The sequence below is a fragment of the Cinclus cinclus genome, chromosome 7 (assembly GCF_963662255.1).
Source record: "Cinclus cinclus chromosome 7, bCinCin1.1, whole genome shotgun sequence".
Taxonomy (NCBI): domain Eukaryota; kingdom Metazoa; phylum Chordata; class Aves; order Passeriformes; family Cinclidae; genus Cinclus; species Cinclus cinclus.
In genome coordinates, this window is record NC_085052.1 from 29551276 (window position 1) to 29695454 (window position 144179).

Below are 144179 nucleotides of genomic sequence, written 5' to 3' on the forward strand. Positions count from 1 at the left end.
ACCATTGGTTTGTAGGAGCTTCATGCCCACACTGGACACGCACTCTGCAGAGCACACCCAGGCTCCTGGTGCCCAGGCACACCTACTGGGTGTTGTCTTTAGCCATGGGACCACTTCCTGCTGAGCACATAGGAATGACCTTTCTGGCTGCACACTCAGCGCTGCACCCACCAGGAGCACTCCCTGAAAGTCAGGCAGCATCAAATCAGACCTATTAGGAGAACCACTACAAGCTATCTTCTTATTTTGACTGGCTGAGTTAGGCTTGCAAATCTTTTTCATTTACCACCATCCAAAAATGAGGATGAAATTAAACAAAATCTAACTTTTTACTTAGTGGTAAGTAAATATGAAAATGTAATGAATAAAATACTTTCTCATGTACTCCACCAAACATGCAATCCAGTCCAGCTAATGCTTCAAAGCATGACTTGTATTTCACATGCTTTCTAGGACACAGAGTTCTGTGACACAATAAATACAGGCTGCAAGTTTGAAACACAGACGTTCAGTTGGTTCTTCTGAGGTCATTTATTTGGTTGGATTCCTTTTGGGCATGAAACATTTCTATAATGTCTGACAAAATACGGAAACAGATGAAAGGACACATGCATTCCAGAAAAAACTGCATTGAAATAGAAAGGAATACTTCTTGGGAATAGTGAAGTGCAAACTCTTCAGTTATGCAATTTTAATATGGTGGAAAGAAAGAAGTGTAAGCTAATAAATTTGTTTTAGAGCATTGGAAGCAAATTAAAATAAAAGAACATACATATTATTAATGAATAGCTACAGTGCAAGGTGGGTAATTACATGTTAATTAAATTCTCTTCTTATTATATCTACAGTGCCTCAAAATTATGTTTTTCTCTCTATGAATTTTCCTTGTAGCAACATTTCCTGAAAAAAAACATAGGTGTAAAGCAGAAACTGTTAAGTATTTCACAACTGGGAGAATGCAACTGCAGCTTTTTTTTAAAGTTAGAATTTGTATTCAGAAATAAACTGAACTTCAACATGTTTTAATTATGTGTCCTTCCGTTTATAATCTTCACCTTCTGTTTATAATCTTCAACTTTAGTCCAAACTAAGCAACAACACTGGCAGAACACTGTAAACAATACTTCCAGGTAAATGTTAACAGAACCATTTTCCTCTGTAGAGAAATAATTTGTTTCAGGTAGCGAGCCAGCCTGTGTGTGCCGTCCCCTACTGCCCAATTCCTGCAAAACCCAGCATCACCTTTCTCATCTGGCTGTTTAGGACTTTTCAATTTTTTCTGTTCTCCAAGTCTAAGCTTCTTCCTGCATTTGCAGCTTTTCATTTAAGTATGCCTGTAAAGAAAATCAGAAGAAATAAGTGGTTTATGATGGAGCTATCTTAGGCTGCACATTGTCTTTGTGGTTTTCACACAGTGTACTGCAGCAAGGCAGACATTATCCTCTACACCTCCCTGTTTAGCAGACAGAGTGGTGTTTCAGCCTGTCCTTATGCGATAACACATTATCATATTGCTGTGCACAATTCCAAGGATGGCATGGCTGCCATGAGCAGGAAGTGATCTGGGACAGCCATTCCTCACGTAACCTTGTCTTGGGAGATAGGCTAATTTTCCTATATTCTCAGACAGCCTTTACCAATAGACACCAAATCAGAAAAATTGCTTTGGGACCTGGTTGTTGCTACTGTTTTCCATCGCTGCAGATGTTTGTTCTCTAGTGTCACGTGTTTTATTGAAACAGTGCTGGAATTAAAAAGCATTACTGAGAATGAACAATAAAAAAGCTTATTTCTGTGATGCTGCTTGTCTGTCTTAATTACAAACTCAATTATGAATATGTATCTCATTCTGGAAATCCAAACTGCTGTAGACATTGAGTGCTTAATTTGCAATGTAACATTTGTGGGGAAGGTACAGGGGTTCTGATGTATTCGAATGAAATCTTTGGCAGTCATAATGCATAGCAATCTCTGATTGTATGGCATTTGGAAATGTGGGATCACTGGAAAAAGGGCCACAAACACTGGTGTTTTATGGGTAATTTATGCATATTTTTCAGTGTGAGCACTGATTACTGCAAAAATACAAAAGAAATGGAAAGAGTGTAATGACAGTATTTCCAAGAATCATAAAGTTTTGTTCAAACAACTGGGACAGGCTCACAGGTCTTTTATAGATTCTATGTAAACTGTTCCAAAACTCAAGAGTTACACTCTAAATGGAATTCAGGTAATTTTGATAAAGTAAATGGATTTGTACTGTGCTTGCAGTAACTCGACATTTTAGGAACTCTGTGGCTTGCAGTTCTAGAAATTCCTATTAGTGCTGTTCTGCAATATATCAATGGATAACCACATCTAAAATGTTTGCAAAGTTCTCAGTAGCTCAGATTAGAACCAAAAGGCTGGAGTTTCTCTCTCAACTTCGTATCTTTGGAGATGGCCTTCACCATATTCAATCCGAGTACCAACAAGTGTGTCTTCATCCCTTTAAATGATATGTGTACTTGGTTTCTGGAACAGTGGTCCTCCAAGCTAATCAATTCCCAGTCACTCCAAATGCCTTCTCCAGTTTTTACATACCTCTGTCACTGGTCCTACCTCCACTGAAAATGGTCTGCCACCACACTTTGCTGTGGCTGCTGCTGAGACCACTGAGTGTCAGCACTGTGATATCAGACTAGAAGTTAATTTCTAGACTCAGTTAGAGCAACAGCTGCCTTGTTAATGCATATGTTAAGACATAATGCAGATTGTGGAACCATATTTCACACATAATAAAAAACGGTATGAGTTTGATCATGAATCAGGTAAAAATCTAATTATAAGATTACTTCAGAGGTCAAGAAATGGATAAAACAGGTGAAAATGATATACTGGTGGAAGAATTAAAACCTGAGGGGAAATTATTTTCTTAGTATACAACCAGAGTTGCAAAAAGAAGAAGCAAATAAAGCATTTTTCTTATCTGTGCGGTCTTGAAAAGAAAAGAAAACCTCTTAGCACTGATGTTAATAGCATCAAGGTCAAGTGAAAACCAGGCATTTAGTCTTTCCTACTGGTAGGGACAGGAATAAGGTAACACAGGCCAGAGATTCCCTCCCATTTTTAAAGACATATTGAAATGGAACATGAACTCAAATAGGTAGATCTAATGATCAAATCTATTCTAATTCATATATTAATTCATATAATTATTGTAATTCACATTCCCCACTGATGCATAGTCCAAGTAAAGCAGTTTGCCAACAGCAGAGTATTTTCAGATAATATTAGGTATTTATTAAACTGCTGCTTAGTCAATAGTGTCTAATATGCTGTATCTGAAGTTCACAGTGCCTAATGCCACCTGGTTGTTGCCATTAAGAGTAAATTCCAGCAGTTCCTTGGTGCAAATCTGTTCAAGTGGGTTGGCTTTCAATCATTTCTGTTTAATTCCAGTGACAGTAGCTTCCTTCTCTTCCATGAACCTCACAGAATGAAATCATGGACCCCTCAGAGTCTGTAGACCACATACTGACAGCTGATCTGCTTCATTAAGGCAGCTCTTGTGTAGTCACACACCTACCAGACAAAGCCTAAAATTGGCATAAGTGAGTAATTTCTCACACAAATTGAAGGATGTGTGATATAGATACATCTAACAATTTATATTAAGCACACATTGCATATACTCCAGCACAGCAGCTGGTCCTGAACCCATAAGAAGGAATTTTATCACTGACATCACTAAAAACAGGATTTAGCCTGTATTTTTGACACATGGTAAGGCTAAAAATATATGTTGTCATATTACTGAGTATTTTTTATTTTATCATATATAAGCTGACTAAACTAGGAGTTATTTATAGAGGCTAATTCACATTTTTACAGCATATGGATGTGCTTTTTGCCAGCTTTAGCACAAACACAGTTTATATTCATTAAGACTGAGCTAGCTAATTAACCATAGACAGAATTAGTGAATAGCTTTCTAGTAATAGTACCTCAAGGTTGCCAATAATTTCATTTGGAGTTTCCCACACTGCAGACTTCTCATCTTTAGCAGTGACTCCACCTCCAGCATCCACGTCAGAAGACACTGTCTCTGGACAGGGCTCTTGCAGGTAATCCCCCTGGTCAGACCCCTGGCAGCAATCAGCCACAGGAAACACTAAGTTAGAGCATTCTCCTACCCTCTATGAGGCCCAACAGCACCTGCACAGACAGGCAACAACACATAGAGCTGCTTTTGGGAAGCACTGCCTTGACAGAGACCACAGTGGCTGTCTCACACTGCCCAGGCCAGGCAGACACATCTGCACACAGAGTGAGAGCCCAGAAGGGCTCACCCAAATAAATGTTCTCTGCTGATTGATTAATGCATTAAAAGTGATTTCATTCAATTTTAGAAGAGAATGCATGCTATGCTCTAGAGAATAAATGTCATCATTGACCAGGATCCAATAGAAACTCATAGAAAAATAGCTTAAAAAAAACCCAACAAACCAAACCTAAAAGGAGCAAAATTATACCTGAGATTCTGCTGTTGAAGCTGAGGGAGGAACTGCAGGTTGGTCAAGTTCAATCTCATTCTGGTAGTATTAAACAGAAAAAAAAAAGAAAAAATAAGAAAGTAATTTATGTTTAATTATTGCTCAGAGGTTTCTTGCAGTTTTTTTAAAATGGAAATGGAATGGCTGGCAAACAACAATGAACAATACCTTTTCTGTTACTATCCAGGTGCTCAGAATTGGAAAGCATTCTGAAAATGATTATAGATCACCTTTAATTTCTAGTTGCATCTCAAGGGGCCCTCTTTACAATGCTTGGAAAGAACAATTTTCATAATTTCATAACACTACGGCTTCTTACTCATGTGGATAATTAAGTTTAGAAACACAGCGCTTAGGTAACATTCTGTCTTCCCAGTGAAAATTTGTCACTTCTGAACAGGGATATTGCAGTTTGGAATTGCAAGGGAGTATCAAACGAGTCAGTTGTAGTGAAGTTGCAATGACACTAAATCAAATAAGGCCCTAAGGAAAATATTTTAATATACAACTACAATTTAGGAGCTGCTAAGTTCAAGTTTTGCTGCTTCATCTTGTTCTTTTGCTGTGACCATGGGAACCTCACTTGTGTTCTGCTGGTGTGGGACCTGCAGCTCCAGGAATGCTCTGACAAGGGTATGGCTTTTCTCCCTTGGAGCAGCTGGATGAAGCACCAAGTCCATGCTCAGGTTCCCAGCAGTGGTGCAGAATGCAGCCCTGTGTCCTCTAAAGGGAAAAGGTTTTGCATCCTGTTTTTAAAAAGTGGACAACAGAGAACATATGTGCCAAATAGGGTGAAAAAAAGGCTTTTGTGACCAAGCCAGGAGCAGGGTACAGCACTGAAATGGTGTGTTTGGGGCCTGTACAGGGGAAGTGCCCATCGAGAATATGAGGCACATGTTGCAGTTGAGAATCAAATCCTGATTACAAACAGGATTTTGCTTGGATGGTGTAAGTAAACAACATTAATTCACATCAGGGGAATTGCAGCTCCCATAAATTAATTTCCTCATACTTTTGAAATTGTAGCTAGGTTGATATTTGGGTAATTTAGTTACTTGATAAAGTTAACGTGCTGAAAATATTAAAACTTCTATACATCTGCAGAAGTGATAGCAACAAATGAAAATAAAAAGTTAAACCTGGCCACTTCATTACAATAAAAATCTCTTTTGCAGTCCTAAAAGCTTTTTGGAACTTCTGTTTGGACTCTGTCACTACCTCCAAGGTTCCCTGTTATGTGTGAACTCAGAAAGTAGGTAGATAGCATTAGCCCATATTTAAAAGAACCTAAAAGGCTGACAGAAAGATTTGCAGACTATAACTGAGGAGAAAAACAGAGTTACAGAAGTAGGCAGAAAGTTTGTGTTTTCTATCAGAATGAGAAAACTGACCCAAATTTTATTTTTTTCAAAAATAAGGGCACTTTATTTTCAAATCCTACTTAAAAAAAAAAAAAAACTAGAGCTTTTTTAATTTAGCAACTCTTTCAATGTTCTCTGATTTCTTACCTTATATTTTCTTATTAAAAGTATTAGCTCAAGTGGATGAGAATTCAAAATTACTTTCTAATTCCTTAAAACATTATTTTTTTCTTGGGTATAGGTAATAGGTAATATTTGGTAATAATTTGGAATAGGTAACTACCTATTCACTCAAAATATATTTCAAAATTTAATTTATTATTCCATTGATTCTCTTCAGTCCAAATAATAATAATAATAAAAAAGTAAAACTATATTAAAAAATAGACCAGGTTTTTAGAATCAATTCCAAGGCATTCAAATACTTTTTGTTGCATGGATAAGATTTTCAGAGATTCTGTTTTTCTGAATAATATTTTTACTTCACTGTGTCTTTTTACAGAGAGGCATTTTCTACTCATCTGTTCCATGTGTAATAATAACCCTTGGATCATTAAGAAAGAACTAAATTACAGCAGAACTAGTCTCTTTAATGAGCCATAATAGTCCCAACATTCAGCCAAAAGTTTTTTTTAAAGACTGTGAAACTTCAGTGTAGAATATGAAGCATTTTGTTTAGTAATAACAAGTTTATGAGCAGGACTACAGTTTACAGCCAAAATATAGTGACCTAAAAATGCCATTCTGCATTGCTCCTTCCTATACATTGTGTCCTTAACAAGTCCAGGGGAAAATTAGAATGAATGAATTGTGAGAGCCTGAAGCCAACAAACGTATTTAAATTAATCCTTCTGATGCAATACTTTCCTTTAAAAATACAATTAAGTCTTTGAGTTTCCTTGAACAAAACCTCATGCTTAATAGCACCAATGGCTCTGTAGTAAAATTTATTTAAAAACAGAGAAGGAGACACAGAAAATTTTATACAGTTACAGAGGCTTTAAAAAAACCTTGCTAGTTTCTGAATCTGAGAAAATTTATGGTGAATTACTTCCACTGACCTACATTAAAAACTTCACCCTCCTTTTTTTAATTCCTGAAGATTTGTCATTATGTGAGCATTATTCACTATGACAAAGATGTATTACTCCAAGTGTCCTCTTGAATCAATATAACTATCAAAATGTGAGAAACAGTTTGGCAAGATGATAATGCCTTAAAAATTAATTGGCAATATTCTCCTGCACACTGCAGTCCAGCGGGTCCACAGGAATTCAAACATAAAGACATTGTGAGCCAGTTGCACAAATGTAGCTGGCATATCAGTGTCAGCTACTGTGAAAGAGACTGAAGGGACAACCAGGTGCACTATTCCTACCAATTCCAAGGTGAGCTGGGGTGCCAGGACGTGACTTGGCCAAGAAAAGTTAGCACAGCTTGATATGGGACTGATGGGTCAGCACCACTTCCCCAGCCCAGTGGCACCAGTCCAGCTGAGAACTGCAGCTGGTGCTGCTCTCAGAGCACAGCCCTGTGCCACAATCCTGCTCTGGAATTCTTTCTGGTACAAGTGTGCATAAAGACACATTTGTATTAAAAGTGCTGTGTTGTTCTGTACATAAACTCACACACTCTTCTTCTTGTTGACAGGTAGCAAATTGCCTTTTTACAAACATAGGCAGAGAAAAGACAGTAAAATTGTACACAGGGAAATTTCTGAAACAGAACAATGGCAGGAAAGAATATTGGTAAAGCATTCTAATAGATGAGTTCAACAGATGTGGTAGTTACTATAAAATTAACTTTGCATAACTTACCAACATACCATTACATTTTCTCCCAGATGTTATCTGTTACTGAAATTAATTTTGCTTAAGTTACCATTATTGCAGATTTTATCCATGCTGTATTTTATTATTTAAAGTTTCTGTGGCATATAACAAGCCCTGGCTGATAGCATTACTTTTAATAATATATATAAGAGGTTTTAGTATTAAAGAAATGTCTGCTGGGTATATCTTAATAGTCATAGCACAGAATGTCTGCTCACAAAATATTATGTAGATTAAAACTAGCTATTTACCAACACTAATTCAAGGCATTGGAAAGGTTTGCAGTATTTATGTATGTGGTATGAAGGGGAACAATCTACTCCAAGAATATATATCAGAGCTTGGAAATTAACAATGCTAAGGTCAAGGTCAGTTTGGCTTTACCAACTTGTTGAAAATGAGAATTCAGAGTTTATGTTTACTTATTTCATAAACAAGAAAAAAGACTGACGGGGTGACGTATTTGCCTCTTTGATAGGAGGCTTTTGTATCACAGAAATATGTTAAAACCACCTTCTCTGTTTGATATTACCTGAAATTCTGTACTCCTTTCCACACAGTCTTAACATAAATTCTCTGCAGCTAATCTTACCGAATACAGGAAAATAATTATTTATAAGGATTGCAAGAGATCCCACGTTTAACATGGACCATTTCTAAAGACTTGTAACATCTTTCCAAGCCTTTCAATGGATATGGGTTTGATTTATACAAATGTCAGATGAGTTCCAAAAAGGGAGTTCTTTGCGCATTATTCTCTATATTCAAATCACCTGTGTAGTTTGTACTTGTATGCCTTGTCCTACCAGAAGCCTGCATAGAAGAAGAAGAAATAGAAGGCATAGAAGAAATAGAGGCATAGAAGCCTCTCATATATTTATGAGATTTGCTATTATACAACCTCTGTAATACAGGATTTACATTAGTTTGCCATTCATGCTAAGCATGGCTGACCACACACCTACAAATCTGCTGAATTTCAGCATTCATAAGGCATTCATAAAAGGTGGTTTGTTGGATGCCTGTGATTCATGTGGTTGAATTTGAATGAATACCTAATGGACAGAGATGCACTTACTCAAACCAGCCTGCTTTTTTTAATCCCTCCCCTTTAACCTGCCAGCATATGCAAATACAACAAATCCACCCCACCTGCTTGCAGAGGCATTGCCCACGAGCGTTCCCAGAGGAGGTTCCTGGGAGGCTTCTTAGAGCTCTACAAATACATCTGCCACCTTCTTTTGCAGCAACTTAATGCACGAGGTCCAAAGGACCAGAGGATTTTACGAAGCACTCAAGAACTTCATCCAGATGTAAGATCTCTGTGATGTGACTGAGGTGGCAGAGCTTCCCCCTGCACATCCTTGCTACACGCATTTGTATTAATATTAGAAGTAGAATTAAGATCTATGAGGGACTAAAACTCTGCCTCTGAAGGATGCTCCCTGGTTGCTAATGATGTACATGGAAATTCTGTGTGCGTGTTCCTTGGCAGGAGTTTTTAAACCACTATTCCTAAAAGAGACAGAAGTTCAGTGAGTCAAAGGTAGGCTTTATACTCTTTTTCCTGCATTTCAAAATCCAAGTCAATACGTTCTAAAAGAGTTTTCCATGTTTCTGATCTGTGATGTGAATTGACTTTGTTGACAATACATTTGTAAAGAGTCTAGTCGAAAATAGCTATTTGAAGCAATTTGGTGACTACACTGATAAAACAGGACCTCCTCCTCCCCCCGGAAAGCTGTAAATCAGTCAGTGACATCTGGCCTCAAGGATATCAGAGTCATCTGAAATGTGGCCATTTATATTAATGAACATCAATATTAATTTTTAAATAAAAAGAATTTGCTACTGCCATTATGTTTACATAAGAAATATTATTTATAGCTTGTGTTCCTCCTTTCCTACAATTTGTCCATAAATTACTGTAAGGAAACACAATGTCACAGTTATAAATATTTTTCCTTGGAGTTAAAGCTTTTACATATCCTCTTACTGTTTTCAGTAACTATATGAGGACAACAATCAGGATTTTCTTGCTACTCCAGGAACTGCTGCCAATTTTAATGCTTGACTGAGTAGAAAAGGGTGTTTCTACAAAAACAACCAAAGCCTTCCTCTCTAGAGATATCTTAATGCAGAGTGCCCTTAATACCTAGATTCTGTAAGAATCTATCTTAGCATACCAGGAAAAATAAGCCAAAACCAACAAAACCACCTGATTTTACCAGGCTGCAGTTGTCTTCTACTGCTTTTACCAAGCTTCCAATTTGCAGATTATTTAGAAAGACAAAATGAAAGACATAAAAACAAAATTCCCAGTTGGCTTTAATGCTAAGGACACATCATTAAATGATTCACCTTGGAATGATCACTCTAAATTCACACTGTACTTAGCATTATCAAATCTCCTAGTTATGGGATTACAGGAGAATCTCTGCTTTCATTTAAAAATAAAGTTAGCTCTTATGGTTGCAGAGGAAAGACTGAAAACCTAAATCCTGGAAACTCAAAAAACGAGACTACAAGGAAAAGAAACCAAACAATTATTTTTAGGCAACTCATGATTTTTTTAATATGTCTCATTATTTTAAATGCTCAAGGCTAATGTAACCCTTTAAAAAACACATACAGATTCTCAGGAGGGGTGAAGGGTTTTTTTTTTAGTTCTGGAAAGTGCAACTCTTGCATGTGTGGACTCTTCAGAGTACCAACCCTGCCCTTGCACTTCGAGGACACCCACTGAACAACCAAAGAACATCCAGCTCCTATTCTGCTATTCTGGATGTAGAGTCATAATCAACAGGGATCTGAAGTAATTTAAAAACAAACAAACAAAAAACCAACAAAACAAAACAAATAAAACAAACAAACAAACAAACCCAAAAAACACCAAAAAAACCCACCCCACAACAAAACAAACTGCAAAAGCAGCTTTCCCACAGGAACCACCTATCTACAGCTACAAATGTTTTTAAAAAATGAAGACATTTTTTATTATTCATGTGATCACATCAGAAAACCATAAAAGTAAATTCTGTTGAACCCAATGAACAACAGGCAGTGGCATCCAGTGGCATTCAATCCATTTATCAGGTTGGAGCTTTACATTTACCTGTTGTGCATCTCTTCTCCCACATTATTTAATCAGTAAAGAACCAACATGAATCCTGAAAACATTCTGATAAAGATGTGAAACAAAACTTGGCCAGGTGCATCTTGGTACTTCCTTTCTGGGACCAGGCTTCAAACCTTTTATAAATTTTGCTTGCAATTTTTACTTGCTGCAATTCCCTACTCTCAGAAAACCAATTTGCATGAGAGCATGTGCCTTTGGCAACAAAATGGCCTGTAAGAATCCAATTGCTTAGGGGGCTGGTACTCATCACACCTGCTTTAGGGGCTCTGTCAGCACCCTAAACCCCTCCTTGAAGGAAGTGCAAAGACAACTGCCTCTCCTGAGAGACATTGAACTAAGATGAATTAAGAACCTAAAAATTCCTTAATAATACATGCCCTGGACCACAGCAAGCACAGACTGCTCTCTCACCTTTTCCCAAGGGGAACCTAGGAAAGCTGGCTTCCTCACTCAAGGTCCCTCATTTGCCTGGTGCTGAGAAGTATGAGATATTCCCTTTTTTATTCAAATGGTCACTGAAGGAACTCCCAGATGATTAGCAGCACCATGTGTTCCTCCTGCATCCCCGAGTGTGTAAGGGAAAGAGTCAGACAGCTGCTGGCACTATCCTGGTCTGTTTTTTCCAGGTGTTATATCCAAGATGCAGCAATATTTCACCAACTTTTACTGTTCTGCAGGGCTTTAGGTCAGTCCTAAAACTTCCAAAAAAACTCTGCTAATGTAGACATGCCTGTTTCCAGCATGTGTGTCTCATGCTGTGTCTCATGCTCTGCACACATCAGTTCAGAGCAGCCTGTGTGCCATTGGAGCTCAGCCCCACCAGATTTCTCTTAGTTTAGCAAGCACAGACTTCAGGTTTTACCTAAACAGGAGTGCCATGTACAGGGAAAAAAGGCACCAAAATTCCAAAAACCTAGGAAAACTTAACCCCCCCCCACCTTTTAGAACAAAAGGGGCTCGACAAGAGCCTGGGGGCTCCTGCAGAGAAAGTCTGACAGCAGAAAAATAGCATTTTGCTGTTGATATAGTAAAGTGTAGTCACTGCCTGCTGGAAAGAGGTCTCCTGCCTTTGTCTGCCACTGCTCTTGGACAGCCTTCCCTTCCTACCCCCTTCTTCTGAAATCAGCATTTTCTCCACACAAGACTGGTCATGGACAAGCCCCTCACACAAGTGCCCTGTGCTCTGCACATTCTGTCAGCACCAAATGCAAATGAACAAGCTCTCTCCAAACTCTTCTCAGTCATTAGGTGCATTAGATGTGGATAGGCTTGTCTGTATTGATTCACCCCCAGCTGATGCTACAGAAAATAGCTGCACTAAAATTTAAAAGGTTGCTTTAAAAAAAACCCCAAACCAACACAACCTAAGGAATATTGATCCAGAACTAAGAGGGGGGAAAAACCTGCTCACATAATTGAAAAAATACAATACAGATTTTTTTGAAGAAAAAATGCCACATTAGAAAATTTTGCATAATATATGGCCATATAAAAACAGGAAGCTTGTGTTCTTTGTTATTAGACCTAAAACATAAGGTCTTTGCCTGAGTATGTAAGTTTCTGTTAAAACAACAATTTGTCCCATGGACTGTAAATTCAATTACTGTTTTTATTGGAATCACATTTTGCTTTGGAAACAATCATGCAGAAAAACAACCAGTAACTTAGACATCTTAAAAACATCTCAGAACAGGCATGGCTCTGAGAACAGATCAGTTATGGTAATTTTTCCACTGTGAACCGCAAGGTTTTTAAAATCAATTTCCATATTTTTAATTAACACCTAGTTTAAAAAAAAATCTTACTGTAGGTCATTTTAATCACAAATGGGAAAACAAATTTGTTTTATCAGAAAATTGATTCAACGCTATTTTAGAGACTTATTTTTCATGTTTTTATCATAAAAATTAAGCTATTACCATAATTTCCCAATTTGGGAATGCAGAAGCAAGCCAGTTCTCTAAAATTTTAGTTATAGTTTTCAGTCACCTCGCTATGGGAAACTAGTCTATTTTAACACTAGAACATTTGATCAGCAAACACAATCCCCCCACATAAATCTAAGGTACCTGTACTTCTTTACAACTCCATTTCTGTATAACTCAAATCTGCAGAGTTCTAACCATAGCCTGTTAGTCAAAAGAAACCACCCCTTCCTTACGTGACACTCGGATTTCGTGCCCCATTGTAAAGAGGTTCTTCTCATTACGTACATGTTCATAAATCTGTTTATGCTGCATCTCAGTGTGAGTGCCTGTGTTTGTTTTAACTCTCCCTTATAATCCTGTCATTCATGTTAGATAAAAAAGCAGCTGTGGGTAGGGGCAGGGTTGGTCTGGTGAATGCAGGAGTTGAACAAAGCTTTGCCTCAGCACAACTTGGCTAGGAGGGTGATTTGAAATCTAGTAAAGCTTCCCCTTGGTAAACTGCCAAAGCCAACCACACCTTGGATGATGTGAGGTTGTTTTTGAGAAGGTAACATTTCCTTACAGATTATCTCCTCCCACTTCTACTTGGAAGGTTTCTGAGAACAGTCATTTCCATTTCTGTTGGGGCAAGAAATGGTTTCTGCTGAAAAAGATCATAAATCTCCTTCTGCTTTGACTTGTTAGGAAGCTCATGACAAATCATATAATCCAATGTGGATTTTTAGAATTTGTTTAAACAATGCATGTGAAGAAACAAACATTTCTACTGAATCATTCCTCTCAAATTAAACAAACAAACAAGTCTCTTAACTCATTATCCCTTATAAACTCTGTTAACTACATCTTCTAGAAAATTACCATATACACAAGTAATAGAACCAACAAAAATATAACATTTGCTCAAAGATTTCCACAATCATAAAGAATTCTATCACAACTCAGAATAGAGAGCAAACACTTCCACCTGTGCAGTGCAAATCTTGAGTCAGCCATAGAATAAGCGACTCTAAAGTGTATTGCATTGAGTTGTACACTGCAGCCTTTCCTCTCCTCCCCTTGTGTTTTGCCTTTCTGAGAGACTCTGTTCTACAAAAATAGGCAAAGAACATGCAATCACAAAGTTTGCATGCAGTTTGCCTGATGAGATAAAGACAGTGTGTCAGCTTTTGATGGGAAAAAAATGAAGCAATGATGCCAAAGCATTTTATTTATTCCTTTCAGCAGCACCTTTTCATTGGCAGCTTTCCTAAATAGCAGTGTCATAAATACCTAGAGGGAGCATCTTCTCTTGAGAATGCAGAGCCATACCCAGAAACATGACATCGCCTACTCCGAAGCTGCTGTCTTTTGATCTAACCCTTAGAAACAAGCACTCAGCAGGAACATCCAATGTGTCTGGATTGCCAAGCAGAGAAGTGGAGGAGAAGATAGGAAAATCACTAATCGCTGGGAAGCTTGGCTGGCAACAAAGAAAAAGGCTGGATGAGGACACGGGACTTCATTTGGTGCTGTGGAAGAAAAGAGTAAGAGTGATGGGAAGCAGCAACCACATCTCATGGGTGGAGGAGAGGCAGTAAGGCTGAGCATAACCTGAAGAACAGATCAAAGATCACACTCTGAAGACTCCTGGAGGTGGGCCTCTATTCACTTCTTTACCTACATCAAGCTTTTTCCCCTCCCATAGTCCCTTGCTCTATCTGGACAAAATGTCAAATATCCCAGGTTCTTCTATCATGTGATTCTCTATTTTGGTTTTAAAATTGGCAGAATGTGAAGCAATTCTCACCACTGTCACTGGGTTTGTGCTTATGTTGGCCAGAAATATTGACCTATGCACAGAAACACAGTCCTTACACACACACACACACACACACACACACACACATATACATATACACGCAACTGGTAATTGTTTTTTAAGCTTGCAAGGACTGGAAAATAAAATCAGAAAAAGGATTTTAAAGAAGGAGATGATACAAAGAGCTGAAAACAAAAATGACTCAACTAGAGACCCTAAAGAGAAAAGTATAATAGACAAATTTTCAGTGAAGTCCCTCTGTACAAAGTATCTTCACATTTATAGGACTGACTGGTTTAAGAGTTCTTTACAGGTGTCCATTGTATCATGCATACACCCTTGTAAATCATACTGGATGCGAAGCTCCATATGGAAGAAATAGAGCTGATAGGAGGTACCTTTGAAAAACTTGGCCCCAGAACCAGAGACAGGTTATTTTTCCATGACAAGAAGTAATAGATATATTTCTCTCTCTGTGGTAAATTACTCTCAAAGCAACATCCTCCATCAGACAAAGGTGCTCTTATAATACAAGTGAATGCCAAATTGAGTACTCTTACTGAATTTTTTAACAGCCCTAAAATTATTAAAATAGTGAACTTTAAATAATTATATTTCAACCAGTGTTTTATTAGTTCTCTCCCTACCTTCTCTGATTTTAATTTTCTCACTTGTCAGCATGCCTTGGCAGTGAGAACAAGAAAGACCTCAAACCTTTGCTGATTGCTTTCCATGCAATCTGATTTCTATAAATTAGAAGTTGCTGATGGGAAAGCAGACAGCAGTACTCTTTGATCAAGATACACATCTTGATCTCTTTTATCATTTTTTAAAAAAACAATAATATTACAACAAAAAAAAATCATCATACAAGCTTTTCGATCAAAGTGTGTCACTGTCTGCTTCCCAGTCAACATACTGCCAGTAAATTGGCGAGGTGCCCGGAATGCGCAGGCAGCAGCTGGTGGGTTTGATTACCATCTGTATAGCCACTAATGTATAAAATATTGTGTCTCCATCTAGTGGGCATCTGCAGTTTACAGGAAATTTGAAAATGGGTTGGAGCAAACTTCTGTGGGTGGCAGAAGGAGCTTCACTCAACTCCCTGCCAGCAGAACTGGGCTATCTGAAGGATAGCTTTGGAAGGAAGGCTTTGGAGCCCCACCCCGGTTCCATTCCTGCGCTGGCACTTGTCCTTGAAATAATGTTTTCTGCAGAAGCATTCATAGAACAACTATTTTTGTTCTCACAACAAACCACCTCTTTCCAGTGCTCTGCAGCACCCTGGAAGTCACGGTGGCCAAAAATTTGAAAATGGAAAAGAGTAATAGGAAAAGGAAGGTGAGAGCAAGGACGCCATTAATTAATCAGAACTCCTGAAATAAACAATAAGGACTGAGATTGATAGGCCAAGACAATGTTTTCCCTTATATTAAAATGCTATAAACTGCCCCCCTCCCCCCCGCAACTACTTCATGGCAGGACATGCAAAATGTCTGTTAACTCTCTCATATGGTTTCTGACAATATCCTTGACTGTAGAGCAACAGGGGTTAACACAAGACACACAAACCTGTTTATCAGGAGTCTGTGTCACAGAAACAGTGCCTGGGACAAAGATATTAGAATCCATGTGGCCACCCAAAGGAGAAACTAAGGCACGAGTCAGCACTATGACAGCTTTCTCACAACTGCCACAGGACCAGAACAAATAGTTAATAAAGATGAATTCTACACCACTCATTACACCATGCTTCTTTTCATCGATTGCCATCCTTTCTGACAACTACTCCACTAGAATTGTACTGACTGGGCATATTTTATGCAGAGCCATCTACTGTGAAAACCGCATCCTAATGAATAGCATCAGTACAGCAAAATGAAATAAAACCCAACACAATCATACTATTGATTTTCTCTATCCACACAGACCAGACCTAAATTCCCTTAGCTTGAGAAATCTGTTGAGGTAACTCTCCAACACAGTATGATTACATTTCATTTAATGACTTTTCTGAATGCAAGATAGGTCCTAAAACAACTCCTCTTGGTTTTCTGAATATCTTCTAATAAAGTTGTTCCAAATGTGTTTTGATTTGACACTTAAACTGATTACAGTAAAGCATTTTTTATTTTTATCGTATATTCCATTACATTGGGGTAAGCTTATTAGTCTATAAATAATTCATTCAAAGGAGCTTCAGTTTAGCAGCACCTAATAGACAGAGTCACTTAAGGCAGCACGCTGGCAAATTTCAGCTTTAAATCAGAAGCTGATCTGTCTTCGCATAACAAAATGGCAACTTCTCAGAAGAAAACATCAGCTTTAAGAAACTCAGGCATGAGCACTTAAAAATGAAATCCGTACGTGCCAACAACCTTCTGCATTAATTTATTATATTGCTTGTTTGTGCCAGCAGAAGATGAGATTTGTTTCAGTCAAATCTAATACCCTTTATTTCAACAGAAACTAGAAGAATTAGAAATGACTTCTGGTCTCTCAACAATTTGCTGTGATGGAAGCTTTATTTTTCAGGTCAGCGCTCTCCATTTTTGATTGCTCAATGGGAGTGCCACAATCGGTAAAAAAAGAAGGCTCTGAAACTTCAGGAAATAGAAACTGCTGACTACCTGGTGAAGGAATAATGATTTATCATACATGAATAGGGGCAATAATTGGATAGGAGGCTATACTCAAAAAAACCTTAATTCACAGATCTGCCATCAGAAAGTCGCAATCAATCAATCTAGTATCAGAATGATGGATTATGACTTTTTGAGAACATGCAGATATGTCAGCTTCATGAGCATTCCGGGAATTGTAGTTCAAATGGTTTTACTGAGATAATTTGAACAATTTCATCTTTTTTCCAATAAAGCTGATACACTAATATTTTGAAATATAAAAGTTCTGTTGTTTTTCTTTTAAATCCTAAAATTCCTCCAACTAACTATCACAGGTTGCCATAACTTGATATCGAAGAAATTTTTTTTAATGACTTAAAGTTGTGTAATTTTCTAACAGAGATGACAAGTTTAAAACCTAATTGCCTTTTATGTCAAAAAAGTTTTCTATTCAAGTTTGGAAGCAAAATAAATGAGGTGCAAAGTAAGGGATTAATTATCTTGTTTTCTTTCAGGAAAGAACTGACATATCTTATGCATATCTTATGTATCCCCTCCCGGGCTACTTAAAAAAAAAAGTTATGACATGGATTTAGATAGAATCCTTTATTAAAAGAAATAATATTCTTGCAATGCTTGAGTACCTAGAGGTTGAATATGTATTTTTTTATACAGAAAATTTGACATTTTAAATTAAAAAAAGACAGGTGGAACTTCACTTTCCTCATAAAAACAAACATGGGCTAAGGTTCTTGAATAAAAAAATTCATGAAAGTTCCAGAGATAATTTCATTGAGAATTGCATACTTATTTAAAAGTAAACCACAATTTCATTAATAAAATTCCATTCCAAAATCTTCCACTGGCTTTTCCCCATTTTCACAAACCACCTATCAATTAACAACTGTGACATTAGACTCATTTATTTGGTGGCTCAGATGGGTAAGAGTTCTTCTAAAACTGCTTTTTACTTCAGTCAAGTGTTGAGAATAAAAAGAAAATCCCACATCAAATGCAAAATATTACTAAGTATTTTCAATGTATACTCATATTAAAACTATACAAAATGTGTGACTAAAACCAAAGGTATAAAAACTTTATTTTACACAAGTAATAAGGGCTAAAGGGCAAAAGAAACAAACCAAAGCAAACCAAGCATATCTGTGGGGTTTTTTTGTTTTGTTTTTATTTTTGTTTTTGTTGTTGTTGTTCTAGAAATTCATTTGCCTAGGAGACTGAGTTTCTCTTTCTCTGTTTTTTCTCATTTTATCTTCCTTCTTACTCACAAAATGTTCTATCTAAGGGGGGCTTATTAATAAAGGAACTACTTAGATGAAATTTTTGTTTGATTTTTCAATTTTCCTCTTTCTTCTGTGGTCCCGAATAAAGGTACCACAGAGGAAATGGCACAGGACTCTTTTATAAAATGACTGAAATAATTTCTTTCATTAAGCCCCATATATACATTAAGACATCCTGGGTGTCAGCCCAGATTTGAGAGCAAACAATGACAACAACAAGACCAAAGGAAGTGAAAAAGCTGCAGGAAAAATAATGCACTTTTTAGAGCAGACAGAAGCAATTTACTTCATGTCGACAACTAAATATGAAATGGCTAATAAAAAAACCCACTGCATCATTCCACAAACTCCTTCCTCTAAACACACCTAACATTCATAAAGGTCTCACACAACGGAATCCCATCACTGAAAAGCAACTACTCCTTGAAATGAGCCTTAAGCAACAATCACACTGCACAACCAATCAAAAGAGAGCACCTCATGCAATTAACTTTTCTGGGGAATTACCATTGCCAGGCTGGAATTACTCACTTGGAAGGCAGTCATGAGGACACCACGGCCAACTGCTCTCTGCCTGGGATTTATATGCCTGAGGTAATGACCAGTGGCCAGGCTATCAGTGTGGCAGCTCCCTTCAAAGAGCCTGCTGTGCAGCACCAAACCAGGTTCACTATTACTTCATCATCAAACCATCTTCTACCTGCATTTCCCTCGGATCCTTTTCGACCTAAGTATTTACCCAGCTCAACTCAATTAAGCTTATGGCACCAAATGAGAACACGTAGGGTGAATACAACCTTTCCAGACTAAGGAAAGACTACAGCCCTGAGGACTGCATGCAGGGGAAGACTGGAGTACACTGTCCCGATTCCTTCCCTTTTTTTGGATTTGTGCATTAGTCCTACCCTTTTTCTTGTTATTGAACTGATTGTTTCCTTTCCTTGTCTCCACTGACACCACTAACTCATTTAATGTATGTTATGAAGCACCAGTCAGATGTTAACTTTCTGCCTTTAATGATCCATGCTTGAACCAATGACCTTGAAGTGCAAGGCTGCATAGATCTTTACCATTCCCTTGATAGCCAGGCCTTTATTCATCAAGTTTATAAGCAAGACCTGTGTGCAAAAGGAACACTTACTCACAATTACTATTATGGTTGTTCTGCTGGGACATTGCATTCATTGAAAGGATATGAGTTATAAAGTGCATGGGTTAGTAAAATTTAAATCAAGCAAATGTTTAATATTAAGTCATTTCATCTTTTTCCAAAGTTCAGCAAATTTAAGACAAAGCACTGAAATTGCGCTTCAAGCCCTAAGGCTCACAGTGTCGGAGCCTGCCTTATTAACATAATTAAAATAATAGCATAACTCAAAATTTATTAAATAATTAAACATATGCAGACTTATTGTTTACTTCCAACTGATAGCATGATTCTAGCTAAAATTTTGCACTGCTTCATAGCTAACAAGTTGCTAGAGCACATCCCCTTTTTCCTGCTGTGCATATGATTAAAAAAGCAGGGTTAAACACTGCAATAAAAAAAAATAATTGGGGAATTCTATTTTTGGTAACAGTGCTGCTTAGTTCTTCCCTCTCTTTTTTACAATAAGCAGGTGCTGCTGAAGAGGTGAAAAGTCTCATAGTAGGAGGACTTTGAGCTTGAGAAGGGTAGAAAAACGATTCCTTGAAAAGAATTGTCCTCCCTTCCACAGTCACTACTTACCTTGTATTGCATTTTTCTACCTTAGCCAAGACCCAGCTTGCAGGAGAAGGCAAGCTACGTCCATTATATTACTGGACATACATAGCTTGTGAGACCTGGTCTAGAGGATTGCTCAACAAGGGTAAGGCTGACAATTTTATGTGGCATAAAAATCCTGCCTTACACACTGCTTGTGAGCCACTCACACCTGCATGGCCACAGAGGGTTCCCAGAGGTCAGAGACAGGTTTCATGGGATGGAAATCTTATTTTCTTGATTCTGAAAACCACAGAAAAAATGCCTGGTTTTTCTGCAAATGTAGCCTGCTTATCTTCATTTTCTCCTGCAACAATTCTGCATTCTCCTTCAGCCACTGCACTGATCAGCAGCCCCTCCCAACACACGAGGTGGAAAGCCAACAACAAAATTAAAACAAGTTGGCAAATATACCTATATATACATATTTCATGTTACCACAGCTATGCTTCAGAAATTATGGCAACAGCAATAGAATTCTGCTGCTGTGATCATGGATAATCAAAGCAAGTAAAAAAAAAAAGCCAGCGCTGAAATGTTTTCAAAGGTATGAAAGTCTTTACTGTTGTGTAATTTAAATTTACTTGCCATCACTTGAAATTTCCTTTCGTCTGCGTGATTAGAATTTAAATGCTCCCAAAGTACATTAACAAATATAATTCCTGTTATATTGCAGATATACTGCAGCAATCTCCTCTTAATGCTTGAAAACTAACTAGGCTCCTTAATTCACTCCAGAAAATACAAAGCACAATTAGTTAAAATTATTTCAAATGAAGTCTTATTTAGGAATGACCCACAAGATGAGCCAATACAGCACTTTCTACTCTACTTATACTTGCATATATATACCCACACATCACAAGGCTGTAGCACTATTTTCTCCAACTGTAAATATGGAATGTTTGCATTTTAGAGAGAGTATTTTTAATGTAATAGTTTTCAGTTTGAGGCCAAATTTTGGCATGGTAATGTAGTGTTTATTTTCTATACAATCCCAGCGGTTCCTCTGAAATTATTTGGGGCATGGTGGATTGGGGAAATATTAATTGAATGGTAAATCTTAGCTGCTCACTCAAAATTTATACCTGACAACAGTAACAAAAGGACAGACATTACAAGCTTTCTCATGCATTATTACATAATAAATTTGTCTAAAAGTCACCATCTCAAATTCTTTAATTTTCAAATTCAAGATGTTCTTGATGAATAGAAATTACTGTTCCCTGAAGACAGAGTTCCAGAGCACATTAATGTTGTCTCAACAATTTAATGCAGCCTGAGTAAATCTGGTCTTACTCGGGAAGTAGTTGACAGAGTCAACCTGAATGCCAGCTAAACATGAAGATGCAACACGCTGCTAAAACAGCACTATTTATTGTAGCATTGGTCAAGTTTAGTATACTCTTCATGAGCAGCTTTAATTTTTCCCCACCTTATTGATTTTATCAGCTTTGACAGGCAGAATCCTGTAAGCAGCACAAATCTATACAAATGACCTTTTATGTAACTGAATTTCACAGAGCAGGGTTTAGTTGGTTAAGTTATGCTACCTTTTCTTTACTCTTTGTCCATTCTTCTCCAATTGATTTGGTGGAAGGAGAAAATTAGAATTTAAAAAAAATCAAATTCTGTATGTCTGCATAGGTTAGAATTATCGGTACCTATCTGATTAAGTAATTTATTTCACTACTAAAATTGCTAGCATGTTAACAGATAAATGTTACGGAAGGAAGCAGATTTGTCTTTTTAATTGCATTGGTTCACTACAAAATCAAACAAAAACAACTCACGTTATGGTCTGCAAAGCCATAAATATATTAAAATAGCAATCAAACTCTGAAAAAAAATTCGTGCTTAATTCTCAATTCCCAGAGCAACATAGTTGCCTGTTTAACACACCATACCCTGTTGACCATTTAATGTATAACCTTTAAACTTTCCTGTTACCTAAATATGCTTCATTACCACAGACTTCTACATTTTATCCTAATGCATATGGTTTACTGCTTATTAGTGTGTGAATATTCCCACTAATATAAAAAAAACCCAAAACCAGCAATCCAGGAGAAAAATTCTCATTTTTTCTTACACTTGTCAAATATTAAGATTCTCCTAGTCTGTCAGATTTCTAAACCTGTCTAATGTCTTTCATTTGTATCCAAAATTAATAAAGTCTATCCATGCTGCATGATTTTCCAGTTGCTCTGATTCTGATTATGCACAATAATTTGTAATTTAAATTCACAAAGATGTGCCAATGTAGCAATGTATTTATGTTGTCAGTTTTAAAGGCTTGGCTTTTTTGACTCTGATACCAAAGCCCTGTTCTTTCCACCCAGTATAAAGTTCCAGTAATGCTTGGACTGACCAATTACTGCTGGTAATTTGATTGTGTACCCTCTTTCTTTTATTATCTACCCATTTAACTGAGGATTGATCAGAACAAAGAGACAATTAAACATACTGCAATAAAACCAGCATGAATAGCAAGAGTAGGAACTGAAGACAAACCAGCAGCACTCCAGAAACACAGAGATAAGATTGAAATCCTGTTTTTAAATACTCCTATTGTTTCTGGCTGTGGTAGGGCTGCAAAGAAAACAGTATTAATTTTACATTCAGTAATTCAGACAGCTCTATTTGCAAGCATTGAGAAGGGACAAAAGATAAAATCTGTGTCACGGCAAAATAAGAAACATTTGGCTCCTTACTTCCACCTTGACAACTTCTTGATTTCTCAAACAAAACATGATTATTAAACAGAAATTAATGGTTCAGTGCACAGTTCCATGCATGCAGTATCAGCAGACATAAGGAGTCATTCTCAAAATCAACAATTATCAGAAACACAATGGCATGTTTAGAAATTCCACTGGAGGGCACCACAGTGGACCAATGGTAGGATTATTTAAAAAATAAATGGGGGGGGGGGGGGGGGGGAAAAGCCCCACAAAAAAACCAACCATTCCCCCTGCCCCTCCCCTCCCCAAAGTCAGCAACCTAGGCTCTAGCCATCACTTGCTTTAATCTAGAACTGCCAGGCCAATAGTAATACTAAAAATTGAAAACAAGTCTTTTGTGAGAGTAAAACTTTTCAATACTTCAGTGGAAATCTGACCACCACAGGTAATTTAACATTTCTCCAATTTTAAGTCTTAAACTACATCCTAATTCCCAAGGAATACAAAAAGCTGGCACAGTATCTTTCTTAGAATAAAAGACAATCATTAAGATCCTAAATGTGTAACAGATAGAGACAAAAATGATAAAAGGGCACCATGAATACAAAATGAATCCTAAGAAAAACGCTAAAAATGCTACGAGACTGTAAAGCAGATATTCAAAGTAGAATAATCTCTAAGGAACATCCCTAGCACTCTTCCATTTTGTTATATAAGAGTACTACATGCCTTGGCTGCAATGTATTGCAATCTTTTTGCAACACACAGCATCCAGTAGATCTAGAAACAGACCTGAATTCCAGCCTGTTAATGTCTGAAACTTGTCCACAGCCTTGATCAATGCAAAATTCAAGATGTCTCAAGCACAGGATGTTCTTACAACTCTGAGACCATATTTGGATGGCCTTCCTATAAATGAGGCACACAACATTCATCTTTATCACTTACAATCTATGCCATTTCCTTAGATTGTGTTCACAAGCCAAATTTGATAGGCACAGACAAAATAAACGACAGTGCAAGTGCACAGGAGATATTTTTCCTTGCCTACTGTTATTTGAATAGAACAGAAACAATGCATCAAGCACAGGAATTCTAATACTAAGAAAACAGTCATATGCATATCAGCATGTAATTCATGCAGAATGTCCTGTTCTGTGGGAGCAGTAACAATGTTTTCTTCCATATGTATTTACAATATTGTGTGATTCTTGTAGAAACAACCAGAAAGTCAGAAGGATCACTTGTCATAAAAGTGGAAAGCAGAAAGTTGAGGTATTTCAGCTGAAAACACCTGTATTTATTTAGGTTTTATCCTGGACACAGCAAAATCTGCAGTGTAACTGCAGAACCAACATGGGCTCTGACATAGGCTTTACAGTCAGAGGACAAAATATGAGGATGAAATCAGCCTATTAAAAAAAAAAAAAAAGGGAACACTCACCACATAAGTATCTTAAGGTCAGCCAAAGCGCCTGCCCACTCTAACAAGTAGGAAAAAGCAAACATTAAGTATAAACAATTAAGTACCTCTTCTCTTTGCTTTAAATTGGCCAAGAGGAAGAGATTCAGGATGAGTTCACTACCAAATTTTCAACAGTGCACGTGGAAAGTCACACAAAAAAACCCCCAAAACTTCAGATTATAGTCTTAACTGTGAAGAACACCAAAAAGCTCCAGCTCCAGCTGCTGTGTTTTCAAGCCTGCCCTGAGGAGATACAGTATATCCTACCTATTCAAAGTTTTCTGAGTGTTCCAAACACATAATGAAGTCTCAGCTTCTACAGAAACATAGTAGATTTGTGGGAGACTCAGGCAGCACAAGGCTAGCTAAGGCTGATGGAAGCAGCAGACAGGAGCCCATTTCCCAAACCAGAAGAGGAGACAGTGAGGTTCAGTGGGCTGGAGCTGCTGGGAGCTGGCCATCAGCCCACACTGAAGAAGAGATTGGAAAGACAGAACTTCTACCCTGCTTGGTCACTAGGATCCTGCCTCAGGATCAAATGGTGAAGGAAATTGTGCAGACAGGAGAGAAAGGAGCCAGAAGCAAGGCCCTGACTGCCACATCTGGGCTACCCCGGCCTGATCTCTTTGGATGCCCGCCAGGTGCAGGGGAAGGAGGGCATGGAGAACACACTACACCCAAGTATGTATATGGCTCTCCTTCCAGTATCATTTGGCAGCTTATTCCCATATTTCTGCTGCCTTACAATATTGCTGCAGTGCATTTCACTCTGTGAAAGAATCAAACATTATGCTTTGGATAAACTCCATCCCTTTGCCAAATGTTTTCCTCATTTAAGCCCTAATAAAAACATTTTGAATGATTACACTGAACCTAAATGGTGCTGAAGTCTTCCAAAAGTCTAGCAAGCTTCAAAGAACAAATAATACAAATGCTGAAGAAAACAGTTGTTTCATTAATATTCTATTTATACAGCTGGATTCTTAGGAATTTTCTCTGTCTGTATATTTAGTAAGCAAGGCAAATTAATGCTTAGAATTGCCATTTCCTCAGTGAAAAACAAACCAGTAAAATGGAAAGGCTCTCCCACAATCTGTCTCTCCCTGCCCCATTCCAGATAGACACGCACACCTCCCCCATAGCCATGAACCACAAGTAACTGGAGAGGATTCTTTGCAGACAGATGTAATATATAACAAAGGCAGGAAAAGGCAACCCTAACACAGAGTTTGCTGCCCTTCCTATAAAGTTCACCTACCTACCAAGAAAATGCAGAGAATAATTTGTTTGGTTTCTGTACTCAACTGCTTTTTCTTTTATTGTGAAAATTTTCCATTGTCCTTTTATGTTTTGATTATTGGGTAAATTTAGAGACTTGCCAAATAGCCCTAGATTGTTAACAGACCACCACTATTTAACTTTGAACGCTTTAACAAAATAAAGGCACAGTTCACATTAATATTCGATGCCCTCATTTTATTTATTATCTTTCCTTTGAAATATAAACAATTTTCTTAGCTAAGGTTTATTAAATGGAAACCTAAGTAGAAATATAAGTTACCTCACATACCAACCAGACATCCTATAAAATTTAGCTTTCTAATGAGTAACACCACATTTTGCTGAGCTTAGCAAATTTATAGGAAATCAAATGTTTTATGAATTAAATATTCAAATACATAAGACTCAATGTTCAGTAAAAATACTTTATGTTGTATCTTACGACAAATTGTAAAATTCAAGGTGGAATCAGAAGATGCACAAACTTTCTGGTGTATTTTAAAAAGGAACTTTAAAGGATTGTAAAATTTTTCTGTTATTGAGACTTGGATTACATTTGTTCTCATAACATCAACAAAACGGATGAAAATTTATTAAAACGTATATTGATTATAAATCATCACGGTAAAGAAATGTCATACTATTTATTTATATGAATAAGGTCAACATGTTATTATAAGGTTACATACATTCATTAATACACAAGATGTATGAATTTCATATATAAATATTCACCCATGGGGATACATTCTCACGAAATATCACATCACTTGCCCATTCCATAGAAACTTTTATGAATATAATTTAATTTTCAACATGATGAAAAGCTGCAGATAAAAGTAATGGGTAGAAAACAGTTGTTAACTGTAGTATAAGGTCAAGGATCTGTGTTTGCCAATTACCAAAAATTATGCAGGAAATCTTGGAAATAGGCCAACTGTTCTGGAAAACCAGTCTCCAGTAAGTCAAACCGTACAGGCACCAGAATGGTACCTGCTGGCAAACAGCTTTAAAGAAGGGCAGCTAAATTTGAACCAGCAAAATATAAATAAAATGTGGCACATTCTTGAATAACTGCTTGATCCCTGTTGCTTTATATGGAAGAATTTAACACTGCAAACAGCATTGTACTGCAGGAGACATAATTCATTGGACTCAAAATAAAATGTATCTGCATTTTTTTGCAGACTCCTTTCAAGTTATGTTGTTTGAACTTCCTGAAGTTGAGTTATTGTGCAAATAACTTTCTGCCTATGTGCTAGAAGCAACCTGCCTGGCTCTCACCAGCTGATGTGCAAAGCCCTACACCAATGGTTTGCCACACTGGCTGATGGAGAATCCTGCTTTCTAGATTTCTAGATTGTCTCCCCAGCAACATGCCCTATGGAAAGCTGAGGACTCCTAGATCATGTGGGTCTTGCTCCAGCAGAGCCAGCTATGTAGTATGGCACCATGATGGAGCTGGGGCTCTGAAATGATCTTCAAAAGCACAGCTTTTGTGCCAGGGAGTTTTAAACACAGACATACAAGAATAGCAATTTTGTTAAGTGTTGTTTTTTTGTTTGTTTGTTTTAAACTGGAATTAAATCAAACTGTAAAATTCTCAGATTCTCCTATGAAACAAAATGACTGATCTTTTCTCAGCTCCAAGTTAAATGGTTTCATGCTCAAGTTAAATGGTCTTTTCTTTCATACTCAAACAAGTAGAATTCCCAAAGGGCATCAACAGAGTGAGCTGCTCTGGAATACTAGAAAAGTAAAGCAAAATTCATATCCTATTAGTCTGCCTTCAGGTTACTTTGCTTGACCACTTTAAAATTTCTCCAGGTCAATACATTTCTGCCAATCTCAATGTCTTCTATTAAAATTTACATCATGACTGATAACCATTTTTTAAATGTGCTGTAGTCTTCTGATAGAGCACTTCATCACTTGGGTCATGGAACATTCTCATGAATAGCAGAAACAGGCAGTCATTAATGTACTGGCTATCCTTCCAGACAAAGCCTACAATTCCTAGCTGACCTGAATTCCAGCAAATAAACAAGCCATTACTGCCCTTATCACAACTATGTATGTTTACATACGTACAAACACATACATACAAACCACACACATACAGAAAGTGGAAATCAAGCCACTTTCCAAATAAATAATTTTAAAACTCATAGAGCACATCTGTGTATATATTAATTCCTACATAGTTCCAGAACTGTTTTCCTGCCAAGAATTCAAGTTTTTTTCCCCCTCTCTCTCTAACACCATACAGTCAAAAAATGTGATGCTTTGTCAACTGTACAACCGAACTAAAAAGGGATCATGAGCCTCAATTATTTTTTCTCTAGTATCTTTAGCTTTTTATACTCCAGGGTGCTGAACCCAGCCACTTCTCAGTTTAATTCTGTGTATGTGAGTAGGTCCATTGAAATTAAAGTTCCCAATTTGTTAAAAAGAGTTGTTTGTTGGAATGCTGGCTGGGTCAGAACCATGGTACGCAGTACACTGAAGGCACAACTCATGTCAGCTATTTGGCACTTGTCCTGCCTGAATTCTTTTCTTTCGTGACTTCATGCATGTTACTGAGTTAAAAAGCAGGCTTGTTTTGTATTTGATGTTTCCTAAGAAAATAATTTTTAAAATGCTTTGTTAATAATTCCCTAAAGCATTGTAAAAGTACTCAGCACTGGCTTATTAATTCCACCAGCTCTCTGGAGCTCTCACCAGCTTTTGGGACAGAGCAGTTCAGCTATCAAAACTCAGTAATGCTAAAATTGCATTAGAAGACCATCAGCATGTGATCTACACAAAATATAACTGCTAAAGGTCAGTGTAGCTCCCCTACTGACAAATGAGTAAAACAACACAATCCTTGTAAAATAAAGATTATTTCTACTAGGCAAAAGACACTTAACTATTTGAAGCAGCACTACATATAATTCCAACAGACTCTACTTTTCATTCAGGCTAATCGTAAGTTCTTCAAGATCTCTGGTTACAGCCATAGCAAGTCTCAAGATGAAAGGCCTGATATGTTTGAATTTTGTCAAAAACCCACTGGCTTTCCAGCTGCTTACTTCAGTAATCTGGACTTGGGTACAGCACACTTCTGTAACAGACATCAAAAATTTCCCTTCGGACATCAAAAGACCAAGTATCAGTTTTAAACATCCATAATCAGAAAATAATGAACCTACTCCTGAAGCTGTACTTTTGATCTTCATAGCAGTCAAGGCTTGAGGAACATGTTTTGAAGGGAAAAAATAAATAAGAGCATGGAAATGAAAGAGAAATGGAATGTAACACAACATTAGCTTATCAAAGATACATGATGCCAGACTAATTTCATAGTTATTAAATAAATAATTTTCTAGACAAAAGCAATGTGAGAGACATGATCGATTTATGAGTGGGCAAGAATACCACACAGATGGGACTGAAAACCCTTGAAGTCTATTCACTCTTGTATTCAATGACAAATTGGGAGGTGACATTGTGAGGACATCTCTTTTTTAAAGCCTACGGAGCACTGGGAGTACCTCAGCTAGAAAATACAATAACAAAGGAGAACTAGAATAGCAGATGTAAGATGAGATAGCCACATGGTACAGGTATAAAATGTGCTTCTAGGACCTATCATGTAGGCTATTCCAAGCAGAGGAAAAGAAAGCACTATTGATATTTTACAAGGTCTTGTTTTTATCTCAGCAACAATATTATGTCTGTTTGGCCACTTATGTTTGGACAAAACTGATTTGAAGTGGAACAATTATAGAAGAAGGCCAACAGGATGACAAGAGGCTGGTAAGGATGTAAGCACATATGTATCAAAGTCTACCTTTAAAGCAAAGATTAGAGAAGGCTGGCTTTTCTAATCTAGCTGAATGAAGGCTGACAGTAAGATTGCTGTCTCTTTGTACACTAGAAAAATAAACACTGGGGACGGAACAAGAGCTAAAGGTCAATACTGGCACAAGGACAAACGCACATAAACTTGTTATGAATACACTCAGACCAGAAATTGAAATTTTATAACAATTACAGAAACCAGGCATGAGGGCACTTTCTAACTGAAAGAGCAAAGACAAAAAGCCCTAACTTTTTAAACTGGAGTTTGACACGTTTCTGAAGAGGATTATGAATGTTTCCCCATGAGAAAGCAGCACGATAGCTGACAATTGAGGACATCCCTTCCAGTCCCATGTTCTTCTTGATGTTTTTGCCATGGTGATATTTAGAAAACACAGCTACAAAAAAAATCAACTCACTGGTTTTTAGATACTAAAAATGTCTGAAATCTCCAGCCTTTGAAAAGCACTCCATTAGCCGGGGAATGAGTTTTTGTAGTGTAAACTAATATACTTATGGAAACGTTCTGGTTTCATACATCTCTCATATCTACAGTTCCCAAGGAAATCATGGAGCAAATTTGTTTAAACAATGATTAACCGATCTAAATACGCAACACCTAATGAGGATTACGTATCAAAGTCAAGTCCCAGACTTCAGGGGTTTTGCCATCACAAGAGAAAAAAAGCTTTATTAGCTTTCAAAAAGCATATTCTTTATATCCACCTCCTCAAATTCAAACAAAAAAGGGATTTTGTTCAAACTTAGAAAAATCCCAACTCAACCCATAACTGGATAAGGACCATACATAGTCCAAAAGTTAATGCTTCAGAAAGTAAGGAGTACACAGAAAGAAAGCATTAATGGAAACTAGTTTGGAACTCTAAGTACAGAGGATGATATCTAGTGACTGCTATAATACTGAATCTGCACTGCCATTAAATTTAATCTTTGATATTTTTATTGCAACCTGACCCACTATGACATCTCTAAAGAAAATTAAATTGTATTCTATTTCAAGAAGTCAAACTTAGCCAGTCATCTGGGCCATAAAATACCAGATTACTCCATCAGGCTGGCTAAAGCAACTAGGAATAAAACAAGATTTACCAACCACATTATTTTTATTAGGAAATGTTACAAAGCAGACATAATCCCAAAAGACCTTAGCCTCATACCATCCAAAAATACACAACAGACAGCAGCAAAAAACACGAACAGCAGTATAAAGATAAAATTTGCAAATGAGAGAAAAAAAAGCAAAATATGTTGCAATATATCATCCTATCAAAGCAAAATAAATTAACTAAATGCAGAAATAGAAAAGAATAAAAACTTCTACACAATTCATGTATTAACAATTTAAACCTTTGTTATAAGATCCAATGTGTTAACAGGAATTGCTCCATTGAATCCCTGAACATCAATATTTTGTTTGTACTCCTTTTGCTCTCCTTGAAATTGCGAGCTAATATAGGTGTACTAAATCACAGCGAGAGAGCAAAATGTCCAGAACAGGCAGAAGGAAAAAAACCAGGATCTTTAACAGCAATATTCCCGAAGAACTCTGATATGGTAGCACTACTTCCATTTCATGTTGGATCATAGCCACAGCACAGCTACACCACAGCTCCTTCTGTAATCATTCTAAATGTGGGGAACTGCTCATAATAGTAACAGGAAAAAAGCAATGAATTTACTTGGCAATCTTAACACTTCTCAGCAATTCCTTGTACCATCACGTTTTCTAAAAGGTATTCACACATACACAATATATAGGTCTTTGTAGATCTGGAATGAAGGAGAAGTAAGGGATTTTATAGCTAGAAAGGCAAGTTTTAAATTTTAAATACTGTCAGAGTAAGTTAGATGTGTGATGTGTGTTTTATCATCTAACCAAGCATTCATGTCTTTCTGTTTTAACCTTTTTTTCCTAGGCAATATGATCACCTCAGGCAGTTTGAGGTTTAAAGGCTTTAGCCAATGCAAAAAAGAAAAAAAAAAGGAAAAAAAAATTAGCCCAGCATTTGTTACCTTTTTTTAAAGACTTGAACGCTGTGTTTTATAGAGGTGGCTTTATTATGCTAGCTGCATCAAATGCAGATTATTAATCAGACTGCAAAGCTCCACTAATTATGTGCTACTTTTAAATAACTTAGATTTTGTTAAATGACACAACCACAGATATTGTATGCATAATCTGAGTTTTGAGTCATTTCCCTTTTCTTGTCCAATTTTATTCTACACAGGAAATGACAGGGTCATTTAGAAATAACTGCAGTGAAAGATCAAAAAGGAAACTTGATTGAGAACACTGTATAATTGCCTGTGTTACAGAAAAAAAAATCCAATGACTTTACAACCAATCGCTATAAGATTTCTCTGGAAAACACACACTGTGGTTTCCCTAAAAGGATGTCCATTGCAACACTGAGCACAGCCTTTATTTTTTGTAGCTGCATCTCTTTTAAAGAAGCAGATCTTCTCCTGAGGCTGTTGAGCTTTTATTCTGTAGGTAATTCTTTTTGGCACACATACTCAGTGAGCTAAAGCCATTTCAGTGGAAGCAAATAAATTCTGTTGAAGCAAGTCATTTCACTGACTCATCTCAAAGTGTTCATTTACAAAAGGAGATAATCCTGTAATTAAGATCTTGGAACACTGTGGTTCTTGCTATTTGGGCAAATCTGGACATTATAATTTACAGTGTCCTGTTCAAAAGAAGAGGCTTCTATTGCTACAGCTAAAGGAAAACTTTTTAGACAATAGTTGCACTCTGCTTAGAGTCAGGATCACATCCAGCTCTGGGCTGTGGTGTGTCTGTGGTGGCCTTTCTATTTTTTTGGTAAGACTTGGTCTACATAACAGGACAGCAGCCAAGCTTTCAGCACGAATTTACTATCTACTTTCAGCACATGGAATCCGCAGTCAATCTCCTGTTCCCTGAGCAGATGCACTGCACAGCAAGTCACCCCAGGAGTGCTCCTGCCACAGCTACCAAACCATGGCAGCCCAAAACACTGTTCATCTAAGGGACTGCAAAACAGAAGTAATGATCTCTTTTATGCACAAGAATGACTAAATAAAACAAAGTTACAGCAAAAGAACTTGAAGTCTGTGCTGAGTTCACCTGTCCTCACATTTTAACACATAAAGCAAGTGCAAATACTGCCACGTGTTTGTATGTGCAGCTTCAATACCTTAAACTTTTACTTATTGAAGAACAATGCATCACCCTATCAAAATGAACTCTAACAGAATATAAGTATTGATTTTCTTGGGTGTTGGAGTGTAGCTGGACAAATTAAAAGCTCTCTGCCATGGAGCTCAGAATACAAAACAGATGGATTAAAGTGAAGTGGCACCATAGGCAAGGAAAGGCCGTAAAGGAGTTACAGCTAAAGATTGTCAGGCAGGGTTTTGTGACAGGTGTAAGCTGCAGATGGCACTTGTTGCTTGGATGAATCATCACCAAAGTCATTCCCTGAAATCCATTCCTACCATTGCCCAGAGGTGCTGGTACCCTCAGCAAGGGTGGTGCTCCCCAGCAGAGCCTGCCCAGGGCAACTCCTGTCCTGTGGTGGGACAGCGCATGATCATCTCACCCACCTATAAAGGAGCCTTCAGGAAATACAAAGGCATTTCTCTTCAGCTAGTCTAAAACCTTCTAAGACTAATAATTCAAGCTTACACAAGAATTACTTAATCAAAGCCTCACTAAAATAGATTTTACCAATTATGAAGTGCTACCCATGGGTCTGATTATCTAGCATAAAGGCCCCACCTTAACATAGTAATGCTGAAGTTCTGTTCTACCTTTGTATTGACAGTTTTGTCACCAATTTCATCATAGTTGGGAATTTTAACCCACCTTGTAAATGACAAGAATAATTTCTAAATATTTGCATCTATGTCAAGAAAAGTCTGTTTTTAAAATATGGCTACTTTAAAGCAACAGAGAAAGCAATTATCACCAGAGTCAAAATACCAGCTGAAAGTGGAAAGGAATTTTTCCAGTGCACTAATTTTAATTTCATTGGTACAGATAAGCTAAAATATAAGTACCATGAAAAATATTACACTACTGTGCCTCTCTGGGCAATCAGTTGGCTCCTAATACAAATTTAAAATGCAAAATTTTTTTAATGTATTATAACACATATCCTCAAAAAGCACAGTCAGGCTAAAAGAAGGTTTATTTGACTAACTGAACTTGTCCATTTGATTAAAGACCACATTCTGCATCGACACATTTTCTTATGTGTTTTTTCACATGTAAGTCAGAACACATGACAAAGCTCACTGTGAAGCCAACTCACTATTGTTAACGGAATTCTTTCAAAATGCTCAGTTTCTAGTTTGCCTCTTTCTTTATAATAAGTATAATTAACTCATGTTGGCTACAGCAGAAACAAAACTCTGTACATGCACATGCATAGATCTCTATTAGGACTGTGGTCAGACTAGACATGGCACACAGCATTTCTGATTTTGACTGCTGACTTTAAAAGAGTCAGACTCACTGACACTGACTGTAATTTGCTAAGTCAAATTACAAACATCAATGTACAAATACCTGCACAAAAGTGTTCCTGATTTAACACAACTAACTACTTAACCAAGAAATACATTCACACTTTTTTGAAATCCCAAATTAATTTTGAATATGAGGATGAAAACATCTTAACTTGCAGTCTTTAATCAGCCATTTTACGTCAGTAATGCAGGGATGTTGACAAGAAGTTGCTTTAAGCAATATAAAACATGTGTCACAGTGCACTCATTAAGTAACTGCATAATGAGTTCCATCTATATAAATGACTCACCTCATTACTTATCACAGGTTCTTCTCTATGACCGTGGAAGAGGTATTCATATGCTTTATAGTGTTGAAATAAACTGAAAAACAGCATAACATAGACTATCACAGCTCTAAGTTTTTGGAAAGGTAACAGTATTACAAGTTTTGTTAAAATAAGAGTTTCCCTCCAGCATGGTAACATTCCAAATTTTAAAAAGGAACAGTTGTTTAACTTGAGATACAACAAGCAGCATATTTAGTTTGCAGGATTTATTATCAGATGGCTGTAGAAAATACAGTGTGATACTTAAAAAAACATCCACTTAGTCCTTATGAAATTGAACACTGAGAAGACAAAGTTCCACTCTGAAAAAAGTAATTCCTGAAACACTTATCACCAGGATACGTAGGCCTTTATTATCAGCAATAGCAGACAAGAAGGAAACACAGCCAAATCAGCTTTCCGATTTTGGGACAGGCTGCCAGTACAGGGAGAAAGTTTGATCCTGGAACTCCAAAACAATAAAGAATAGAAGTATTTATTCTCTCAAGGTCACTTTGTAAAATCAGTGTAGTATTTCCTCAAAGGAAAACTAGAAAACTAAATTAACACACAGCAGTTTTGTGTATTACAACAAAAGTAACTTTAAACAGGCTTTATCAATGCCAATCTATTTATCTTTCTTAAAACACATATGGCTTGGCTTTCCATTTCACATGTTTTAAATCATTTTCTTTGTTTCCTTTTCTAATGATCAATGCTATAGCATTTGCTTAACCAAAAGTTTTATTTGTCACAGTCTGTTACAATTAGTTCTTCTCTTACTATCATGATAAAGAACTCCTGGCATCTGTCACGTCATTCTGACATACGATTTAAAACACTGCTCTGTGATTTCATAGCAAGCCCAAGCTGAAGAATAATTCCAAGAATTTACTGCTGTCCTGCCTGCTGTACCTGTGAAAGGTACAGCAATATTTGCAGGGAACATCTGTAACTAGTTCCTGTGCTTTCTGGCTAGGGCCAGAACACAGGTTCTTTTCTTGACATACCCATCGGTTGGGTCAGCAATACCTTTGGCTCGGCACCGGCAAGGCCCACGTAAGAAGTCTGGCTACCATCAGCTAGAGGCTGCCTTCCCCCAGACCCAAAGCACACAGGCAATTAATTAAGTTCTTACACTATCTGCAATTCCATTTAAGTACATTTTTATTGCAGCACTTCACCAAAGAATTCCTGACATGTTTCAGTGGAGACACAAAAATTATGTTTAAAGAGAGCTCAGGACTTAACCTGGAAATGACTCACACTGATTTATGTAAATATATGTCCCCTTATATACATACCTGTAATTTGGTGCAATCCTAACAGGGATTATTTGAAAAAAGACAAAAAATATTTTATGAACATCACAGACGCACAGGAAATAAGACATATATCCTTCCAACCAGATTGGCAGAAATTAATATTTCAATTTGCTCTCTTACCCTAATGCTTTGGAAGTAAACCAGATTTACAGCACCTAAAAGTCAGGTCTTTTCCTTCCCCTTACCCCTCAAAGTGTTATGATTTTCTTTATGGATTATGTTACAGGTACATATAATTTAAAATATATACCAAAAAATACAAGCAATTATTTTTGGCATTTCTGAATTTTATGTCTTTATTTTAAACAAATCTCTGGTCAACCTGGCACCCCCAATCCTGTATGAAGGAAAAAATTCCTCCTTTAATGCTCTTTAAATCAAATTACATAAATTAGACAACAGCACTGATTTAGAAAAAACAGTAATTTTCTTTCTTGTATCAAGCATTATACAAAATGCCTCTTTTCGTTTCTATTTGTTGTGAACAATTTAAAAATTCCATAGCAGTTTCTAGCCATTACACAGAAATAATTTTACTTGTGTAAGTAATATTGTTAAGAACAGGCCCTTTTATGATGTCATATGAGAATCTGAAGGTGATTAACAGTGACATATTTCCCCAGCTCCACTTCTTCCTGAAAAGAAAATGTCAGGAGCTATGTTGATGTGTGTTTGCCCAAGGAGACAAGATAAAAAGATGATAACTGTCACCTTCCACCAAACCTGAAGGTGTCATTATAGCTGCCACACAGTTTGTACCCATGTGGTTAAGCCTTTGTCCCTTCGTTTCCATTATAAATCCCGTGGGTTTACACCTACACCTATAAAAATGGGATTTGAACTACAACATGTCATACTGTCTTGAGCAGAAAAAAAAGCTACAGGTTTATAATTTAAAATTAAACAAGCAAAAATGTATTGAACTAATATATTAATTTGAATTTTAATAAAACTCAAACTATTTCTGAGTTAATAAAGCTTAAATTACACCCATTTAAGCATGCCAATTCCATTCTTAGTTAGAAAAAAATATTCCAGTGACTGAAATAATGGATTGCATAAACTGGAAACATATAATACATTTCAGGGTATGTGTGTACATCCATGATGTCACCACAGCACACATTTGTAATAAATTGAACAGTTTGGACATACAACCACATATTTGTTGGCCAAAATACCATTCTGCTGCAAAAGTTTTGCATCTTGATTGTATTCCTTTCCAGCTAATACTTTGGTGGAAGTAGGATGGAGCACCTAATCTCTTGGATTAAATTCTTCTGACTGTGAAAGAATTACTTCGTGGACAAGATATCTCTCAATGGATAATTTACACAAGAACTACAGACATGCTATTTGGAAAGAACATTTGTTCCATATAAATATACAAAAGACAGACAGGAAGACAGAAGTAAAAGGAGTTGAGACATCTTAAATGCCAAGTTTCCTTTTAGTTTAGGGCTAGTACTTGGCAGGGCATTAGTTTGCCTTGCCTACAGAAATTTGAGATTTCAAGAGATGTTCTTATTTCTTATCTCTTATTCTTATTTCTTAAGTGTTTTACATTTTCCATGAAAAAGAAAGAAATTTTAAAAAAATCAGAAAGCAGGAGAAAGGTACGTATTTTATAGCCTGATTGTAAGAGAAATTGCCTGCAATGGGTTTAAATCCCCATCTAAATCCAAGTACTCTAAACTGGTATTTTGCCTTTCTTCAATAGAAAAATACTTTTCTGCATTCAGGGTAATACTCTAAAAATCCCCTCTTTGTTGTGTTAAACTTTTCCTAAAGTACAGTCAGAAAATTCCCAACAAATCTACATATGGATCAGTCATAATCATACTCAATTTTAATGTCTGTCTGCCACATATCCAGCCCCCCCCATCACCCCCAGCTGGGCCAGAAAAGGGGGTGAAAGGCTGCACCTGCAGCCCAGTGGATGAGCATATACTACAGGAGTAACTTATTAATTTTCCATCTCCTTGCCCCTTACATTCATGGATGGCTAAACAGCTTGAGAACCATTCTGTCCATCATGGACTGCAGAGGTATTGTCAGTACAGCCACTGCCTTAACCATGGCACTCCAGGGCTTAAGTGCACACATTACTAGACAGTAAAAGCTTTCTACAAGGTCATTACTGTTGCTATCAGACTCAGTATTTTTCTCAGATAAATAATGAATTATTGCTGCTTGCTTCTCTTTCTGTGTCTCTGTTCAAAGTTGAGACCTGTCACAAAACCTTTCCATGTACATACTGGACTTCTGCTGATTTTGAAATGCAACATTTTTATGACTCCTATATGATCAGAACCTTAATTCTGTAAGCAAAAAAATTTAAATTACTTCAGTGCACTGTAACTGTCAAGGTCAGAGAAATACTTAGAGTAACAGACTCTAGATATGATCTAAATAAGATAAGTAAGACCTACAATTTCATTCAGATGGAATCTAAAAGTAGCTTTTAAAAGCAAAACAAGAATATTGTCCATACACAACGGTTTTCTTGAAACAAAATCCAAAAGTAATGTTTTCAGCATAATCTTTCATCTTACTTTTTGATAAACTTCCAATCTAAATTTATTTTCTGGGCTTTGACATCTGAGGCTAGATCTTTACTGCTCCTTGCACATTCTCTCTTCATTTTCATGATTTAAAGCTTGGTGTTTGCTGTATGTTGGCACAGTAGGAAGGTATCCAGGAAAATAATAGCAAAATACTAGGAATAATTGCAGTGTAATAGTAATAACAAAAATGTTGTTGATGTTGTTGTTCTTGTTTTCACTTTTATTTTATCAGTCATTTCCCCTTTAAGAAATATTTAATATATTTCATTATATTAGGTTACTGAAAAAAGAACAGATTCTTTTAGAATAGAAATAAATACCTGGTAACCAAGTAATCAATGATTGCTTTGGCTTGCTCAATGCTGAATAAATTCAGGTCACCGCTTTCTTCTGATTCAGTTTCTCCTATTCCAGACATTGCTCTTTCAAGTTCTTTTAAATTATCTCCTAAGGTCATATGTTTGCCTGCAAAGTAACCCCAAAGAACAAAAACCATGTATAAACATGACAAGGTGGGAAGGGGTTTTTTGGTCCATTTTAATTATAAGACTTACTGAAGTTTTAGTTATGACCCACCACTAAAAAACCAACAGCAGTCAAATGCTTTTATTGCCATTATTCTCATCAATAAAGTGTCCATTAAAATTACAGCACAAAACCACCATTCTGCCTCCACACTGGAAGGATCACAATAATGGATGTTCAAGATACTACAGCTTCACCTCCTACCTATGCTCAGAGAACCACAGGCAGAATAATATGCAAATCTGAGAGGCAGAGAATGTTTTTCTTTAAAATAGCCTACTGCTTATGAATTATAAAAGATTATTCTTCTGCCCATGCTCCTTGCAACATAAGCCATTAATACAGGAACAGACATTAAAAAGGGCGAAGAATATTTTAAGTGTTTTCAGTCACAATAGATTAAACATGAATATGCATAAGACCCTGCATGTAGCATCAAACTTGGAGATATTTTTGCATCCTGCCAAACCAGATAATTACTTTATATTTTTACTCTGTAAATCAAAACCAAATGCCAAAACAGGTTGGAATTAGAATTTAAATTCTGTTTGATAACTGTCCAGACAAAGAGGACAATCTGAATTGTATCAGTGCTTGCTGAACCTATAAAAAGAAAGGATTCGTCTTTCTGATTTGCAGAGTGTCTGCCATCACTAGAACCATGGGAAGTGTAAAAAAAAAAAAAAAGAGTTTCAAATACAATTTATTTTTTTGCTTTATGTCTAAAAAAATCTACAGAAAAAAAAGGGGACTATCCAACAGTGATGAAATAGATTCATTTTCCTCATTGTTTTACGTCTCTACTGATACACTCCTTGGCTTTTTTGTACAGAAAACAAATTAAAATGCCTCGAAGACTTCTGTTCTTTTATAGTTTTGCCCTTCAGTGGTACAGTAATCAAAGGCTTGAAAATTTTACCTCACTTTTCAGTAAGAGAGGCAGCACAATATAAATAACCATATGGGAAGGAGCAAGAAACACAGAGACAGTAGAGGAAATAGAAGCCATAGGAAATGAGGAAAAGCAACAGAAGCAGAAATATCCCCCTTTGTCGGGAAGTGAAGGCACATAACAGTATCACTCACGCCCAGAGTCTGTTGCCAACTCATCCAAATTTTCTCTTTTGTCTGCACACCTGATTTTCAGTCCCTACCATCTGTCTCAGGAAGACTCATGCAGCACTTCCAGAAGGTAAGGAGCACTTTACCCTCAATGCATAGAAGAGCAGCAAGTCATATAACTCATTCTGACTCCCCATCAGGAAGTGCCTCGAGTTTTCCTTGCTGCTTTACCACCTTTAAATGCATTTCCACTACCCTCCTTCTCTAAATCCATTCTTCCTGCTCAATGCTACTCTTGCTGTTATGGCCAAGTCAGCTTAATTCTCCAGGCTCACTGGGTCCAGTGCAGGGAAAGGAAAAGAAAGGGTCATTAATACAGAAGACATTGGAATTTTGCTTTTAGTTGAAATGTTTGGTAATTACAATAAAATTAATCTCAGGCCTGGGCTGTGAAGCAAATATAAGAAGTTTCCTGCAAGCATTTAAAAGTGACATTTTCTTTCTCTAAAAACCACATATATCTTAGTCAAATCTAAATGGATTTTCACAGGACAGCAAAAATCAAATTCACAGCATTTGCTTGCCAAACCTTTATCTTTACCTCAAAGCACTGGGGCATTAGACCTATTTAAAAAAAGACACAAAACAGGTTCTTTTTCCAGAGTCTTTGTCTGCAAGCCCACTGAACTGGTTCAGTTGCAATTTTATATATAAAAAGTCATCACAAGCAGACAGGGCCATGGAAAACTTAAGCTTAAAGGGCTAAAAGTTTGGCAAAACTTTATGTAACTAAGATGACATTCCTGAAAAATGTCAGTCAGCTTTAGTAACTGGTTGTGCTACCAGCCTGTCGTGTACACATGTATTACATGGTCTCATAAAACTAATTTCTGATGGGTTTCCATTCTGCTCCATTGTTATATTAATATAGTTAGCATATGTTAAGATGCTTTCTCATTGGAAACAGGAAGGACAACTGGAATTCCAACGATCCTAAGGCACGTACATATTCTGTCAAAATTCCAAGTCAGAAAGACCTTTGAATTAAATTACAGTGAAAGAGTATAGTAACTATTATGAACTTGATTTTAAATATTTGCCTTCTCTTTTGAATGAAACTGCTGAGTCCTTTCACTCTTCCTCTGGGATGGACTTTTCTCAACATAATCACCTTCAAAGTGAATGTTAAGGATGCATTAGAATCTCTGAAGAGAAAGTTTCAGAGGACAGTGCTACCATTTTTTTTCTGGCTATTTCATTCCCACTAGATCAAGCTTTGTGGCAAATTTTCTCGTAGCCACAGGAGCTACAGTCCTTTCATTGACATTTTTCATCTTCAGCAGCAATGCCAGTTTACCTCCCTCACCAGTCCTTAGTTAACATATATTCTGTGCCAGAAGTACAGCATTTACCATACAGAAAGCTGAGAGTTGACCTCCAAGGATAAAAAAAAGTAATTCACCTGCTATAATACTACAGAATGTACTGAATATCTCTGCGAGAAATGTGCCCAAGGCTACAGTGAGTCAGTCACTGAGAAAGCTGGAACTGGAATTTAGGAGCACCTTGCTCTCACTCTACTGCAATTATTATTTATTTTACCACAGCAAAGAAAAGGTATCTTCAGGACCTGGCCTATTTCTACCACTATACTGTACAAACTAAGAACAAGGAATATTCTACTCAAAAGATGTGAGATCTGCCAGTAAGAATTATTTTCATGCACAAGGTCTAACATACCAACATATCAATTTGAGAGGAAAATAATTTCACAACTACTTGCAATTAAATATCACTTTATTAAAATGACTGGGAAACAGTCTTGCCTTCCACTTTAGATATTTGTTTTATAATTCTTGATTATACTTACCACTGACGTTCTCCAAGGCAAAATTTAATAGATCCATGAATCCTGAGAGCTGGATAAGACTGAAGTTCATTTCTTTAGCCCACCAAAATCCTGCAGTATAATAATCTAGTAAAATAGCTTCTTTCAAAGAGGTCTTTAATTGTGTAAGATTCAGAAATTCTTCCATCTTCCTAAAAAATAATTTGCAGAGTAAAATAATGAAGTTAAAAAAATATTTCAGATTCCAAAGTCTTACTTGGTGTGCATGCAGTTAAATCCATAACATTTGTTTAGTTGCTATATTATTCATTCATGCATAAGTACATAATTTCTTGACTTTACCTACATCAATTCCTAGATTACATTTATGATCAGAGGACTTATCAAAAAGTAAACAATTACTTGCAGGTTTCAGCAGACAATATTGGAGCATTAAGATATGATTAACAAAAGAACAAAAATTAGAGCATTACAAAACCAAAGAGAAATACATTGAAAATTCCAGAGAAAAAAAGAGTGGTTCATCAGGAATTGGTTTGTGGGATGAAATGACACAACTAGTCTCCACTTTCCACTCTCATGCTTTCATTCTGATTTAAATAATTTTACACAAGTAATAAGAACTTGTTTCCATTTCAAGATTATTTTTCATGTGGCCTCTGACAAAAAATTACATTTGAAAATTAATGTAAATACTATAATATACAATTACTGAAAGTAGCTAAAATATTTAGAAGTTTAAATTGCACTTCCATAATGGTCAAAACAAAAGAGCCTTATCCCATTTTACTGGCACACGATGAAAATTTTTCCACTTACTTTAACTGCAAAATTTCTGAAAAAATACACTCCCTTTTAGAAGGCCATACTGTTGCTGACACATTTATGTGTACTCTATCAAAACACAGAATTAGTTATGTCTTTTATAATAACGGTGTGCTTTTTTCCACACGAACAGAAGGGATTGAGGCTAGAACTTGGTTTCAATTCTTCCAGCATAGCTTTGGCCGTGGCTCAGGTAGTTAAATTTTACATTAAAGCAACCCATGGCTTCTTAACTACAGCTGAGGGTACAGATGCCAGTGATCACAGTTTCTAGGCCCCTGTAAAAAAGCAAGGTCTTCCCAAGCCTTGCTGCATTCTCATTCCTTCCTAAGAAGGACATTTAGTCCCAGACCTACTGATCGCAGCCATTAGATTTTCAGGGGTTTCACACAGTACAGATACACCCTCAAATGAGAAGAGTTTCTTTCTTTAATTAAAGCCTCAATAGCTAACAGAGTAAAGCATATAATCCAATCAGTTTTGTTTAAAACACGTATTCCTTTGTTCTGCATGACAAATTTGTACGGCTGCACACATGCAAGTCGGTTAAAAACACTTAACTGTGTCCTGGAATAGAAATGGAATATGGCCAACTGAACTTTCCAGGGTTTGAAACAGTCCATATCCTCTCTCCCTCTGAAGCTTCTGCCAACTCTCTGTTTTCATAATCAGAGCTTCTCAGGGATTTAGATTTTCTCTGATTCTACTAACAATGCCAGTGCTCATCTTTTCAATACTGTGTAAGGCACGTCAGTGACAACAGTGTCTGTACATGACTGTGAAATGATGGGGCAGTTAGACTGCAGTTACCCTCCCTTGCTTCTTCTTTCTTCATAGGGCTCAAGTCTTATGAAGATGGACAGCAGTACAAAACCCCCTGATGCATGGGAATACAGGACACTAAAACTCATACTGAATCAGATCTATTCTGATTTTCTAACCTTAGCAGTGGCCTTCAAACTCTTCTTGTAAATAGACACAGTGCACTGTGGTAAACAACATTTTAATGCTACTGCCAAACTGCTTAGTGTGCATAAAATACCCTGTTACTGTGCTCCTTCCAGTCAGATGCAGTATATACTTTACATGCCCCTTGTACAGTGTGTATATACAAATATATATGTGATCAGATGAGACTAAAAAAACATATGATCTTTCAGCACTTTTTAATCTTAATGAGAAAGTTGCACAAAGAATTGTGTCATTAAGCACATTTTAGTCTCCATGAGTTGTACACTTCAGTCGCCTCTGAACTTGAAGAGGCCTATTGTGCAAGAGACAACAGGAAAGGAAAGAATTTTTGTATTATTATTGATGGTAGCAAATTTTCTTTCCAGTTTGCTTAAAAAAAAAAACCAAAAAAACAATAACCCCAGAAAGAACTTTTCTCCCTAGAAGAGGAAGAACAGAATATGTTTCAAGAATATTTTAATCTCTGTTAAACGGTTACCTCTTCAGAGGAACAAAGCTGGATTTTATACACCCCCACCTCTTCCTTCCCAAACTAGACCAGCAGACCAGTCCTTTGGCTTTCAAATCCCTAAGAACCTGCTAGCAGACACAAGTGCTCCGAAATAATTCTTGCACTTCTGAAAAGTCCCATCTTTCAAACATAGACTTTCAGGTTGAACTCCTGGCCTCCTAAATTTAGCTGCTATCAAACACTAATAACAAGGGAGAGTGTTGGTACAGGAAAGACAAAGACAGCCTGACATCAGAAGTCTTTGGCTGCCTCCTATTTCCCCAGTGCAACATAATGGTGACCCACTAATGCCTTCTTAAATTTTCCATCCCTTGCTGAACTTTTAAGACCTTTTTGATTTTTTTTGTAACTCATGTTGCAATCTGAAGTAGAATCTCAAATGTTTTAGCAAAAAAAAGTTACCCGGGGAGACTTACAAAAAAAAAGCTTAGTATCGGCCTGTTCTTATTTACATCTTAGTATTTTGTTTACAGCATATGGAAAGGTATTGTAAATTCAGAAACCATGACAAGATGGAATACAAGTGGAAAAAATAAGCCTAAGCAAAATCAAGAGACATAGGAAAAACAGTAAACCAGAGTGGATCCGAGATCAAAACTACTTCTTCCTTCTTTTTTGAATAATATTAAATACCAATGATTTAACTGAACATTTAAAGACTAATGACATACCCATCACAAAAGAAATCTAACAAACAGTCTGCAATTTTTATTTCGTTATTATATGGGTCCCAGCATTGTTGTCATTGCCACTTACTTTTCAACTCCTTCCAGATTTTCTTCTGACAAGGCAGTAATTTGGGAAAGAGAAAGAAATGTCCTATTAGTAATCTTCTTTCCACCTACATCATCTTGATCTTGGACTTCATCCTGCAGACACATATATACAGGAATGTAATTTTAAAAATATTTATTTTATTATGTCGGTGACTTATCTACATAACATTTTTATATTGAGGAGGTATGCAAGGAATTAATTCAAGAAATGCAAAAGATGTAAGAGAGTTGTAATTATAAGGCAGTAACACAATACCTTAACACATTCTCACTAGAGAGGAGCTGGGAACATACATAGAATATAGTATTTTTATCATAAATTCATATAGCAACACGCTGACATATTATGTGCTGCACAAGATTAAATCAACTTGCAAATAAAAACAACAGAGATTTAAAGGTGCAAAAGAATCCATGAATCTAAATTTCACCAACATAATACTGCATTGCACAATAATTAAATTTTAAAATTAACTTTCTCCTAAACATATTATGAGAATACACACATATTACTATGCTATTTGCTTTCCACCATGTACTTGATTGCATTTTCAAATTTACTGTCCACATTCTCTCCTTCCCCTAGCCAAACAAAAGTCTAAGATGGTTGTTGCAACAGAATGATACACAAGGATCTGACACTACTGCTCCTAGGAAAGATGTACATGTTTTAGGGGATAACATAGTGAGCATGAACTAACAATGCAATGGTATTTGAAAAAATATTTTGCATCGTCATTGACAAAAAAGAAATTTCAGTAAGAAACCTATGAGATGCAAGAAACAGTAGGAAAAAAAAAACCCTAAAACTGTTACACAATTGAATATGTAGATGACAAAGTGAGGTGTGAAATGAGGCAGCCCCTTCAGAGAAGTGCAAGGCAGGGGAACAAGGAACAATGGCCATGGGACAGTGCTCCAGCTGAAAGGGATCCACAGCGGGGCAGCATAAGGAAAAATATTCCACTATGAAAATATTTAAGCATTGAAATAGATAACTCAGAAAGGCAGAGGAATCTCCATCCTTGCAAGCTTTCAAGACCAAACTGGACAAAGCCCTGCTGGGCACTGGGTGCTGGCCCAGCTCTGATCAAGCAGCTGAACCAGTCCCAAAATGCCTTCCAGCCTCCTGCTGGGAGTCTGCCTGGCTTGTGACAGGTATACTTGTACATCTGCAGGACCCGGGGTTTAGAGAAGTGCAGCAAGGCAAAGCTTGCATACTCCTACTTCCATCTCACACAGGGATAGTGAAGCACAATTCCTGACACTGATTTTTGAGCTTGACCAGCACTGCACTGAGCTAATAGCAACTCACTCCGGTGCTGGTCAAGGAAAGCCCCCAAATGAAGCTACACTACTCCCCCTGCTGCTGTAGAGCTACAAGATGTACTGAAATCCTGGGACTAGTTGAACAACCACAGTCAGGAGGGACAAAACAAGACTGAGAGCAACAAAGAACATTCATTCAGTGGACAGACTATTCTTCCCCTCTCTAATTAAGTACTAGAGTACTTTCCCATATACTTCAATAAGAAAAATTATTGTTCCCAACTGTAAACAAGTCAGTCTCAGATACAACGTCTCATCAGAACAGGAATGGAATAAACAAAGGCTTCCTTCACACAGTTAAAAGCATGATGTTAGCTTGCTTTTTCTAGCAGTAATTTACACAGCATAAATAAAAATACTCCTACAGTCAGTAACGCTGCTATAATTGAAGTTGAAGGGAAAAAACAATAGCACCACATTCTAATATACAATTATTGAAAGAGATATTTCAATAACTAGAAAAAATATAAATGCTTTTCTGAAGTGGTAGAAACATGTTGAACATAAGATTCTTTAGAAGCTGTGGGAGCTGAATTAAATGAATAACTGATATTGATGCTTTGGAAAGTGAATTATACTCCTCCCTCACTTTCTCTTAGGGTGTTCAATATATAGAATACCTTACTATTTATAGTGACAACCACTATATAAAATACATATTACTGCTTAGTCAGTCAGTCAACACCTTACTGGGCCTAATTGTTAGTAAGGAAAAATGCTAATATTTTACTAGTTGCTGTTTAAACTGAAGAGAGAGGCAGCTGCTGTAACTCAGTGTTGCAGATAAGGCTCCATAATCTGCACATCAAACCACAACAGTTTACAGGGCAAGGTGAATGCTTCCCAAGAACCATTTCATCACCTGGAGCCTGGAACAACATTCCCAGCAGCAACATTCCCACCAGTGTATTACTGGTTTTGTTAATGCTTATGATAAGGATGGGGTTTGGGCACCACTGTCCACCATACCAAGCATAGGTATCAGATAAGAAGAAATACTGTTACAAATGACAGATGAGGAACTACGGGAGAAAAACCACATGAATTATTATTTTTTTTAACCAGCAATGTTTCTGTAATTTAAGAATGTACTGAAGGTAAATAAATCATTTAAACAACCCTGTTAGGGACAGTTTCTGTTTGGACTGAACCTACACACACACACACCTGACAAAAAGCTTACAATTATTTTGATTGATTACTTTTGTCTCTAGATTGCCGTCTTTAACAACTACTGGAAATACTGGGAGATTATTTTTATATGCATTCACTGGTGTCAAAGAATTTACCGTTCATTTTAGTGTTAACTGCAGTGACTGACTGAGGTAATCCAAGGTGAGTTAGCTCAAGTAACGCTGTCTTCATGTGTCAGGAAAAAAACTCCTGAAACCAACTACCTAGCAATGCCCATTCCCATCAGCAGACAGCCCATTTAAATACAGGCTGCTACTAGAGCATTATTTTTTACTGTCTTATTTTCCTTTGAAGGATTTTTAGCTGTTCTGAATGCATAATATGTTTCTGGCTGTTCAATACATTACTCCAAATGCTCTGGGCATCCCTTGTTAACACCATCAAAACAAAATACCAACCCAGACATTCTAAAACAAAACAGTAAGATCGTCCTAAATCTCTCAGCCAATGTTCACAAACCACCATGAAGCAGGATACAGCAACAGCAGAGTGATACAGTTAAACAGCAAATTGCAAAAAAACCCTCTGTGTTTACAAGGGTGAGGAAGAACTCTCAAGACCCCAAACCCGTACTGAGTCAACCCTGGCAAGGAAAAATGCTCCACTACCTGCAGTTTTGGTGAGGGCCTTTCCTGAATGGCCAAACCTTGAATCACAGCAATTGAAACAAGCACCAGCATTCCTGAAGAAAAATAAGCTTGTCCTTTGGGATGAGCCCTCTGCAGCGGTTGATGGTTGTGTTTGCATTTGTTTGACAATACAACACCACGTTTGGCAAAATCATGGCTTCCAAAAATATACACACAAAAGAACAGCTTACCAAATCTCATCAACTGTAGCAAACACTCAAAGCATAAGGAACCCAAGATCCTGCTGTCCTCACCCTACCAGGGAAATCAGACTGGACTCAACATTCCAGTAGGTCACGAAAAGCAAACTCAGCTACTCTGCCTGGGCTGACAGCAGAGCAGATGTACCCTGGAAGAGCGTTGTGTACCAGTTACAACTTCAATCAAAGTGGGAATGAAAAAAACCCAACCAAACTACACCAGTAACACAGGCTGTTATTTGTATTATTATACACATTTTGTTACCAAACTGCCAAATGCTCCAGTAGTGACAGAAAATCCTGAAGCTTTCTACATGAATAGTTAAGGCAGAAACAGAAACACATTCACAGTTTCTGTTTGTTTTTAAAAGGCCCCACTTGCCCGCTCCAACAATGGGAAATTAAGATCAATAGTTTCTATTTTTAGTCATAAAAAATTTCTTTTGTCATCAAACAAATGGGGAAATAAATATAGTAGCATTAGTTTAAACTACCTTCAAAAGGGAAATACGCAGATGTGTCAAATGCAAAAGACAAAACCTATAGGCAAAAAAAGCTTTCAAGGATGATTATAAACATGATAGTGTCTTTTTAATAATAAAATATGCTTCAAAAAATTTCACAGTCCAAATGTCAAGATTTATGGTTGATCAAATGTTTGATGACATTACATTTTACTGATGTTTTCACAGCTGCAGACCACTTATGAGAAAAAATGTGGTTAAAAATAAAGCAGCAAGAAGACTTGCTAAGATCAGCATTCAGATTTTCTAATAGGCCTTCTGCTGAAAGTCACTGTAAGTTGGAACAATTATAAAAATATTAAATTTAAATCAAAAGGAATTATCTCAAAATGTAAGGAATTATATTAAAAAACAGTGCCAGAATACAGTATTTCCTACACCTTGGATATGGACCATGCTAACCTACTTTCAGCCAAAACTTGAGACTATGGAATGTGATTCATAAAAACACATAATTCTACAGGGTTTCCAATAAAAATAAATCATAAATGATAGACAGAAATATTACAGAGATAAGAGATAAGCTTCTATGTGTAGACCTAACTTCAGTATATAAGGAACAGAAAACACATGAAAAAAAAAGCTCACTGAATTCCTCTAAAGCTTATTTTTATAAAGCCACGGAGTAAAAACTACAAAAATTTCAGTGGTGCATTTCAAACAGATGTACAATATATTTCTGACAGCCTGTCGTTTCCCGTAGAGCACACCCTGTATCCTTTTGCAGTGATCTGACTGCATTACCCCAGTGTTACGCTGCTCCAACTGCCAAAATATTTACAGAGAGCATTAATGGAGCACACTGTGAAAGATGCAAATATTTTTCATAAAGCATTTAGAGTATTAATAACACATTTCATATAGAAGAGGGTTTATTTATTTAAGGAAACCTAAATGGTAAGCTTTTGTACTGACAAAGGCACAACCATGACACTGGCTGAAGGCACTTAATAACTCCCACAATAGTCACAGCAACTTCTCAGCCAGTGGAGACAACAAAGCAGCTCAACCAGAAGAAAATTATCTTGTAGTAGCTACAACTATACAGACAGGCTTCAGGAAGGAATTCTTAGTTGATGCGTCACCTCATACATTCTTGGGAGGAATAACTTTTACTCTTGTATCTCTTGACATGCAGCATGAGATGAGTTGCCTGTCAGAAACCACACCTCTATCAACCAAGTCAAAAAAGGAAACAGGAAAAAAAACAGTGAGGAGGCCAAAAACAAGCAAATATAGCAAGTATTAATGCAAGCACAGTGGATTTGTAAAATCCCCAGTGCGCTTCAGCTACCTAAGGCAATGAAAGGTGAGAAATACAACTGTGATATTGCTGGAAGGAAAGTGGAAGCTTGCTTCCACTCCCCCAGTGCTCTTTAAAAGGAAACCACAAGCCTTTCCCTCAACAATCAAAAATTAGGAGACTCCTACCACCACAAAATGCCAACTATGGTGGTTTGACCCATATGCCAGGAGCCAACCATGGCCTCTCTGTCAGCCCTCTCCTCAGCTAAACAGGGGAGAGGAAGCATAACAAAAGGCTTATGGGGAAAGATGAGGACAGGGAAAGGTCACTGACCAATTGCTGTCATGAGTAAGAGAGTCTCAGCTTGGGGAGAAAAATAATTCATTACCAATGAAATCAGAGTAGAATGATGCAAAATAAAAACTACATTTCAAAATATCTTTTCCCCAGCCTTCCTCTCTTCCCAGGCTCAACTTCACTCCCAATTTTCTCTACCTCCTCCCCCCAGGAGCGCAGGGGAATGGGATAGAGCACTTGCAGTCATTTCATCACATGTTGTGTCTGACCCTGATGCCTCTTAATGGGAAAGACTCCTCATACTCTAACCCTGCTCCAGCATGGGGTTCCTCCCCTGAGGGAATCTTCCATGAACTCCTCCAGCATGGGTGCCTCCTCCACTGTAATGGCCCTCAGGGGCACAGCTGTTTGGCACACCATGGGCTGCAGGGGAATCTGCTCTGGCACCTGGAGCACCTCCTGCCCCTCCTTCTCTGCTGCCCTTGGTGTTTACAGGATTGTCGCTCTCTTATATTCTCACTCCTCTCTTCCACCTGCTGTTGTACGGTTTCCTTCTTCCCCCTCCTAAATCTGCTATCCCAGTGATGCTATCTCTGTCTCTGGTGAGGTCAGCCTTGGCCAGCCATGGCTCTGTCCTGGAGCTGGCTGGCATTGGCTGTAATTGGACATAGGAAAAGCTTCCAGCAGCTTCTCACAGAAACCACTCCTGTAGTTCCCTACTACCAAAGCCTTGCCACACAAACACAACTCACCAAGAAACAACCACACCTTTATAAAGGAGAGTCCATGACCGAGTGAAACCTGGCAAAGAGGTGGGAGGTCAGAGGTGGATGAGGCACCCAGCAGCCGCGGATGAGGCGAGAGGGGAGGGCCAGACCCGGCGGGGCTGTGCCAGCCCAGAGTCCACAGCGTCTGCTGGAGGAACTACCCCGCCGGGGCTAGCAGTGTCTCTCCATTAACAGCCTGGGGGATGACAGTGACACAGGTGTATTTACATATATGTATATATTTACACACACACACAGCCTTTTTAATACGGCACCCTTTTCTACACAAAAATCACAGAATAGTTACGGTTGGCAGGGACCTCTGGACGTAATACAGTCCATTCCCCCAGCCGAGACAGGGTCACCCAGAGCCGGTGACAAAGGAACGCATGCAGCTGGGTTTGGAATGTCTCCAAATGTCTCTCTCCCGAGATGGAGACTCCACAACTTCCTCGGGCAGCCCGTTCCAGTGCTCTGCCACCCTCAACAAGTTCTCCCTCATACCGAGGTGGAAATTCCCCTGTTGTGGTTTATGGCCATTGCTCCTCGTCCTGTTACCGGGCACTACTCAAAAGAGACTGGGACCATCCTCCTGACCTTTGGGACATTTAAATATACTGACGAGACCTCCTCTCAATCTCCTCCAGACTAAACAAGCCCAGCTGCTTGCATCTAGTCACAAGTGAGATGCTGCAGATCCCTCACCACCCTTGCGGCCCTCGGTTTCAGCTCAGCACGGACAATTTAACATAAAACACCCTAATCCCGACGGTACCTGCGCGCTCTCCGCCATGGCCACGGGCAGCCCGGCCCCTCACGGCCACGCCCCGCCCCCTCCCCTCAGAGCCCCGCCCCCTCCCCTCAGAGCCCCGCCCCCCTCTCCCCTCACGGCTGCGCCGCTTTTTCTTTAATGAATTTGGAACTGTAGTGAAGTGAAAACTACGTCGAAACATTTTATCTGTCAGCTTTGTATTGCATGCAGCAGCAGTAATTCAGAGTAATGGCAATTACTTGCAAGATCAAATAAAATGCAAGCATTTGGTAGGTGAACAGTAATGAGAACAAAGAAAGAGCTAATTTTGCAAAGTTTATGGCTGTGCTGAGGGAGCTGGTATGACAGAACAACTTATTTGCAGTACCCCACATAAAGCAAGGGCCTCCCGGGATTTTCTGCAGCTGTTTCAAGCTCTGCCATTGCTTCCGAGCAGTTTGCCACCTTCAGAAGGTTGTCATCCTCAGTTTCTTAAAATGTGCAAATCACAGAGTTGCTGTGTCCTAGCTGGGGCACAAGAGATGAGAACATGCCCATTACCCAGTAGGATTGTGAGGTACAGTGTGCGATTCAACACGTCTGTAGCTCCTGTTCCCTCAAACACCCTGACCCTCACTGACACAGGTAGACCAATCGTTCTGCCAAAAGGAGTCGGAAATCTTTGAGGTTCACAGAGCTGGATCCTGCAGTGTTTTGTAGAATTATTCATTGTATTTTAAAGAAATAGAGCCCACACTGTGAATTTTAAAGAAATAGAGCCCACACTGTGAATTCCTACAATTTGTACTGTGCTCTGTGGCTGATAGCTGTACAGCTGTGTTACTGCCCCTTTTACAATGTGTATGAATCTAACCAAGTAAGAACATTATTCAGAGCTGCAAGCACTGCATATAGTAAGGTGTTAAGACTGGGGATATTTGGATGCAATGTAATACTGTGTATATTCATTATTTTATTATCTAGTTGGTAATAGGTAGTTTCTAGACTTACCCCTGCATTCCTCTGGAACTGAAAATGCCCATTGACTTCCGTGAACATTTTCAATGTAAAAGACCTGGGGGCTCAAAGCCTTTAGAAAGATCTAATTCTGTTTCTCTTGCTCAATATAAAAGGACTGAATTCTCTCTTACACAAAATCTGAACTGGTGATTGAACTGAGCCTTCATTGAAGCTCAAACCATATTTCGAATTGTGAGCTCCTAAACTGTCTACTTTTCAATTTAGATTTTTAGATAGTTGGTGTCAGAAGGCTTAGAAATAAAAAAGGATACAAGAGTCACATCAAGCCATGCCATCTAATTTCATGTGGATCTTTCATGTTTGCAAAACCACGTTCATGTGTATGTGAACATTTAAGGTGGCTTCTTGATTTCTTTCAAATGCAAAACTTGTAAGTGCAACACAGAAATACTGAACTGAAAACGCTGACATAGTCCTTTCCTACCACAGGTAACCATGGCAGATTTCCTATGATTTCTAATCACAGAGAGACTCTGGAGGAGAACAGCAGAGCTCTTTCTCCACTGGTGCAGCTGTGTTAGATGCAAAGGTTTCCTGAAAGCGTCTGTTATTTAATATTTAAAATATGTAATTTAAACAGAACATGTCTGAAATCTGACTTTACACAGTAAGTGCTCTTCCATTTGTCTGAGAAGCAACCAGAGTTCAGGTCTGGGAGATGTTTTGCCAGGACTGGTATCACTTGGCACATGAGGATCTTGGAAGGAAAACTTCCTTTATCTTCTCTCTTTTGATTAAAGCTCTTTAGCTCATGGTGTCTGTGCCGTCTCTAGCCTGTACAGATAACACCACACAGCCCACTAACACTCAGCCCTGGCAGGGGCTGGGCAAAAAGCTAGTTGCTCCCCTTAATTTTCTTCAAGTTCTCAGATTTTCATTTTGCTAATTATGCACTGAAGCATCAGCAATATAGCAATTCCACACTGCTCACTGCACAATGAACTACACAGCTGTCTTTGTAGAAATACTTTCCCCTTCATCATGACACACCATCTTTTGGGCAGGGAGCAGGTTCACCTGCATCACACAAATCCATGTCAAAAGGGAAATAAAGGTCACAGCTGCAAGCAAGCTTTGAAAGTGCAGGCCACCTGCAATTGCAACACAACCAGCAGCTGCAAGTGCTCCAAAATATTCCACCGAGTCTTCCAAAGTTTTAATAACAAAGGTGATTCAGTCTGATTTTCTTACTTGTTGCAGAGATCCTGGCATTTCAGAATAAAAGAAACTAATTGATTTAAGAAAAGGAATGACTGTTCAGAAGTTGCCTTTTACAAAGCAAAAGTTTTGTAACACAAAACAGGCCCACAGAAACATCCTCCTATTCACAGAGATCCGATAAAAACGTTAAATTGCAAACAGATTTCCATTCACTTTTAGTTAAGCATCACCAAGCACAGTAATTAGACATAAGCAAATTCAGGATGAAAAACAGATTGAAATTCCTAGCAGGGCTTTGCTTGTTACATCAACAAGCATCATCAGATGGACATATAGCTCCCCTGGCTGCCAGCCCTCATGACGACAAATTGCTTAAACTCGTGCCCTCTGGTACAAGAATTGAGAAAAAGCCACAGGAGTATGTGGAGGACTTACACACAGTATTTGGGTTTGACCCTCCTAGTAACAAATGGGTAATTTGTGAAAGCAACAGGACATTAGTGCTACGTGACTCTTAATAAAGAGCCCTGCATTACTGTACATGAGTGCATTAACATAGTAATTAATCATCCCCTCCTGGCTCCTTTATAACATTATTCGCAGATATTCTATCCTGGGAACAGCATTCCCTCTAGGTAACGTTCTTCTGTTTTACATATATAGATAGACACCTTCAGAAAAAAATTCTGATTCTTATGATTATGTACTAGGAAAAGAAAAACATAAATCCTAGGCTGTCAGGGGAACTTGTTTTTAAAAGAAAAAGATAATTCTGCCATTTCTCAGGCAGCACCCAATTAAAATGAGATACATGTATGAGAGGATAACTGCTCTGTTGTATCAGCAGCAGGATAGACAGAGTTCTGAATTACTTAGGGAGAGATGCTTCTTTTTTGCTCACTGTTTGTCAACACAATCTAGCTCAGTATCTCCCTCTGCCTGTTTAATTAGTAGGTAGGCAAATTTTCCATGTGATTTGACAGTGACTTTGAGAGACTTGTAATGTTAGTACTTGGCCCAGCAATAAGAAAGTACAAGTTAAATATAGCAAATCATAACTTTTCAATTATTCAAAATAATATGCATACAGAGAAATGAAAGTAGTAAAACGTGTATTCTATCAATGATTCCATTATCCTTTTACCATAAAGAGAAGCAGCTCAATGGAGGATAAAAGCAAATTTTAGATTGATTCTCTTCTTGATCATAGCCAGAAGACTGCTCTATCTATTGCCAAGAAATTGAATTGAGGTTCATAGAAATCCTAAAAATTAGACAGAAAAGACATAAAAGAACATGTAACCCATCTCCAGGGGTGCTGTACTTTATCTTGCCAACAAGAACTTCAAGCAGAAATAGGAATTTATTTAATCCAGTAGTTCAAGACAGCTCCTTACTATGTATGAAATTGCAGGAATAATGTAAATGTGCATACAACATTGCAGTACACCATCAGTATGAACTAAGAAAGCTTAGATTTTTCTCTCCTCCAAGTAGCTTTTAGTACAAAAACCTAACTACGAGACCTGATGTATAAGATAAAGCAATATGGATAATTTAAAGCACAGCTGTTTCAAACTATCTACCCTTAAGGTCACCAATTGATAAAACAAAATCCGAAATCTCTACAGAACTCAAGGACTCCTCACAGTTATTCAAACCAGAACAATCCACTCAGAAGTCCTAAATTCAAGACAAGAGAGAAAAAGAAGAGCACTGGCCATTGTGTGACTCTCAGCCCCCTGAGTCTTATACAGCCATAAGCACACTGGTGACAATGGACAAATAATTTAACATAAGGATAGTGTAGGGTTTTGGGTTTGTTGAGAGAATTTGTTTCATTGACAGAGAGCTGCATTCTTCAGGAAGACATGATGTACAGTACAGAATTTGCCAATTAATGTAGTGATGAAAATAACCAGAAAGAATATTTCAACAAGTTATAATTGCAAATAGAAATAAAATTTGTAAAAGACAGGAATATGTAGAGTCATATGCTATATAAAATGTTATATAAAAACCATATACTTAGGTGTTGGTCCTATATAATATATATATACGCACATGTTCTCTCTTCAGACTGCCACTTGAGCTCAGATTCCCATCTACTCTGTATCTTTTCTAAGGATATAAACTACTGTTAATCTTGGCAAGTTTACATGAAGTGGAGTATATTTTACTCCACGAAAACGATGAGACATTAATCTTCTGGGCAAACTCTCTTGAAATTTCATTTTGATAGGCAAAACTTGACTTTTCAGTTTGAACTACTGTTTCATTCTGTTGGCAGACCAAAGAAGATAAAAAGACACAACTATGTGAAGTATTACATCTTAGTAACACAGCAAAGTCTAAAAAAAAAAAAGTAAATTCTCTGATTCCATTGTCCTTGCCCTTTTGCCTCCAATGGGAACATAATTTCTTTCAGAAATTTCATATTGTACTCCTTCCATGCTTTTGTTGTGAAGCTCCATTGATTTTTTTGCCACCTTCTCCATGTGATGTTAACCAGGCTTTAGAATAACATATAACAATTTAGGGAAGCAAGCGAAAAAATATGTCCAGTTGAAATTACAGGGAGATTTTCAACAGAGAGACTATAGTTACTCAAGACAAAAGTTGTCTTGTATACTAAAGCTGACTGTATTTTTTGTTTATTTGTGAATTGTTTGCTTGTTCAACTACACAAACAGCTTCCAAGGTGCCTCAATACTTCTTTAGTTATTTAAAAAGGACTGGCGTTGCTGAATTACTGGGACATAATAACATCATGCTTAAATGATGTCTTGGAGCAGAATCCCAACTACAGCAGCAACACCTGGAGAGTCAGTATGGCAAATGTATCTCCATTTTACTGAGAGACATCTGTCTAAGAGAATGGAATCTAACGATCAAGTCTAGCAATACATCCTAAGCATCCCTGCGACCCGATCCAAGTAATAAATTGGGTTAGGTGTCACATGTGTTCTGCTTCTGTACTTGGAATCACAGAGTACAAATCCCAAGGAGTGGATGAGTATACTTAGGAAGAACATGTCCATGTAGTCTCCTTAAATATGTAAGAATAAACGTTATTCTGTGATCACTAGGCAATAGGGCTAAAATTACGATGAAGCTGTTTATTATTGCCCTTCTCCTCTTCCCTGACTCATTTGAGGTTATGGACGCATCTTGGCAAAGTGCATTAAAATAAAAGGGTGTATAACCCAGTAGTCAGTCCTGGGAACACTTTCCTTCCTGAATTCTGAATTTGAAATATCTGCTGTGCAAGCATATGTTTATAGAGAGCTGCAAGGAGGAGTTAATGTCCATATTCACTCCAAAAAATTATGTAGTTGCATGTAAAAAATGAATTTGCAGAGCTCTAGAGAGCTTAAGTATATTACTTCTTGTAAAAATAAAACTCATCGAGCAGAGGACCCAAGGGCAGCACATATATTTGTGCTAAGAATATCACTTTAACTGCACACGAGCTCTGCATGTGATGTCATATGGAACATTATGGGTTTCTTCTAGAACAGGGGTCAAATGGTTCCATAAGGTATTTATTAATGTAATTTATTGATTTAGCTGAGGCAGAATTAGCCTGTTGTAGAGCGGAAGTCTGATCAGTCTTCTCCATTTTTGAGTTCTTGGAACTCAAAATTCAAAGGAAGAGAAAGATGGGGCACAGCTCACATATACTCTGCTGACACTTGTGACTTGGGTTAGGAGAATAGGGGTATATTTTGGTACACAGGGAGCAGAGTTACCCACATACTTATCCTAGGAAATTTAGGAGGAGAATGAAAAATCTCAGTGCACTGTTTGATAGCTTTCCTTGAACTGGAGCTTATGCTTTTCTCGTTTACTTGAAATTTGAAAGAAGATGATAGAAGTTAATGGAGTTTCCTTATGGTAAAGCAATGTAAAAGGAATCATCCTCCTTGTTTTAACATCTGTGAAAGCAGTCTTCCTCACAAACAAAACATATGAGATTCTTCTGTTTTAATTCTGTTTGGCATCTGCGCCTATACTGCCAGGGACATTCAGAACCATTTATGTTAACAGCAAATATTTTTACTCTAAAGAAGGAAACATATCCTTATTGATATTCAGCAAGTGGTGTGTTGTTGTAACCAAGATATAATTTACTCACTTGTCTGACTGGATTACATTACTCCATGTATTTTATAGTTTCATCTGTGAAAAACTGAACTTTAGTTCTACAGCTGTCATTTCCCATAATTCTTTTAAAACAATCCATGGCAAAAGGATAAAAAATAGCTCCAATAGAAACTTCTGGGGATGGCATTTGAAAAGACATTATTTACAGTTAATGAATTAGACTAAGAAGTTTGTCATATTCTTTACATGAGGTGTGAGTCAGACTTTGTATGCAAGTATTTCTACCATTTGTGTACTTTGTAAAGGCCACGACTTCCTTTGTTCCCTGGGAACCCTGCAGTGAAAACCTTTGTCTTCAGAAGCGCACAGCTTTGTTAGGCTGCCTGGGTAATAATTCTGGTTGTTCTGAGCCTTTTGGTGTGCTCAGAAGCGATGCACTCGCCCACTGCCATCCCTTGTCAGGGCTCCCCTATCTTAGCTCTGCAGCCACCTGAGCAGGGCAGCAGCTCAGCAATTCACAGGAAAAGCCGCAGGAGTTCAGCCAGCGCGAGGATGGGAAGACTGGGCCATTACTTATTTATAAAGTTAGCAATTGCAGTAAAAATTGAAAGTCCCCAAAATGGAGGATCGGGATACTCTTTCATCTCTGTTTTCTGCCTCTTTATTTCTTGTGATGTAAATTTTGAAACTTCCTTTGATGAAAAAAATCAAGCTCCAAAACCAGACTAAGCTTCAAAAGATGATTTTAGGCTTTCATACACAAAACTGACTCAAAGTTTTATTACCTGGGTTTATCACACACAATGTAATTTTTCTTCTACCTCTTGCTTTTACACTAGCACATGGATCACACATTCCTTCTTGGTAACTACATTTTGCATATTACCCAAGCCAGACATTACTCTTGATAAATGACTATTTAAATTTTCACTGCCTCTGCTGCGTTTCAAAGTATAAACTGTAACTGGATGTTTTATACACATACCAGAGAAATATTTTTCTCACAGCCACAGTGAAAAGTTTTGTTGAAAATATAGAGAAATTAAATGCAATCCAAATAAAACATTTTTAAAGTTGAACTCAACCATGTAAATTTTTGGTGCCAAATAAGAATTAAAATCAGAGGCTGCAAGTAGAGGATCATAATGGAAACATTTTTTCCAGTGCTACCTACACCTTTCACTGCTATGCATAAATCCTGTTATCACTCATGCAAAAATGATAGAGCAATCATAATTATTTCTGTACTAGACAAAAAAAATTCCCTGTATGATTTCATCTGATGCTAAAATGTAAATCATTATACTAAACAGATACTTTTTGCCTGCTTACAGAAAAAAACTGCACTCAATCTTCTTTCTCTCCACCCTATATAATTAAAAAAAAAAATCAGACACCAATTTTTAGCCAAGCATTCATCAGAGTATGTATTGTTAACAGGTGTTGTGTATTACATTTCCTATGCATAAAGTGTTGGAATGTAAAACTATAATATTGCTCCTAGGAACAAGTAGCATAATTAAAATTCTTTGTGAGTTTGATTTACTGGGTATTTTCTTCCTTTAAAATAACTACATTGCAAACAAGAGCCAATTTCTTAGATTTGATCTATGGGTTGTACAGCTTATACTTCAGGTTCAAAATGGTGATTTAGACAATAACACATAACAGCTGAATAGTTATTTATAATGGCACAGCACCTGCGGCAGATTGTCAGCTGAAAAGGCAAATCTAAATGCTTTCAGATTCTCTTGTGTACTATAATGGCAGTAGTAGTGGCCACTATAGATACAATAGTTAGGCATATAATGTCACTTTTGTTTCTGATTGCTTTCCATTTTCTCAATTTTATTTCCTTAAGACTGAAAATGTTCATACTTAGTGTCAGTCCATATGCATTTAAAGAAGCTCAGGCACAATTTAGCTTTCTGGTAATTTTGGGGGTGGAGGGTGTCAATGAACTTAAATATTAAATAGAACATATTTTCTCATAATTTTAAGATTTTCCACATTTCCCCAACCATTCCACATGAATAATTAACACAACTTTGGCTTTTTTTTTTCTTTTTTCATTTTGATTAATGATGCTGAGAACTCTGGAAAAATTTGGTCTAAAATTTTAAAACTGTAAAGACATTTTTCTTACCTCAATACATGCCAGGATTTTTCTATGAACCTTTTAGCAGCAGCTCCCATTTAAAAATCTGAAATAATGCATATGCAGTTTCCTTGGAAATTTGGTTCCTTCCTGGACTGAACCCAGCATTGATCATTTGTGTGATGATGTGCTAATTCTGCAGTGATGTGAAACACATGTTAGGAAGAAATGTTAACAGCTTGTTGCAGCAGAACCAGCCCATACAAAGCCATCAGTGCATTGATGGCACCTTCACCCACAACAGAAAGTCCATTTAGATACACCAAACTATGTTCAGGTTTCCACCAGATGGAATAGCTGGGGTGTGAATGTGTAAGGATCATTCCCAAAAGGCAAGCACTCTAAATCCATTAGAATTTTCCAGACAAGACAGAATTTGAACTCTTCTTGCCTATTAAAAATCTATAAAATTGCCTATATACCTTCAGAGTGTTGGGAGGCAGAAGATGGGCTTTGGGATCTTTAGTTGGAAGGTGACAAACAGTACAAGTACAACAGTACATTTCCACCAGAACAACCAAAGTCATATTAGGTAGTAACTATAAAAACATAAGCAGAAATAGCATTTTTCCCCAGACGAAAGGAAAATTAGTTTCCAAGGAGCTAATTGCTTTAGAACACAAGCAATAGGGGAAAAAAAGAGAAAGAAATGACTGGTCTGTAATACAGATCTGTGAGAGAGGCTAGGAAAAATCCACTTGCTCTGGGGTTGATGGGATGATGCCATTGCCAATTAGTATTAGTGCCTTGTTTTATAACATCCATCTACTCACTGTATGACCTGTTTTAGTATACACCTCAAAATCATTTTTGAGGTACTTCCACTGGAGCCAAGGGAGTTAATCCAGGAATTAGCTTGGTCAGTGAAGTAATTCATATGCAACAGAAAGAGTTACAGAAATTTAGTTGGAAAAGAGTAATGGAGAGGGATTCATGCATGCCATATATCTTCTTGGCTTTGTGCTAATGTGATTTATCTGCTTGAGATAGCGAGGAGCTTTTATAATGTGTGCATACTGTGCAATATGGGACAGTAGCTTCACAATATAAACTGTCCATTAGTAATGCAAAGTAACTTATTTTCATTTACTAGACCATTACTGCAAATTTTTCTCCCTAGTTTTGATGTTATAAATCTTCACAAAGTCCACATTTGTTCTCTTTATCTTTTACTTCCCTTTGATTCGCTCTATTTAAATGTATGTAAACACACTGTAAGACCACCAAGCTTTTTGTCATTTCAGGAGGGCAATGCTTCCACTCCTAGGAAGAAGTTGATGCCCCACACCTCAGTCTGCTGGGCTGTCACAGCTACAGAGGGTCTGGAGCTGCACAGATAAACGTGGCCGTTCTGTTTCCAACAGAAACCCAATTTGGCTTCCCCAGCTGGCTACTCACCCATTGGGTGAGGCAATGATAGGTTGGAATCAAACTCAAACAGGGGGACCCTGCCAATTCCATTCAATCTTGAATGCAGGCATATCATTGTCCAGTGAGCTGGGTGGTGTGGAGATCTCAATTGATCAGGTGTTCTAGCATAGAAATTTTGAACCCCCCATAAAAGGTGGGAGGCAGGGGGGTTGCTAAATAAACTCTGGCTGTGTCGCATGATTCTTGGTGTGATCTGTTGTGTGCCTGCCTCCAGAACTGTGACCCTAACATAATACTGGCCCAGGTGGGGGCCACTCAGACATTCCTCTGAGCGTCTCTCACTTCACAGTGCCTGTACAACCATAAGACACAAAGGATTTAAATGGGTTGAAGCACATTTCGAGAGAGCCCAGCAGAGCTGTGGCAGCAGCAGATGCCAGGGAGCAAGGTGTAAGAGCTCCTGCAGCATCCCCTCCCCAGCAGTAAGCAGCGTCCCGGCGTCCCTGTAGAGCTGTGCACTCCTCAGGTGGAACACATGCTAAAGCAGTTTTGGCCGCTTGGAGGGCAGCTGACTCAGGGCTGGCTCACAGGAATCCCGTCCATCCTCCCAGCCTTCAGGTGCGTGAGCCCTCCTGGCATCACTTCTGTCAATGTAACACTCCAGGACTGCTTGCAGGACACGAGGCCCCGTGCCAGCCGATGACACCAGACAAGATGTGACCCCTTCCACCCGCTTCCAGAACTGACCTCTCAAACAAATTGCCACATGGTCAGTTTGGTACACCTGGGTTTATTTCATATGGTCACAATATTTCCCATGCTGTGTCTGCCAATAAAGAAAAGATGGAATGCAAGAAAGAGTAGGCTGCTACTCACTCTAGAATGACTTCAGGTCTGGTGAGAGCTGTTGGGATTTTTATTAACCCTTGCCTTCACTGTCTATGCAACACAGACCTAATGTCTGTGCCTAGTATCCATCATCCACAGATCCAATTGTGCAATTTCACTCAATATTCAAAGCTGGGCCTACTGGCACAACAAGGCATTTGCATATTTATGCAGTAAAGAAAGCTGGAGCAAAGTCAGTCCAATGCACACAGGTTGGTTACAGCCGAATAATTTTAAAACTGAAAATAAAAACTTTTCCAGCTCTTAACTTAAATTCTCACTATCTTTTTTTTTGTTTTGTTTTGATAGAACCATTAATGGTTTAAAAAAAAATTGATATAAAACTAGGCACCCAAGATTTTCAATATCATCGAGGCACTAATGTAACTTACAACTCAAAAAGTTTTAAAAAATCACTGAAGATGTGTATCAGAACCTTCCAAGCAAATGTAAATTTTCTTTCAGGATTTGTCTCCACTTTCTTTAAACTCTTGATTTCGTGATGTAATAATTCCATACACTTTCTAAATATCTTCTAATTTCACAAGGTTCTACTAAAATTATTTCATTAATATTTATAAACTACAAGAAAAGCTGGAAAGCATTTTTTTTCCTACAATAAGGATTATCTTTTTAGCATTGCATATATATATATATTTGTAGGAGGTATTTATTGGATTTAATAATCGCTACTCCGTGGGAAGTCAGCAAAAATTAAGATTTAGCTGACATTCCATTATCCAGGAAATCCTGATTAGTGGAATCTTACATAAGAAATACAGAAAAGCAATGCAGTTTTACATTCTCTTTAGGAATAAGCTCTGGGGATCTGGATTTTCCTTCTTAGGACAAACACCTCCAGGGAATTTCAACCCAGGAATTAGAGATTTTTGCTTCTTCATTTCATTCTTTTTCATGCCCGTAAGCCATGTCTACTCTTTGAAGACTATTAAGATTTCACATGAAATGAATTCCCAGACCCTTCGTGCCATACACGAATACTGCAATTTGCAGGATAACCAAACCAGGGCCATTGGTAACTGAGCTGACATACCCTTGTTGCAGTTCCCAGGGGTTATCAAGGCCTGTGTATGCATTCCACCAGTGTTTGAGTCACACACACTAAAATAAATCAGGGTTCTGCTTCTGTTCACACTGGCTCCCAGACAGGCACAGCAGGGCTGCCTTGAGCCCAGGATGCTGCTGTTCTCCTTACTGTGAACACATGGACATGGAGCAGGCACCTTTTCAATGCTCTCCTAGTTATCAACATCACTCCTTTTTGGCAGGAGCCAGCGATACACCACAGCAGAACAGCCAGCAGTCATACAGTTGCCAAACTAAAAGAATGCAGTTTTTTGCTTCAGGCTCCAGAAAATCTAAAACCCATTCCTTGTATTTTCCTCCTCTGCTAGGCAGGAAATGTCTTTCCTCTGCCCACATCTATGAGGGAAGGTTTGATGAAAGATCTATACTATCAAGTATTTACCTTGAAGTGGCAGAATCACATTGAGCTGCTATCCCATACCATTGTGATGGCAGTGCCTGTGCCACAAATACCCTCTCTCAGGTGATCTTGAGCTTGGCAAGCTGCCTGACAGCACACCAGATATTCTGATAGCCTTATTCACAGTATATAAATTAAAGCAATACTAGCCCATAGGTTGTCTTTGACTATCGGAGATAAATAGTTTGCTAGCAATAATCCATCATATTTCAACCCATTTGGCAAAAGGCAAAGAAATTTTTAAATGATGCTGTAATTATAAAGCTGAGTAATTTCTTTATATTTATTTTAACAGTATGGATTTTAAAGTGCTCTCTGGGAGCAAAAAGATGTTTGTAGAGACAAAGCTGTAGGGAGCAATACATTCATGCTGACACATGTAGCTGAACCACCAATTTTGCTTTATTAATTTAGTTGCTGGATTTGTTCCTGATATCTACAGCTGTATTATCTACTCGTAGAGGTGGATGAGTGGGTGGAATGAGGTTGATTACAATTGATTTAGTAGCCAAAGAGTGATTTTTTTCCATTGTTTGTTCAGCATATTACTAAACATATGGCTTAATTACTGTTGCCTTGTGTTCTTTTCAGTGTGGTGTTACTTATTTTACTGAGACACTGATTTATGCAAAATATTAATTGAAATAGAAAACAGACTTACTATGAGAACTGACATCCATAAAAACATTAGTTGGTTATAATTTGCACTGAACCTATTGAACTTCTCAGGGGAGTCAGTGTTTACAGTTTAATTTGGAACAACATGGGCTCCCTCCCTCCAGAAACAGTGGTAGAGCATGTACCTCAGTCTGGAGAATGGGTAAAAAAAATTTTCTGTTACCAGCAGCTGCAAAAGGAAATCCTCAGAGTTCTTGAGCCAAAGTCTCAAAAATGTGCTGAGGTAGCTGTTCCATTTCAGTGTGATTGCAATAATTGTATGCAAATGTCTCATTAAAAGTAATTCAACTTTATATAGCTATAAATAAACTACTATGCTGTTGTAATGTGTTTCCAGGCCATTAAGTAGTATAATAAAGATACAGGGATTCTCTCAATAGATTAGATAATCAAAAAACCACCCACCTCCAAAATCAAGCAACTATACATTAGGAGATCTTGTTTTGTTTTCAGAGTCATCTTTATAATTAATCTATTTGGAATAAATAATTCACTAAATATAAATATAAATTAATTTTCAGTCACAGAACTCATAATTCAATATATCCAAAAGGAATGCTTTTATATTTCCTATTCAGGATTTTAATTCAGTGCATTGAATTTTGCTGTCTCTTTCATAAACCAAATCTAATATACAATCAACTTTATAACCAGATAGTCAGAATACAGAATTAAATGGTTTTGCAGAGGAACTCATAAAATTGTCCCAGATAATTTTTGGAGTATGGGAATTTTGTAACCTTCACTATCCACTAATAGGATTCAGATATCCACTGTGAAATGATCCAAACATTTCCTGGGTAACAGCCTCTAGAGTTATAATACTGATTTCAAAGAAAAAAAAACATAGCTAATACACATATCTCTATTCTGCTCTACAGAGATACCCCTAGGAAGCAAGACTTGACAATGAGGGAATGAAAAAGTGAGCCACAATATCCAAGTCAGCAGGACTGGCAAACAGAAGGGTTTGGATACCATTAGTGAGACCACATCCAAGAACTGGCAAGAATAAAAATCCTGGTGCAAACCCAGTTTAAAGTTTGTCCCATGAGGAGGTGAAGATACCCAATCTCTCAGTGGGGTCATGAGCTGGAACACCCACACGGCCAGTACTCACAGTGTTAGCCACAGTTACCTGCCTCCCACGGCCCCTCTGCTCACACTAGGCTGCACCCAGATGATTTCCTTTTGTTTGGTCCTTAAAACTAAGAGAGGAAACTCAGATGGCACAAGAAGAACAACAACAACAGACGTAGTTATGGGGCCATAAGGAGGCATTGGATTGGATGCATGTTCTTGCATTAGTTTAACCCCCAAAGATTTTCAAGGCTTCAGAAACTGAAGAAAATACATCTAGGAGAAAAAAAAAGGAGAGGGAGCGCAGGAGAAGAGTTGAAATTTTAGTTTGAAATTTTAGCACAGCTGTTTCACCATGGTCATCACACCAGCCTGCAGAGGAATCTCGGCACCAGTGCCTGGAGCACCTCCTCCCCCTGCAGAAGGAATATTGGTTTTGCATGGCCTGGTTTTTGGTAGCAGGGGGGCCACAAAGATGTCTCCTGTGGGAAGCAGCTAGAAGCTTCCACTATGTCCAGCAGAACCAATCCTTGATGGCTCTGAAGATGGACATGCTGCTGGCCAAATTTGGGTCAATGAGAGAGGTTGATAATGGTGCTGTGATTACATTTTCTAAGAAGAAAATCTAAATGAAGTCACAAGGTTTTTGCTCCTAGTCAAAGAGGAGGAGGTGAGAATATGTGGGAGAAACAGCATGGAAAGACCAAGGTCAGCAGAGAAAGAGAGGGAGGAGATGCTCCAGGCACTGGTGCCAAGATTCCTCTGCAGGCTGTGGTGATGACCATGGTGAAGCAGCTGCAACGTGCCCCTGCAGCCCTTGGGGGTCCGTGGGGGAAGCAGAGATCCACCACAGCTTGTGGGGGAGGTGGCCATAGAGATGGCCATGCACGAGTGGGTGGGGGAGGCTGTGACCCAGTGGAAGACCCAGTGGAGAGAGGGGCCCTGCTTCCAGGCTGGAGCAGCCTGTCCCTGGAGGACTGTACCCCATGGAAGAGTGACCCATGGCACAGCAGGTTTGGGGGGACTGTACCCCATGGAAGAGTGACCCATGGCACAGCAGGTTTGGGAGGACTGTACCCCATAGAAGAGTGACCCATGGCACAGCAGGTTTGGGGGGACTGTACCCCATGGAAGAGTGACCCATGGCACAGCAGGTTTGGGGGGACTGTACCCCATGGAATAGTGACCCATGGCACAGCAGGTTTGGGGGGACTGTACCCCATGGAAGAGTGACCCATGGCACAGCAGGTTTGGGGGGACTGTACCCCATGGAAGAGTGACCCATGGCACAGCAGGTTTGGGAGGACTGTACCCCATGGAAGAGTGACCCATGGCACAGCAGGTTTGGGAGGACTGTACCCCATGGAAGAGTGACCCATGGCACAGCAGGTTTGGGAGGACTGTACCCCATGGAAGAGTGACCCATGGCACAGCAGGTTTGGGAGGACTGTACCCCATGGAAGAGTGACCCATGGCACAGCAGGTTTGGGAGGACTGTCTGCCTGCAAGGAGGGATGTACATTGCAGCAGTTTTGGGAGGACTGCTGCTCGTGAGAGTGGACCCACTCTGGAGAAGTTCACAGAGGACTGTCTCCTGTGGGAAGGACCCCATGGTCTCACAGGGGAAGGACTCCTCTCCCAGAGCAGTGAAGAAAACCTCGGTGAGGAACTGACCAAAACCCCCATGCCCTGTCTCCCTGCACTATTGGTGGAAAGGAGGGAGGGGCTGAGGGAAAGGCGTTTTAATGGCTTATTTTCCTTCTCATTATCCTCCTCTGATTCTGTCAGCAATAACATTCACTTTGCAACTTAAGTTGAGCCTGTTTTGCCCCCTGAAATATTTCTCCCAGTCCTTATCTCACTCATGAAGTGTTCATTAATTTTTTTCCCTCTCCTCTGCCCTGCTGTACCAGGGTAGGGTGAGCAAGTGACTCTAGTGGATGCCTGGTGTTGGGCCAGTGTCAAACAACATTTTTTAACAACAGTAACACAGGAAAAGCTGATCTATCAAGGCTGCGGAGCACCAGGAGAAAAATGTTTAGGAGGCATGGACAATATGCATATCCATGCTGAAGTTAGCCAGGACAGGAAATGGCCACATTCAGTGCAAGGTGATTTTAGACCTGTGGCTACTCATAAATGATCACCACCTGCATTCTGTCCAGTTGGCTTCTGCCTCCTCACTGCCGAGCTGGCAGAGAAACAAACCAAAGACAATTGCTTCAAATCCTAAATGCTTTCAGTGGCAATTCCAGGAGGTACAATGTACCTGATCCCTGCACTGGTGCCTGCAGGGGCACACAGGGCAGGCTGTAAAGTGAGGCAGCATCCTGGGAACAGCACAAGCAGTGCCAAACTCCCCGACTGCCACTCCTGGTCAGCCCCTATTGATTCCCAAGCTCTTTGCCAATAGCAGAACTACATTTTCCCTGTGATCCTGAGACATCCTAGAGTCTGTACTGGAGTACATCAGTGCTGGCATTCTCTGAGAAGGGCTGACTGCAGCTGCAGTGCATTCACAGCTCAGGGCTCACTGCTGCTCCTGCAGTGGGATGGAAAAGAAGGGCACAGAGCAGAACTGTTAAGGGCAGTCAGCTCAGAGAAGATGCCAGGCACAGGGGCATAAGCCACCAGATCACCACAAGAGGTATCTTGTTCTCCCTCAGGAAGTTCTAAGCCAAGGAGCTAAACCTGAGCAATTCACAGCTCCATTGGTGGAGCGCCTAATGAAATTCATGGGGAAAGGGCAGCACTGATGAGTATGGTCTGGTGTAGTAAAATCTTTGAATACTGTTCAAAAACACTTTAGCTGCAAAAGACTTTCCCATGCTGATGTTCTTGCATCCTTCATAGGCTTAGAGTAGTTCACTAAACATAGTATTAGTATGATACACCCCTAAACTTTTCCTCCTCCTGGGATGGAATCACAGCATGAGGTGAGATGCAATTCAGAAACAGAACATGTATAGTGACAATTTTCCAGAATGTGATTATAGGAGAAAAAAATTCCAAACCCATCACAATCACTCTCACAGAGTAGCTTGGAAACCTGAACCAACAGAAGAAAAATAAACCAACAGAGAATGAAAAAGATATAAACAACACCAAAATTAATTAACTCAAAATTGCAGTATAATCTGTATAAAATATTTAAGATGTTTTTCTATTTTTCCCTGAACCTAGATGATTAGAATGCTGCCATAGTACGCTGTGTTGCTCTTTTTTTAATCACAAATGCAATTTTAAGGAAGGAGACAAAATCTAGAAAATTAAAGTGAATATTTATGTCCATATAAACTTCTTAATGGCAACATTCTTGCTGTGAGCACAGCAGCTGAAGAGGGTGGATTAAATTATTTTGGCCAGATCCTATTACTGTTGTTTTCAGTGGCAAAATTCCCGCTGACTTAACAGAAGCTGGATTAGGTCCTGACTTGAATTAAGTACAAATCTCAGATGCATATATAACATAATCACTGATATTCTGTGCATACCCTCTAGTTTTCATGTCTGTTTTCCCTCTGTGAGTATCACTGATGCTCTGAAAATACCTATCAGGTACACTAAAAGTTAGTGATTAAAGGTGTGCAGTCTTCTGTTTCCAGATTTGGGAAAACTTGTGGTTTACTCATATTTGAAATCAGAAACCACAGTCTGAATGATATTCAGCCTCTTGAGTACAGGGCTTCAAATTTTGGTATGTTTCCTCTTGCAGGCTTTGCAGTGCATATGAACAGCATTTACTTAAAAGTCCAGAGAATTACAACACATTTGGCAGTCAACAGATGCTGTTGGTATGATATTTTTTCTTTATCTCCCATTTCCATCATTTGGCAATGTTCAAGAGCAGCCTGGAAAAACTAGGCAACTTTTGGGCTTCACGCCTTCTGTCTTAAATGACGATCTTATAAAAAAAGTCTCCAGAAATTTTAGGAGGACGCGTTAATGCACAAGGGACACGGCTTCACCAAAGGTCTTACAAGAGCAGAAGTAGTTCCATCTCCCTCGGCAGGGTGCTTCAACAGCCACAGCTCCCTGCTGGCAGTTTCCAGCCTGAAGCACCTTGTCCTGGCACCTGCTTTGCTGTTCTCACCAAGCCTCTTTCAAAGCTTGCTAAGTGTGTGCTAAGGGAGGAGTTTGCATGGACCAGACAAGGAGTCTGACGCCTGACTACCTGACTTCAGGTGTACACAGGGGTCCAAGAAAGGGAAGAAGAGCCCTGCACCAAAGAGCAAGGTGTTCTTCGACGTATTGTGTTCAAGAAAAAAAAATAAATAGCTGAAATGGTGATCCTGAAAGGTTCTCAGGATGTCCAACGCTAATGGCAGTAAGTAACTACATGCTCTATTTGCTCTGAGTCGGGCTCTGGTTTTGCACACACAGAGGGGAGTGGGTTTTGTAAACAAGTGCTCCAACTCAGTGGAGATTTCACTGTGGTTACTGTGGCCCATCTTTGTTTCAGCTTGTGAAAGCAATGTTACTTATAAATGACAGTGTAATTTCCTATGCAGAGGCTGTTTCTCTGTATGACTCATCTGTGTATTGCATTCCAAGAGGTAAATATGAATCATGCATAACTGATAGAAAAATGCAAATGAATCCATTATTTTTTTTGATTATGCTCTAAACAGAGCAACTTTTTAATTTTTCTCCTGACTGTGAAACTTATTGGAAATAAATTATATCAAATCTAATTGAGAAATCTTTGCATTCTCTATAGCCACAGGTTTTCTTACTGCTGTTTCAGTGGGGCTGGGGAGGTGGGGATGGTTCTTGGTGCAGCTGATTTTCATTTCATTTTTTTGCACTAGGTGTACAGCAGGAGCTTTATGGCCAATGTCAGCAGCAGCAATGCAGTTAGCTTTTTGTTTGTTTTAAATGTGATAAGGGAGACAGAAAATTAACTGCTGATGGTTATTATTAGTTATCAGAGAAATTGGCTGTAGGTGAGAATCTAAATCCAGTAATTCCAAGCTTAGTACCTGACACTTAAAGAATGATTGTGAAGAAGTTTGAGAAGACAAGTCACTGCAGACTTGTTTTAAAGAAAACAACCTGCTGTAGCAGCTCAACCCTACAGCATAAAGCAGTAATTTAGTTATGAGAGTGAAGTCACCTTGAGTGGAGAAGCCCTCCTACCTTGGAGAGGAGCAGATTGTGAGCACCAGCGAGCCAGTTCTCAGGTATTGAGTGCAAGAACCAGCCAGCTCAAAATCAGGCATTCTCTGCCTGGAGCCCTGCAGGGAGAGCAGCCAGCAGATACCCGGCCCTGCAGAAGGGTTTGGGATCATGGCTTCAGTCTCCAGGGACACCTGTGTGGAAGAGGATGCTCACAGCTAAAGGAGGACATGTGGTGGCAGTGGAACAACTAAGTTAACTCATTGATATATTTTCTGGACCGTGCCTTCTCTTCCACTGAACAGTGAAGATGTGTCATTTCAAAGAGTACATCAATCTATGATTGAAGTCTTTTAATACCCAAATTTATTTAGTCTCTGCACTGTCATTTGGTCTTAAACTGTGACATTGGCATCAACTGTTCAGTTAGGACTGATTTGAACTCTAAGGAATACAACACCATATCCAAGGTGTAATGAAATCTACCAGATTAACAGTATTAGATACAGAAACAAAGACCACCTAATTTACAGGGCTGGAATTTTACTGTAGTTTTATCTTGTCTTGGAGATTTTGTCCATTGCAGACAACCCAAATGAAAGTGTATGGATTTTTTTCTGGAGTCTGCATGCTACTACTTTTCCCATTTGAAGCCCATAACATCAATTCAGAAAAGAGACTATTATGCCTGGCATAATGACCAAAACTGAACATACCTTTTCCTGGAGTCCCTGGGGCAACAGGACATTTATGCCTTTGATGAAATTAAACTGACAGTGTCATCTTAATATTCTGTCATAAAGAGATTAGGATAGAGTGTGTTTAACTGTATTTTAACTGTACTTCAGTACACAACTACCTGTCCAAATCTCTGCCTTCTGGAAGGACTACTGCTAGATCTGATTCCTTACAAATAGAGGAATTTGAAAAAGAAACTGCCGAAGTAAGAAAACACAAAACTGAAATGCTGGCTACAATATTTGCTTTATGCTTTTTGAGACAATATGTCCTGAAACAAAAAACAAAATGTGAACTCCGTAAATCTCAGAATCTATAATTAATACCAACACCTGACAAGATAATTTTTTAGCTGACAAATAAATGTCACTTTTAAAGGAATCTTCCACAGAGTGATAAAAACAAGACAAGGGACAAAAATTCTTCTGTCTTCGTTGGCAGAAAACATGGAGGGGGTTTTGCAAAGTACTTACAATGACTGTGCTGTTGACTTGGCAGCCACATCACAAGTGTGACAGACTTGATTCATATTCCCGTGCAATACAAACAATGATACAGGGCTGGATCTGAGTGGCTCTCAGCAAGTAATTGAAGGCATTATAAACACATTGTGAAGAACCAGCAGTGCACAGTTTTGCTGTTAATAAATAGAATTGTGAGCTAGACATGCACCTTGTTATTCCATGGTTTTCTCCAGTATTTTATTTAATTTTAAAAAGCCCTTTTTGCCCTGGGTCGGGGACTTTCAGAGATTAACTGGTCCAGTTACTCTGCAGAAAGCACAGATTCCTGTCACTAGTGGAGCAGTTTTGCACTAGCTGTATGTGGTTACACAGGTGATCTGCCTCCTGCTGCTACAGAAGTGAAGAAGTCTTTGCAAGTGAACACATGTTGACCTCGTGTACTTAAAGGCAGTAGAACTGGGATCTGTCTTGCTTGATTAGGTATAGCTGCAGTGGTTCTTCTCTGGTTTTGGAGTACTGCTCTAAACAATACAGCACAAACAGTTCTGGTTTTAAATGCAGTACTCTCTCCACTGGTACTAAGACAACTGAATATGAAATTACCAGCATCCTAGCAAATTACAGTAGGTCAGTACATAATGCTTTCATTTTCCAAATGTCTGAATCCAAGCCATTTTCTACAAGGATGTTCATATTTACTCCAAATTAATAATGCATTTTCTTGAGACATACAGTGGGAAACTGGAGTCTATCATTCATACTGAAGTCAGAGGCAATGTACACTTAAATGCAAGAAACTTGAGAATGCATGTAGTGGGGAGGAGGGGTTGAATCCAAGGATAAAAACTAACACTTTTTAAAGATCAAAATTCTTAGCTTTGGTGTCTAAAGCACGACTATGTTTGTGCTCACCTTCAAGTCCGTGATCCTAACTTGTTTCGGTGAACTATTTTCTGCAGATATTTGGGGAAGTAGGGGAAAGGGATTCTTACTTGAAACAGAATATATTTGTAAGGTTAATTACTCTGAATGCAGCAGTGATTAGGAGCATAAAATTCTAACTTCCTTGAAGTTCAATATATATTGAAATAGGCATTAAAGTAATTTTTAAAGTGAAAGAAGAAAGAAATCAGTGCTTTATAAAAATCTTATATTCAAGCTATCTTTTCACCATGGAAGTGTGAGTTTTCACTAAACATACTAAGCAGCACAGAAAAATTTCCCTTGACTAGAAAATATAGCCCAGGGCTGCACTTAAATAGATGAGGTTACATTGAGTCTCTAATAGCTTACATCATCATTTTAAAGCCGAGGCATCTTAGTTTCTCAATTTTTTATTGCAATCAAAATTTTGTCCAGGTGTTTTCTGTTCCTTTAGGAATTTTTATGCTCATTTTCACTGAAAATTAGTTTAAGCAAGTCCCTGATTTAAGAGCTTCAACCTTTTAATGTGTGAAGAACTCTTTCAGAGAGCCCATCCAAGAAAGAAAAGCAATAATCACATCTGGAGGCAAACAAAGCATAAATCACTGTACTGGCAACCAGCCAAGACAGTAGGGGACTAGTGTAAAAATGTGACTGAAATGGCAGCACAATATTCTAACCACATGCTGTTAACAAGACAAACCAAGGTTGAATATTATATTTCTATTGTCAGAGAACATTGCATATGAGAAGGAAAAAAGAATGGGGACTTGCAAACCGAGGGTCAAATTCACTTGTGGGATAACAGGGAGAAAGTCCTTTGAAGAGACAATAGGAAAATAGCACTTCTTTAGATCAAACCCACACTTAACCCACTGATAGTCCAGTTGGGAAGGGTTAAACATTCAGAATTTGCTATTTTTAATAAGTGCTTTAATACTATATTATTAATTTAAAATGCAACCAGACAGTTCAAAGCAAATCAGGCTGTAATGGTAGAGTGCACTTGGAATGCTGCACACACCAGTGACAGTTTAGCTTGCCATCAAAAAGCAAATATTACTGCATGAGATGAATGCCAAAGCACTTCATTAGGTAAAGGTTTACATGATGCATAAAATTATTATCAGTTAATGTTTAAATATGAGCAAGATTCCAGTACAGCTCAAAGATGTAATTTTTTAGACATTGCTCAGGAATAAAAGGAGTAGGCTCTGCCACAAAAAAAAAAAAGTTAAAATTTTTTTTAAATATTAATTAGATGATCATGCGGATACATTCCTCAGTGATAACCTTCTTTCAATCTGCAGTATCCAATCCCATCTGACATCATATCTGTCGCTACCCTCATATTAAAAAACTCCCTATGACTCCAGCAGACAGGAAATCTTTGACTTTCTGGAAGGGATGAGACCTCAAGTATGTGCCACAGAACACAACAAGTGATAAACTATTTCTAAACATTAGGTGACTATGTACCATGGGTCTGGCAAGATTCATCTCCATGTTTTGAGTATGATGAAATGAAACTGAATTTTTGGTTAAAACTTATTAACAACATTCTAAAGTATATTAAATGCAAACAATAACCACAGCAAATGGAAATTAGTCACTTGAAGAGCTTTCCAGTCAAGGACGGAAGTCTAAGAGGATTTATGACTGACACCAGCTGTAATAAAGAGGAATTGCAACCAAATATTGGAATTTTGCTTCAAGAGCAGACATCATTTCTTCATATTCCTATGAAGGCCAAGTGAGCTATAAATTCAAATTCATTGAGAATGGGTACAGTTGATACATGGTTAAAGAAACAAGGAGTTTTCTGTAAATGCAAAAAAATTACAAGATAATGTGCAATGTCAGAAATAATACAGAGACTTGAAATATCATTGTATGAATAATGTTTGCTATCAAAATGACTTACTTGCATCACAGTGCAAATGTAAGCTCATGTAGAGCTACATCTACAGAAAGATGCAGTGCTGGTTGCACACAGAATCAGCTGGATGCCAGCCACTTCCAGCAGTCAATCTGGCTTGGGGTCAGGGCTACGGAGAGCAAGGCTGGCTGCGACTTCTAGACTGGCATTTGCCTGAACATCAGCTTGGGTGGTGGGGAGAGCACACCTGCACCTGGCCACTTGGATAAGTACTGAGATGTCCAGCAGACACATTCCCACCTGTGTACCCCATGCTGGGAAAAAACCCCAACAATTACAGCACATTTCTGTAAAGGTGATAAACATTAAAACAAAAAATCCCTGAGTTCAGAAAGCGGGAATGGCAGATTTGCAGACAGAATTAAACAACCAACTAACCAGGTACCAGGTCTCCTAATACCACAAAACAGATTTAAAATCAATTAGTATAAATTAATCCAAACTGGGAGGACATCAACTTTGTCCTATTGCCTTACAACCTAAAACCTCAGAACTACTTGGATGATACTAGTTTCCTGAAAAAGATTCTTATTATTAAGGTTTGGAACACACTTTTGCTTTTTCTTGCCAGGGCCAGTAATCTGTTTGGAAACTATTCTGCTGTAAAGCAAGAAAGCACTACTATGGGATAGCTTTCAATTGGGTGACCCCTTTGATCTCAATACCAGACTTTGAATAATAACACGCAGTACAAATGTGAATAGATTTTCCTTCACATCGCAAGCATCTTTTGATACCCAAGGGCTAACAGTCACTGTAAAGCAGATCCCCCTGTGCTGTAAATCCCCTAAATCGGGTTTCTGTAGAAGAAAACCACTGTACAACATGCTCTTTGGAGGAGGTCTGAGAGGAAGAGATAGAAGATTCAGAAACAAATCAGAAAACCAGGGGAAAGAAAGCTTAAGAATTTTGATGAAACAGGATAAAAGCCTGATTGATGAGCCACATTACTCCTATGCCTCTCAGCTAAAAGAAATTTGCTGAAGCACAAAGTACACGTGGTTGGCAAAGGATGTATGCAGTTAACTATCTGATGAGAAAGAGAGGCAGAACATTCATCCTTTCTACTGCTAGCTAGTAGTTAGCGGTGGTGAGACTTATTTAATCTTGCGGTTTTTTTCTGAGAGCAGATACAATGGAATGAAACTGCATTCTGTGCTTCTACACCACGCTTGTGGGGCAGCATAGTAGAGAACTGTCACTGCTTGGGGCAGCTGTGTTTCTGTGCTTGTGCTGGGGGGCTGCTCTCCCTGGGGTCCTTATGGTTTTCCAGCACTCAGAAGAGAAGATGTGGTAAATTGTTCTGAATTGGCACGTGAGCGCGCATGTCCTGTTTTCAGCTTTACCAATGCAAGATCGCTATGTAAAGCAGACCATGCAAATTCTCCTCTAAATATCAACCCTCTTCCAATTATTTCTATCCCTGCTTCCTTTCTCTGAACTACATCAGGGGCTATGAGCATGTTCTTTTTTGTTTCACCCAGAAACAAAATGCTGTGACACATTGTCACTAACAACAGCCTCTTAAAAATTATTTTGGAAATCTATTCCGATTTTCCAATACTTTGTCCCTTCCTAATTCTGCAATATACCCCTTCGCCTGCCACAACTTTATAAATCTGCTCACATTCTCTTCCAGTTCTTTGTCTTGCAGCCAGCATTTGTCCATGATGTAGAGGATAAGGGATTATTCACCAGAACACAGCAACCTCCACCCAGGCTCTTTACAGCAAGTTAAGAAAGGTGTGAAGAAACCGCTCACCCTTAACATACAGTCACAGTTTAGAGTAAAAAATAAAACCTCCCAAATAAACCAAAAGAATTGTTTAGAAAAATATAATAAGAAAGGCTGGCTGGGAAGCACGCTTGCTTCCTTGTAGGCTTTATTTACTTTACCACAGCTGGGAATGAAGCTCATGCACGTGGGGAGCTCCTCATGCTGGGGGCACTGAGCAAAGCAGCCACAGCCCTGGGTCTGTAACAGCTGAGAGCAGCAGGAAGGTGGCATTCCTGCTGTCCAGTCCGAGCAGCTCACACTGACTGATGGCTCTGCCATAGCATGAGGCTGTTGAGCTTCAGAGCTCAGAGAGTACTCCAGAGCTGGGGATTCAGGCATGTCTCAGAGCCAGGCAGTCCTGCTTTGGGGAACACCCATCCTCCATCACTGGAAACAATTACTGAGAACCTTCAAGAAGATGAGAAGCACAGCAGGCTCAAGTAATCTTCCTTTTGTCTCTATCTTACCCCCTATGTATCCCTCAGAATAGGCAAGCACCAGTTTTCTCTCACTGAGATACTGCACAAGACAATGAACCTGTGCCTACCATTTTCTCCTTTTTCTGTGTCTAGAATAGTTCTCTGAGTGATCCACCTGGTGGAATATGATTGTACTGCTAATATTTGAGTGTGTTCATCAATCATAAAAAATAAATATGGTTACAAAGCCAGGCACATGTGACAAAAATGCCAAACCAATTAGATTCCTGATAGAACTTTGCCATATTTTATTATTTTACTTTGTTTTCCGTACCTATTTCTGATCTTATGCCAGTTTTGCACTGGCACAAGTTTGACTTCAGTGGAGCTAATGCTGATTTGTAGCAGCAGGCAATCAGAATAAGGCTGTTATATTTCCTTGGCAACGGGTCCCCAGAGAAAGCTTGTCCATCTCCAACAGCTGTTGCTTTGCTACATCTGTCTAACTTTCCTTTTTAATGTCCATTTTTTCAAGTTTTTTTTAAATGTCAATCAGTGTGAGATAACATCGTTCAGTTTTTCCTTTTGCAATCAAATTTTAGCAATCACAGCCAGATGTTGTTTTCATTACAACACCAGCCCCTTTTCAAAAAAGTTTCAATGTTTAACTCTCAAGAACACTTTATTTTCCTTTAAATTGCCAGATCCTCATGCTTTCATAATAATCTATTTCAACCTGACATCCTGTCTACAAATATGGTACATTTGATCACCACTGAATGTTTGCCTTTGTGTTCCTTTCATTTTCTTTTCCCGTTTCTTCTGGAGAGCATGCTTCATCCTCAAACCAAGAAAACCCAAAATACTACAATGCATTTCTCTGTCTAAAGCTATTTAGAGATCCTTTAGTAGCAGGTGGGGGAGGGCAGATGGAGGCAGATGAAAATTTATTGATTTCAGGATCTGAACTTTAAAGAACTGCTTGATCCTTTTCTTTCATATTTCTGCACATATTGAGGAGAGACAGAGTTGATATATTCAGTATTATACCCCGTGTCTATGGGGATAAGTTCCTTCACAACCCAACCAGCATTTGATTGATGTTATGAAATTCAGACAGTTCACAATCTAAGAAAATGTTTTTACAAGGGATGAAAAAATAGCATTCTTAACACAAAATCACCACCTCCACATTGTGTATTGCTCAGGGGCTCTGTGACCACACAGTTGTGCTAAAAAGAGGATACAGTCTCACTCACTGAGGGAAGTAAGAACAGAAGGTTAAATTCCTCTCAGCAGAATGACGGGTTTCACACGTGCAGCCAAGGTATAAGGAACTCAAGTAGCCCTAGAAAAGGAATGGTGAAAAAGTAAACAGAACAAAAATTTGTCTGAATGAGTTCATTAACAGTGGACTCGAGTGCAGCCCAGGTTTTCCCTCACCAGCTCTGAATCAAGGCAAGGAAGAGCCAGGGCCAAGCCTTTACCACTGTGTATTTACCAGCTCATAGCAACTGAACAATGACTCCCCTTTCCCAAAGCATTTCCTGGCTCTTAAGACACATAAGTTAGTCTGTGTCAGATAGAAGAAAGGTTTCAGAGCTAATCCTGCATTCACTTTGATTGCAAGATTAATTTCCAAACAGTGCTATATATGAGAGGATCTTCACCATACAATGTTTCCTCACTGCAGAATACACAGGCTCTTATTAATGCTCCAATCTTGCAAATCCAATAAAAATGGCAAGAGGATAAGCACCTACTTCCAATGAATTAATGATACAGGCTATATCCATACAGATAAGATGGAAGGACCAGACATATTCTAAAGGAAATTTATATTCCTTAAAAATAAACTTGCAAAGAATGAAAAATCAGACTCTAATCAGCGCCGTGTTTACTCTGGTTTGAACAATCTGGTGTAAGAAATCAGTCAGAAATGAGACAATAAAAGTATTTGTCATCACACACCTCATCATTATCTGCATTGTGCCAACTGCCAGAATGAATGGAGGGTGGCATAACAGCTGCTAAACAAAGAGCAGGCAAGTGTGGAATTACCTGGTTTAGAGCAAAGATTTCTCCTAATCTTTTACTGCAGAAAGAAAATCCAACTTGTTGAATTAAAACAGCTCATGAGTACAGTCAACTGATTGAACAACTAAGCATATTACTCAGCTCTCCTTTTCAAAATTCCATTTCAACTTCTGTAGTTTCTTTGCTAAGAGCAATGACATTTAACAGGATTCTTTAGATCACTTCTATAATGCAGTGTCCTAATTACAGTAAATGCTCTCTGTACTTTACCAGTAGCTTGATAAAATTGACTTGATTTTTCTTTTCATTAGCAGAGGACACAAAAAACTAAAACCATGGTTACAGACAGGTTGAAAAACAGTTGCATTATGCTTCAGAACTGCTATGAAGAAGAAAGAAAAGTTGAAGAGAAAGAGAGGCCTAAAGAAATGAACTATTTGTTGTTAATATAACAGAAACATGTATACCCTGCTTCTAATACATTTTGGATACCTATTAATATACTTAGAGCTTCCAGGAAAAAAAAACCAAAAACAAAATGCTTAATTACACCTATTTGATGCTGAATATTCACATTTTTATATAGAAAAGACACTGTGTAAAAATACTGGCTATGCAGTCAAATAGTCCTAGGAGCTGGTGAGCCACCTCTCACATTGAATTGTTTAAAAATGGCAATGGGAAGGCTTTTGGGCAGGTTCCTTGCTCTGGAATGTAAAAGTAACTCACAGTAGCAATTTCAAGAGCATGCAGAACACATTCCAGTGGGGCTGTTGCATCTCTGCAGCTGTGTCCTTGGGTGCAACACCTACATCAGCATTTTGGCCAAAGGTGTCTGGGACATGAATCTCAGTTCTGCACATTTCCACATGGCCAGGACAAGGTGACTCATTCTGTTGTGCTGATGACAGTGGTTACTGAACCACCAGGGCAGGTTTCTAGTGTAAAGTCGATGCAGGTATGTTTTTGATACAATGGGTAGAAGAAAGAAAACGTTAGAAGAAAAATACTGGTCAGCAGGTCAGCTTCTGGGAAGAAAGGGTATGAGCTTCATCTCTTTTGCCTTGGCTCCTGTGCACTACTTGATTGTAACACTAAATTTAGTTAAACTGAAATGTTCCCAGTTTCATTCTGAGCCTCAAAAACAAGATATCTTACAGCCTAATTTGCCCATACCACCACCAGGCTCAATATTCACTTCTTAAAGTAAAGATGATGTGCTGGTAGCTTTGTGTCCCACATCATCAGTGACCCACAGCTTCCTCCACTGAACAGAGAGAAGATCCTCCTAGTATCTGTGAAAAATCACAGCTGCTTTGCAGAGAATGGAAGGACAGACAGGCTTCTCAGCAGCAGTTAGCTGAGAAAAGTAAGCAAGGCATTTCATTTCCTCTCTCTCCCTCTACCCCACCTAGATAGCAAGGTTGAAAATTTTCCCAGCTCAGGGTGCTGCTATTCTGAAAAATAAAGTCACACTATGCTCATGAGACATTCAGTCACTACAGAGACAGTGCCATATGTTAGATAAGGGCTTTCTGTGAGAAAGTAGTTTTAAAATTGTGGAACCCTAACAACTACTGGGCTAGGAATAAAGAAGCAGGATAAGATAATTCCTCTGCTATCACATTTTTGAGTGTTACAGTTACGAGGAAAAAAGAAAGTCACTCAGCTCTAGTATATGACAAATATGTATTACTCAATTATCACCAGAAACATTTATCATTTCACTGTTTTCTTTCCTTTACAAGGTCTAAACTCACAAGCTTTCCTCCAGCACATTTTGCTCTACAGGATAACTGTGTTTTGTTGATCTCAAGTCATAGGCATTGTAATCATATGAATGAGGAACAAAGTGCAAGTAAATAAACAAGTTCAAGACATGAAGTAAAACACATCTTATATTCCATTCCACTTTTCAATTTGCTGTTCACTTAAGTAGGACCAGATCAACACAGATTACATTAATTTCTCATACAGAAAGAAGATTCTAATGTAGAAAGGAAGAAAATAAGTTACAAAAGTTGGGTTTTTCTCCTTCTCTTTATGTATTATTGTGTTATTTAGATTGATTAGTGAGACTTAACATCAATTGCATTTGTGTATCCAGAATATGTCCAGAATTGTCACTAGTTTACTCAATATCTGAGTGATACACTAGGACTTTTATTTCTGATGATATTGAAGGTGCAGCCAAAAATGTCCTATTGGTCAAACGTCTGATGAGAGTCAGGAGGGCAAGTTATTCCAGCTAAATGTAGAAATAACTTACTCTTACTTCCCCTTTCACCCTTCAACAGTACTGCAGCAAGTAAACCTGCAAGCAGAAGAGGCATCTCTAAGAGCTTTTGCCCTCTCCATCCTATGCAGGAGCATAAATGTAAGGCAAGGCAACAGGAACCCAGGGATATAGTTTTTTAGGCTGAAAACCATTGGAGACTGATGCTCTACTTGCTCTGGAGCTTAATGCATCTTGCTATGGGGAGAAGATAAATATGAGCTCATTTCCTATTGAAGCACACAAAATGTAAAATAAATATTGCCATATATGCAGAGGATTTAATTTCCTGTAACAACATTCAAGCACCCTCATCAATGTTTACCTCACTACACCAACTTAATTTTATTTTTGAGTAATGATCAATTTTACAGGGTATTCTCCCAATGAGCTGTCAGATACATGCTAAGATATTACATGTGACATTACCAAGCTATTTTCTGGCCTGTGTAAGCTGCAGTGCATGAAAAACAAACTTAGGATAACTAGTTCAGCATGGTGCTTCCTATCAAAATACAGACTGCATTAAAACAAAAGTATTGGGGTATTTGCTTCAATACCACCTTTCATTGAGCTGGTTTATCTGTTACTGAAGATCTTGAGGCAACAATAGGCAACTTTGGTCTTCATTCTCCTCCTGCACATACACAGCCCTAGCTTTCCTCTACATTTGGCAGGACTTGGTATCTCTCAGCTTGTTTCCTGTCCAGAGTGCTCTGCCTGGCCTCCTACAGCAGCCCCCATTCCACCTTGTTTCCCCTTCAATTCACAGGATTCAAATGGCCCACAGAGCCTGCAGGAAGCAGAATCTGTTGCTTGTGCAATTAAAGGCTGCCAGAGAAAGGGACAGCTTGGTATCCTTACCCCTAAGCTCTGTTGCCTGCCTAGTTCCTGCTAATTTAAAAACATAATAAAAAAATTTAAAAATCTAAGATGAGGGAGCAAGGAGAAGCTTTTGCTGGATCTTGAGATGAAATGGCAGGTCACATATCTGAACCACTGCTGCTGTTATCTTCTATAAGCATTCAGCTGCTTTACACCCACTCTGACTCTCTAAAATCAAGCTATGTTAAAGAGTGAATTTGGCCCCACACTATTATTTTGTTTTAATTCCATTCCCAAAGAAAATTTGCACCAACAGTTTGATACAAATAAATTTTAAAGAATAGATGATATTAGCTGCTTCCTGCAGATAAGACTTCTACCTTTTAAAGTTCTCTGTTTTCATTCCAATTCTTTGAATAAAGCTTTAAAGAGATTCAGTTTGGTAATTTTAGCTTCTTTTCTCTGGAAAGTAGTAAAAGCTGGGGTGAAAGAAAAAAAAGCTGCAAAAAGAAACTCCTGAAACAGAAGTTCCATCCCACTTTTCTGTGTTATATATAGTAAAATTTCACTCTCTAGAAAAAATTGGGATGGTAGCATACTAGGTAACCCACATTCATCCTGTTTGAGTCTTGAGGAGCAGCCTGGACATGGGAAGATACAGGCTACAGTTCGGTTGAAATACTGGAACTGTACTGGTTCAAATCTGGAATGTCCAATAACCTAATATGGAAACTTCTGTCAGGCTTGAACTGTTGGTAGGACAACAGCAAAAGAAAACCAACCTTATTTAAAAAGCCCTGAAAAAGCTATCACACTGTATGGGGAAAAATTCAGCACCATGTCAGGGGAAGGAGAGGAAATATCAGGTTTCTAGGTCAGGTGCTGGGATATGCAAATGCAGCTCAGTGTGTCCAGCCCTCCATTACCCGTGTGGGAACAAAGATACCACAAAGTGCACACAAAAAAATTGGCCATTCTTGCCATGAACCCGCAGAGAATCCAAATGAGTGTTTCACACGTGCATTACTGTTTTGGTTCTGTTCACAGCCTTAAGGGTTAGGTGGCACCTCTCAGTTTCATTTTTGTATAGCTGCCTTAATTTCTGGACTATTAAATTTATCTCTGATAATAATCAATGTATGTGGAGTCCATGCATGAAAGCTTGTCCTTAGCAATGGTGGTTTTAGCAAAGTCTGCCTTCCCACCCCAGCATAAAAACACCTTAGTAAAACTTGCTATAGAGGATAAAGAAGCAGATTGGAATTAAATTATCTTTGAAAGCATCTATTGGAATTATTTTGCTTAAGGTAATGTAAATTGATCTATAAATGCTATTTCACAGCTTGCCAACAATAGCAGATATAAGGTGCTCCCCTGTTGGAGTAAGACATAATAGCTGAAATATTTTTTTTTGTTTGGATTGGATTTAATGAGTCAATAACAGCAGCTATTACTTAGTTCTAATGCAGATGTGGTTTTCCTTTCCTTGATGTGTGTTCCTGCAATGAAAAACAATTAATCACTTAGTTTCACATCAAGTAAATATCTAAATAACCTCTGGCCTGCAAATGAAAATTCACAGTGAAACTTAAAAAAATTAATGCATATTTTACATTCCACACCAAAGGTCTTTTGGATCTGATATTTTAAACAAACTGCTTTTTGAGAAATTCAAATGCCACTGCTATGCAAAACAAAAATATCTTTTGAGATGCCTATTGTATATAATTTCTTCTACAACTCCTATCAGTATTTTATTCTTTTTATTTACCTTGTGACATTTATTGAAGAACTTTAAAGGGTTCAAAAGACACTGTTTCCTTCCACAAAAAACAAGTTTGCTATCTTGTAGATGGCAAGATACCCTCTACAAATTAATATCCAACACTGTCTACAGGAAACTGGAGTACATGCATTTAACCAGAAAATCCTCTTTAATCACTGCCATTCAAACAGTACCTGAAAAGGTGTCCCTTCACTTGGGAAGTGAGAAACACGTGAATTTTATGTTTTCTGGTTCAGCTGTTCTAATTCACTATTCCCACACACAACCACCTGCCAGACACTTACCCTCTCTCTCCCACCCCTCCCTACCTCCTTTCAAGTTATTTCCATATCAGGCCTCCTTGTTTATGCTTTATCTCATTTGCATGATATTTAAACCTTTCATTATATTCCAACTTTGCTACTGCCCAAGCAGCTACATCATTTACTGTTTGTTTCATGTATGTAACTATTTCACCTCTCTGCTTGTTTTTTTCTCTTCTGATTCACAAGAAGAGACATGAGATTTCTTAGGCCACCAGAGAAAGCAGAATCCACCAGAGCAAAAGGAAGAGGTTACAAGTATTAGGCAGAGGTGCCACCCTAAACTTGAAGAATTACAATTGTTCTCCATTGGTGACATGGACAACTTAATTTTGTTAGTGTAGCAGTGTACTTACTGTTACTTGGGTCTTTAAATTGGCTTAGCAATCGATATTCCTCATTTACATTTGTATGATGCAAAAGCTTCATTATCATCAGAAAATTTTGATTTTTATCCTGGTAACTTCATAATGGATTTTTGCCCTCTTTAAATCCTCTTCACTAAATCCTCCTTTTTTTTTTTTCTTTAAATTCTGCTCACCTTCACTTAACACTTTCATTGCTAAAATTTCCTGGATGTGCTGGTTTATATGTGAAGCCTTAATAGCTACTTAATTGAGACTTTTCTCTTATGTTGAATACTGCTTCCAAAATATATTCAGATTTTACAAAGTCTGCATATTTCATGGATGTTTTTGGGACAGTCCCTGCTGGTTTGACTCATAGATTGCACACATATCTAACCTTGCAGCTGTTTTTTCTACAGTTCAAACAATTATTCTGAGTGAAGATGTCAAAATCTGCTATCACTGAAATCCTGGCAAAACTGTTGCTTTGATCTGCACACAGATGCCCCTTCTGCACTGATCTTTTTTCACTGTTTCTCTACCAGACCACGATTTTGCTCTTCACACATAAAGACAGCATAGTTTGTTCCTCAGCTTGGAGTTTGGCCAAGAGTCTGCCAAAGGATATTTGTCCACCCATGTTCTCTGAGAAAATCACCCGTGATTTTATTCCCATCTGAACTGGTCACTTAGTTGATTATGCTGCATAATGAGTGATAGACCAAGCCACACATTATAAATCACATTCCCTAGCGACTCAACATCAAGCCTTTCAGTCTCTTTTCAAAGCTTATAGAAAAAACATCCCCAAAACCTCCACTCCATCAGGGGTCCCTTTAGGCCAAGATGAAAAGCAGATACACATTTATCAATCCTTGAACAAGAAAACTATCAATCACTGAAAATACTTAATGCAAACCAGTGAGGAATGTTTGCTGAAGGCAAACAGCATGGAACACAGAGCTACTCAGGAATACAGGGTAAAGTCAAATACTGATTGTTTCTGCAGATATGCACAACCTATACATGACACAAAGACATGCTGCCCTTTGCCTACACAAATCAAGATCTACAAATCATGCCAACACTCCACACAGTTTACCTCTCTCATCTGAGAAATTGCAGCATTCGTGCTGTTTATGACTTGCAGGGTGCAGTGGGATAAAGCTAGTCCTTGTGAATTTAACAATTTCCAAGGTATTTTCAGAGGTCTGGCAGTATCAGCGAGCCTTGCCATGTTGCTGTAAGGAGTGATGATAATGTATCATGGTGTGCACTGTGATCCTGGCATATCACTGCTGCAACAGAGCACTTCCAATTTCTGCCTTGCCAGCCAGCAAAGGCAGATCTGAGACTGCCTGTTTGCACACAGCAACTAAAAAAGTTGGCCATATTGACTGTAACCAGCCAATTTTAATGAGACCAATTTGTACTGAAAAATGGATTAATGATGCAAAGCAATTACTTAGCACTTGCACGTGTGCAACTGAAACAACTTTTGCAGGAAGGGAATAGAGTCAGTCACCTCTAATAAGGCCTGTGCCCATAACCTAATTTCATTTGTTCTGTGGGGTTTCTAAGATGTGCATTATAGTGACATTCAGTTTTGGGTTTCAGTTATTTCCTGCGTTCAAAGAAACCAGACTTTTATTGACTAAACTGATCTCAGAGCAGGAAACTCACTGTATTACTACTAGAACAAAGGTCCCCAGACAATTAGCATGAGCCACATTTACTCGGTGAGTCACATACTTCAGTCTCTGCAGTGTCACTGAAGGCTTTGAAATGTGTCCTGACTATAGTAGTGCTTCAAAGACCCCCTCAAATTCCCCCAAATTTTGACAAAGTGAAACTGAGCAACTGACAATCTCCAAGACAATTTCTACAAGAAACAACTTTTTGACAATTAAATTATCACAGGGAAAAGATCAGAAAAGGTAATATTGTGAAACTAATTCATTCAGCCCCAAGGAAAACTAGCAGGATAACAGAGAATTTCTTTAAGGTTTGGTGTGCAGCCATTGATTGGCTTCAATATCTGGGAGGGTATGTGCAAACTTTGGTTGTAGATTCTTCTACTTTTCTGTGACTTTCCGTAGTATCCATCAAATGATATGACAACTTTTCTCCTAGTTGGCAAAACATGCAGAAACTTGATAATCTCCAACTTCTATGATGACATTAAATTTAGGCAAAATTAACTAACAGTTATTTGGTAGAGAGCAATAAAAACCAGACAGACTTGCTTGTATAAATCTAAACCGGATCCAAATAAAAATGCAATTTTGAATGAATTCCAAAGGTCAGATTTACAAAATGTTAACATACATATCCATGCACATACACACACACACATATTAGGAACATTCTCCACTAATCAGTGAAGTACAACAATTTTTCCTTGAAACTGAGTAAAGCAGAAGAGGTTGCTCTTGGTCCTTGCTGGTTTGAATCCATCCTCCTCAGCAGACTGGGTTGGAGCAGTCCAGCCCACAGATGGGGCTGTTCTGACCTTTGCCAACTGGCTCTGATCTGAATGCACAGCCAGCTAGCTGAGGACCATAACTACCTCTGATTCCAGTTGCATTCCTATCAGAGCTTGAAATGGAGGTACTGGTACAGCATCAGGAGAGGAGATCCCTTGGTCTGCTGGGTGAGCACATGATCTCACTCACCTGCTTGCTTCAAGATCAGTGGAAACAGAGCTGAACAAGAGAAGTGTCAGCACATAAAGTTGCTTTCTGGGTATGTGTCCACCAAGATTTATGTTGATTTTTCCCCTAAATATTAATCACACATACTAACATACACACAAAGGAAAGCACAGCTCACATTCTAGTACTGCATTTTGGGTGCAATTCTCACATACAATTTTCCATGTGAGCTATGGGCATAACTCAAATGCAGCCATGTGGCAGCGCAGTTTAAAGAGAGAAACCTATAATAGTCAAAATGTGGGGAGTTAGTTTGCTAAAGTGAGAGCAGCTTCATTCTTTGGTCTAAAAACTAAAAGAAAGCGAACTTGTATTACAAATTGTTGGGGAAATATTTAAGGTACTTCTCTTTTTGTTTGGTAAAGTGTTGCTAAGTTTGTTTGGTAAAGTGGCAGTATTATAATAACAGGATTTGTAGCATAACTTTCAACCTAGTCCAAATGGGGAAATGCTGAATCTCTCATGAGAAACATTTACTCTTGTGACACCTCCTACCTTATGTTTAGAAGAGAAAGGACTGAACAGGCTAAAACTAAATATTTGATGATTTGTGTGAATATAGAGAAGCAGAGAGAGAAAAGTGCTACACAGTGGTCACTTGAGTCACTGTTTTTCCTCATTATTTGCTCCCCAGCTAGGCCAACCAAAGTGCCAAAGGGGATGCCTAGCAGGAGTGTTTGAAACATCAGCTCCCTGGTGACCTATATATTCTCAAGTGGTTACTTACTCCACTCATGTCAGTCGCTGCAGCTTCCTTAAAATCACTGCTGCTATGCTCAGCACCTGTCCCAAGGATTTAGGATTTGTTTTCTTCTTTTTGAGGAAAGCCAGTAGCAGCCACTTCTTTCATTATAGTGTGGTAGCAGTTTCAGGTGAGTAAGAATTATGGTGATGGTCACCCATCATGACCAAAGCTGTTTCTTATTTGCACCATTGTGCAAATATGAGTGGGATCCAAGGTATATCAAAGGAAATGAGGGGATTGTTCCTAGGTTTCAGCACTATATCATACATAACCAGCTTCATTTGTGAAAGCTGTGCAGAGAGTGAGCTCCACACAGGGAGAGGAAGACAGGAAACAAATATATAGAGAGCCTGAGGCTACTGAAAAGAAGGCAAGCACATAGCCACCTTATAAAAATGACTAAAAAAAAATCAAATAAAAAAAATAAGTTTGTCTTATGCTTGATAAGGTATAGGATGAGAACATTTTAATCTGTCAAAAGTACCTGATCTTTAAGGTGGAAAGTAAGAAAATAGCAGCAAGACAAACAGCAAAAAAAAAAAAAAATCTTTATGATTTTGAGCATGATCATCATTAGATACTTTGTAATTTTCATTGCTATTGGCTGAAACTATACTTTTGGCCCATTCATCAATTATAGAAGAAATTATCTAATGACTGCTGCATTTTCTGAGACTGTTGCTGGTGACTCCCTCACTGTGCTTCTGCATTACATGTCTACTTCCATTCTGATGATTGCCTGGCTTCCCCCACAGGACTCCACTTTGCACCTCCATGGTTCACGTGCCTCAAGTCTAAGCTCTCAGTAAAATACTTTCATTTATAAAAAATTCTATAACTGTATCATGGAACAACTGAAAATTGTGCATATATATTATCAAAACCTGCTAAGTGCCTCACGTAAGGATAGTATTTGCCTTCAAATAGTCACTTCATGAAACGTAGGAATTAATCACAAAGGGGGGTTCACTTCAGCAGGGCTTGGGAGCCCAGTGCTCCAAATGAGGAACACTTTGTGGAGCTGCAGTGAGCCTGGCTCACCAAGAGCTCCCAGGAGAAATTATCACAGCACCATGTCAAGTAGCTCGATTGCAACATTTAGGACAAAGGCTATTATTATTTAATTTATTATGTGATTAAAGCTTGAGAACATTTCAGGTGCTAGGTTAAGTTACAGCTACATGTTTTCTGCTGCTCCTCTCTTGTTTCCATTTGGGTACTAAGTAATCTAAGCAATATTTACCTGCAGTACCTGTTCAGCAGCACTATAATAAACCCCATAGATTTAACTATGGTACCTTTTATGCTAGGAAGCTAAAGGGTTATTAGAAAGTGGTTCTTCCTTATAGCTCAGATGATCTGGGAATGAAAAAAGTCTTTCACTCATACTGTCTCCCTTTGTATCTCTGAGGCATGTTAAAAATATCTAGCTTTTGGACTTTTTCTTCCCCTGCTGGCTGATTTCCAACCTCTTTTTTTTTTCCAGCTCTAAGAAATCTTAATTTCTGACAGCTTTCACAAGCTGCAGTTCAGAATTATTCCATCCATGCAGTGACTTCATCTCAGAACAGCCAAGATAAACAATTCTAGCTATTTTATGCATCTCTTGATCAGTTCCAGGTTTTTGTATAATTCTTATGAATCTGGTAACATAGTACCACGCATTTTGGCAACCTGCTGTTGTTTCACTCAACAGCTGTAATGCTGTGCTCTCTGATTTATATTTTTTCAATTCATATTAAAGCTGCAATGCCTCTGATTACACAGAACTAAAAGCACTCCTGAACTGGCAAAATTTAAGATCTACTCCAACCCCCAGTTAATATAAAGAAAAATGCTTCAAATAACATAATTTACTGAACCAATAATTAATATTCTACTTCATTGACCTTTTCAGAATGTCTAAGACCCATGAAAACAGAGGATTGTTGAAAAGCAAAATACTAAAACATCCCCTTTAGTTACACTCCAGTGTTTTAATACTCCCTTATATAATAATTTATATGTTAAAAAAGAAGCAAGACAGTGCTGCACCACAAAGCTGGAACAAACAGGTAAGTTCAGGCAATGGTGATAACAACACTAAATATCTTTCCAGATGTCAAAGGTCAGCATTCTCAAGTGAGGGAATTATCTTATACCCAGCACTCAAAAGAACTAATAGAGTCTTTAGTTGCCTAGCATTTAGGAGTTTGAGTTTAGGGTCCATTTTGAAAGAGAAAAGAGGAAAAAGAATTCAAAGGTAAAAACAATATTCTGTTACATGGAAGAGACTGAAAGTCTCTGACGTACCTAAGTCTGAGAAAAGATGCTACCAGACAAGTAGAACAAAAAAATTCCAACTGATACCAAGTACATTAATGTAATTTATGCATTCAAAAAACTGATAGACACATTTCTGAAAGTCTTTGGAGCAGAAGTAATAATGGAGCTAGTCAGCAATTTACAACTAGCAATTAATCATTCTTACAATATTCACAACATTCAGTTTTGTTCTTGTTATTCGAGGAAGTAATGATTAATTGATAAAAGTTTAGGAAGTGCACTAATAGCAGGGGCTCCTAATTGCAAACTCTCAGGGATAATTTGGTCTGAGCTACTTTATGCTAATTTGTACAGCATTAGTCATAACAGCCTGTAATTTCACTTTTAGAATAACTTTTTCCTACAGTCACTATAATCTATTTAAGAATTTTATCTAGTTATTTGTATGAGGAATACTGCTGAATTGTAAATGAGGGAGCCTGATTACCATAAAAGATTAAAGAAGAGGTCCTTAAAAATATGCCCCCACCAATTAAAAGCCCTGGCTAATTAGTTTCAGGGAAAACTGTTTTAAAGTACTTCTAATGACACAATTACCTTAATCTCATATAGTTTGAAGCCCAGTCCCAATACCTGTATCCCCTATTTTTCTGAAGTTTCCTTTTAGCAGCAAGTACTTCTCTGGGAGGCTGAAGATCAGTGGGAGATGCTGCATTCAGGTACCTATTTTCCATTTCTGCAGTTGTTGTGTCTCACTGAGGTAAATGAAGCTACTGGGTGAACAAGAGTTAGCAATCAACCAGACAAACAAGCATGTTCTCACAACAGCCAAAGAACTGAACAATGGAATTTGTTACCCAGCTGCTCTCTGGGAAAATCGGAATTTATATCAATGCTTCTAAAAATGTCTCAGCTCCCCATTTATTCCACAAATCACTTAATACTGTGCTTTTCAAGCAAACTGTGGTGTATGCCAGGATCCAGGAAACCCCTTGATCATGTGGCAAGCCTTTGCAGATGTGGTAACAAGGTAAAATCAAAATATATCCTTCAACAAGTCCTTTTCTCCAATGCCATTTTACAGACATAACTCTTTTTACAAAGAGCAAATACAAATAGCAACAAATACTGTATTATTCTATGTGGAACATGTATCTTTTTTGTAAGGCATTCAAATAAGTACTTTGATGTTTCCTGGACCACAGAAATACTCAGGGCTCTTCCATGATACTGGATGAGGCCTTATCTCCCCAAAACTTGAAAACAAGTGATCAGTTCAAACACATTTGGAAACATTTTCTACAAATATTCAGTTTTCTTATAGAAATCCACATTGTGGATTATCTGACAGCTAAAAAGCCATGCTTGGTGAGTGCTCTCCACATTACTGGTTGCCCCACTGGTCAGCTGATCACACAGCACAACTGGAAGCAAGGCACAGCTAATTTCTCACATCTTCAGCTCTTAGTAACTGGGGAGGTTTGACTTGAAACCAGAAGCATCTACCAAACAGATGCTCTAGCTGAGGCATGCAAAACTGTGTGCTAAGCCTTCACCTAAAATGACAGTCGAAATCTGCTAGCTAGTAGTTAAGCCATCATCTTTTACAAGGCTTTGGGAAAAAGAGATGCTGTATGGACTTGGTCGTTCAGAGGAATTGCTGAACTTTGTGACTAGGAGGGAAACTTCCCTTTGGGATGCTAAAGAACTTGACTGTGTTTGCATTTGCCTAGGTAGTGTCCAATGACTGTAGGATCAGGTGAAAATTAAAGGCCCTGAGCTCCTCCCTGACAAGGGTCATGCCATGTGTGCAATATCTAGAATTTAATATCTGAAGCCAGTGTTTAGCTGGGAGCCCAGATCTGTCTTTTGTAGAACAGCTCAATAAATATTCTTCTCCTCTGCAGAAGCAGCATTTCAACTTAATGCTTTTTTCCTCCCTACATTATGGTTATCAAAATGGATACATACACAATAGAGGTCCATTATCATCTTTATCAACACTGCAAGTGGGCGAGAGAAGAACATGAGAGACTTACATCAGTAGCTCATTGAATTTTCTCTTCCCCCTTCACATGCATACCCTTCTCATACCTCACCATTATGGATTTGAATTCAAGTTCCCGTGAACTTAAATTATTTATTACTAATGCACTGACATAGGGCAGGAAAATAACTTATTTTTCTGCCTGAGACCTGTCCTTCACATGGCTTGAAAATAATTGTCAACTTAGTGGCTAAAAGCCTAAAAGCCAGTGATTAACTTTAAATACCAACATAAGCTCCAACTGCATTATTCTGAAACTTCTTATGTTATGAACATCTCTGTGACACCCAAGTGCCTTCCAGTAGTGTACAAAATGACCATGACTAACATCTGTCATGTGTCATTAGTACTCTTATCCCTCAAGGGGGAAAGCATTTCTACTGAAGTGTTTTGTTTTTGTAGGAAATGAAAGGAAAAAAAAAACTGCACACAGCTACACGTTTATCTTAGAGGAACCAAGATCAAAGAGATGTATTTTACACACTGAACAGGGTATGAGATCTCTGAAGGTCCCTATTGCTTGAGGTAATTTATAACATGCTCTTACAGTGCCCCTTTTGGAAAGTCTACTTTCTGGCACTGACCTCTTGATCATAAGGATGCTTCATCAGGTCTGTAGAGAAAGATGTCAAACCCAGAGCTGACAGCTGCCTTCTAGCAGGCCTGAGCCTAAGCCATGGGTCTCTGAATAGAAGGATTGAGGAGCTGAACATGATTCAATGCCAAGTAATAAGTCAGCACAGTGAAGATAGGCTTGATGTGCTCTGGGAACTCCTGGGGGTGAGGAGCCTCCTGAGCTCTTTGGAGTTCCCGAGACTGACAAGGCTTTATGGCAGGTACTGCTGAGCTCCCCTTGGAAAGTATCTTATTACAAGGGCATTTACAAATTCCCCTGCTGGCTGACTGGAATCCCTCTAGAGCCACCCAGCTCTAGTTTACTTTCTCCCTATCTATTGTCCAGCACCACTAACTGTGCTGTGCTGCAGTGGCATGGCAGGATAGTGGGACAGCATGTTTGGTCACATGGAGGAAGAGACAAGCAGCGTGTGTCACCTTCACAGTACTGCCCCATCCAGTCCTCTGCAGGCAAGCAGCTGGAATGGAAAGAGTTTGCTCTAGTTTGAAGTCTAGCCTCTCACCAGTGCCCAGCACCTCAGACCAGCTGAATTGGTTAAGCTTGGAGAGTGCTCCTCAAAGTCCAGGTTTCTTCTAGGGCTGCAGTATGAAGCTTCAATACACTACCTAAAACTTGGCCAGCAGTATTTTACTTAAGGAAATGTCTGAAAACTGGTCTCTGTCTTAGCAATACAGGCTCAATCTGTAATTTTGAAGTGACTAATCACTTCACTACATGCAACACTAATTTACAGGACTGTCATTGAAGACCTGGAGTGGCACAGCACCTTCCATGGCAAGGAAAAAAGCCACCCCCAGACACTTTTTTCCTTTTGCTCCAGACACTCATAGGGATTTCCTGGCTGACATCTTCTCAAGAGCCAGAAGAGGGTTTTGATTCATCAACATATTTTTAGTCTGACCTTTAATTTCCTGTCTGAAGCCAATGCAGAAGGAACACAGCAATCCATCAAACCACTTTTAATCCAGTAGCTAGCATCAGAACACAGCAGTGGCTTATCTGCCCAAGCTTTAGCACACAGCTGACTTGCCTGTGCTGGTAGCTTTGCTCAATAGACATCATGTCTAGAAGAGGTCCCTAAGCAACACTCAGAGGCCATCTCTGCCCACCCTGCTGCAAGGGCTCAAATCTGCTGGTGTGCAAGTACAAGAGAGGTCAAAAGTCCATTAAAAGCTTGCTGTTGGAGGCTAACGCAAGATGGAATGAACCCATTCAACATCCTAATTTAAGTCCCTGCTAGTTTGTCACAGCCATAGACTCTGTATTTTAAAGATTTTTTTATACAATAAATACATTGCAAAAGAAAAATGCATACTTTCTGTGTGCTATTATTTGGTATGTCCTATTTAGCTATTTTATCTCACATGAACATTTTACAGTTGCACCTGTGGATGGTATATAGTTACTGTAGTGACAGAAGTACTAAAATACCTTTAACTACCTCCATGGAGACATCTTTTTTCACCTCTTTGGTACAGCTGTATTTATAGCAATAGCAGTTGCCAGTTTTTCAAGACTAGTTACTTTGACTTATGGTATTTTTCATATTCCATGAAATGTCCCTTATTTAATATGCTTCAATGCAATATTTCTCCTCTTCCAGATGTTATTGATGTACATTATGTGGATAACAGTGCATAAATATCTTATTCTTAAAACAAAGAAAATACTATTCTTGGAATGCAATAATCCTGCAAATTTAGAGTAAAAGGCATCAGTGGTAAGTGTGGACATAATCTCCTCCCCCCTCACAAACTTTTTGGTAGTGACAGACTGAAGAAGCCAGATGCACTAAGGAAAGTAACTTTCCTTTTAAAAAGCTGGCACTAAACAAGCTATTTATATTTCTGAGAAGGAAGCTGGAAAAGGATGAGTTTGAGAGCCTGCATGAACCTGCAGCACAGCTGCTAACAAACACCAACCAACCAACAAAACAGTAAACCACCACCAAACACCAATCCTGCTGCCCCAGCTGACTTTGTAAAACATCTCTGCTACCACTGAATCAGTAATCCCATGATTTCTCTATTTCGTTTGGATAACTTCCTCAAAATACAAAAGGAAGAGCCAGTGACTCCAGATTGTAACAAGTCAATTCTTGCTATTCTATTTTACTCAGCTCCAATTGTAATCATATTTATGTACAGCATAATGTGGCTCTGGTTTCAGTTCCCAAATGCCTCATTTATTAAATGTTCCATTTTGTAACCTTGGTGTGTAGGAATTCAAAACTGTGGAACTTGCCAAGAATGGGTGGACAGTTCATCCATATCCTCCAGAGTATGCACTATGTCCCTTTAGGACACCACACAATGTGCTACATTTATTACTAGCTATTAACTCATGCTTCACTACTGACATCATACCATACAATGCTGTCCTTTCTCAGTCCTTGCTGCATTTTAAAATCTGCCCTTCAACATCTGCAACATAGCTTCAACTCTGCCTTATCTGAAATCTCAGCCACATCTTGCCTTTCTGGCTCCCCATCAGGCTCAGGAACTGTTATTACAAGTTCAGGAATCCATGTCCAGTCAGCACAGGGGAAGATTCTTGAACCTGGACCACCAGCAGATGAGTCATTTTATGAGGAAGGTTGGAGAGGGACTTTTTAACAAGGGCATGCAGCGATAGGACAAGAGGGAACAGCCTGAAACTGAAGCAGAGTAGATTTAGATTAGACATTAAAAATAAATTCTTCCCTGAATGGGTGGTAAGGCACTGGCAGAGGTTGCCCAAGAGAAATTGCAGATGCCCATCCCTGGCAGTGTTCAAGGCCAGGCTGGACAGGGCATTGAGAAGCCTGCTCTACTGGAAGGTTTCCTGCCTGTGGTGGTGAGCTGGTGACCACATGATCTTTAAGCTCCCTTCCAACTCAAATCATTCTATGATTTCAAAGTCTAGCTCTCATTGTCCAGGCTTCCTTCTTCCTTTACAGATGCCTCTTTCAACTTGTGCCTGTTTTGATTGTCCTGATTTACCTATAGATGACCTCTCATTACACACTAACACCATCTAATTTCTGCATTTGGTACACCAACTTTCTCCCTGGTTTCTTGGAGAAGAAGCAACACAAAAAAAGTTTATTTAAGTTTGCATCTTATTTTCCAGTCAAATCCCAGTGCCACTACCTTTCAGTCCTTTGAATAGATGATGAGTTTGGATTAGCTTCATTAAACATACTGTGCAGAAGCAAAAGGTGCCACAAAAAAGCTCTTAACATACAATGACAAAAAGAGAGAATCATAAATGCGTATACCCGGATACTCCTCATACTACAATCCTATCAATGTAATAAATATGCTCATAAATAATCACAAGAAGAAATGAAAAAAGGTGTTCCTTTCTGGTAGAACTTTTCCTGTTTCAAAAATGCCTGTTTGGAAAGTATCCATTTCCTTTGTGCATGACAGCTCACAGACTTGCAGTTCACTGCTGCCATCAAACATGTATAAGATAGTTAAAAGAAAAAGAAGTCCTGTCAAGGCAAAGATTACTTAATCAGTTAAATATAATTACAATGTATATGCAGAAACTGGACCCAGTCCAGTTCTACTATATTGCAACATCAGCATCTCACAATGGGGACAGGATTGACATGTATTATATTTCGTCAAAGTATGCCAAATTAAAATTTATAAATGATACGTTCATGTGCTATTCTGTCACACTTGTGCTTCAGGTTTGGCACACTGAGGGCAGTTCCCAGTTCTGGAGCACCACTAGGTCACCTTGCTCAATATTTCTCTGTATCTACCACTGGTGAGTGTTATCTGACTTACAGAAAAGCCATGGCAATCCAGCGTCACACAAGGCAACATTCCTTGCTGCAACAATTGGGAACCACACATTCTGTGTATTCAAAGAATAAAAAGATTTCTGAATATCTGACTTGCAAAGGTCTCTCCTGCCAGTATTAGACAAAATTTTAGAAGAGCCCAAGATTTCAAAATACGCTCAAGAAAAAGACTTAGTGTTTCCTGACTCACCTTGGAAATGAAAGAATTGGCAAAATGTCTTTAGCTCATAGTGCTGTAAATCAGGATCCTGAGCTTCTAGGTATTTTGGGCTGCAGTTCAAACTGAAGTACCTTACCATGATTTATACTACCTCTGTGCGATAAAAGTCGTTTGGGACAGCTTGATCAGGCCCCCACCATCCTTGCTCACCTCTCTTTCCCTGGTTCCTACTCTCACCAAATAAACACACACCCCAAAAGCTGCCCCCCCCCATACCTAAAACAAACCCCTGAAACTCAAACCACTCAGACTAGCTGCAATTGCTAACACAAGGTTTTTTGATGTAACTCTAATTGTGGTCCATTTTTGTAGCACTTGTGAATGTGGCAGCTCTGTCTTTAGGCTGACACACTGAGATATACAATGTAATGGGCTTATTCTAAAAGATTTTTGCTTTGCTTGGTGCAGTCAAAAATAATAAAAAAGTTCCTTCTGTGAAGAAGATACCTCCCTCCTCAAATCTTCCAATAAGCACATTAAAAACCATGTTGTCTGTCCTTGAGACCCTGAAAGGGACTTTCAAGTAGAGAACTGAAAGGATCTTATTAATCCTGTTTGAAGAAGAGCCTCTGTTTTCCAATTCAGTTACTGACAAAAAAGAATAGGATTTCTAAAAATACATTGCATTTGGACAAACTTTGATTCCTAAGAAGTTAAAGTAAGAATGCTAGATGAGTAGATCCCAATCAGACCCCCAGAACACAGAGCTACAGGAGAATATTAATCAGACAAGGTTTTTTGAAGAGCAGTAGGACTATCTCGCCCTACTGAGAAACTTCACAGAAGATGGCATAACTAAAATACCATGGGTGGGATAAAAAAAGTTAATTTAGATCCTGAAAAAAATCACCAACCCAAAACTGAACCACCACCACTACAAAACTCAAGAAGTATTGAGCTTGATGCTCCATGACTGTTATTTAGCAGGGTAAATACTCAGATTTAGTCCTAAACTTTTCTCTGAAGGAGTCTGAGAATAAAGCTGCCATAAACACATGCCAGACGTATCACTACAGACCCTTTCTTTTGCCATCTCATTTGAACCCTGTAATGTTGTTACTAGTAAATAGTAAACAGGAAAAAGTCAGCAACTAGTTATACAACTCAGTCCAAAACCTCTCATTATTTCTTGCCAGATGTTGAAGAGTTTCCTGTCAAATAAAATTTTGCTATTTCAAACACTGTTTTATCAGACTCAGCAAATCCACAAGAATTAGTAGCCCTTTGCTGGGATCATTAGTTTGTTTTTTTGGCTGGTAGGTTTTTGTATTTTCTTAAGTGACTTTTCCCATCAGCAGTACTCAGAATTGACATCTGACTTCAAAGCAGTTTAAAGAGCATTAGGACCACACTGTGACATTGCTGAGTCTAAACTCCAGAAGATATTTGAATGTGCCTATTACACCATATAAACTCTCTTTATTCATGTCTCTCAAGTCATTATGCATACCAGGACCAGCACAGACAGATGTCTCAAAAAAAGATGAGGGAAGTATAGTCAATGGGATAAAGCACTCAAGAGAAGACAACAGATGACATTATTTATAAACAAACTGGCATTATGAGCTGTACAGTGGGGGTGATCAGAAACAATACTCAATCTTTTTTTGGATATTGTCAGACTAGTCAGCAATATATTTTACTCAAAAAAAATGTTTGAAGATCTCTGGGGGTGTCAGATAGGTATTAATAACATGGGTAAACATCACAGAAAAAAAAATTCTGGCACTCAGTCTCTCTTTTTGCCAGGAAAGAAAATGATTGAGCAGATGGTTTGTTCAGAAACTGCAACCTTTAGGAAAAAGTTTGTTTGTAAAACTGAATATATTTTGAAACCAACAAAGATGTGGGAATTTTTTGTCCTTAGGAAGTTTTCACTGGTAACAAGAGGACAGGAAAGTCAGTACATTATTCCAGTTCAAAAGGAGTATCTGGTCTTACTATTTTTTTTTTTTCTTAGCAGGTTGTGGCAGTCCAGTGCAACAGACCATAATTAAGCATCTTGACAGGTTTATGGAAGCCTTGCTCTCAGAAAAAGACCCATGCCATTATATTTCTACTGCAGTGATGATGAATATGTTTAGAAGGATTTTTTTTGTAGATGGGAGAGCTGTTTTCTTTACATGCTCCCCCTACCCTTGGCTGCATTTGTGCAGTAATTTCCCAATCTTCCAACTGGCTTTTTTTGTGGTACAGCCCTGTCTTTCCGCTCCTCCCAGCACAGATTTAAAAGGTCATCTTAACTAATAAGCTTGTAAAAATATTATGGAGTTTTGCACACAGATTGATGACTGTTTTCTTCATTAAATTCTGAACATGTGTCAGGGGACTGACAAAATCTATATAAGTTTATAAAAACGTGTTAAAAATACATACAGATGATCATCACTGGGTCCCAATATCACCATGGAAGAAAGTGGCTTGCTAGGACCATAGCCAAATACCATTGTTTAACTGTTCTGAGCACAGATGATAGCAAAGGCCTACACACAACCTGAATGACATTGGAAATAAAAAAAAATAAAAGTAAATTAAAAAAAAACAAAGAAAGAGAACAAAAACAAAACAAACAAACAAAAAACAAAAAAACAACCAAACAAAAAAAAAGCCAAAAAACTAAAAAAAAAAAAATAGAAAAAACCCACACAAGACATTTTATCAGGCACAGATAAGAAGAGAAGCCAGTGTCCTTTCATGAGTCTCCTGATGAGATACAGCCTGGCTTTGTGAGAGCTGACCCAGTATATGTACCCAGGTAGCCAGCACAAACATTACAAGTTTGGAGATTTTCTTTTCTATATACATTTTTTCATCCCTCTTACTTATGACTTGAGTTTATCAGAGGCATATGATTTTAATTAGCAAGACACCATGCCCAAGAAATCAAGCTGCAGTGAGACAGGTTCTATTGGCTTGACTTCAGACTCATTAGCTTAGGCTGGGTGCCATAATAAACACTTCCAGAGGAATTCCAGTAAATTCAGAGCATGGAGGAAAAATTTAGTTGTTAAGATTATGCAGATGTATGCAGGGTGTAAACAAAAACAGTACCACCAGATTTTAGCTTACAGCTTATCTTGACAACCATTGTCTAAAGCCTGAGATATTTTGCCTGTGTGTTCAGTGGTTCAGTGTTGCATCTGTAAGAGAAGCTTGGCCTGTACCAGGAGCCTGTGCCCAGCTTCCATTTATTTGTGCCCCAAAAATGAACCATGTTATTCCACTCAGTTCGTCACATTATCTGTACACTAGAAAACAGGAAAGATAATGGCTAGGAAGACAATTCAAAGGATTCCTAGCCAAAAATGGAAAATTTTCCTCTTTGCTGAGAAAAAAATGCTACAGTTTGTAACTTTAGGTCTTCTACTTCAGTCATTGTTAAAATAGCTCCTGCAGAACAAGCTTGCTCCTATTGTTCTTTGAAATATACAGTGCTGCAGAACTACTGTATGTTGCCAGAAACAGAACCCAGGATGAAGGAGGAATTACAAATAAGATACCTGAAACTTTTTCTGTCTCTCTATTCTTCAAGAACAAAAATGGCCCTTCAAGAGGCATTTTATTCCTGAACTATAAAACCAACAGAAAAGATATATAACTGTAGGGAGCTACAAACTGCTCATATGCATTTACCCAGCTTTCATCAGAGGGGAAACCACACACCCCTCTTTGCCCTATTTTGGGGCTGAAGAAGCTTTAATATCAGCAGAGCTCTGCCAGCTCACAGCACCTCACACTGCAGCCAGAGCCCCAGTGTTTGTGGGAGACCCATGGCCACTCATAACTGTAGTGCCAGGCAGTGCTTCTGCCTTGCTTCCTGAAAACCTGCATTCACAAGGCACTAAAAATGAACTGAAATTTGTGCTAAGCTCACCCTCCTGTATCAGATCCGAGGCTTGGAAGGCAGTGGCCCACAACAGGTGGTAGATATCCAAAACAGCCAACCAACAGGAGAGAAATGGCTACAGGCACAAGAAGGGAAGCATGGAGAGATGCAAGAGAGCAGGCTGGCCATTGGAAGCTTTTTGCTTTCTTGCTTCATGGATGCATGTTTGCACTTTGGATGATAAACTCATACAAGTATATTTTGAGACTGGATTCTGCAGTTGGTGGCCTCGGTATGGGGGGTCTTTGACCATGTCTTGTTGCTCTTTTAAACTTAGTGGCAAATAGAAAGGTGCCTGAAAATACTGGGGGCTTGATTTTCAGATGAGGGTGTTTTTACATGTCTCCTTTTCTCTGAATAGAGACAGAGTACCCTGCTAAATTGGAGACTGAGCATTTTAGTGCTTCTTTTTATTAAATGAAAGGAGGGAGCAGCAAAAGTAGGCTTATAAGAAAGCATATACAGGATTTGTAATGTTCATAAAGCCAAAAGCTAGGAAATTAGATGAAAGAAAACTATCAGGGGTATATTCTAATGAAGACTGAAACCGAGATTGAGAATATCTCTAAATGAATTATGATTTATTGGATAACAGATACAGAAAGATTTCACTACTACTACCTATAAAACTGCATTGCTTCTTTTATCAAATAGTTCTAGTTTAGCCCATCTAGTTGATGAACATTCTTCTCAACTAGCAAATATAAATGACTTATGGGGATAATATTTCAATATATTATGACATTGCTATACCTAAGATTCTTTTAAGACCTGGGTTATTAAATATTAAATATCAAAGCTGTAAATTATTGTAGCAGCTTTATACAACTAAATTAAATTCAAACAAAACCTAATTTCCTTAATCATTGACTGTAATCCTCCAGGAACATATGCTATTAACTCAGCTACAAATGGCATAGAAATTGTATGGCTTTAGTTAAATTATTTTATATCAAATTCTAATCCAGTGCAGAGTCTTCAGTAAATCTCCTGCAGGGATTTTAATGCTTCTGCAATCATATTGGCTCTTTACTAGAGAGCTAATCTTTTTATACTCTGTCCTTTATCCATTTCCTTCACACCCTTACTGAGCTATAGCTAGGACCTTCTATTACATATCATATTTTGAAAGATTTATCTTTTACCTCTTGCATTTGATCAGCAATAGCTAGGCTTTCACTTAAGATGGAATTGCATCGTTTTTTGTTTCACATGTACGACTAAATTATTCCCATTTGTTTCAACATGTATGTTAATTGCCACTTGTGGGGATCTCTTTATAAGGCTGTCATAATTATTCACAGTCTGCAGTCAAGCATTGAGAAAGCAGAACAATTTCCTCCTCTTTAAGAGCTGTATGCAAGTAAAACTAAACAGATTTAATTTAAGCAAGAAACTTCCTTAGAGACTCAAGACAATGACTGGATAATAAAGAAACAAACCCTAGAGCCCTAGGAGTTAAGACTTGAAGAAACCGCCAGAGATCATGCAGTCAGTCGTGTACCCCAAGTGATCAACTAAACTGCTATCATCCCTGACAGATGTTTCCCTAGTCTGTGCTTAAAAGCCTGTGACATGGACATCTCTCTACACAATCTAGTTCAGAGCATCACTGTCCTTCCTAGCAAGATATGTCTCCAGACATCTAATTGCATTTCCCCCCCCCCCCCTTGTTTTTTTTCCTCTTTAAGCCTTTTACTTCCTTCCTTCTGCTTTGGGATTGGTGAATGGGTTATTCCTGGACACTTGGCCACTTCCATCTCCCCTCAGATGTCTTTTCTCTACACTGAATGATGGTATCTTATTCTCTCCTCAGCATTCTTGTCCATCTCTGGACATTCTATCCTGTCAGCTCTCCCTCGGAAAAGCATCACTAGAGTTAGGGTAGTTTAGTTGAGGTTTTTTTCCAGCATCAAGGAAGGCAGAAGAAATAACTGAAATTTGGCACATTGACAGGTCTGTTTATACATCCCAGTGTGCCTCCTGCATAGCAGAACAACACTGCTGACTCACACTGAATTTATGGCCTATATCATCCCTGGTCTCTTCCAGCTTAATACCCTATAATTATTTCTTTATGAATATTGTAAATCAAATCTTCAAAGTCTCTTGAACTGAATGCAATTAGCCATTACCCCCAAATTTCACTGCCTAAAAATTCACATTTTGTATGCAAGAAAAGTAAATTCTGAAACTCTCTTTGTTTAGAGCTCCCACAAAGAGAAAAAAAAAAAACAAAAACCAAAACCTAAAACAGAACAAAAAAACCACTGCACATTATCACAAAAACTCACACAGCTTTTGTTCTGGAATTCATCCTCACAGGATTTCCTAAGTCCTGCACTCCAATTCAAACTGGAGTCCTTCCAGGTACTTGAACAGGGGTCTTGTCATTCTATAAGCATTGCAACCTGAGCAGGATACCACTTTAACTATCTAAAACAGAACCATTTGTTTATATAAGTAATTTCCTACTATAGAGACACTCCTGCCCTTCTCCACTGCTTCCTCCCTCATTGACCCAAGGCAGGGCTGCACTTCAGCTAAGGTCTTCCTAAGTACACAAGGTGGACATTGGCAGGTTTCAGCTTTGTATCTACTTGCTGATGTGACCCTCCATTTAAGAGCAGCGTGGCTCTTCTCACTCATGTTCAGCTTGTGAAGCACCTCCAACCTTAGTTTGTTGTTGGGAACTAGTGCAATTTCACATTCCTCACAGTTATGGAGTCTGCTTAGTGCAATCATCATAGTGACTTGGCCTAAAGGTAAGAATTATTCAATGAAAACACAGAGATCCTGCGATTACAGTTTTTAAAGTACCAGATTCCTTATTCCTGCAGAAAGAAGGTCACTGGTTCTGGGGACACAGTAAGGTTTGACATTTCCCAAATACATCAAACATGCTGCAATTGGCTGTTATGTGGCAGAGCTGTGCAGTAAATCTTGCCAAGGTGTCTTGAAAATCCCACACAGTGTGTCGTATGTTCACACCACTGTGTCCAGGCTTTGCCAGAGTACAGCAGCTCCTGCAAACATTAACTCTGAAGGGCTCCCAGATACAGACCAGAATTTACAGGAGAAAAAAAAAAAAAGAAGTAAAGAGGCTATATCATTAGTAGAGCACTCTATAGAGACAGAGATGAGTTCATCCATGCTTGGATTTCAGCTTGGATCCAACCAACACTACAACCCACTCCAGATCAATTTCTTCAGAGATCAGAAAGTCTCTACTAACGCAGCTATTTCAGGTCCAAGCAACAGTCCATCTAATTCCGCTGTCTACCTACATCCAGCAGCAGACCTAACTCCATCCTCAGGGAAAGAATACAAAAACAAGGTAAACAAAGTTTCTCCCTCAAGAACTCTCTAGTCCATGGTCAGTTAGCCTGACAAGTCTAAGCTGCACATCAGTAGAAACTACGAAAAGAATTCGTGGAACACTAGCACATACAGAGTCATAGAGAAAAAAAAATATATTCTAATAAATCTGTTCTGTAAGGTTCTGTGCAGGAGTCAGTGCTTTCCCATACTGCAGTGTACATCTGTACTCATGCTGGGACTCCACTCCTCCCACACAGCAATACCACCCCCTGAGGGCTTCTGTGCCACCTGACCACTAACCAAACAATTCCCTAGCAGATTTCCTAGTCACAACATGTTTGAACAGATAATAGACATTTTAGTTACTATGTTTTTTTGATAATTGTCCCTCAAACTCCTTCACCTAGCCTTATGTTTGTCCATGCTAGAGTTTATAATTTTTTCAGTTTTCTTCAGCTGGACAGCACTTCAGCTTTTTGAAGGATGTCTTCTTGCTCCTGCAATCTCACTTACCTGCTGGCTTCTTCCCACTCTTTCTCAAATTTCCCTTGATGCACAGTTATTATCTCTGCACTTCCCATGTGATTTACAGAAGCAATACCCACACTCCCTGCAAAGAGTTAGGTGTTCCATCTGTCTTATGCTCCACATGCCTGCTGATCTGTGTTTAGCTTTCCTTTTTGAAGCTGAGCAGAACAATGGTAGAGAACTCTGGCTTGCCTTACCTTGCAAGGATGCCAAATCTAAGCACATTAAGATCCCCCTTTCAGGGCACCTCTTCAGCTGTTGCTCCCTACATCATATCCCATAAACCACTCCAGATTCAAGTCAAGCACTGCCTTCATGGGTTCCTGAACCAGCTGCTCCACAAAACAGCCACTGAAACATCTGAAAATGCACTCTGTCAAGTCTGGATTCAGTATTTGCCTCTTCTAGGCCAAAGAAATGAAGCTGTCCATGAGTACTTCTCCCTCAGGCTGTTGTGCTGCCATCATGGTCCACCACTGAGGCAGAGTCTATATTGTATCATCTTCCTACTTAAGTTTAGGACTTTCACTGATGTGAAGTTTTGATTGTTCATTGATTAAACTACCTTGTTAAGCAGTTCAGTTCCCATGAGTCTCCAACACGCAGAATTATTTAGCTCTTAGCAAAGCTCTCTGCATTCTTCCTGAGCACTGTATCATGAAAACATTGCACTGATCAACAACTTTCCAGGTTTTGTGACATCTGTCTGCCCTTTTAGGATCTCCATGAACAATACTACCTATCAGTTCCCTCAAGTCATTTCTTTGACATTAAGCAGCTCCACAGAGGAATATATTGTTTAAACAATCTCTTCAATCTGTTACCGCTTTCCTCTTCAACTACATTTGACCTTAACGTCAGCAGAAGTGCTGTGAACCAGCAGCACCCAAGGCACAATATGGCAGGATGACTATTGGCAGAGATTATCAATAGTAGGCACTTGAATTAATTTTTGTCTGAGTGTGAGGAGCTTGATTTCTTTCCTTCAAAAAAGCATGATACACAGTCCATTTATTTACTCAAGCATTTCCCAAGTGAGTCATCTCTACTGTGGAATGGACTTTTGTTTTCCTTTTTTTCTGAGCAGGGTTAAAGTAATCTTCCTCCCCCTTATCCCCTCAACCCCAAGGACATCAGCTGGCCAGAACTAGCACTTCATAAAGGAATAGCCTTGGCTTTGCAGTAAGGAAGACTTGTATCTTAGCAATTGAGGAAAAATACCTTAGAAAGGTCATAACTTTCAGAAGAATATCATCTAGTGTTCAAATAGAACAGGATTTTAAAAAGTTAGGACCTCTGAAACACCACCGTACTTTACATGGACTTGATTCTCCATTTGCATTTTACAGTGGTCTATCTCAATTTAAGTGCTTTTGCAGTAAATTAACAAAACTGGAGCAACACAGTGCCAATTATGATCAAGAAGAAATTTCTCTTTGGTTACCCAAGTGTAAATTCAAATAAAATTTATAATCTCTATGAGAAACATTAGGGAAATTTTAAAACAAATTCTGTATTTCATACACTGTTCCCATAGGATACATAGGTAAATGACCTAGCCAAACTTCAGTGGATTTTTTGTATATGCCTCTATTGAACAATTCAGTAAAATTAGTGCTAGCCCAGATTTCATCCCTGTTTCTAGAGTTCTGTACCTGGCCTGCTTCTTAGTCCTGAAGCAGGGTGTAGATCAATCATACACTAGAGTAGTTTGACTGGATTTCAGTCTCTGACTTCTGCTGCACAAGGGAATCCAGTATTCAACTAAGCATATAGGTTCTGCTTTCTATATTGTAATGTAAAACGATTTTAAAAGCTCCCAGATATGAATTCTCTTTCACGGGGAGCAGAAAAAGGGGTTTGATTCGCGCTCTCAGAAATGCAGTGGAACTTTCAGCAAAAAATGATTCGAATTAATAACGTGCCTTACATTGTGTCTTTGCTGGAAAGGCACGAGGCGAGAGCAGCAAGTGGGGCTGCAGTAACTGGGCGAGAGGGAAAATCTGGCCGTGCTTGGTCCTTGAGCCGATGGTAGAGGGGACAGAAACAAGGCTCCCCACCCGGCCAGGGCTGCTCCGAGCCTGCAAACCACTGAAGCAGAGAAGCCTGTTTTTCTTTTTTCTTTTTTTTTTCCTTGCAAAAAGTTTTCAGGAAGTCTGGGGGAGGGGCGATGCTGTTTCTTTTTTTTTTTTTTTTTTTTTTGTTATAATGAGCCCCTTTGTGGAGATGGAGGAGGAGAAGAGATCTGTGTGCCGGCCAGGCGCACGCTTCCCGGTGACTCCCAAGGTAACTTGCCAGGGCTCTTAAAAGCCACGGGCCCCCGAAGGCAGGGGGTGCTGCAGCATGGAGCTGATGGTGCTGCTCAATGCCCTGGTCACTCGGCTGCTCTTCGTGTTGCACTCACTCATCGGGGTCTGGAGAGTGACTGCCGTGAAGAAGGAACCCAAGTACTGGCTGCTGGCACTGCTCAATCTTCTCCTGTGCCTGGAGACAGGGCTCACCCTCAAGTTTAAGCAAGGCAGAGGCTACAAATGGTGAGCATATTTCGCCGGAGCCCCTCTTGCTTCTTTGCATGTACGTTGCTGCAGATGCGGAGCAGCCTCCCGAGAGCAGGGGCTGCCCCGATCCCGGTTCTGGGACCGCGTTTGCTCCCCGGCTCTCCCGGGAGGCAGGGACGGAAAGCTGGTAGAGTTCGGCTAGTCTGCTGCCAGAGGCTTTTTTGCCCTCTAGGAGGGCCAGCTGTAGAGCACACTACGCGGGAGCCGCTTTGTGTGTTTGTTTGTGTCTCTTGGTTCAGTCGAGAGGTAGATGCTGCGGGGCTGGCGGCACCAGGGCACCTCCTGAGCCGCAGCGGGCTGGGACAGGGGCACGGGGTGCCCAGGGACCCTGCAAATGCCCTGCATCCTGCACCCCGTGCCCTGAATTACACCTCCTCCCCAAGGACCGTATTCCTCTTGTCGCCTCCGTGCGACGCCACGCTACTGCACGAACCTAAACTTGATTAAAGAAAAAATAAAAGATGAGTAACAACCACTCTTTTGATACATCAGGAGCGGCTTAAATATTTGGATTTGTCAGGCTATTCCAGAGTGGAACTTTCATGTGCGAAAGGGTGCCCAAGAAACGAACAAAAAAGTTAGTCATAGCAGAGCTTGCCCAAGCGCATGGGGTTTTACATGCATCTGAAGAATTACTGCTGTCATCTACAGCTCATCAGCACTCAGGCAGCCAAAACAATAATGCTCTGTGAAAAGGAGGTGGTCATGTATCGTCAAGACTTCACTTTTATTGTTAAAAACTCAAACTGCAGGCAGGCCTTGAGACAAACCCAGGACTAAAGAGCACTGGACCATTTCCATGTTCTTAAAATCCTGTCCATTGAAACCTGTGAAAGTCATTACAACAGGAGTGTTGTGTGACAATTCACATAAGAGTTCCATGCTCTAATTTTGAATGTAATAAAAGCAGTGATAAAGTCTGGGACACTGGAAAATTGAACAATGGCAGAGCCCCAAATGAAATATGCAGATTGTACAGACCCAATTCTTTTGGGAGAGGAGGCAGCAGCAGAATCTTCATGAGGGAACACTTGCAATGGGAGCTTTTGAAAAATCCAAACGAAAATATAAACCAAAAGCAGATCCATGTTAGATGAATACATGGAAGACTGGACTAAATTTATCTAGAAGAAAATTTTGAAAACAGACATAGTCCAGAACTTTAAGCAGCAAAATAAAAGTACATTTATAGGTGAGAGCTGTAGACAAATGACCAGCATCTATTTGCAACTGGATAATTTTCTGCTCCAGTGGAAAACAGTCACATTCAGAACAGGCATCAGCATTTGTAGTGAACACCAGCATAAAACATTTTATGGCACATGTGGGAAAAAATTCTTGTGATCCTGGCCATGTAATACTTCCCTTAGATTGCTCCTTCAGAAAGAAAGGCAAGGTTAAAGCCCCTGAAATCTCTTGGCCTGATGTGGTATCATTAGCTCAGTATTGCTAACCTGCCAACTGGATGGAGTTTTCATGTGCTCAAGTCCTACAGGAAATACTGTCAAATGTTAGTTCTTCCATTCAAATTAGAGGTGTGTTCTCTCCCAAAATAACCAGGCTAAAAACCAACAGAATCATTAACCTTTTTTTTTTCTAAGGGGGAAAAAAAAAGTTAACAAAAACAAAAAAAAAAAAAACCCAAACAAAACACCTCACTACTAAAACAAACAACACCCCCTCAACTCTGAAAAACAACAACAACAAAAAAACCCCACAATTAAACTTATCCCCAAACTATCTTAGAGGGGATTGTTTGAAATATTTCAAAGTAGTTCAGCAACCCAGTAATTCCTCTAAGCAGCAGAATGTTTTGTTTTCCTCAATATCTAATCTTCACTGGAAAAGTAATGATTACCAAGATAAAGGTGCATTCAACATAGGGACAAAGAGTAAATGCAACAACATTTGACCAAAATGTTACTGCAGTTGTATACTTATAGGCAGTTTAAATTCATTGCAGAATGTGCCAGTGGCAGGATAGAAAGAACCAAGCAAATGGCCTGACTTGGATTCCACTTTCCAGTCCCAGGGTGTTGCAGCAATGCCCACTCCATAATGTAGAATGCAGAGCTAGATGGAACATTTGTGGCATTTCAGCTCATTCCTACTCCAAAAGTACAGAATTGCCAAAGAAACCCCACCCCAATCAAATGTCCTGTTTAATAAGAAAATATCAGCAGCTCTCACAAGAATCACTACTTGTAGGAGTCATGAAACCTCTCCATTACTTCTGAATAAAGCCAGCTAAAGAAGCTGAAGATAATAAAGCTTCATCAACATCAGTTATTCTGCTGGTTTTATTTGAGTAAGTAATTTTCATGGGTGCACTGGCGTTTGGCCAGCATCTACCCATCACAGTTCTATAGAAGACTGGCAGGGAAAGAAGAACTAGAAAATTCTACCACTGCCAGCACAAGTGGGGAAACAAGGCCGAGACCATTTTCATAAACCCATTTTACATGCACAGCCTGCAACTAAAAGATCTCCTACTGAAGTAATGCTTGTTTTAGGCAATCTGGTGCTATTTCTACCTTTCTGTGTCAATGCACAGGATTGTGAACAACCACCTTTATCTCAGCATTGCTCAGTGAAGTGACTCAATGTATTAATTCACTCTTCAGAAATCAGAAAGAGCATGTTACTACAGGCTTTTTAAATACAGAAAATGCTGTGATAGAAATACAAACAGCAAAGTGCTTTTTGTCAGTTCTGTAAAAAGGATTTTAAATAAATTTCCATATATGACCTTAGATGAATGTACAGAAAAACCTATCATTTATAATATTCACACAGCATGAGCAATCCAGAAAGAACAGCAATTCTTATTTGCAGTTAGCCTATTTCTTAATATCCCATATGGTAGAGGTACAAGAGATCATATATCTGAATGTTATCTGAGTTGGAAGGTATTTATGATGTGTCATAATACCAAGATATCTTTTCTTTTCCTTCACAGGTTTTCACCAGCAATATTTTTATATCTGATTTGCATAGTACCATCACTATGGCTACTAGAAATTCATCATGGGACTCAGGTATTTATTAAGAGACAAGATGGATTAGTTTGAAATGGATGCCTTATTGGATGGGTTGGCTTCAGACAAAAGTCTACTAAGTCTTGTTTCAGTTCTTTCGTATTGGTGGATGCCCCAATCTAGCTACAGCTATATTATGACTACCGTGCACTTCCAAATTATCAGATGAACCTCTTTCTTATGTAGAAATTAGACCATTTATTTGTATTTATCTGAGGAATTGAGGATTAGAAGTTTGAAAAACACAGCCTTTCTTCCCCAGGTGACCAGCATAAATCTTGCTCAGTAGGGTAAAAGAACTTCATTGCTTTAGAGGCCTTTATAAAATAAAGTGAGTTTCACAGTGTTTAAAAGCAAATGCCACAACTTCAAGCAAGTCAAAACTGAGACAGGTATCAGTGAAAGGGGTCTTAAACTCAGGTTACCTCATGCCACGTAGAACATACAGATTGTTACAACAGCTGGAAATATGTCTGACAAGGTTTATATCCTTTCCTTTCTTTGTGCTGCATAGTTATGGGGGGGAGGGTTGGATTCCAATTCAGGACTAAAGCACATGGTAACATTTTTAAGAGCAAGTGTTCTGGGGTCAGTTAGGGCCAGAACAGAGCCACTTTACCCAAAAAGTCTCACAGAGTCAACCTCATGCAGGCTAGATTCAATGCAGTGCCTATAACACTTCCATGCAGTGAAAAGGAAGTTTTGTCTGTCCCAGCATTTGCACATACAGCAGTAAAGGTTATGACTGGAACAAGAACAAAAGGTAACAGAAGAAAATACGTAAATTAGACTAAAACTACCTAGTGCCTCATTTTCTCCTTTGAAGCATTGCTAGAACCCACAGAAGAATCATCAAATATTCAAAATTGTGTTTACACTGAAAATGCCTGAGGCTTTTTCTAAATACAGCAGCAGGAATTTATTGTCTTCTTGTTTTCCCAAATCTCCTTAAACAGTCACAGACAGGTAATGTGGATATTGAGAACATTTGTCATAGTTAAATCTGGTCCAAGAAACAGGCTAATTCTGTAGTCAAAGGCAGCAGTTTATTTCCCAAAATGATGTTAGAACATGGCGTACTTTGTTCTTATTGATATACTGCTATTGTGAATTAAAGAGGGAGTATATCAAGTTAACAGCTTAGTTTATACCTGGAGAGATAGACTAGAGAGTTCTGGAAACAGAATCTGACAGATTCAAAAAACAATACCTCCAGAAGGGGAGCAGCTTTCCTAACAATTAATCTCGAGCACAGCACTCAGCTTAGTACTACTCTCAATATTGAAGTATTCCTGGGATTTCATTATTTAAATGCTAGCAGAATGGGTAATTATGCAATCACTAGATCCATACTTTTAATATATACACTATGAAAACAGTGTGTGGTCTTTAAGGCAGTAGAACTTTGATGTCGTGTTAAATCTCTGCCAGGAAGCATCAGCTGCTTGTGCCAATGCTGTTATTTAAAGCAGGTGCTAATAGTAGTCTCTTCCTGAAGACAGAGGCAGTTCTGCCTCTCTGTGTACTGCAGAACAGGACATGTAATACCATTCATATATCAAGGGTGAAATACTAACTGCATGGAAACTATTGCTTTGTGGTAACGTATTTGGGGATGAAATATATGTTTGGGAGAGATTATAAAGTCAATTGAACAGTGCAGAGAGAAAAAAAATGCTGTCTGCTGTCAAGCAAATTGAAACAATTGAATCCATTAAAAAACCCAAACATTCTTTTGTAATAACATTCGGGATGTCAGGGCTCTGTTACCTTTTCAAATGCCTGGTGTGCCACTGCCACAGAAAGCAGTAACAGACCACCTTTTGCAGGGTTTACCCAGCTACCAGGGCTGCAGTCGATGCAGGCTGCCAGTCAGGAACAAGACACATACCTGGTAAACCTTGTAGTTATTTGTAGCCACTTTAACTTGAACATTTTGGGGATGTAGTGAATATTACTGTCCATTCCCTCAGCCTCATTCTGAGGTGGGATTCTCCTACCAGCTAAAATTATACCATAATGAACTCCTCAAAGTGATCTTACATCTTTCACCATTCCTTCCTTGCCATACCCATTATATTCCTCAATTTAGAAAACAACTTAGGTAGTACTTTCTTCATGTTTTACATTTCAGCTTTCCTGTATGAGCAAAATGAAGCAGTGAGGAGTGCTTTGAATTTCTGACATCACATATGTTTCCATAGTGACAGCCACACTGTTTGCAGCAAAGCACAGACAGCAAGCCAGGTACCTGTTGCTTGGCAGAGGACCTGCTCCAGGGAACGGCTAGACTCTTCCAAAATGTCCTCAGCCTTACAGCTTCCATGCACATTAATATGTTGAGGGGACTCCACCCTAATATTCAAGTGTCAACTTTACACCCCAATGCTGGCCTGATTATGAAAAGTTTTAGCTAACCTCAGTTTTATTTGAAAACAATAGATTGTGAATAAGGTGCAAACAATAATTGGCAGAATTAGTTTGGTGTTTCATGCACTGGCAGTGAGCTTCTCTGCAGGCCACGCACTGGGACATCACCATGTCATGCAACAGCACTTCCATTTTGATTAGATGACTTATGAATCAGGGGTATGTAAGCTCATCTCAGAAGAAACAAAAGAAAGTAAGCCAAGTCAGAATTGATACAAAATGTGTACAGCTTCTTCCTGTTTTATCTTTGCGCAGAAAAAAACCTGAAAACCAAACCATCTTTATTTAGCTTGGTACACAGTCAATACCTAGGACTAGCTGGGGTCTAGTAGTAAAAAGGCAAACCATGTTTATCAAATGCCCGTGAAACAGTAAAGTAGTATTCACTTTTCTTCTTGGCACATTCCCATTTAGTCACTGCACATCCATAAATCGATAAGTAAATATGCTTGACACCAACATTCCTATTTACATGCATATACATGATGTAAATAGGGGCTCTTCTCCAAATTTTCAAGTTAATCACTTCACAATCACCACTTAATAAATATTCAGAGAAGAACAAACCCAAACAAGATATGAACATACTTAAATGAAAAAAAAAACCACAGAAGCTTACTTAAACAAATAAAATAGGAGCCTACTTAACGACTGGCTTTGCAGATGCAGATTTCCATTTCCTGCCTGGAAGCAATTGAGAAGAGCTATAGACTGACCCTGAGCTTGCCATTCAGTCCAAGATCACAGAGCCCTGCTCTGAAAATAGAAACCCACCTCTCTGCTGAAAGTATCACAAAAATTACATATAAGGAACAACATATACCGAAGTCATCAATAATGTGAATTAATCTTCTTAGAGGCATTTTCTGCACCTTTGTGCTGCTAGAACGAGAGAAAAAGAGCTCTCCCTGCAAGCCATGGCATGGTTTCTTCCACCTCCTTCTAGAAGTCAAGCTGCTGAGTCCGACAGCTCCTCAGACTTCGGTGTGAAGTTCTGAACAGGTTCATGGTTACTTTCCTCTTCTTGTGCCAGCCCAGGCAAGGGGCCAGAGGGGTGAGCTTAAATTCAGACTTAATGACAAGCCAAAAGCTGTCAGAATCAGCCTTCCTCTTCCTGCACAGGTTAGTCATCCCTTTTCCCTACCCAGGCTACTTGTGGATGTTCACTTCTTAGTATTCTGGGGTGATTAGGACAGTTATGCCATATTTTTAGATTGTGGTCTCCTCAGCTGTGTCACACAGCCAGTGGAAGGAGCTCAGACTGACTTTGACCTTGAGGGTGGGTCTCCACAGACTTCAGGAGTTTTCTATAGGTAGAAGATACAGATGCCTCTCCAGAGCACCAATTAAATTTCATTTTGAAAACATCCTCTGAGCAAGCCTTTCCCTCTCTCTCCTTTAGCTGAAGGGCAAACCCAGGGAGATTAGCCGTACATGGCTGTAGCCAGGCAGAGTACCAGCCCCTCCATCTCACTGTTTCCATGCCCAGAACTTTAGACTTTAGACTAAATGGAAATATCTTCCCCACATCTGTGTGTCAATTTTTCAAGACTCTCACACCCACTGTTCAAATAAGACAGGCATTCATCTTAAGACTCTAAAAGCAGCCGGCTCTAAAAGCAGCAAGCACTGACATTTTTTCCAGATTTTTCAAGTCACAGGAAATTTATCCACCATAAGGTCAGACAAGAGCCAGCCTTTACCCAGATACTGAACAACATATCAGAGACCAAGCAAAGTATCAAAGTAGAATCTGAAATTTGCTGGAAAATGTTGCTCTTATATTGGCAGGCTTGGTCCTAAACACAACTACTCAGTATGCTCTCAAACACATTCCAATTGTTGCAGAAAATCAGTCCCTGTGCAATAAAATGGCAGGGGGCCCAATGGAGAAATGCAAATCACCTGCAGCTCTCTGGCAAAAATAAGACAGGATAAAAGTCCTTAGTAATAGCATGGTTTGATTTTCTAATTGTCCTCTTTTTATTACAATGTTGAGTGATGTTTCAGATTGTTAAGAAGACAGATTTTGGAGCCATGCCCCCCAGTTGCTCCTGGGCCAGCCTTGGGTGTGAAGGTAGAAAGGCAGGACAGTGCTGCAGACAGAACATAGCCCCACCACTGGTTGACTGTAGTTGGAATAACAGTATGTTTTAGCCAACACTCAATTTCCCAGATGACCATGCTCTTGCAGAAAGTAAAATTGATTCCATTTCAAAGGGACAGGCAACAATACAGGTCTAGTTCTCTTAAATACTCCTTTATTTCACCTCTCCCCCTATGAATTTCCTTAGAAAATAAGGCACAGCAGGGGCAGGAGAGATGGAGAATACAACCCAAATATCTTAACTCATTTTCAGCCTTGAGGGAAGTCATACAGAAAAATGAAACAGTGACATTTTCAGAGAGCTTTTTCTGGACAGTAGAAAAGAGAAGCAGATATTTTGAGAACAAGTTTGAATATAGGGCCTGACCATGACCAGTTTTTACCTTATCTGCCTGTTTTAACCAGAGATACCATGTAGAGAACCTAGCAGCAAGTTCAGGAGTGCTGCAAGAAGATCACATTCACAGGGTGCAGACTTAAAAGCACAGAGATGTCACCTGCTCCTTTGACCTTTGAATTTGCATCCTCTTCTGCAGTACAATCCTGTACTTTCTCAGGAACGTACCAACACATCACTCTTGTCCTCATGAGAGGAATTCCTCCCTTCTGAAGAAGAGGGGAATTACATTAGGAGTGAGGACCTTTGTTAACATCAGCTATCTTTTACAAATTAAGCCTCTGCAGTTCAGCAAAACAGGGCACTCAGCCATAGAGCACATCTGCTCCCTGGGTGGGATGTTTACACACGTGTCACGTTTTTGTTCATAACAGTACTGTGGCAATGAGCCTGGGGCAGTTCAGGTGAATGTCAGCAATCAAGACTTCAATCAATCCAGAGAGAGCAGTCATGAAAGTGAGGGAACAGATCACCACATCATTCAAACGGTAGGGCACCTTTTCCTGTTTCTGGTGGAGATCTTATGACAATTAGAGATAAGCACCCTGCAGAGTGAGTAAAACAAACAAACAAAAAAACCTACCAAAACCCCTACCCCCCAAAAAAACTCCAAAAGGCAAACAACCCAAGATATGTATATTATATATATCTGTAGTTTAGAAAACTACATTGTGAAAATACAGCATTCTGCATACTATTGTTGCTAAGACCAGTCTCTGTGTAAAGAAGAGATGTTCCTACCATTCTCTTGCGAATCTCAATAACTGCATTTACAAAGTTCCTGGGTAGTGATCTGCAAAGGATAATGCTCAATTGAAAAATGAGAACAGGAGGAGTAGTACACAGAGAAAGATTTTATAATCATTATCCAAAGTCTGTATTAAAGTGTCTTTTTAAACCAGGCCTGCCAGATGGAAATTATTTGTTTTCATACAATGTGAAAGAGAACAAAAGCAGGCTCCAAGACTAATACAGCCTCTGAAGGTACCTACACATCAGTCTCCTGAAGTTACAGTATATTATTGCTGTCTTTTAAACAGGCTAAAGTCTTTGTCAATCAGCTCTCCACAATTTGTGAGACTGTATGGACACTGGCCCTCCACCAGACTTTTCTACTGCTGCTTGTAGTTGGGAGATGGCTTCTCCCCATTGGAGTTGAAATCACACGGGATCAATTGTCTCAGCTGCTTCTCATGTTCGTGGGAACAGCAGCAGATATACTTGAATTTGCTAGTGAAACCTTGGACATTGAGGATGTTCGGTAAGGATTTTTTGATGACGTAAATAACTTGCACTGTGCAAGATATTTGTGTAATATGCAGTGTTCAGACTGGTAAAACTGTGCTTCCCGTAGAAAACGAAGGCTACATTCAAGGGCTCTGTGTGCCTGCTCTTGCCTTTCTGTCTGTGAAAGGCCTAAGTCCCATGAGCTTTGTTAGGGATTACTCATGTGTTGCCAGCAGAGAAGCATGTCACGTCATCACAGTGAAAGAGTTCAGAGAGCCAAATGAGCAGCCCAAGTGCCAGGCAGCATCAGTTCTTATGGCTACAGGAGCTGAAACACCAGATATGCAGTAAGCTTCCTTCAGGATAATGAATTGTTTTAGACGGGCAAGGAAGCAACTAGAGCTGGTTTAAGAGATTCATTACCCAAGCTGCTTCTTTGGTTATCCTGTGTACTTCATGGTAGAGTGACAAAGTGTCCAAAGATAAGGAAAAAGGGAATGGCACAGTCTGGTGTGAATTTTCAACACTGTGATCTCTACCAGAGAATGTACGTTCACTTTCCCCTCACATTGCTGAGAGACGAGCTGTGAACATCCATCATAAACAAAGAGTCATAGAAAAGGTTCATCTTCTCTAACAAATACTATTTTATATTTTTGTAATTATCATAGCAAGGCTTTTAGGGGAGGAAAAGAGTCCTTCCCACTTGGCAGAGAAGCTTCAGGCTTGCAAGGAATGTGTAATCACTACAAGGGTAAAGATATCCCCTCTGAGCCACAGAGTCTATTCTCATAAGCTTATTGTTATAATATTAGTTTCAGATATTTAGTGTAATTACACAGCTGGAACATGTAAGCTTTAACAGCAAAAATTCCATGCAAAAAGATGCTTCTGTTTTCCTTAGTGTTGCATTGTAAAAGTACATATAAATTAATCAATCAATGCTTCACTCAACTACCCTTCAAATGACATTCCAAACACTATAGGAAGAATTTTTGTGATGACATAAGGAAACTGAATCTTCATTGTTATCACTTTTTCCCCTCCCATAGGAAGAATTACGCTCTCATAAATGCAATTCTTGCTGTATGGACCTGGAGCATGTTACAATTTCCACTTGATCTTGCAGGTTAGTACTTGCACATAGAAAAGAAGAGAGAAAAAATGCTCTTAAGTTTTTGTTGGTACATCTTGTGGCTGTACACACACTACAGGCTGTACCAAGCACTTCTGGTAGAGAGGAATTCATATGACAACAGCTTTTGAAGAAAGCTCATTGTGGTTTCTTTTGAGGAAACACTTGTTTCTGGCTAACCTCTGATCTCTCTGATAGAGCTCTCTGCATTCAGGCAAAGGAAAAAAGGATTGCACTATTGTACTGCTCCAGTTGCCTGTTACTGCCTTAAACTTCACTATGTGGGCTCTCAAGTTAGATCTGGTCTATTATATTATGGCTCAAATTTGGGTAGATTATTAGATTCTACAGAGAGGCAGGCAATTGTGAACCACAGAGTGGCACAGCCAAAAGCACAGGAGAAATTACCTATTCACAGGAGACCTAAAGGACCATATGATGTTGGGATTGTATACCACTCTCTTAATCTAAAAGGGCCAGCTAGTCAGCCAGCTCAGTGCTGTCTTTGTCCCTGGGCAGAAAGAGCTTCTCCATGTCCAAAAAGAAGAATGAAAGCTGTCTGGGGCATCATCTGTTCCAACCACTTTAGCCTCCAATGACAAGATTATAATAATTACAGCAGTCCAAAAATGCAGTATCCTCAGTAGCATCTTATACAAAACAGATTTTTCAGCTGACACATTGACTAAAATAATAAATTAAAACTTCCTGTAATATTATTTCGTTCATTAGTCTTTTCTTCATGGACAGTGCTAGGCTTTGTTTCCAACAGGAAAGTTATGAAAATATTTCATCATTGCAGCTCAGCAGCTCACAGCCTAAAAAATCTGATGCAATCACATTTCAGCTTTATCATAGCTAAAATTCCTGCTGCTGCTAAAATATATTCTATTAAAGATGCATAGCACTCAGGTTTAAGAAAACTCGACCACCTGAATAAAAAACATCCTATGTATATCACTACCACACAAATAAATTCAAACAGCACTTAAACAATCTGTTCATTTTTTTCTCTAGCTGTTGCTTTTCCACTTATTTAATTACATTTACCAGTTAAAAATTAAATTACTGAACACACATTTTCCTGAACTTATTATGGGTACAGTTTATTTTAGGTAGTTCTATACATTTGCACAGATAGTACTTTTTGTCCAAGCATCAGAATGTTTATTCACGCATCAAACATGACATAAAAGAAATTTTTAGGTACTTTTTAGACTACAGCAGTGCAGTTAGGACTATTAAACAGCAATGGCATAGAAGCATATTAAAAAATTAGCTGCTACTGAAGCTTTGCCTAATGGATTCAGCAAATTTCCACATTTTACAACTCATTTTCCATTTGAGTCTCATCTCTTTCTCCCCCCACCTCAGCATTGACTCAAACAATAGAATTCTTTCAGCAGATTACAATGTTTGGCTGTTGTTACTGCATTATAAGTACTGATTTTTTTAAACAAATGAAATCTTCCTGTCCAAGAGACAGGTTAATTAAGCTTCATGTACTTCTGTGAGACACAGTCAAATTTACCTCCACAAAACCTTCTGATGCTCCTTCTCTGGGAACTACACATAGAAAGCGTTTGAACTCCCTGTCACCTTTAAAACCAAGGGGAATCCATGCATGCAAGTTCCAGCAGTTCTGTGAAACAGATACTCACAAGGTTAAGAACAAGTAACCATGCTTCAAGTCTTACGTGGCAGACAGAAGCCACATAACACTCAATATTGCCTGACACTGACAAAACTTATTCTTACTATGACACATGGAAAAGGCAATGGCTAGCTGGTGAATATTTTAAAAGCAATGTCTTAGAGAGCATGGAAGAAAGTGAAGTGTTATAGCACTGGCTGTTCCTTTTCAGCACAGATGTTTTTCTTAAGGATGCATACTGGTTCAGCATGTTGATTTACCAAATAAAAGGTCTGGGGAAGTTGTGAAGAATCATTTGGTGATTTATTTCTGCTCCTTGTTGTGGAAGTGTACAAATAGTGATATGTTTGAGGGATAAAAAGGGGGAAGTGGTTTTTAGTCCTGTTTGTCAGGCCACATAAGTGGCTCAGGTAAGTTCAGTGTGTTTTACTGAAAAGCATCTCAGAAAACTGGATATGCTATATGTTGCACAGTTTGCAGGTGAATGCATTTATAATCCAGAATACCCTGCATTGTGAGTGCCCTTTAGGCCAAGCCTGGCTCCACTTCACAAAGCTGTTTTAACATAACTGTTTTGCCTCCAGTACAGCATATTGGCTGCAAACCAAGCACATCGGCCAGGCGGATCCCCAGCCTGCTGCTGTGCAGGTATAGTGCGGAACTCTGGAACATCGGTGTCAGCCTTTTCATACAGGACGGCCCCTTCTTCATTGTGCGTTCAATTCTGATGGGCCACTTCAGAATATTCAATCAGATGCTGGTATTTTTTACAGCTAAGAATATCTTAGTTGTGACTCTACAGTTGTATCGGCTGGCAGTGATAACGTTAGACTTCCGTGCTACCGTTCTGCAGAAGAGCAGGAAAGGAGAAGTCTGCTGCTGCCCATGTGAGCCTTATGAAGCTCATGCTACCGGTCACCAAGAGAACGAAATGAAAGAGTTTGTTGCTTTTCCTCCAAAAGAGGAACCCCAAGCTCCATCAGAAGATCACTGAGCAGTTATCGACTTGGAAGAGCTTGCATTTCCCACAGCTTCTTCAGAAGGGCTTTGCTGGTTTCTATGATCAAATAGATCTTGAGTGCCTAAGTCATCTTTTCCATCAAGAGAATATTAATTTCTTCTAAATTGTAGGGGAACTTTCTCAAGCAAATTCATAGAAATGGAACTTTTTAAAAATCCCTTTTTTGGTGGGTTTTGACTAGTTCCATATTATATTATTCACAGGGATTTTGTAGCCATAGTTTGTAGTACCAATAAAGGTTGGGAGCACTAACAAGATTGGTTATTACCATTGGTGGCACTGTGCTGACCTATGTACTGGCATGTATTCATGTCCTTTATAGGAAGCACAAAAGCATTGAGCTCTACTAGAATGGTAAGGCTATATCTACAGTGTGATGAACAATATGTTCACCATGTACAGGAGGAATTTCAGCAGCAATAACTGTGCAGGCATGTTAGTGCTGTTACTGTGGCACAAGAACATTGTTCATTCCAGAAATTTAAGGAAACTTTCTTCAGATGTTACCTCATCTTTGACTGGATTCAGTTAAGAACTGAGCAACACCATGAGACTGCATACAAATGACTCTTATGACCTGCCTGGTTTGAATACCTGAACCTTAACAAAAATAAAAAAGCAGTCCCTTGGATCGCTAGAAGAAAACTGCATTTACTACAGGAATTTTCTACAGAGTTACTTGCCTTTCTATTTCTATCAGTTAGAACATACACGCACAGAACACACATGGACAAAACCTCACCAAAATATTTGTAAATACTTTTCTCCTCTTGATTTTACAGTTCTGTTCTTACAGTTGAGACAGGTTTTTTGAATGTCTCCATTTTGTATGGTTTTTAAAAGTGCCCTGACCTAGACATAGAATATCTCTAGAAAGAAGATGGCGCTGATGCTCAAAGCAATTTAAGCCAAATGATTCAGGCATGCACTTCATGTTTCGTGAAGCACCACAAGGTCCCATGAAATAACCTGAGAAATTGTCTGGTCTGGTGAGTGTCAGGATCCATTTTTAAGAAATGGTTTATAGCTTATACTTTACTACTTTCACATTTGGAGTGAGCAACATAGGCTCCAATTTCTCCCAAGAACACGCTTGAGATCAGTGTAAGATCATTGAGTTTGCTGGACTTAGCTTAGAGAAGCTGAAAGTAAGATAAGTGATTTTTGAAAGTCTGCCTAAAAATTATATTCTCAAAAAAAACCAGCAGATGCTTTTACTGATTTCTGCATCCATTCTGAAAGAGAACAGAAGAGCATATAGAGTGACCCAATTAAGGTAATTTCACATATTAAAAACACCAAATTAAACCTGATTTTCTAAAGCCTCAGATATCTGAAAACCAGAGTCTGGTTTCAGGAATGAATGGAAGTATTTCCACCATCATTGCAGCAGTCATATACTTATTTTTCCACAGCCTGATAAGCAATGACACATTTATTCTTTGAAAGATTAACCTGTTTAAAAAGTCCAAACACAAAGACCTGAATATGTGTTTGTACTTGTGAGTTCTTACTGTTCTAGGCAGGATAAGACCCTTCCATTATTAAAAAAGAAAACACACAGCCATAAGGCATTATCATATGCTTCATAGCCCTGTATACCATTTATATAGTAGTAATAATGTGCAACACCTCCTTCTCTGTTTATTTTCTACCTTTTTCCAGCAAAAAACAGCAGCAGTTTTTAAAAGCCAATCACTACATGCCACGGTGTTGTGAGGTAGACATATGGAAAATGGAATGCAACTTCATTTTGGATTTTAATTCAAGTCTAGAGGTAAAAAAGTGACAGTTCTAATGATGAGCTGTGCTGTCTAAAACCTTTCACACTGGGATGAATTTAGAATCAATTGGTAGAACCACAACATAGCTCTTCCTTGTGGATACAAGCCGGAGCTGCTCGCATTAATTTTGAGTTTACCACTTGCTGATATAGTAATTATCCTGTTAAAAAGATCACTGCTAATTAATTTGGAGTATACTGAGCTTGCTAGAACATCATTCTAAATTCATCAGCACAAAAATTGCTAGGATATACTTTTTTAAAACTCGCTATTTAAAGTCTTCATTCCGCAACAAACTGCCTGCTAGACTCAGTCTGCAGCAAATGCAAGATCCCCTGGGGTCAGCAGTACAGAGACTGGTTATGGCAGGAATATTTCACAGCAAGCTCTATTTCCTGGTCTTCAGGCTGTTCAATTTTAAACAGCAGTAAAGCTTCTAATCACATTTATGGTGATAACTCACTCCAGTGTTAGGTGGTAACTACAAGATCCCATCCTCATTCACTCACAGACAAAATATGCCAGATTCTCTTCATGTTTACAATAAAGTAGATTTGGACTTGCCTTTTCCTCCCCACAACTGCAGTGATGGCAACCATATTGCTTAAAACCAAAAGATAATCCAGACCACCAAAATAGTTGTATAAATTCCCACTTGGGTACAGAGGGGAATCACATATACCAGGTAGCAGCAGGAGTGACCTGCAGCTCCCACTACTTCACTGAGAAGCCTGGAAATGGAAATTAAGAAGTCTGGCAACGTGTATGCTTTGGGCAGAGCGTCAAACCCCAGTTTCAAACTCTCCTCAGTTTCCTGTTGCAGATGCTTGGAGCAGGACTGCAGCTTTGTGTTTTGCAGCAGGCTGTTGGAGGCAGCTGAAGCAGAAGCTGGCTGCGGGGAGCCCTGGTGCCATCCCACAGGCTTCCAGAGCTCCGCACTAGGCAAGGGCTAGAATGGACCCACTTGAAGATCTGCCAGCATCTGTGGTATACCCAAAGATGTCACGCTTGCTCTGCAGGAAAAGTTGCAGTAAACCTTCAGCTGGAGAAAATTCAGGCCTCCAAAATGGAAGAATTTTGTAACGTTTATCTTAACCATTATTTACTCAAGTTAGGAGAACACATTACTAAATCTTCTCTGCAAATAGATATATGACCATTTATTTGTTGTTTATTCTGGTTGTTCCTGCCTTGTCCTTCTAAATTATTCCATATAAAACCTCACTAAAATGTTTTACCACTTGCCTTTTTCTGAGCTAAAATGTATTCCTCCTTTCTTTTGGACATTGGCTCAACTAAGATCATAGCCCTAAGCAGGAAAAACAACAAACAACAGTGATGATTTTATTACATTCCTGTTGGTATTTGTACTGTACTATGTTCTCTGTGACCATGTGGAAATGGAAGAAAATATGCAATTACTTAAAAAAAAAATCCAACAGCATTTTGCAAATAAAAGGCAATTACCTCAGGCATAGCTGCCAATTTATTATGTGAGAGCTGACTGTTATATGTTGCTATTAATTATATCTTCCACATGCTGCTTTTCCTTTCCATGATTCGTAAGTTAATTTCTTAGGCCAATTTCTGACTGCTGCTGTTGCTTTGAAAACCCACAAGCAACTGCAGCTAATTTCACTCTGTTGTGGACAGATACTTTATTCAGAGCCTTTGCCTCCAAGTGTGCAATTCACAGTGCAATCCCTAAGAAGACGTGTTTAATATCTGTACACAGAAAGTATTTTAAATACTCACACCAATACATACATGCGTTTAGATACCCTCACACACACCTGGCAATGGCCAATATACAGCTTTTATTTCTGTAACAACCTTTGAGACTGCCAGTAAGAACACTCTACAGATGCCTCCAAAACACAGAAAATACCTAAGTATTACAAGTATCTTGAAATTTAAATAGTGAGCATTCCACACTGAATAATATAGTGATTGAAAGAAAATTTAAAAATTAAGTTCCCTGGAGTATATTATTTCCATGAAGAGTTCTTCAGTTGAATGAAGTGTACTAAATCATTAGTTTTCCCTCAAAAATAAAATTTTCTTATGTGAACATTGCAACATAACACCAGCACAAGGTGTCTAAAACTGCACAAGGCTGTTTCTCTGATGCAGTGTCAAGAGAAAATAGTCAAGCTTTGAAATCAGCAGGTTGGCCCTTCTGTCTTTGGATTAAAACTTCCACTTTTTTCACAGTGGAAATATGAGGAAGGAAGTCCCTCCTTTCTTACAAGAGGAAAGAAAACAGATCATTCCTAGTCTGTAGTGGTGAGGCAACAAAAATGCGTCGCAATGACAAAAGAAGCAGAGATGTTTACCCAAGATTGGTCACTGCACCAGCACAGAAATACAGCAGTACAGACCCCTCATAGAACAGATATTAATGACTGAGATAACCATTCATGAGCTGTGCTGTGAAAACATTTCCTGGCCCTTCAGAGCCAGAGCAGGAAGGGTTCTCAACAGCCAGCTCCATTCCAGTATCTCCAGCAAGGTGCTAGTACAGGAATTCCAGTGATCCCAAGCCTGTCTTGAAGGCATCACTGAAATCCTGTGTGCAAATTTTTCTTAATTTGGTGTCGTTTGGGTTTTGTCTTTTCCCTTCTGATTGGTCAAAAGGCGTAGGAGTGAAAACAATGTAACTATAAAAAGCCTTCATTTATCAACCTAAACCCTTACCTCACCCTTTGCATACTGCTCTTTGCTCATCCACATTTCTGCCTTCTTTCTGGGCCCACCTTCCAGATCTCAGCACACAGACAAAAGATGTTAAACACTGCACCTCCCAGTGCTGCCTGTGAAAGTCTTTACAAAACCACACAAGAATTCAGGGCAAAGGTTAAGAAGAGCCAAGCCTATTTCTTCCTGTTAAAGATGAAAGCTATCTACAGCTGCCAAAGCGTTTCCTCTATTTGTTGTTAGCCTGCTATAGGGAGAAGAATCTTTTCCTGAGTAGTGTCTCTGTGTAGAACTAACTTATTGGAAGAGCAGCATCATTTCCTGTAGCCCTATGCATTATTATCATCTCTTTCAAATTGTAAGGTCACAAAAAGTTTGAAATGAGTCTGTCAGGCTGTAGGTAAAGATAATGGAGTTGAAAGGTTGGTACAATATAAAAGTGATGCCCTAGCCCAGCATTTTTAATTTTGGGAGATGGGAAAGGCCTCCAAGCCAAGTAGAACAGATTCACATGAGCAGCATCTGCAATAGCAGCTTGGAAGAGCTGAACTAAAAGTTGCTCTAAAATCTTCAGTCTAATATTATCTAATTAATACTATCCTAAAATAATCAGACAGAACAAGTATAATCACAACTAATACCTAGGTCTCACAGAAGACTCCAGAAGAACATTAGAATAGATTTACAGTGTGAAAAACTGGTTGTGTGTTGCTGTTATTTCATTTTATTTTATTCTGAATAAACTGATGCTTCACATTTGAAGAATGTGTTGGGCTTAATTTTATCTGACATCCTGCCTAAGTGCTTCATAACTTCGTTCCCCTGATAGAATTCACAAAAAGCTTGTCTTTCACAACAAACTTGGTAGAAGCCTTGTTGGAGCATGTTTCAGGATTGCAAGACACAATAGTGTGCTCAGCAACCGCAGCACATGAACCGAGAGAGCTGTCAGGCACCATAACTCACTGCAGGTCTCAGCCTGCCTTCAGTAAGCATTCACAATGCCACTGCTCAAGAGCAGCACTGTGTCTGTAGTATTACTAGAGAAACAAAGACAGGGCTCGCTCAGGCAACCAATTAGAACATTCAAAAAGCATCTTCCAAAAATATTTATCACGACTGCCAGACTAAAACACTATTTTACTCTTTAGAGGTCAGCTCTGAAGCAGTTAGAGTTCTCTGTCACTCTGGGAGGAGGATTTTTTTTCTCCTTTCTCCATCCAGATTTCACATTGAGATGAAACCTAGTTGCCCTAATCCAGTAACAAACAAATGCAAGTTAACATTGTACCTTAGGAGCTGCATATCAAGTCTAACTTAAATTTTAAGCTCCACTGTGGCAGAAAAAAAATAATTGTGGTCTAATCCAAGGAATAATAATTCATTTAAAAAAACTCTTACATGCAGAAAAGGAAAAGAATGCATAAGTAAGATTTGCCACAGGGGTAGCCTGAAGACATATACCAGCAAGTTACTCTGCTTGTATATTATGAGAATTTTCATCCATCTAATCAATAAGAAATGAGTAGTTACTATGGCAATTTCTACACTACAAGGTACTTGTGCTGCAGTAGAGTATGCTCTAGAAGGACAAATACACTTGCCACTCTGTTATGTAATTTTTTTGCACCTTTTGCTGTGTTGCAGTACATTGTGTAAGCTAGAGAATAGTGAGAAGGACAAGGTGAGAAGAATAAAATGAGTTAAAATAGAGTGGTGGTTGTAAAGGATGGCTTGGGAATTCCTAACTGACAATAACAGATGTCAGCTTAGAGCAATCCACAAATATTCAAACAAATCAAGCAGAGATTTTGCAGATCTTTATTTGAAATCACGTACAATGAAACCAAAATTTCGCTACTGCATTTCCTTTTGATTACCTTCCTCCAGGTTTAAATTAATGGGGCTAGAGAGTAGTCTCCCTTATAGCACTGTCAATTCGTACTAACACTGGTTTCACAGGATACCAATACACTGCAGTAGCCTTATTATAATGAATGCATTCCCTTTGAGCACAATACTCAATAACCTTGTAGGGACTGCTGGCACAGAGAACAAGCATAAAAATTCACTCTCAAAATACAGAATACTGTAATAGGAACACAGGGTACTTTTATAGGTTTGAAAATAATTGATCCCAATCATCTCTATGAAATACACGGAGAAAATACATATGCCTTCTATAAAATATTTATCACAATTCCATCACCTTATATTTTGCATTCTTAATTTTTCCCCTACACCTCTTCAAGATATTGTCCTTTTTCAGGTAATAGAACAATTCCTGAGGAGAAACCTAAACCCTACAGAGGCAGGCAGTTCCCTGTGAGAGCTCAGACTGGAAGAGATGCCATGGCTGCACAGGGAGATAAATTAAAATTCACCACAGCTGAAGATGGGCCAATGATTGTAGCATGAACCTGTCCAAAAACATGGTTGGGAGAGAAGCCTAAGTTAGCATGGGGATGATTTCAGATGGGAGAAGCAGCCACATATGAATGCACGGGTCTAGGGATACTCTGAAGCCCCCATAAACTTCCCATAGAATCCATACATATAACAAGTGGGTATTTCTGACAAGTAGATGCGCCCAAGAGATGTTTAGATTTTGATGCCCTTTTTCCAAATTAACAGTGCTGAGAACTAAAAGCTTATGTGACTAAAGGTCACAGTATCCAGATGCAACTGTATTTTCACCCATATAATATTACTGACTCTAAAGTTGCATTGTAAAGAAACACTAATTCCTATATCAGAAGGCTCTGAGCTTCACTGTAGTAACAAAGACATACCCCAAAACCTCACAGGTAGATTATAATTAAAAGAAGCAGTAAGTATAACCCACAATAACATGCAGGTTTAAAAGAAATCTTTGAAGTGGGACAATGCCTTTGAAATATGAGAAGAGTTGAATAAAGAGAGACCCCACATCAAAAGATGATAAGCTTAGGCAAACCTTGTAAAGGCTGGAAAGTTACATGGTAGTTGTCTATCACAGGCCAAGCAAATTCTGAGGTAATGGATAAACAGGCAGACAGAAATCCCAATCTCTAGCACTGCACAAAGGAAAAGCTGCTAAAGTAGAGGGGCTGCCTAGTGAGCTTGCCCTACACACACCATTATGAAGGAGCATGTGGAGAGGCTGGGCTGCTTCTGGAGAAGACACTCGACCTTCACATTCTGCCTGCAGCTTATGCATTACAGTAGTCAACATTTAGCCACTTGAAATTAAGACTGTGTTTGGATACAGTTGTTTTCTAGGACTCTGGAAGGGATTCACTACTGGACAATTAGGGGGGTTGAAAGGGCTCTTTGTTTTCTCCTGACTATGTTACCTCAACAGCACACTCATCAGATGATTTTGAGCCCATTTCTTTATTAAAAAGGACCAGCTACATCACTTTTTCCACTGCAGAAAGAGGGCATGAAACACAAGAAGTAGATTGACTTAGAGACAGTCAACATCATAAAAGTAGACTTGGAGAAGTTTTTATTCTCATGTCTTGGAAGTTCACTGAGGTCCTTAAAGCCACAGAGCAATTCCTCAGAAAATACCATGTAACACAGCTACCAATATTGTAGTTCAGAAGTTACAGTATTTCCCTTCAGTTTGTTAGCTGGATACAGGAAATAATGTCCTGCTGAAATTAGGAAGGACACAGAAGGGAATATTTATACTCTTTCTTCCAGAAAAACTTTAAAGCTTGTGGTTTAAAAGTGTATGCCTGTAGATGGAATACCATACATGAAGCCTCTTAATTTCATACCTCCTTTAAAAAACATCTTCAGCTGATGACATTTTAATTCGTACCAAATGTTTTTGTGTCTACCTCCATACCACTCATCCTAGACAGAGCTTTGTTAGAGCAAGTTGTCTTTTTAGCCAGCTCTGCGGCCAAGGTTCTCTTAAAACAGTGAAAATGGAAAAACATGTGGCCTGTAAGGAATCAACAGGAACTGACTACACATGTAAGCTACTTCTTGAGAAGTGGCTTTTCCATGGAAGTGTTTCCAATAACGAACTTCAGCAAATTTAAATTTTGCTATTTAAAGGGCCTGGCACTGTGGTTTCAACAGATGTGCCATAACGCCAACTGTTCACATCACATAAAAACTAAACTTTTTTAGAAAAGTAATTTCATTGTACTTCACTGACAAAACTGGTGCTTACTAGAAACTAGAAAAAGCAGTATTTTCCCCACAGATTAGCAAAGTCTTAAAAGGTCTGAAGCATACCAGCCACTTTTGGATCTCAAAGACAGTATATCCACACTAGAGCATAAAACATGTCCTGAGCATAAAACACCATGTGCTCTCCACTTTAAGTATTTTACACTCCATACCCTCCCATTATCTATTTTCTGTAGTGTAATGATGTATTTGTAGACCTCAGGCTCTTTTCTGGTTAATTTATTGTCATCAGAAACTATTGTTTCTGTTCGCACATTTATACTGCCCTCACAGTCTCTAGAAAAAATAAAACAGACCACCAATTGACAACCCAATCCCACAAGAGATAACTCACATAAGAGATACCATGATAAACTTCACAGTGTGGTGTGGAGTTAGCAACACAGCTATCATAAGCACCTTGCAAGTTCAGAGGTCTAAGCAGAACCAAAGACAATATTAAACACTACACTCAAATTAGAGCATGAAGGGATTTAGCCTAGGATGAGTCACTCTTAACAGTTTAATAGAAAGTAAGATCTTGCACAGTACAAGTGTTTAAAAAAAGAAAACATTATTAAAAAATTAAGAAGTCCTTCACTGAGTCATCATGGCAGCAAGAGTAGTTAACTCTCTTCATTCTATCTACCTTCTTCATCCTGCAAGATTACTTTCATCCTCTTGCTCCTAGACAGGTTTGGTTCCAAGGACAGGGATCTCATGTTACTACTTTTCTGAAAGATAGGTCTCAAACTACAAAAACTGTGAAAATAAAAGTGATTAATTTCACTGTGTCTCCCTGCAGTTGGGAACACTAGTTAAAGGGAACAAAAGCTGCACAGGCACCTTTGTCCTGGTGGAATGCAGTATTACTGTAACTGGAGATACTGCTTTGTTAGAAGTGAGTAGTCAACTACAGTAAATGGTGAACATGGAAAAGGGGATATCACCACAGGGAGGTTCAGTCCTACATACAAAAACATCCAGCTAAACCCTCTGCCTGCACATTTCAAGGAAACAATAACTTCTTCAATAACTTAGTAACATTTCAGATAAAATTAATTGTCATTTGCAAGTGCTTTCCTTATACACAAAATTATTTCAATGAGGCCACAGCCACTAGGAGGGAAGCAGGAAGAGCAGAAGTGTACTCAGTAAGAAACAGGAGATGCATTTACACCTTACTCTGGGGCAGCAGAGATCCTGGTTAGCCCCAGTGTTACCATAATCAAATGTTTCCCGTAACAACTTTGACACAATTTTGCACAGCTGTGGAATAATGTACACCTCTTTATACCGCACACCTTCCATGTTGAAAAGACAGGTAGGATTCATCACTTGTACTTATGATACCCTTGCTTTCAGTTGTCCTGTAAATGGGAAACCTTCAGGACAGACTCAAAAAAGTCAAAGTCCCATTAGAAGGGGTTATGTTCCTCTCTACTGCATTCAAGATACAAATGAATCCTCCTAAGTCAGCCCTCTTAGAAAATGGTGAACTACTGCTTGGTCTTCCCTTCTCCTTACCAAGGGACTATACATGTTATGATTAACATCTTTCTGAGCCTGCCTTAACCAAATGCATAGGAAAGCTTTACAAAATAACCAACTTCTGAATTCACAATTTCATTATCAGCACAGAAGAACAAAAAATGTTCTCATCAGGGTAGTCTACTTCAAATCGAAGAACCTAAGAACACAATACAGACACACAAGGACTTAATCTAATTACCCAATTACAACAAGAAGTCCGTACCCTCAGAGCTGCCAGTTCACGAAGTCATCCCCTTCCTCCTTTCAGCTATCCAGGGTCACCTGGTGGCAATTGGCAGCTCCTTGATTGAGTTCAGCAGAAAACCAAGCAGCAGAGGCAGGGAAAAGGAGGAGCTGTGTGTGTGGCTGCATAAGATCAGCTGTGTTGCCTTACTGCCTGATGAATGACAACTCGCATAACCTAACTGCAAAGTGCCAGATCAGGAAACTATTTCTAAACTGTTGAACAATGAGACTTGCATTTAGTGGATCATTACTGACTTGAAGCTCTCTTTTCTCTGTTGCTGACTTCCACAATAAGACAGGAAGATGATCTAAGGCTGTCTCTGTCCAGTGTATAACAGAACAAAACAGCAGAAAGCTCTTCAGATTTGCCTACACTTGGAAAGCATCCCAGGAAGGACAAACAGCAGTGGCTGGATCTTTTTCCTGGTTTAAGTGGAACAAGTCTATTCAAAATAAGTGCTCACAACTGGAACAAGAACTATGAGACACTGATGAGAAAATGGAGTAGAGAAGTGACCAAGGAGAGATGAACCCTTTCCCCAAGTAGAAAACAGCACCTCTGCCAGTTTTCCATTGTTTTCCCCACAAATGTGGGGCAAAGGAAATCCTTAATAGCAAAGATGATTGGGATCCCACGTGGTAATGACAGTGAAGACTTCTTTGGCCTCATCCACTTTGGGCTCTGACTGCATTCAAATATGTCTGGAAAAAGGATTAATAAGGAATAACTAGTACTGCTGTAGTTGTCTTGTGAGCAGAAGAAAAAATATTGCATTAAATCACCATTTTAGAGACAGGTATGAGACTTAAGAGACTTTTTTCTACGGTGACTTGCACTCCCAACTTTTCTTTGGCAATTTTTGCAAGATATAAAGTTCTTTAGGGCTCCATAGCTAGCCTGAATATCAAGTGATTAATCTAGTTTTCCATTTGTCTATATTTTCAGCCACAGTGAAAGGAAGATAATAGAGACTGGATATGAAGGGGACAAACACATCTGTGTAGTCAGGGTATTCTAAAACTATCCCAGTCTGTCAGGCCATAGGTCCAGAATAACAAGTAGTGGACAGTTTGGTATTCATGCTGCATTATGACTACAACAGCATATCAAGTAGACCCTCATGTTTGGTAAACATCAGTTTTGCTAAAGATCAATGGTCATTTCTGACAGTCACTAACTGTATAAAGGATGGGTGTTGTGTGTCTCAGCCACCAGCTTCTCTGGTTCTGACAAACTTTGATATTATAATTATCTTTTTTCATCTCTGCAAATAGACCACTCTTCATTCAGAGGCTGCAGATTTTTTTTTCTCAATTTCTTCATACACTTGATTTTCACAAAATGGATCTGTCACTTACTGTGCTTAATCTAACAAAATTTCTTTGTCTTGCAATTTACTGAATGAAGATTTAGCACTTGGTCTAACACCCTCAGTCTCATTGTGGCAGCCAGTGCTGTTATCATAGAAGACCAAGTCTAGGCCTGGGCCCCCAGTGTTCAGTAAACTAAAAGTGCAAATAAAAAATGTGTTGCTATTCCTTCTCCTGAGCCTCTACCAGCAATCAGTCTTCCAATCTGTTACAAGCATGCCAGCATAAATGCATATCGAAGTGCTATACACCATGGTAACTGCATCTTCATTGCAGAGCACAGAACTTCATCTGCAGAGCCAAATGACCAAAGGGAAGGAGTCTGGGGGAGAGCCTGGCAGCCAGACATGTGAGTCTCTGCACCTCTTGGTTCACTTGTGAGAAGACTATGAGATCTGGTGTGAAGCACAGCAGAGCAGTGCTAAATAGAACTATTTCAGATGTTTTCAGAGCATGATAGGATCAGACCTGTTACAACTCACAGCCAGTCATAATGGTTACACACCTTCCTCAATGTCTTTGCAGCAAGAAAATGGCAACCCCTCAGGTTAGCTGACAGCCATGTGGTTCTCTGTCTGTCATTCCATGCATCATTCTTGATTTGTTCAAGCTGACTGTCAAGGATTTATACAGTATCCAAGATGACTCATTAATTGCTTTCCAAAGGTTTCCAGCATTAGTTGTCTGAGAAAAAGAACGTGTGAACAATCTTCATCTAAATGAGCTGAACTAAAAAGCAATGTAGTTATTAATAAAAGCAGCAAAGTGTCATGATAAGACACTTATCTAATTTAAAACGTGAGATTACATCAACCACCATACCATTTGCACCTAAAAGCTAGCTATGTAATGGAACTCAAGTCAGCATGCACATAAATCTAAATGTGGCTAATCACATTAGTCTGACCACACAAAATGAAATTACCTGTGACTAATACTAACACAGATGAAACTGAGGAAAATTAGTTGCAGCGCAATATGAGCGTCTCTTTGAGCTGCACTCAGTTTCTCACTGGTTTGGAAGTAAGGAACATAAGACCCTTAGCTCAACAGGGCTGAAAGTTCAGCAGGCACACATGGTAAGAAATTATTTTGCCAAAAGACAAATTGTTCAATATTTGTTCAATAATTTGGAAATATTGTTTAGGCTCCTGAAGGACAGTTATTTGGATTGATACATATCCATGATCTCCAGGGAACTACACAGAAGCAAAGGTGCAGATAAAGACAGAACAGTAATGAAGTCAGATTTCCTGTGGTACTGATGAAGTGGTTTCAGGTCACAGAGTAACGAGTTCTAACAGTATTTTACTTAGTAGAGATAGACACAGTTCAGAAGTAGAAAATTGGAGATGTCTGTGAAAAGGCCAGAAAAAGCTGTAAGAATTTATTCCGTCTGAGGATGTGGTTGAACATACAGTCATGTCCTCATTAAAGGCTTCAGGTAAGAGCTAACAGGTGTGTTTCCTAGAGGTGAGTATTTCAGGTTTAGGAACACATTTCAGTGGTTACAAAGATCTTAGGTTTCCTGAACACACAACAGCACCACTGTGGGAAATTGCTGTGTAAGGAAGAAAAATCCCCAGCTACTCATGCATTGTGGTGCTGGGGATATCAGTGACTACCTTAGGATGTGTGATTAAAATATGATGCTTTTACTACTTGTAGGAATTAAGAAAGAAAGAAGGTTCCCAGCCTCCTCATTTCAACACACAGAAAGTAAAATTTGATTCCACATATATTTACTACATAAAGCAGCCTTAAGAAGCAACTACAGATCCCATGACAAATGCATGGTATGCCAGAGATAAAGTCTAGTTCAGCAGGCTTTTCTGAGTCAGAATTCTACTGAACAAATGAACCATACTAAACTGTGTGGAAAATAATTACCTCACACCTCTTCAAGCTGCTGCATGGGCATTAATATAGAGACGAGGAATGATAACCAGGATGGCTGGAAATTTATATCAACATTAAAATTAGTTCAAGCCAGAACTAGAAATCAGAACAGACGACTGCAGCCATGTAAGACCTCTTCTTTCTAAGACCAGGAACAGAAAGAAATTTCCTAGAGTATCTGAGCTGGATAAACCATTTTCCAGTACTCTTCTGAATAAAACACAGTGAAATGGACTGCCTCTAGAGAAACTGAGATGTAGATTGAGTACCAGCCAATAGTGTATGTTTATAAGCAATAGCCTCATTCAGCCAAGGAATTCTTTTTGGATATATTTGTTGTGTAAGTGAGGAAGAGAGAAGCTACTGGCAGCCTGCCATTGTAATGTGATATCTTGGCAGGAAAACACTTTGTGTTATATCACAACCATATGGTGGTGGGAAAGATTTTTTTCTATTAAGTTTCTGTAATAATCTGTTCTATTTTTAATGCAGACTTTCGGCATGAGTATGTTTGCTTCTTAGCTCTGTCACAGGAGTTGTTAATGTACAACTACACTTTTATACCTATTAATGGCAAATAGTAAAACATCTCACTTTCAGACGTACAATTAGCTCTTCAGTTGTGAAAAGGTAAACGAGCCCACTGATGGAATGGAGCTTCTGTGAGATAACCCTAGTTTCCCATAAGATGGGGTTTTTAGCTGTAATGGATGAGAATACTCAAGTAGGTATGATTAAATGAAGTCTGGCTTTCTTTGGTAAGAGCGGAAACAGGAAGATGTGTGGGAAGTTGTCACTTGCATTTTTGTCCTCAGCAGCTCAGCTCCCTTTTAGGAACAGCAACAATAAATAGATTCCCTTAGGCATATTCCTATTGCTAGCAGAAAGTCAGAGCAAGTGAATGCTATAGGCAACAAAATCTTTCACACATTCTTAGGACAGGTTTCTGCTTTGGCCCAGCTGACTTTCTCCCTCAAAATGTCTAGAAATCAGCAAGTAGAACCATTAGTGAATTCAAAATTTTAGATTTGTATGTCTGCACTTCGACTTTCCTGTTGGGATAAGACTTTTATCAGTATGAGGGCACAAACGAGCTCTTGGCATATGAAGACACCCCAGAATCTAGTAGCAAATGTTTTTTACTATTTTGTTCGTGTTAACAACTTTTGCAGTCTTCTAACTTTGCAGCACAAAAATAAATAAAAGTACACAGAAATTCTTTTCCATTACCAGTAATCTAAACACCACCACAATCACTTTTGCAATCACCTTTTTTGCCAAGGAGGCTGAAATATAAGATAAGACACAGACGTACTTATCTAACGAAGCTTTTTTCAGTGCAGCAAATAAATTTCCATTAAGGATTCCTGAGGCAGATGCCTGCAGGATCCTAGTTCAGATCACATGAAACCCCTGCAGCTTGCTCTTGCCCAGACTACTCTGCTTGTGCTTCCAGGAGTGCATAAAGCAGGGGATAGGTAGCTGGATTATGCCTCTTCATGGAAATTCTTTGGCCCTGTATGGCTATGCTGAAGCACAGTAATGAATTAAATAATGTCCCAAATACTTGCAGGCAGTTGAATGTGAACATGTATGGAGTTAGGCAGACAGAATAGTTTTTGGCCCATGTAAAACAGTATTCTCCCCTACAGCCCCAGGATGGATGTTAGAGCTGTGATGTCCAAGGAGCTGTCCCCAGCCAGCAGGAGAAGGCTGGGAGGAGCCTCTTGGGCCTCTCCAACTCTCCAACTCCAAAGAGTTTCCAAGGATGGTCATTTGCTCTTCTGTGTTTGGCAGCCCTCAAGGCCTTGATATTTTCATAATTTCTAAGAGATTTAATTTAGTAGGAAATATGTAAACTAAGTAATTCCCATTGATTTCAACTCTGAGCTGATGTCAAGAATGAGTTGCACTCCATGATTGAAAGGAACTAGGTCTGGCCCACATTTGAATTTTCCCCAAAGTCCTTCATGATATTTTTATGATTTGGATACCTACAAAAACCAGATAACAGCAGAAGTACTGAACTCTGGAATGAAGACTGACAGGGAGGAGTTTGTGAGAAAATTATAGAAAATTCAACTCCTGTGGCTAACATGATGGCAATGCTGAAGTTTCTTCATGAAACATTACCAGGGCAGGTACAAATATTAGACTGTTTCAACCAGTGGGCCATAACTTACCTACATGTAAAAATTCAGTTTTCTCTACTTTCATATACTTTATTGCGCTTCTTGGTACATAATAGCCTAAGAGGTTTCTCTTTATGATATTGAGCATATGAATGTTATAAAAAATGTTTGCAGCAAAATGTCCTTAAGAATTATTTACATTACTGCCAGCTCTTTTGAGACACTTCTACTAACCCTGTCTTTTGGGATTTTCCTTGTTAAAGGTGTCCGTGCCCCTTGATAAAGCCCTTCACACTTAAGCCATAGAAACCACGTTTTGCTAATATGATGTATTTTTGACTGACAACATAGTTTTCAGCCTTTAAAAATATCCACATGAAGTAGTCAAAACATAGCGTGCTTGCAGCCCCTTGGAATTTTAATTCCAAGTCTGTCTAACTTCCTGTCAAAATTTACAGAGTAAGCAGTAATCAGAAAGATCTACTGTGAGAAAGAGCCAGTTTTGCAGGATCCAGTGAGACAAAAGCAAAGGAGGTTATCTCCTGATTTTATGCAGCAGAATTACAAAACAAACAGTTCAGCCTCAAAGCAATGAATCTAAATTGGTCATGCTAGAGCTCAGTGGAGAATAAATACACTTGGAAAAGTAAATGAGAGATGTAAGAAAGACTTGACTGTAATTTACATTTGTTAAGATGGAAATTATGGAAATAAGTAAATGCTTTTTAAAAAAAGACATTAATGGCATTCACCCAGATTTACAGTTGGAATTTGATTCTGTCATTCTTTCTTGTATATAATCCAACAGAACTCAGCTGCCTAAAAAAGCACCATTATTACAGTAACACTGATGTCTGCTCTGCTTAGTCATGAATAGCCACTCTGCCAGTGAATGGGGGGTCTATCACTAAGTGACCCAGGAGCACAGCCCTCCTCTGCCTTAACTACCAAGCATACCAAGCAAACCTTCAAGCCAGGATCCCTTGAGTAAAGCTTTGTATTCTGCAGACCTTATTACCAGCTCTTTCCAAACCTTTTCTTGCAAGTTAGCCATAAATAACATGGAGAGTTTGCAACTCCTGTTTCTATTGAGATTAGTCATGAAATTTGCTTAAACTTTGCTACTTGGTGTGTAATGGCATGTGGGATATGGGTGCGCTCCAGGATGGCTGCAGCAATACAGCAGCTCATGACTCCCACTGGAGACCTCTGGAGAAATAAACTGGAATTTCTAGTCCAGGTCACAGGTACAAAAGGAAATGCAGGCCCACTTCATTCCAGAGATCACCAAATCAAGGCATGGTCACTCAAAGTGTCCCTGGACAATATGAACAGGGAAGGGAGCAGGCCTGGAGACCGCATGATAGCATGGCAGCATGCTTGTCTGCACAAGAGACAACACAGATTTATTCCAAACCAACTTGTACTGTGCCTAAGAACAACTAATTCTCCCCTTGTGTTCATTACATTCTCCTCTTTGTGTGAAAATGATCATTCTGACCTGCAGAAAAATGTTTAATTATTACTCAGTTTCCTGGTCACAGCATCAAGTTTTTTCAAAGATGCCTTACAAACTGAAAACAAAAGAAAAATAATAAAAATAAAAAAGCCCTGTTATCTAAGAGCCTATTGAAATTCTTCAAGTCTCTAGGCATGCATTATGTATTCACCAAGTTTGCTGCTGGTGATGTAAGTTAGAAATTCTCCTGCTGGTTTTGATTACAGCTACAGACTCACAGATTTGAACACCAGTAGACAATCATTCTTCTGAGCCTGCACATAAATATAAAATGTTTCCTTTTTCCTTATCTCATAAACCTTCCACTATGATTACTTCAAAATGAATTCCTGTTTTCTTCAGATTTTCTCCATTTATCGTGTTACAATTAACAAAATGTATTCCATCCAACAAAGCTATGTTATTTGCATATTCAAAGGTCACCATACAGGTTAAAGTTATTTAACTATGAAAGAGATTATAATTTCACAATCTTTTTTAATGCAGATAAAATTAAAAATTACCCCTGGGTTTTTAATTTGCACATTTACAGACACATGATAAAGAGTTTTATGATAATGGTATAAGAAGCATAACAAACTTTCAATTAGGCTGTGACAGCTCTTCCCTCTAGTCTTTGCATTGTTGTTTTATTATTTAAAACACTGTCATCTCTTTAAGGGAGCAACAAAGAATATTATTTACTGCACCCATACTTTGGAACCAAAGTGGCAGCTTGTGCCAGGAGTGCTGCTGCAGCATCAGCTCACATATGTACTACATGACATGGGCACTGCTCCTTGCCAAGCAGGGTGGGAAAGGGATGGGATCAGATAAAATAGATCAACAGACCATCCGGTGATATGGGTGTACCAACCACTGAATGGTCCAGAGCATCAGGGCAGAGCAGTGAAAAATTGCAAAGAAAAGTCCTGTGAATTGCTATACACCCTCGTGGGGTTTTTAAACTTAATTTCATACTGAATTTGTACAAACGCAATAAAAATCCTGGACGTCAGATTTAAATTAGTCCTGGAAAAAGCATTGCTGGCTGAATTTCCTATGAAATGGTAACAAAGTGAAATTCTGCCCCCCAGCTAAAAAATCTTGGCCTATCTTACAGAATATTAGATACCTCAGCATAACACTTCATCCATCTCAGGTAAACCAGTGCAGCTGAGCCAGATCCATTGCAAAGTTACCCTTTTCTCAGCTGACACCATGGCCACAAAACAATCCAATCTCTTAAGATGAACCTGCAGAGGACAAACATTTCTTAATATTATGAATTACAACAAAGTTAGTTGCTATTCCTTTTTTGTCTTGAAAGCCAACCTCGATAAAATAATATGTTGTTTTGTCCCCAACTGTCTGCACTTTTAAATCAGACAGTAATTGATTGCAACAAACTAGTTTCTACAATTCTAGATGTCTATCCAAAGCCTGCAACTGCTATTTGAAAAGTCCTAGAGACACAAGCACTAAAAAATAAAAAATTATAGGACTTTAATGAAAAATAAGATCCTGCAAACTCCAGAAAGTGACATTACTTATTGAAAATCACAGCTAATTTTACATGTCTGCTGACTGCAGTAGATTGCAGCCTTTTCTGGACATATCTGCTGTAATGGTGTTGCACACCAGTGGTAAACCTTTTAGAAATGCACCAGTCTTGAACGGTGTAATCAGTAGGCCACACAAAACAACAGCCAAATTGCTTCTCTTTCAAGCACTCTGGACAGCACAGAAAAGTAAAAAATAGATGTAGGCATAGGATCCCTCCTTTGAAAGTCCCAATTACAGATGATTACAATGCGTCCAGAATAGCTAAAGAGCTATTCTACTGTCAAAAACTCTCTTAACTCTCTTTACTCTCCTTAACAGGTGTCTTCCTCTTCTTCATTTGCCATGAATCCTGTCCTGGGATTCCCATGCCTTTGGAAACAGGTAACACAGTGACAAGACTTTACCCCATCCTGAGACACCTTTAAAAATTTCTACATCTTCTGAGCTGCATCTAATTTTACTTTTGTCTCTGTCTAGATTGATTTATGGGGAAAGGAGAGGAAGAGGCAAATGCAATGACAACTCTGAAGTGATCTAATTGTACAGAATACAGTTATATGCTGTTTCCCCCATAGTAACTGCCCCCTCAAAAAAAAAAATCATATTCCTAATACAAACTACAATCTTAGGATGAAATTTTTTAGAACCTCTACTACAAGAAATATGATGGTTGGCAGAGAACATGACAATATTTCGGTAGCAAATATGCATTTAAAAAACTATTTAGAATGAAATGAAAAATTTAGAAGTCTGGTGCACGTAGGACTGCAGAAGAAGTGACTTAAGATTGACTGAGGACAAGGTCTTCAAATGGACTTAAAATTTTTAGAAGTTGATAGAAGCAAGAAGCCCTGATTTTATCTGGAAGTGGTTGTGTAAGAAGCACTACAAAAATGTCCTTTTTAACTTCATATTACACTCTTCTGAAATTTGTATTTTGGAGGGCTGAAATTCTCAGGGCAAGCTGAAACTGCCATTGTAGTCCAGAAGAAGACTGTGTGTATTTTACAGGTGAGAAGCTTACTTGGACAAACCCTTTACAGAGCTTGATACAACACTGAAGCTCAAACTAACAATGTTAAAATGTCTGAACTAAATATATATATATATATTTAAAAAAATTCCCAACTTCGTATCTCTCTGTTGCTATAACAGAATTCACAGATTCACAGTTTCACAGTATGGCTTAATTTTTTGTGCATGTAAAATATACAGGAACTATAGAACTACCAAGGTGCTTTCAGTAAGATTTTCATTCTGAAAATCCTGTCTCTAGTTAGTGCTTTACTGCAGAAAGCACCTTGAAGCCAAACTCTAGCCACTGTTGTAAAGGAAGAAAAGAGCAGTGAAAAGTGGTTTGCTATCAATGTACAATTTGAAGCATGAGATTTCACATAGCTTAAGGAGTTAGAAGTATTATTGATCATAAAATTATTCTGCACCTTCAAAGTGTCCTGCTGCAATATTGGTCTAGGTAACCTTCCTTGATAATGAATTTAACAGATTTACCAGACACTGAATAAATATAGTATTTATGTTTATTGGATCCATATTTATTCTCTTTAATATCATTAAGCTCACATGTTCTAAGTAAGAAGAAAGGAGGATTTGTTTTCCCTATACATTTGTGATCCTGATACAGATTTTTAATTCAACAAATTCTTTGTCCTATGTCCTTGGCATGCTGCCCTATGGTATGCCTCTTTATCTTAAACAAAATAATAATAACAATAATAATAATAATAATAACAATAATAATAATAATAATAATTGCGGGAGGCACCAGTAGCTGACACTGTCTTCTTTTAAGATACTTGCTGCCTTGGTACCATTTTCTCCGGCCTAAGATATGAAAGTCTCTTTGAATTACACTATAAAATGACTTGTGTGTCTAAGTGGTGCAATAAAAAGAGACCCATTCTTCTTCAAACTGTTTACCAGCCTACACTGAAGAGTAACCAAGGCTGCTGGATGAAAATTCAAGAAAATATTTTAATAGTTGGTTTGACAAAGAAATTGAAGTTTCAGGCCAGCTCTCCAGAAATTCATGCCAAATTCAGAAATATTTTGGCTTTAGAAAAAGGAAAAAGAACACATAAGAAAACAAGTCTTGTGTGATCATACTATGCAAATGTTTGCACTTCTTGCTGCCACCATTTTCTTGTCCTACTAGCTTGGACACCCACTAGCCAATGTTAAACCTACAACAGCAACTGAACAAAAAAACTCCTACCAGTTCCATGAAAACAAACAGCAAGCTGAAGGAAAGAAATCCTGTTAGTGCACTCACTGGGGGGAAGCCTCTGACATGGGCTCCACTGGTGGGTACAGCTGCACATCAGCAAGAACAATTGTGTTATTGCTGTCACAACTCTGTGTTTGACAGCAAAAACCCAGAACAATAAGTCCTGTGAGTTCTGCCAATGTCAAGATGGAAATCAACACAGAGGAAAAGAAAGCCAGTTCTTCCAACAGCTTCACCAACCCACGTGGAGAAGGATGGAGAGAATCCCAGCTCCTAGCTGCATGATGTAGCCAGTAGTGGATGATGAAGCAAAGGCATTTTAGTCATCTCTCTAACTTAACTCAGAAGAAGATTCTCATCCCGCCCCATTCATGATCAGCCAAAGAAGAGATGTCACTCAGAAGTGTCTTATTGACACAGAATCTGCACAGAGCCCAGCTCATGTTTTACTCTTTGGTCAAGCCACTGCATCACCCAACAGCTGGTCCTGATCAGACATTATCTGAACACCAAACTGCAGCACATTTTGCAGCAAAGAAAATTAGTATTTTATTCTTTTAATGCACAAAAGTACTTTTCTCTCTGTATCTTATAGTACCTCTGAATTTCAGCTGCTTTCACATTTATTTCAATTGTCTGTCTTCAGGTCATTTGATGAATCTTAGGGAGATTTTGGAACACTTTACAAATTTATTTTTTCTCTTTTAATAGGACCACTCTTCTTTTTTATCATACCTTCACTTGAACAACTTTACCAACCCAATAAAAGACAAAAAAGCCCTGTATTTAAGTGCTCTGCTTGTGTTACAGGACTATACTCTCACCTTTATTAACCTGACTGCATATCAGTGCTGCAGAGCTGGGTGTAGGAGGGCACAAAGCATTAGCTTAGGACAGGCCCATTAGACACTGAGGACTTAGAGCCTGGCTATACACAAAGACTCACCATTTGAAAAGGAACTGAAAGGCAAAAAATGCTGCCAGTTGCACTAAAAAGCAAACTTCCCAGAAAAATATAATTCTGAATGGGAAAGAGGGTAAAAAAATCTTGGCCAAAGGCAGAGTTCCTTCATTTTAATAGGGAGATTATGGTTGCAACTTCCTCCCATTTCTTGCCACATTAGAATGGTGAGAGGTCTTCCACGTGTCTAGGATTTAAATGATGGCAATATGGAGCCACTAAAAGGCTCCAGACATTAACTTTGGAAGAAAGAAAAGAGTAGAGGATAGAGGATTTTGTTTCCAGCTTTTAATATCATTATTCCCCAGAGAGAAGGAGTAGTCTTTCTTTATTGGGGAGTGTATGGAAGAGCAAGGAGAAGGCATTGTGAGTCACTCAGATCAAGATCTTTCTTGCCAAGCTTTCCACTGAGTTTTGCATGACATTGCAAATGACATTCCTCTTGGCCCTTAGTTTGCCAGCTGTAAAAAGACATCTTGTTTCATGGAAGCTGAAAAGATGGCTGTTATTTAGTGTGAGTCCTTATAAATAAGCATCAAGGAGTATGAGGTAACGGTCAGAAAACCAATCGTGAAAAGCAGACATTATCATGTCTCAGTGCTGAGAATGTGTTACTTCTCAAGAAACCACTAGAGCTTAAAATTCTCCCAAATCTAAATTCCAGTTAAATCTGAAAGTTTATAATTTTGAAGATTCTTGCGGATACAAAACAACCTGAAAAGTAACTTTTTAAAGTGGAAAAATCCCTAATTCTGAAAGGGGGAGGGGGTTAATGTTGGGGTAAAGGAGTATGTGTTTGTCTATCTTCACAGGCTCCTTATGCTGCACCATGCTAGGAACAACTCAGGACAGAAGGAACTTTTTAGCTCCTTTCCTGTGTTGTGGTAAGAATGACCTAGAAGTCCACAGAGTCCTCTCAGAGTATTCAGCATGGAGATGGGAATATCATGAACTCTGGTTTCAAAGTTTCTTGGAGCAACAGTATCAGATCACCAGAAGATTTCCAGTAGCACAAGCAAAACAACTGGTATGCAGCTTCTTGTCCAGAAACCTGGCATTTTGCTCCAAGTTTCCTGAAACCCAAGTAGTTTCCATGAAACATTAATCCATGAGTAAATTTATGCTGTCTGATGAAATCTATTTAAATAAGAAAGGGCTTGCTATCGATTCCCATTCATCTCTCCTTGGAGGAGGGAATGGACCGTAAAAGTGCTGTGGTAGCAGTAGAGCAGGAAGCTGAGGTGAAGGGCAGGAATCTGGGGGGAACTGAAGGAACTTTTCTCTGAGGGTTAGGAGAAGCCCCGTACTCTCCAGGTAATAATAATTCTAGTGTACATTACACAAATCCATCTGTTTTTTCTCTCTAACATCTCACATTCTATCTGCAAAAGAAGAAAGACTGGCCAAAGGAGCCAAATGCCATTTAGGGCAATCACCAGTGTTACCACAGGATTTGAAGGGAAGTTGTTTCAGGAAAGTTGCCATCAACTTAGCTCCCTACACAGCTCAATAGCTGCTAAAATGGGGTTCTGAAGCAAATATCCTAAAGTGAATGCAACAAATAACTGGAATTTAGAAAAGACAGGAGTTAGTTTACTAATTATCTATGAAAAATTGACATTCCAAAAACCAAACACACAAAATTAAGTATCACATCTCCCAAATAAAACTGAAG

General features: G+C 38.8%; 2 protein-coding genes across 2 annotated transcripts; one reads left to right on the forward strand and one right to left on the reverse strand.

Moving 5' to 3' along the window:
• Positions 1-704: 704 nt before the first annotated feature.
• Positions 705-51773, reverse strand: CABCOCO1 (ciliary associated calcium binding coiled-coil 1). The gene is made up of 8 exons (XM_062496907.1): positions 51756-51773; positions 44775-44887; positions 41732-41901; positions 38595-38739; positions 34365-34437; positions 4515-4574; positions 3987-4127; positions 705-1334 (listed from the first exon to the last, which is right to left on the reverse strand). The coding sequence occupies exons 1-8, from the start codon at positions 51771-51773 to the stop codon at positions 1293-1295; spliced, it is 762 nt and encodes a 253-aa protein (XP_062352891.1). The 3' UTR covers positions 705-1292.
• Positions 51774-106641: 54868 nt separating this feature from the next.
• Positions 106642-120375, forward strand: TMEM26 (transmembrane protein 26). The gene is made up of 6 exons (XM_062496640.1): positions 106642-107369; positions 110353-110431; positions 115740-115853; positions 116406-116626; positions 117645-117721; positions 119966-120375. Exons 1-6 carry the CDS (start codon positions 107179-107181, stop codon positions 120373-120375), a joined length of 1092 nt encoding a protein of 363 aa, XP_062352624.1. The 5' UTR covers positions 106642-107178.
• Positions 120376-144179: the final 23804 nt, after the last annotated feature.

What these genes read in the sequence shown, in the direction of transcription:
- CABCOCO1 (XM_062496907.1), bottom strand. An exon ending in AATCTGGAAGGAGTTGAAAA is followed by an intron (nt 41,902 to 44,774) that starts GTAAGTGGCAAT and finishes ATTATTTTTTAG; the next exon opens with GAAGATGGAAGAATTTCTGA. An exon ending in AACCTGTGATAAGTAATGAG is followed by an intron (nt 4,575 to 34,364) that starts GTGAGTCATTTA and finishes TAATACTACCAG; the next exon opens with AATGAGATTGAACTTGACCA.
- TMEM26 (XM_062496640.1), top strand. Translation starts at nt 107,179, where the DNA reads ATGGAGCTGATGGTGCTGCTCAATGCCCTGGTCACTCGGCTGCTCTTC. An exon ending in AAATTCATCATGGGACTCAG is followed by an intron (nt 110,432 to 115,739) that starts GTATTTATTAAG and finishes TGTTCATAACAG; the next exon opens with TACTGTGGCAATGAGCCTGG. An exon ending in TTGGACATTGAGGATGTTCG is followed by an intron (nt 116,627 to 117,644) that starts GTAAGGATTTTT and finishes CCCCTCCCATAG; the next exon opens with GAAGAATTACGCTCTCATAA.